This window comes from Hibiscus syriacus, unplaced genomic scaffold (assembly GCF_006381635.1).
Source record: "Hibiscus syriacus cultivar Baekdansim isolate YM2019G1 unplaced genomic scaffold, ASM638163v2 tig00110962_pilon, whole genome shotgun sequence".
Taxonomy (NCBI): domain Eukaryota; kingdom Viridiplantae; phylum Streptophyta; class Magnoliopsida; order Malvales; family Malvaceae; genus Hibiscus; species Hibiscus syriacus.
Window position 1 is genome coordinate 64,909 of NW_024062935.1, and position 144,179 is coordinate 209,087.

The 144,179-nt window shown below is 33.6% G+C and overlaps 7 protein-coding genes and 4 pseudogenes across 16 annotated transcripts; 6 read left to right on the forward strand and 5 right to left on the reverse strand.

Annotated features, from left to right (window-relative positions):
• The first annotated feature begins 14,135 nt into the window (after positions 1–14,135).
• LOC120148509 (probable E3 ubiquitin-protein ligase ARI11) lies at positions 14,136–39,347 on the forward strand. 5 transcript variants are annotated; one of them, XM_039161604.1, is made up of 5 exons: positions 14,169–14,240; positions 14,364–14,426; positions 14,921–15,421; positions 15,540–16,300; positions 16,904–17,598. In XM_039161604.1, the coding sequence occupies exons 3-5, from the start codon at positions 15,002–15,004 to the stop codon at positions 17,283–17,285; spliced, it is 1,563 nt and encodes a 520-aa protein (XP_039017535.1). In that variant the 5' UTR covers positions 14,169–14,240; positions 14,364–14,426; positions 14,921–15,001; the 3' UTR covers positions 17,286–17,598. The 5 variants fall into 5 exon arrangements, 4 of the variants coding, with proteins under 4 accessions (XP_039017534.1, XP_039017535.1, XP_039017536.1 ...); XM_039161606.1 differs by lacking the exons at positions 14,169–14,240; positions 14,364–14,426 and adding exons at positions 30,868–30,873; positions 39,338–39,347 and having other exon boundaries at positions 14,846–15,421; positions 16,904–17,298; XM_039161603.1 differs by having other exon boundaries at positions 14,136–14,426.
• Positions 18,909–20,483, reverse strand: LOC120148511 (annotated as a pseudogene).
• Positions 29,880–32,033, forward strand: LOC120148495 (annotated as a pseudogene).
• Positions 33,815–38,348, reverse strand: LOC120148512 (ras-related protein RABF2b-like). Its single transcript, XM_039161607.1, has 8 exons — positions 38,094–38,348; positions 37,417–37,494; positions 37,153–37,320; positions 36,819–36,867; positions 36,582–36,655; positions 36,272–36,365; positions 36,083–36,183; positions 33,815–34,004 (listed from the first exon to the last, which is right to left on the reverse strand). The coding sequence occupies exons 1-7, from the start codon at positions 38,130–38,132 to the stop codon at positions 36,083–36,085; spliced, it is 603 nt and encodes a 200-aa protein (XP_039017538.1). The 5' UTR covers positions 38,133–38,348; the 3' UTR covers positions 33,815–34,004.
• On the forward strand, positions 34,487–35,891 carry LOC120148496 (annotated as a pseudogene).
• Positions 39,348–46,978: 7,631 nt separating the features above from the next.
• LOC120148497 lies at positions 46,979–47,434 on the reverse strand. The gene has a single exon (XM_039161599.1). It carries the CDS (start codon positions 47,432–47,434, stop codon positions 46,979–46,981), a length of 456 nt encoding a protein of 151 aa, XP_039017530.1.
• Positions 47,435–64,682: 17,248 nt separating this feature from the next.
• LOC120148498 lies at positions 64,683–65,819 on the reverse strand (annotated as a pseudogene).
• On the reverse strand, positions 65,061–82,961 carry LOC120148524 (photosystem I reaction center subunit III, chloroplastic-like). Of its 6 annotated transcripts, XM_039161614.1 has the most exons (3): positions 82,223–82,961; positions 77,959–77,962; positions 65,487–65,498 (listed from the first exon to the last, which is right to left on the reverse strand). In XM_039161614.1, the coding sequence occupies exon 1, from the start codon at positions 82,889–82,891 to the stop codon at positions 82,232–82,234; it is 660 nt and encodes a 219-aa protein (XP_039017545.1). In that variant the 5' UTR covers positions 82,892–82,961; the 3' UTR covers positions 65,487–65,498; positions 77,959–77,962; positions 82,223–82,231. The 6 variants fall into 6 exon arrangements, with proteins under 6 accessions (XP_039017548.1, XP_039017545.1, XP_039017546.1 ...); XM_039161617.1 differs by lacking the exons at positions 65,487–65,498; positions 77,959–77,962 and adding an exon at positions 65,061–65,073; XM_039161615.1 differs by lacking the exons at positions 65,487–65,498; positions 77,959–77,962 and adding an exon at positions 71,073–71,102.
• Positions 80,040–81,669, forward strand: LOC120148525 (LOB domain-containing protein 4-like). Its single transcript, XM_039161618.1, has 2 exons — positions 80,040–80,379; positions 81,130–81,669. Exons 1-2 carry the CDS (start codon positions 80,203–80,205, stop codon positions 81,466–81,468), a joined length of 516 nt encoding a protein of 171 aa, XP_039017549.1. The 5' UTR covers positions 80,040–80,202; the 3' UTR covers positions 81,469–81,669.
• A 37,014-nt stretch (positions 82,962–119,975) lies between the features above and the next one.
• On the forward strand, positions 119,976–122,477 carry LOC120148518 (4-coumarate--CoA ligase 2-like). The gene is made up of 5 exons (XM_039161609.1): positions 119,976–121,093; positions 121,478–121,676; positions 121,756–121,969; positions 122,081–122,183; positions 122,280–122,477. Exons 1-5 carry the CDS (start codon positions 120,095–120,097, stop codon positions 122,394–122,396), a joined length of 1,632 nt encoding a protein of 543 aa, XP_039017540.1. The 5' UTR covers positions 119,976–120,094; the 3' UTR covers positions 122,397–122,477.
• A 9,990-nt stretch (positions 122,478–132,467) lies between these two features.
• LOC120148519 (26S proteasome regulatory subunit 7A) lies at positions 132,468–136,067 on the forward strand. Its single transcript, XM_039161610.1, has 10 exons — positions 132,468–132,629; positions 132,902–132,983; positions 133,470–133,561; positions 133,639–133,716; positions 133,849–133,910; positions 134,489–134,633; positions 134,754–134,972; positions 135,068–135,249; positions 135,486–135,661; positions 135,778–136,067. The coding sequence occupies exons 1-10, from the start codon at positions 132,543–132,545 to the stop codon at positions 135,933–135,935; spliced, it is 1,281 nt and encodes a 426-aa protein (XP_039017541.1). The 5' UTR covers positions 132,468–132,542; the 3' UTR covers positions 135,936–136,067.
• Positions 136,068–144,179: the final 8,112 nt, after the last annotated feature.

Below are 144,179 nucleotides of genomic sequence, written 5' to 3' on the forward strand. Positions count from 1 at the left end.
AATTTAGAACATATGAAAAATTTGATGAAATTCTTTGATTCAAGAATTATGGTGTATTATGAGAGATGGTGAAGTGTTATAGTGTTATAAGAAGGTTTAAATATGTATAGATAAGTTTTAAGGTATAATGAGGGATTAATAAGTAGTATTTGGGGTTAAAGTAAGGATTTTCTTGCTTAAAATAATATTTTTGGGTTGTGTGCATCGATGCATATTCAATGTGTATCGATGTACTCTCAATTAAAGGAACATCGAATGTAATTAATGCATCGATGCATAAGGAGTGCATCGATACAGCCCCTTAAGATTAAAACATCGAATGTAAATTGTGTATCGATGCATGGTAGTGCATCGATTCATATGTTAAAGAATGCATCGATGCACTGAAGAATGCACCTATGCACTTCAATGGTAAATGAAATAAATCATTATTCAGTCTATGAAATGATAGATTAAAGTATATAAATTGGATACTGATAGTATCAATACATGATTATGTAGACATCGATCGAAAGCAAAGTTCGAATAGGTCGACAGAGTAAGATAAGCAAGGAAAATCAAGAGCTTATGAGTGTTCATTGAGACCAGGTGAGTACATGATATTAAGTGTACTTGATGTTTAGGGAATTAAGACTTGCGATGAGTCTAATTCTGATAATAGATGACATGAGTACAAGAATATAAGTATAGTATGATATGATGTTTAAGAGTACCTGAGCATGATCATGTAGTTATATGGTGCTAGAAATATATGAGTAAATGCATAAGTTTAATTGTTGAATGCATCTTTATATGTGAACCTTATGAATGCATGTATGTGTGATAATAGTTTATATGATCATAAGAGATAAAATATATGTGAAAGTGATTTAACTCATATATGTTTCTATGAGAATGTTACACGATATGTTATGTATGTTATATGAGCTATGTGAAAAAGAATACAAGTAAAAGTGGAAAGTTATGTGATACGTGAATGTGAATTACATGGAAATATGCTACGTGACAGTAAGCTAAGTGTCTATGTGAAGATGTGAAATGATATAACAGATATTGCCCATGTCATATGTTATGAGAGCTCTAGGTATAATTGGCATGCCAAGAGTCGAGGGTTCTACGTGGTCCTTCGGGACATGTGTGTTCTATGTGGTCCTTCGGGACATAGTGGTCCTTCGGGAAAAATTCTATGCGCCCCTAGTGGGATTTATACGAGCTGTGGTGACAGCATTGTGCACAACCTCTATGTACTCACATACTTTAAGTTCTCAAAAGAGTGCATGGGCTTCAAAAAATAATAAATATGGGTTATGATAATATATGTATTCATCGTGAAATGATATTGGGGCTATATGACATGTATGAATGATAAGCTCAGAATTATATGATAATAGAAAAGAAAAGAATGATAATGAGTGCATCTGGGTTTTGTGATAAGAGAAGATATGTGATTATGTATGATATATCATTAGTAATTATTCATGTATTATTGTATTTTGGAGTTATATTATACGTTCATGTCAAATCTATGCTCATATGATAGAATATAAATAGTGACAAGGAAATAAGTATAATAAACATGTTAATGATTGGTTCAATAGGTGTGCAATTATGATTTGTATTATGATATCTGAATACATGTGTTAGTTTACATTGTGCATATACATGTCTCACTAAGTCTATGACTTAGCGTGTAAGTGTCTTACGCGTAGGTTTTGGTAAGCAAGAGGGTCAAGATTAGCCCCAGCAGAACAACAATTCATCGCTCGAAGCTCAGATCAGAAATATCTTGTAAAGTATGTTCTATTATGTAAATTAGTATGTTGGCATGTAAACAAAGTCATTAAATATGTACGCTCTGATGGAGTCTGTTAAAGTTTTAACATGTTTATGTAAAAGAATTTATTTATAGATTAGAAGTTTTAAATTTTCTATGGTTTTTATAAAAATATGTACTTTGACTAGTGAATGTGACACCTCAGATTTGTATCCGGGTCAGTTACGGGTTGGGGGTGTTACAATAAGTCTAGTGTGTTCTCTCAAAACTAGAATAAAATGAAATCATAGTTTATAAACAATAGTAATTTATTTCAGTAAAATAGGGTTTTAAAATCACTGTAGTACCCTCCATCCGAATACTCCATGTGAAATTCCTCAGGACATCATCCATAAGGACTTATCATAGACCCCTAGGAACTAAGAGTCCAATATGAATGACCAGAACAGAAAAGATTTACCAGCTAGTTAACCTTAGAGATTCCAGAATCCTACCCAATCAATACCCTAATAAAACAGTTTCAGATAGAACCAGTACTATCAAAAAACAGAAATCAGAAATTGGGTTTTCTATTTAAAATATATAATTTCCCTCTAACCGTACACCAAATGTAGTACCCCAGAACAGGCATCCATAAGGACGTACCTAGACCCTAGGATCTAGGAGTCCAATATGAATGATCAGAACATAAATGATTTACCAGCTGATTGAACCTCAGAGTCTCCAGGCAGTACCCCAATAAAACAGATCAGATAGCAATCATTAATATCAGAAATCAGGAGCTAATTGTACCTCATGTCAGAAATCAGAAACCATATATTAGAAATCATACTTCATATAAATAAGAGAAAACATTTTTTGTCATTAGGGAACACACTAGAGGATCCATATATTTTTCGAAGGCGCATGGAAATTATCAGGAATAGAAAATATGAATTTACGTAAAATTAATCGAATTTTAAGATTGAGGTTCATATTAAAAGGGTTGAATTGCTAACGGATCTAAACAGACATTCAGAACCATTTAGGATTTCAGGTGTATAAGAAAGGTATTTAGGAACCTTTACATCAGAATAAATTACGATTCCAGATATAACCAGAGCATATCCATTATTTAGGCCATCAGGGATATTCGAACACTTTGATTTCTAGTGGATTCTTAGCAACTTAATACAATAAGGGTGAAACACTTTGATTTACGGATACTTTGTTTTATTTATGTATTAAATAGTCTCTAAGATGGCCGACGTACTTGAGTCATACTCCACAACCTTTAGGGGCGATACAACACGTAGGTTTTCTCGGTGTTTCCAGAATTATCCAATGACATTAACTTATTTCTAGGTCATGAAGGTATTTGGATCATTTATGTACTCGAGGTTACATGGTCATTTAGAGTTCAAGGTATTTTGGTTCTTTTAGGGTTCAAGAGTATTTTGTTTATTTGAATATTGGAGGTTATTTTAGTTATTTCACAGCTCGAGAACATTTAGGTAATTATGTTCAATCCAAATATATGTACTTTTTTTGTAATTTGGTCAAGTATGTCATTTCATGGTTATTTTTCACTTTCAATGGCAATCTTGGTCTTTTTGCAGTACGAGGGCATTCTTATAATTTTACCCCATAGGGCTATTTTTATAATTTCTTATCCAAGTATTCCACGTATTTAACCTTTAAAGAAATTAATCAAAATTTACGAATTCTAAGGTCAATTCATTTATTATTGAATCACTGAACTTATAATTGTTTTCAATCGGTCTTCCAGTTTCTTATGCGTACCGTGTGAGTCTTATACATTTTATTATCTTTTTATTGTAATTTTGTTCAAGTCCAAAAATAATTAATTATACCTAAATGATCAATAATTTCATCGATGCAGTTATCAATTATCAACAAGTTCTAGAAATCATACAAAAGGTAGTAAAGTATTACCTCAATTTTTGTGTCATGTCGGTTGACCAATTGAACCCCAATCGATCGCTCTCACACTTGATTTTCATGTCTCATAATATATCGGATACATTGCAAAAGAATTTAATCATAAATGGAACTTAATCAGGAAAACTATTCGAATCAAAAATTAAAATGCTGAAAAATAGCTTACCGAGTTCAAATTTGGCTAAACGGATAGAAAATTCGGGCTCAAGACATCGAAAAGCATAAAATAATATTTTTTGAAAAATTTGACTTTTTGTCAAAGGCAACGGTCAATATGGTCAAAGTCAATGAGTCTGGTCAACGGTCCGGTCAGAGGTCCATAAGTTGACTCGTCTTAGTGGACTTGACAAACTCGGGTGAGTTGACTCAGGCGAGCTGACTCAGTCAACCAAAAGTCCCGACAGAACAGCACACGCGCAACGGTGGTGCGTACGACAAAGACGGGGACGATGACGATGACCGATCACAAAGCAATGGTTGGTGAACCAGCGACGATTGAGAGACGAACCCGACTGGGTTTTGGTCAGAATAGAGAGGAGAGCCTGATGACGGTGGCGTGAGGCTAATCGACTGTCAATTCAGTCAAAAATCGCATAAAACAATGACCGACGATTTGGGTTTCACGAAACTTCGAATGGCTTTTGCCGGCTAACGGGCGACGATCCACGATGAATTAATTGAGGGGTTTTTCTCGGGATTTGACAGTAGTCACTTCAGTTGAGGCAATGCATGACACGACCATCGGGAACGACTGAAAATAGCAAAGATGACGTCGGGTTTTAAATTTTCGATGAAGCTTTCGTGGAGCTCTTCACGACAAACAACAGAGTCTCACAGAGCATGGACGGTCAGGTTTTGTTTACCAAATAATGGCGATCACATCTGTAGGGTTGGTGACAATCACAGCGTTCAGACGGTGGTTGAACGGAAAAGGAAAGGACAATTATGAAAGCTCTCAATTCATGAATTTTGGGGTTAGGGATTTAACCTAATATCTAATATGAAATTGGTTTTTGAATTAAAATGAGTCTCATAGTTAATAAAAAATAATTTTATAATAAAAATCTTGAATAGTAACTTAGCCTAAATGGCTAAGGCTTAAGGTGATGATTCTAGAAATAACGGGTTTAAAACCTACCAAATGCATATTTATTTAATTTTTTCCATTGCTGACTAGAAATGACTAAATTCAGGGACAAATCCTTGAACTTTCAGGAGAATTTGAAATATTCTTAAAACTTTGGAAATTCGTAATTTGGTCGCAATAATTAATTAAATAAAAACAAATTTGAATCAAATGAAAATTGGGGTGTGACAAAAAAATTAGTCACTTAAGATCATATATGAACCATATAATGAAAAGGTGAAAATCTGATTCAAAAAACCTCAAACAACACGTAGAACGAACAAATCTGACTGTTATGGCAAACAAATCACAACAGAAGATTAAACTATTAAAAGACCACTAGCAAAAGCAAATCAGAGCCAATCTTCATGAGAAAATCATCTATGAACACATGTTGCATATCCAAATCTAATTAGAGAGTCCAAAACAAATTAACACCATCTTGATCAGTCATGACGACATCAAATCTAACATTATTAAAATTAATCGATAAAATGTCGAAACAAACGAAAAATAAAACTAAAAAACGTGTTAAAAACATAGAAAACACGTCATGAAGACGAAAAAATCATGTAGAACCAAAAATATTAAAAATACAAAATTAGAAATGTGAGATAAAATTAAAGAACAAAAAATCGACACTGAAATCAATATCAAGACTCGTGCCACTATCTACTAACTAAAGATTAAAAAGAAATGCAATTTTTTTTTCATGTTCTCAACTAATATTGTTATACTTTGTAAAAATTTCTCTTCGTCTCTACAATAATTTGTAAAAACGAATACATTTCGGTAATCCTATTTGGGGGGTTTTCGCTTGCTTTGAAAATGATAGCAAAGTGATCGTGATTTAAATAACAAGGTACGAAGATATATCAAAAGGGTTTTTAAATTTTCTCTCCATAAAAAATATTCTGTGAGGATCTTGACTGTAATTTTTTATGGTTACACGAGGGAATCAAATAACGTTTGGATAGTAATATAATGATCGGTATATCGCGGTCGTGACGGTGTTTGAGATTGCTAATACGAAAAATAGTGGTGTGAAGACGGGTTCACACCCGACCGTTATTTAACAAATAGCGACCAATCGCAGACCGTTATTTCGTTAATTTTTCGCTATTGTATTTAAAAAAAATCAGTTTTTCCTAAAAAATCAACTCTTGCAGAAAAAATTTACGATTGCAAAAAATAAAATAGCTGACCTATTCATGTGTAATGGGGTAAGGGGGAGGTAGGATAGTAGGCTGCCCCCAATGCCAGATTGAGAGCAGCTTCCGTGGAAGACCTCCGACACTCAGAATTATAAATTGTCCACCGTAGGACTCGATCCCATGACCACAAAGTTAAGAGCCTTGTGCTCTACAAACTGAGCTGGTAATAACTATAATAGCATCTGTTATATCCGCAATCACGATAAACGCGACGTGATCGTAATTGCAATTTAAATCCTCGAGTTACTCCATCCCGTAAGCACTAGGATATCGCCTCAGTTGTGGCAACCATTAAGTGGAGTTGTCATGAGAAATGATGTTTCTTATACAAATCCTATAGAAGTTGTTCCCTATTAAAAATACTACGAGTGTGCTCCAATCGAATTATTATTTCCAGTTTCAATCAGTAAATATTCAAAATATGAATAGATACTTAATAAAATCTCTATATGTTAAAAGAAATGATTAGTTAAATTCTTGAAACTGATTCAACGATAGTATTAATAGAGATTGAGATTTTACATATTTGTGCAAAGAAAGTTTTTAGTAAAAATATTGAGATTTAATGCATAAAAATTGGAAAAGTAGAGCATGTGATAAAAATAATAATTCAAAAAATTTAATAAATAAATAAATATAACATGATAAGTAAATGTGATGTGTGTTTATTTAATTGAATAAGAATATAATGAGATGATGAACATGGTCCATGAAATAATTTCTTTAATATTCTGTTAAAATACAGGTTAAATAATATTACCGGCTTCAGGTTTCACCATATCAATATTCTGTTAACATTTTCCTTTTCTTCAAATAATTCCGGATTAAATTAATTTCTTTTTTTTTTTTGATTTTCTTTAATCGGTGACGGCATCGATTTTGATGTTGGTTATTGACTGTTGGTTATCTTTTTTCATTATTTCCTTTTTAATTTTTAAATAAGAATAACTCTGTTTTGTAACGTTTATCTCTGCTTTGCTGGCACGTTTTCTCTGCCTTTTGGTAGTTTTCAATTGTTTGGCCACTATTTTCGTTTATTTTTTCTCAGGGTTGGATTTGGCATCGCAATGACTAATCAAGATAACGCTTATTTGTTATTATGATGATCTTCCGTGCTTTGAACCCTCGGATTGATTTGGAGACGCGTTTTGCGTTTGTGGATAATTTTCTCACGTCACTTGACTTTAGTTTACAATTTTTCGGTGGTCTTTAGTAGTTTTATCCCATTTCGTGATTCGTTTGCCGATGCGGTTAGATTTGTTTATATCTTTATTTTGTTAGGTCTTTTAACATTTTTCTTCTTTGGTCCTTGTGTAATCTAGTTGACTAATTTTTGTGTCAACAGTTATTGAAAAATGTTTTAATTATATTTTACTTTACGGTTATGTTTGTAAATATTTATTGTAATTATGGATATTTTTTATTCTTAATAATATTATTGGCTTTCTATCGGAAAAATATTATGCTATTTGAGAAAATTATCGTTTAGTATTCTGTATCCAGTCGATAAACTATAATTTATAATTTTCGTTTCTATTTTTAAAGAAAACAATAATTGAATACAAATTATATTTTAGCATTGTGATAAAGAGCGAAAATTCTTAAAATCATACTCAAAAAAATATTTTTTTAGAAAAGTAGTACCGAAATCCAGCATATAAACTAAAAATTTGACAAATATATAATCAAAACAAGAATTTTAATTATGTTTTTAATTTTTTTTTTAAACTACAAAGAATACTATACACCTAGGTATGAGTAGAGGATAATGTGGATGGCAACGGCAGTCCCATAATTAAAGTTATGCTTGGAAAGAAGCGTCGAAAAATATAAGATAAAAACAAAAAAGATTTGAAGAGATGCCCTAAATAATAGTGACCTTAACGTGTTGAATGAGACAGATAAGGAGCAATGAAAGAAAATAATTTTGTCTGTCTGTTAGCATAAACCCCACACTCTTTTTCTTATAGACGTGATCCAGGTGTTATCTCCTTCCTTTCCACACCCTTTAATCTTAACACCATTCATTTCAATTTCATTTCTTGACATCTTCTCCCTCTCTATCTCTCTCTCTCTATCTCTCTTGTTTTTTAAAAGATTTAAATTTAATTAACATTATTATCAGTATAAATTAAAATAATACTTAATTATATTAAAGACATTCGTTAACACTAAAAACCCTTCCAAGTTTATTTTTAACTTGGAAGTGAACACTAAGCTCACAAAAACCCTTCCAAGTTAAAAATAAAAGGATATGGTTATAATTTGTTATTGTTCATTGGCAAAATATAAATAAATTTTTTTATTTTTATTGTGATGCTCTGCTTTCATGAGGGTGAAAAGCCGACAACATGGAGGAAAGGGTGCGCGACAAGGAGAGTTAAAAATATGGTAGTAAAAGAAAACATCGGCCGTTTTGACAGGTTAACGTACGAACAACCATCGGAAATAAGGGCATAAAGCTGTAAATTTTTGGTACACACCGATTGCATACCCTTTATTGGAAAGATCTACATCAAACGACTTTTGCTTTTGATTTACCCTCTACTGGGTTTTCGACACGTGTAACTTTGATTACGTCATACTTTTTGGCCCAGTTTTGTTTTATTCGATTAAAATTTCATTCTAGATTTACCTTCAGAAAGAAAAGGATTTCTAGAGTTACTGACTGAAGTTTCCGGAGAAAAAAAATTGTGATTAAGAGTTGATGTATTGGGGCACATGTCACTACCAAATTCAATATTTTTCCCCCTTTCAGAAAAGTCTCAGTAGTTACCGAGCATTTTAACCGCGATATTCTCATGCACGGGAAAGCTTCGACGTGTTTCCAATTGATTTTTCCTTCTGTATTGGGTGGTAGAAATTTCAACATTTAACGAAATGCGAGCAGATAACAACTATTTGACCAGATTTAACTTTCCAAGTTATATATACTTGGGGTGACAATTCATTTAAATGAGTAAAATTAAATAATTATTATTTTTTCAATAATTTCTTTTACTATTAATCTAAATAATACATTTCCATTGATCTAATGATTGTAAAAATATAATGTTAAGCGTTTTATATTGAGTAAATAGATTTGACCTCTATACATGTACGTATAAATAAATAATTCATTAGAAGAAATTCGTACTATAAGATATGGAAAATGTTGGTTTAGTATGGGTCATGAAGTGAGTACATAATGTATTGTCAATAGTACAGAAAATATGGTTTTGATGTTTGAAGGAATTAGATGAAACGTTTTTCCCCTCTTGAATTGGAGTTAGGTTCAATTACATTAAAGTCAGATTTTGATGTCATTTTGAGATAAGCTTCATTAAAATTATAATTTCATGTAATAAATTATTATTTAATATTCATATAAATAGATTCTCCATATGACAAGTTGAACAAAATTTTGGATAAAGAAAGTTAACGACTAACCAAATTTGACCCAATTTCTTTCATGAATAAGCATGAGAACTTTAATTAAATACTATATACCTTAAATCATAATAAGGGCTGCTATTGTAATCATGATTTGTTTCATGTCAATCACTTTGATTCTTACCACTTTTGCAAGATATTAAACTATATAATATTATATGTGCATTCTTAATTAGAATAATTAAACGCTTTACCAAGAATGGATTAATTAATTGTTTACTCTTACTAAAAGAATAATTGTTTTTATAATGTTGTCAACAAAATTCAATTATTAAAAATTTTGGTTTTTTAATATTAACATGAAGGTATTTTTTTATCAATAAGGAAAAACATATTATATATTAAGTATTAATTCGTTTATCTCTAAAGGTGAATGTTACAGTCGCGTGAAAGAATGTTAAAAATTATTTTTCATCAGTAGATTTGTTATAATTTATTTTGACCAACATATTTACAATGACGTCTTACTCTCTTTTAATAAATTTAATTTGAACCTCCTAATCATCTTAAATAAAATTTAAAATTCTATCCACAAACAGCTGTAGGTAAGAGGGACTAGTAGGGCCATGACCCCCCAAATTTATAAAATTACAATGTAGACTTCTAAAATTTTCAAAAAATTTGATCTAGCCCCTAAATTTTTTAAAAATTCAGATTAAATTTTAAAATTTTTAATGTTCTTGATTAAACCCCCTTCCATAATTTCTAAAATTTCTCATTAAATCTCTCAAAAAATTTAGTTAGACCTTAATTTTTTTGGGACAAATGTAAATTAAAACTTTCAAAGTTTTTAAAAATTTTAATTTAAACCTATGAAAATTTTAAAATTTTACGTTCCCCCGAACTTTACACTAAGTTTAGACATTGTCCACAAATACATCATTATAGTGGTGGGATTCGGGAATTTGAGCTTGTAAATGTCAACTTCAATCCTACCACTGTCACTCTTGGTGGCAATCTGTAAATTCCTATGTAAATCCCAAATGGAACTTAGGTATACCTTGGCCCTAGACTGGGGAGCCACCCTTGATCTAAACTTTTTTTATTAAAAAAAATAGTATGAAATATTTAGTTTTATATTAACTATTACTTATCATGTTTTATATTAAAAACTTTAAATTATATGATGGGGTGATTAGTTAATTAACTTGATTTAAAAAGTAACAATATTTAATTAATTTGAATAAAAGAATGTTAAGTAATCTAATTTTTTATCAAATTAATTTGAATAAAAGAATGTTAAGTTAATCTAATTTTTCAGCAAATGAATTTGAGTGAAATAAAATTCGATTGAATGAGACACCTTTATGGAAAAAAAATCAATTCAAATTAAAATATTGTCAAATGTCAATAAGATGATTAAATTTTCGTAAATTCTCATTAGTAAAATACGTATTTTACAAGGTGTTTCTACTTTTCATGAATGCTGTTAGCACACGCCATTGTAAGGTATATGACCATGTCGAGATAAGTAGTTAAGGAGATAGTTGACCTAATTTATTTTTGACTGATTATTTAATTTTCTTTTATATTATTTCCCTCTTCCTGTGTAAAAGTTTCGACATGCAATGATTCGTGATGTAATGATATTTTCAATAAATATTAAAATAATTAAATAAATTATTTTATAATTTATTTAAAAAAAATCTAAATGTAAAAGTATTAAAAAAATTAAATTATTAAAAAAATTAAAATATAAATTTTATGAGAGAAATTATTTTTTAAAATATTTAAAACTACATTCTCTCGAAAATTTATATTATTTTATATTATAATAATATAAATAAATTTATACTTTGAAATAATAATTGATTACCCACCTTAACTAGCCTTATAAAGAAATTAGGTCATCCCACATGATTTTATCAACCTTGGGATATAAAAAAACAAAAGTGACACATTAACCCCCGCCCTATTTACTTACATGCATTGATATTTTTCCTAGAGTTACTGACACCATTAACTAATCTGACACAAAATAGAGACCCCAGTCTCCAGGTCCGTGTCTTTGATTAGGGAGGCAATGGAGAACGGAGGGGAAGGGGAATTGGTCCCAGACTTTCCAGTTGTTGTGCAGACATGGAAAGGTGTGTAATAAAGCATTCCACTTTATAAATTTATCCATATTCCACGCGGTTGGTGTGAGTTTTATTTTTTGAAGATAGAGTGCATAAAGCTAAACATTAAACCAGAATCCAATTTACACCTATGGGGCCCTTAGCTGAGATTTTTCTTTTGTATTTGTTTAGAATTGTGGGTTCATTTGTTTAAAACGGTCCATCACCTTAAAGAAAGTTGAAGTTTGCTTCTTTTGGTCCCTCTACAACACATCTAGAATCATGCTCGGGAATATTAAAGCCTGCCATGGGTTACTTTTTGATGGCATGTAGATTTGGTAGTGTGAAGTATATAATATGAAGTAAAGATAGTAGATTATTATTCCATTTTAAATCAGTCAAAAACCCCTAATAGAAGTGTTAGAAAAGCTGGGTGAACACATCACATTCTCCCACTAAAGAATATGGTTCACTCTTTGCATAGCCTTTGGGTCGTTTTCAAATCCATTAATGGGATTTTGAACCACATATATCAAAGGTGTTGAGTGCAGATCAACCTAACACCCAACTTGAGCGGAATGATTATGTCTTGCCTTTTTCCAAGTTTTGAGACCTTAAAATCCTGCCTCAAACTACCCAACATTAATGGTCTTAGAGTGGTTGCTTCTTTCATACAGTGGAGAGTGATTCTATTCATATATTACCTAAAGTTAGAAACTTAGGATATAGGTGAAGTATATTACTAGGGAACCAAATATTCCTTTTCCTTTTCACCTTTATAAAAGCAGAGTTGCTATGCGCTGAAAAGAAAGGTAGAGGTGGGCTACAGTAGTAATGGGCTGTACCGAGTGGGTGGCTCGGTTGGACCACAATGGACTGGTCTAAATAAGAATCTTTAACGTGAGGTTTATAAAATCTGTTCTTTTTTCAGAATATCGTTCTTTATGGAGAGAAGAAAATCAGGAGATATTTCATGCAATTTGAAAGATTTTAAGCACCCATTTGTTCAGAGCCTTAAAATTCACTCATATGATGTTATTAATCTTTGTGGTTACGACTAATAAGCCAGCAAAACAAAAGCATGGGAATTCTATCATCAAGTATAGAAGGTGTTGGATTCTTTGTTTTTTTTATTCAAGTTTAGATCTAATCGCCACCAACTTTCTATGGGCAACGCACAATGGTCAATTGGCCATGGTCCTTTATTTATCAACTTTTTTTCTCATATGTACTCTTACTTGTTGAAGTGACAGATCTATAAATATTTTTTAGATGAGCATATATATTAACAATACAAAATCTTTGAATGGGGTAGACGCCATCCATAAACTAATTAACTAACATAAGAAAATTAGAATTTCGAACTAAACATGTGTCCATCCTAAAGAAGCTGTGAATCCACCACTGCCTTATTTCAGTGTTTAGTTATTGGGCTCCCAAAACGCTGAATAACAAGGGGGCATGTGGTCGAAGCCCAATTCACTGAAGCCTAGCTATCAGGGAAAAACTGAAGTTGGGCCAGCTAAAAGGCCAATTGATGTGACGATGTATGTGTATTATATTAGAAGCCAGGCCAATCTAGTGGAAGTATGGGCTTGATTCCAACAGAGAGTTAGCTGTAGCTCGGTTGAAATGGCCCAAGCCTAGCTGTTGCGTTTTTGATGAACCATCCATTTGATGTATCAGTGTCACCCTCTACGTGAAAATGAAGTTTACTATTCCTAGACGTGTGCAAACGTGCACCTAATCACCCCCGTCTTTTTTCAGATTTTAGTGTAAGATTACTTATTTCAATATAATCATTATATATGCGTTATATTTTTTATATTTATTCTTAAAAAATGGTATATTTCGGTAAAAAAAAGCTCTTAATCTTTGGTTCAATTTTGCAAAACATGTCCTCTAGTTTTATGGACAGACGGACTACAATCGGGTCAAACAATGAGTTGGTTTATAATATTGTATTTAAGATTTAACTTTATTTATTAATTATGTTGGTTTTTATTTATGATATCAATAAAAATGAAAAAATAAGGCACAGATAACCAGAAAATATAATGATGGGTCTCATTTTTCAACCTGCTTCAGCTCCTTTTGCAAATTTAATTTATTCAATTATTCCCATGTAATATAAATGAAATATTAAAAATTGTGCTTGGGAGTCAAAACAAGCACTAGTTTTTCTCAACTAAACTGACAAAACCCCATGTGAATAGATTTCTAAGTCTATGTTTTCTCTTCCTGTCTGAGAACCTTGCCTTGTTTATTGCATTATCCAATAGTATTTCTTTAATAATTTTGTTTTCTAAAACATAAACAAATTAAATGAATGAAATACTATTTTAATAAAGTTTTCTTGCGGTAGGGTAAACTTTCTGTCATATTTTTCTTGCTCCAATTATATGTATTTTAAGTATAAAAAGATTATCTAAAAAGAAAAATAATGTTATACATTGTAAAAATTAACATAAACAAGGTGAGCAAATAACATATAGGTGCATCTTAGCTAGTTAGCTCTAATCATTTGATAGTTGAAATATGAAGATTATATTAAAAAATCGACATTAACATATTGTAAGATTATATTTAAAACAGAGCTAAAAACATGGAGAGACCAAACAAGGGAAATAAATGAATAAATAAATAGAGATGACTCCATCTACTCTCTATCAAGGCTTTGATCTTCCGTTTCACAGGTAACTCTTTCCCCCATTTATTTAAGCTACCTTTCATGTTCAATTCTTTCAGTTTAGGGTTTCTTTTTTCTCAAAATTTGAAGCTTCATTATTATTCAATATTCTTCTTTCCTTGTTTGTCAGAAATTAGGATTTTTAATAATATCCGTTCACATGACGCCCCATAAATTCTCGTTCCGATACATGGTATGGAAGTTTCATTTCATTTGACTGATACCCTTTTATTTGTTTCTCTATTTTGTGTAATACATTCTCCCATTTGGTTTTGCGGAAAATAAACAAGGGATTGATTTTTCAACAGGTTTAACTTTTTTCTTTAGGTTTAACTTTTTTAGGTTTAACTTTTTTCTTTCTTTCATTTCTGGGGGTCAATAGATTATTGAAGTTGGTTCCTTTTAAGTGTCAAGTTTTTATTATTTTGGTCACAGCTTGGAGCTTTGAATTGATCTGTTGATGGGTATTTTTTAGATTCTGATTTGGAATCAGGAACTGGAAAATTAATTTTTTTATGTGTGTTTCAGCTGTATTTTGGTGATAAAGTCTGGGTTCTTGGTTAATTTCCTTAATGGGTTATTTGTATTTTGGTGCAGAGAAATGAGCTAGAAAATCTAACTTTTGTCCCACCCCCCAATGACATGCAAATCGAAATCCATTTTTTTATCCTAAATATTTTTGCTTAGGTTTGGATATCGGTAATTACTTGAAGTGTCAATAGTAGCAGAGACTGTTTCGATTATTTGGAGGAGTTGGGCCTTAAAATAATGGAGGATCAAGAAGCTTTACCTGATGATATATCTGTACCCTTAGTAAGGGGAGTTAAAGCAGAAGAAGATGACGATGACTTTCAGAGCTGTTGTGAAGATGATGAGGTATGGAAGGAAACTGAAGAGGTGGTAAAGGAAGAAGAAAAGAAAGAGCTTGATGAATTTTCAGTGGAGATGTTCTTCAAGGGCATCTCTTTAGCTGAAACTGGAGACTCCAGTTCGGGGTTTTCTGGAATTGGGGTGGTCATGGAGAGATCAGCCAATAGAGCTGTTATTCAAGTGCAGAAAAAGCTTGACTTTTATGTTGAGGAATCCGTGGCTGATTATTTAGCCTTAATAGATGGGTTGACAGAGGCTATGCAGAACAAGATTTGTCGTGTATATGCTTTTACTGATTCCACATTGCTATATGATCAGGTCAGTGAAGAACAGCGATTTGTCATCCTTGTGATGTTCTTTGATATCATCCTTATATTAGTCCAAATAGTTTCATGTTATACCTTGAACTAGCTTTACTGACATGAACTTCTGACAGATTACATGTGAGGACGAACTCAATAGTCCACTTTTGGTGGCTCTACGGGAAAGAATCTTGGAGCATTCCCGTAATTTGGAAGAGTTCGTTCTGAAACTTGTTCCAAGCGCCAATCTTTTGAGGCCATTGCAGCTGGCACAAGTAGCAATTGGAGTTGTTTCTTCTCCTGCCAAGGGAGATAAATCAGTTCAAAATTGTTCCATTTGCTGTGAGGACAAGCCATCTTTGATGATGATTACCATGAAGTGTTCCCATAGATTCTGTTCCCATTGTATGAGAACTTATGTAGGTGGTAAACTGCAATCATCCCAAATCCCAATTAGGTGCCCTCAGTTAAGATGCAAATATTACATCTCCACCGCTGAGTGTAGATCATTTCTTCCGCTTGCTTCCTACGAGTCTTTAGAAAGAGCCCAAGCAGAACTAAATGTTCTTCACTCAGATGGAATATTCTGTCCTTATCCAAATTGTTCTGTCTTGCTTGATCCTCGTGAATGCTTATCAACTGGGACAAGTTCATCTATTCAATCAGATAATAGTTGTGTTGAGTGCCCTGTTTGCCAGAGGTTTATATGCGTGAAATGTGGAGTTCCATGGCATTCATCAATGAGTTGTGAAATGTATCGGAACCTCCCTCTTGAGGAAAGAGATGCTGCAGACATCACTTTGCATCTATTGGCAGAAAACAAGAGGTGGAGGCAGTGCCAGCAGTGCCGTAGGATGATTGAACTTGCGCAAGGCTGCTATCACATGACATGCTGGTAAGTCCATCTTCTTGTAACTGTACTTTGGTTATTAGATGATGGAATTTTCCTTAAACAATGGTCATGCCAAACATTGACAGTTCACTGAAGAAATTATTTGATGCCAACCTCCTTGCTTTCAATTTTTATATCGGTTGCAATTTTCTTGCTTGCTACTTGGGGACAATTTTAATTGCAGCACCTGAACCTGGACACAGGTCATGCAGCTTGTACGAATTGCAATTGTGGCTCTTGTTTTGTGCAATGGCAATGATAGTAATCATATGATAGCCCCCTTTTGATTTGATTATTTTATTGGAACTTGGTTGGGAACTCTGACATGGCCTTTTCTGGTGGGAGGGTTTCAATATTCATAGTTAAAACTTTGCTGTGTACGTTTGGTCTATTCTCTGCCCATGATACAACCAAGTCATCCAAGAGCGTACCTAGTTTCCTTGGATCATACAGTTCGATATGCTTGCTTCCAGCTCATGTTTGCCCTTATGTATCCTTATGTAAATAGTTTTATATGTATGTTTTGTTCACACATGCTAGTTAGGCGTATATGACTCTGGTTTTATATTGGTTTGAGGGTCAATTAGGTTCATGTCTCCTTTTCAGGTGTGGGCACGAGTTCTGTTATTCTTGCGGTGCAGAGTACAGGGATGGTCAGCAGACCTGTCAATGTGCTTTTTGGGACGAAAACAACTCTGAAGGCTTGGTCACCCATTCTGTCCAAGAGTCAGAACAATGGGCTTGGGAGACTTTCAATTCACTCCCTATGATCATGGATGCATACTCAGACCAAGAAAGATCACAGCTGGCACTAATCCAAAGATTCCTTGCTGGGGGTTTCAGTCTTAGCGACCATCATCAATATCAATCCCCACCCCGCTGTACAGATTCCTATGCCGATGCCATGAAAGACCTCCGTCAGCTTCCTTGGCTCGAGAGATTTGTCTCTGTAATAAGTGACAACTACTATGAAGACTATATCCAATGAAGCCAGTGTGGATGTTGACGATGTTAAGGTAATAAGCTGCTTTTCAGTTCAACAAGGTTTACAAGAGAGGCAAAGAGTTTCTCACTCTATTTGCTCCGTTTTCATTTACACAAATTTATTGAGATTAGTCACCCCACCCTCTTACGTGGTTCTTGTTGGTCATTAACTACATGCTGGAGGCCTTGGCGTAAGAGGGGGGAAGATTCTGTACACGATACTTGCTTTCTTCTTGAAAGGAAAATAAAGAATAGGGTAAACATTTATTGATGCCATCAAATTGAAAGAAAGTTGATGAAACAAATCATTTTAACCATTTTGGTTTCTCGGCTCGATAATGAGTATTATTGCCCACTTCAAAAGTTTCGAGTATAGTCTTCTAGTTTTAGAGATGGAAAAGTTAACTGTGACAATGAATTGCTATGTTTGTTTTAGCAGGACCTTATTTCAATTTCTTCCATAGTAAGCGTCGAGCTTTAGCGCCACTGGTCCTATAGCCAATGGTGTGGTTGAACTCTCGAGTTCACATCCCTAGTGGCAGCCGCTGATCATTGTAGTGGAACCAGGGTTGTTAATAACAGAACAATTTTGTGGTCGTCCTGCAGGTCTCATTTAGCAAAGAAAACCGAATAGCTGTATTTTATATAATACAGTTTTGTATTCGGTGATTCATGCATATATTTAAAAGCATTCACCAAACTTCACATGCAAAAACCGCTGTACCACGTTGCCCAAAAGTCAACATCTAGAATTGGGGTGCCACCGGCCATCCATATTAAAAGATTACTATTGATCCTTCACTTGTTCTGGATGCCTCCTTTTGGATATGTTAATGGCCGCGAAATTACGTGGACAAACTGATATTACTATATGTTTAGCAGCCAAAAAAGGAGTCTGGAATTCAGCATGAAGTTTTTTACTAACCACCTGGATTCGATTTATTGATTAATTATTTCAGATTGAGTTTTACAAATATCTATTATGGGAATGATTTCTTTAATTCAATTTGTTTCGTTGTAGATTCAAAATCTTAATTTCGTTCTTATTCCATTTTTATTCTATTAGACCATCTATTGGTAGTAACTAACATAAAGACTTAGATACTCTATTTTAATCTAGAAAATGACATTGTTAGACCTACACAACGAGAAAAAAGTAAATGAATATACGTTTCTTTGACAGGAGTGGAGGTAGGTGGCAACGAAATCTGGTAATTAACTTCACCTATCCACTCTGTTCCTATCCTTGAATGGCGGAAACAACAAAGTGGAATAATAATTAAAGCAAATGATCACCAAAATCTTCATAAATCAAGTTTAATTCGGGGACAAGATCTGGTTTGACAAAAGCAGGAAATCAAAGTAATGTAAGATTAGTCTGCAATTACTCTTAAAATAGGAATTAGTGAAACTTGAAAGACTATCTTTTCATTCGTCAATAGAAACCAGGAACAGGCAACCAGTCGTATAAACAAATCTATGGATTATGACCTAGAGATGAAGACGTTCCCAATGAACAAGAGGGTACATTAAAGAAAAGAAATCATAACACCAAAATTCCAGAAGAAAGAAAAAAAGAACACTGAACCTATATCACTATTCAACATGATACTCTGTATATATATCCTTTAAATCAATGAACCAGCAGGATCAATTGGGTTTAAAAATGATGGAACATACAGTGATAATATGCTAGCATCAACTTGGGGAAGTGCGGCAGAAAATTGTATGCAACGAGCTTCAACATGAGACGATATTAGAACCATAACTAATTGCTTGGAGACTTGAATCAGACATATTAGTAATCCATTTCTGAGGACCATTTGAATCCCCCGGGATATTGTATGCATACGAAGGCCATCTAACATCAATGCCACATGAGTTATTGATGCCCATTCTCATCATCTTTTGTGTTCTCTCGAGGACTACAAGGCTAGAAAATGTGGAATAACTGTTGCCTACAAAAATATCAGCCCTCGAGCACACCTCATAGTCGATTGCCGACTGAATCAGATACGGATGCTTCTTGTAAATCCCATCAACCCTTAATTTCTTCTTCTCGAAAGGAAACAACCCTTTCTTCCAACCTCTCAATATCGAAGAATCATTGAGGAGGCTATCGGCAACGGCAAGATAAACAACAGTGGGAGATTCTGAGCTGACAATGTTCCCCACTCTTTGTATTATTTCTTGCTTGCTACTGCAAATTTGGTTTATGCCTGATCGTTGCTCTAACTTCTTACAGTGAATCATCCAGTCTATTTCTACCCTCATGTGGACTGCAATGCAAGGAGCCGAGGTCATTGAAGAACCCTCTGTATCGGCATCAGAATCACTTTGCACTGTCTCGGTTTCGCTCCTAAGCTTTCTTCGTATCTGCCTAATCTTGGACACAACTTTATCTGCTTCTTTTGATATCTCATCAACCAAAACTAAGCACTCAAAGACCCTTGCGTACTCCTTAACAGGCCAATGATCATGCCAAAGAAATGGATTCTTCCCCACAATTCTAATCACCTCATGCTCATCAACATGACCACTGCTACTTTGCTTCAACTGCTCCATGTCTCTCTCATCTGTCCATTTCCTTCCACTTCCCTTTTGGAGATCATATATTCCAGTTCGATTCTTAAGATCCGAGTAACGACCCAACCGCACGAATCCGTTACAAAGCGAATTAAACTTATCAAATTTGAATACTTTATCGAAAGAAATAGGCTGCAATCGGTCGATTTCCTTGTAGAAAAGTGAAGCACTTAAGCTAGGCATCAAAAGAGTTCGGTTGAGCATTCTAGCGGTAAGACAAGCTCTTGCAAATGCTATCTTCTGGTTATTAAGTCCCCAACAATTTGAGGAACCTCCAAAAACTTGTCCCTACGAATCCCTTCATAATTGGAGCTCAACAACAAAGAGTGCCTTAGAATCAAGTCCTGGTTGATCCAGTCGATCACACCATAGCCAGGGAATGAATGGAGCAAGACAGTACTGAGGAACAGAACCACGGTGACCAGTGCAAGACATTTACACGTCAGAGAACTCAACTGGCAGCTGATTAACCTTGAAAGCTTACTGTTAGAAGACAAGTCCATTTGAATGCACAAACTTACAGAATTCCCATAACCGAACTCATTCAAAAGATAACGTAGGAGAATTCAACAACCGATTTAGAACATGCCAAGTCCTGATAGCCTTGGGAATTGAAGGTATCCAGAGTTGAGCAGACACCAAATACGTGTCTTTGAATTTAGAATCTGGTTAATTCAGAACAGAATTTAATGTATCATTAGAATCCACTGAAGCTTGGGAAAACATGTCAAAATTGCATGCTTGATTCATAGGTATAAACAAGCGCAGTTCAAAAGTAAAAACTGGGATGAGAGATGCAACCAAGATGAAGCCCACGTGTAACGTAAAATAACAGTTCAAATAAGATCGAAAACCAATGAAGCTCGTCTCTTTGCCAGTCTAACAAATTGAGCAAAAGAAACCAATTGATATTCCAAAGAAAAAAAAGACGGAATGCAAAAACCAAAGTTTTGTTGACAGAGACGGATGATGATGATGAAATTGACTAAAAAGTTCTTACCTTGCTTTAAAATCTGCAGAAATCAAATTACGGTGACCGAAGGAAATATAATAATATAATAATAATAAACGTAGGAAAAGAGGATTGGAATCTAGTGGGATGATCGTAGCAAACAAACAAGAAGAGATCAGCCTTTTTTGCAGGACGGAGAAAATTTGTACGATCTGATAAATCCACTCTAACTGTCTCATCAGGACCCCCAATTCAAAACAACGTTACAAACCAGGGTAGTTCTAGGTAGGGTACCATAAAGGTACCCAAAATGTTATTAAATTATTGTATTACTGGTATTAAAAAAATCTAATTATTAGCATAACTTGATACCATTTTGTGTATATTTTACTATATTTAATAATAAAACGAATACTATCATGTCAGATTGTGATTATTATCAATGTAGAAGGTCAAAAGAGGATCACTTTATGATTAATGTAATTATCCATTATTCACAAATCACAGCTCAGAGTTCAGTTTTGTTTCCATTATTATTAAAACATTCGTTTTTTTTATGAGAGAATATTATAAATCTTCTAAGGATTTTTGTTTTGTTATCAAGCACAAATGTTTAACATTATCGTAACAATTGATTTTTGAATAGAGAAAATAGTTATTTTAGATATAACATCATAAAATAAAAATAAAATAATATTCGTATTAATTTAATATTATAATACACAAAATATATCAATTTAATTCATAATAAAAAATTTGATCTTTTATTAGTAATAGTTTGATATATAAAATAAAAAATTTAATAATTCTAAATAAATTAATACAAATTATTTGCAGAATTTAATATAAAAATTTAATTTTTTTAAATAACTAATTTGCCTGAATTTTTTTAAAATGGATCTCCATATTGTTAAAAAATAGTAATATTTTCAAGATGGGTTTGATTGTAATATAAAAAAACAGAAAATGAGAAAGAAAAGGATAAAGACATGAAAGAAAGAATATAAGAGGGTTGAAGAGACGAATTTAGAGATGAAAACGATGGGTGTCCCATGTGAGGGCAGATGTCCATTTTGGGATGTAGGAAGCACAGCTGAGCTGTAGGGTATTTTATGGATGAGAACTGACCCATCCGAATCTCGCTCATCTACATGTCTCAGGTCTTTTGTGCCCTGCAAAACAAAACTTGGCTCACATTTCTAGGCCATGCCCCAAAATTTGCACGCAGGGGTGCGGGCCCTTGGCTAATGGACAACTAATTTGTAAGATGGAAAAATTACTACAAAATATGGTACAAAATGTGTCGATCCTCTAAGTTTTAAGTCTGGAGTGTCTATCTAAAAGTATCTGAAAGGAGAAAGAATTTAGGGAGTGAATTAGGAAGCTCAGTGTGTTCCCAATAAGTGCGTAATAAATAATATTAGTAATTTCATAAATAGTTCAGTAAAAATTTTATAAAAGTGACAATAAAGTTTTCAGTAAAAACATTTAGTTGCCATCCAACCTTACACCATATGCAGTTCCCATAATTGCATCCGTAATGACTTATTCTAAACCCATTGGACGCAGGAGTCAACAAAAGGGAATACCTTAGGGGCCTTAGAGCCTACCCAAGGAATACCTTGGGAGAACTTACACAAGGGAGTACCTTGGGGCCTAAGAGCCTACCTAAGGGAGCATCTCGAGGCCTAAGAGGTTCGTAAGGATTTACTAGCTTGATCAGAGTTGAACCTCCATACTCTAGAATTCTAACCAAATAATATCTCAGTAAACAGTTTCATATAATAAGCTGTAGTTTCATGATCCATAAATAAGCATATTTATATTTTCCAGTAAAAAAATAACCAGAGAGCATGTATCGAGCAAACATAATTCATAATCAGTAAATCAGGAAAATATGATATCAATGAAGTAAAACGTATATAAATCAATTTAGGTAACCCGCCATATTTCAGGACAGATAAAAACAATTAAATAGCACACAATGAGCACACTTAAAAAATGAGTCACACTAGGAAGTCTACTAAGCATCGGCCTCGCTACGCTCTACAACAACACTCGAACATAAACCCTAACGAATTCAACTTACTATTGAAGTAAATAATTAACTTTAATTATTTACAGGGATAACTGAGCTATACAAGTAATCACAGGCTCATGGGGTCGGACGGATCGAAATGAGTTGGGCTGAGTTGAAGAGCGATTAGGAGAATCTCGAGTATCTTCAATAAACAACATCATAAATTAGTCCTTGACCTTATATTAAAAGCACTTAAGGAAAATAATTAATTACATATACATGCTCGGGGTTTAACGTTCAATTCGATAGCTTTCGGGTTAAAATTTACAAAACATACTTCATATTTGGATTCAAGACGTCGAAAAACATAAAACATGCCTTTTCAAAATTTTTGACTTTTTGATCAAAGTCAAAGTCAATGCTTGTCAAAGTCAACTTTGGTCAAAGTCAACAGTCTAGGTCAAAGTCAACGATTCAGTAAAAGTCGATGGTCCAGAATGGATCGGGTTGACTCGGATCGATTTGAGTTGAATCAGTTTTTAGATAATTAGACCGGTGAAGTAGCCCCACGCGCCAGGGCAGTGCGTGCGATGGGAAAAAGGTCAGAGACGAAGATCGATCACTCCAAAAGCTTTATCTTACCACAATCAAACCATATCAACGTAATAATCAAGCCAAAACGATGTAGAATAAACAGAAAAGATAATCGAGCTTACCCTCAACGATGTACGATGATTGGACGAAGGTGAGGTGACAGATCCAGGTGTGTAACACCTTAAACCCGAATGGGCCTAAGGTGCCACATTGATATGCCGAGGCAACCCCTAATTTTCAAAACCTATTTATTTCATTTTCAAATATACTGAATGGTATCAATAATAAACATAAATAACAATTATAAAACATTTTATAAACTTGAGCTCCATGACACATGGTTTAAATCAAAATAATAAAACTTTTTCTCATAAATCTTAATACATCAGTAAGGTCCTATGAATACCTAGGCCTTTAAATGAACTGAACGTTCAGCGAACCGTTCGTGAACCGTGCGGCGGGAAGTTCGTTTATGTGCGTTTATTTATTAAATGAACGAACATGAACAATATTTTTTGTTCGTTTAATTAAATGAACGAACATGAACATAGGTCTCGTTCGTTCATTTACGTTCGTGAACGTTCGATTATGTTCGTTCGGTTATGTTTGTTTATGTTCGTTCGATTATGTTCGTTTATGTTCATTCATTTATATTTAACTCAATCTTCTTAAATCAATTTTGGTGACCAATTTGTAAGTACCTTAAAAATATTAATTAATCTGATATTCTGATGACCAACTCCATAATTAACCCAATTTTATTTGGAGATTAAATCCAATATGTTAACATGTGAGGCACATCGCACCTATATTCATTTCTCCTTTTTTCCCCAAACCCTGGTGTTCACTAGAGAGTGGAGACGATCGCTGAAAGCTTCAAAACAAGTTATATTATAGTGCAATATGAAGTTTTACAGGTCTGTTTTCATCTCTTTCTCTGTTTTATTTGACTTCATAGTTGATATGTAAAGTTATTGCAGGTATCTTCACATCTAAAACTCAAAAAAACATCATACTTCTTTCTAGAAATAGATGGGAAGATAAAGGTAACAATCGGAAGTATATAAGCATCAATAAAGAGAAAAATATATAGAATTTGCCAGAAAACAAAACAAAGATTTCTATGCAATTTCTGAAAAGAGTGTAATAGCGAAAAATGATTGTTCATATGTAATCATGGACCACTAAGATAAATGTTATAGCGTTAAATTAAAGTTGTGTGAATAATTTAATATCTTTAAAAGATCGATCAAAATATTTGATATCTTCAAACATTTCATCACTGCTAATAAACTCTTACGCTATTTATCACTGTAGATTTGGTTATTTGCATTGTCGACTATTTTTCATGAAAGAACAATGGAAGGTAGGGTCTCCAACGTTTATGTTCGTTTATGTTCGTGTTCATTTATGCTCGTGTTCGTTTATGTTCGTGTTCGTTTATGTTCGTTTATTTATTAAATGAACGAACATGAACATATTTATATTCCTTAATAAAACGAACATGAACAAAAAAAAAATTTCGTTTATGTTCGTGTTCGTTTATGTTCGTCTATTTATTAAATGAACGAACATGAACATACCTCCGTTCGTGTGCGTTCGGTTCGTTTACAGGCCTATGAATACCTATGCCCACTAAGCTACGATATAGTACTCTGAAGGAGATGCTAGAAGTCATGCTACGACGATGCTCCACGAACTGCTCAGCTACTGACATGCCAACGAAAAATATCCGGCTGAGCTTACAAAGCCCAACTGTATAATCATTAATCTAGAGTACCATTATGAGTTCCATAAACATAAGCATGCTAAAGACATGGTACAAAGCAGTAGATACATGCATGATCTTGATCAAGTACTACCTACTTAGGGCTTAATTGTTCTATCACTGGGGTGGGAGTCCCATGCTTCCCTTAATCTTCTGTTAAGTGCCTCGCCATGAGTACACCACTAAAGGGTCTTTAACCCTAATGACTGTAACTACTATGCATTATTTAAATCCGATACTAATGCTAATGTGCATTATCTGAATGTCATACTGACTAATATATGGTTTCACATAGCCATCATATACTAGTTACTGAGGGAACCCAATGTCACATAGCATCGGTAAAATTATCATTAAGCTGCTGAATGATCTCCTGGTCCTCACATAGCCATCGGATAGATCTTTGAGGGGCAACCTAGTTATCACATAGTAATCAGTACAATTCCAGCTCAACTGAAGCATTGTCTCAGCCTCACATAGCCTAAAGGTCACCCAACACTGGCATCACTAGCCCACTCCTCGTGAGTGTTCGGGCCTCGCACCCTAGTTAGCCCCTGAAGTACCTCGCGCACCGATAATGCCCCACTCGGGCAACTAAGGTGGTTTGACTACACCCTAGCATGACTAGACACCCTGAAGTGAGGTCATTCTCTCACCTAACTACTATCTCGCTCGTTCTCTTATCTAGAACGTTATGTGAAGGTTCATTAGTCTGTTACTGTTGTTAATTATTAAACTGTTTTATTATGGTCGTTCGTTGCTTAAAGACATTTTAGTTATTTTTTTCTCTAGAGAAGTCTCTACGATTTGTAGGAGTTCACGACGATTACTATATTAATCGCTCGCTATCTGAAACACTAACTGGCCCAATAACTGGCTCGGGTTCAAGATTAGGTAGCGACTTCCTAATCGCTCTTACTGCACTTTCCCTCAATTCACCCTCGAATTGGAGGGACAACTGTACATTTACCATTCACCGATATTCTTACTATACACAACCTCGCTATTTCGTAATCTGATTATCTTATCATACCGCTTGCTGGTACACCCTCTGCAACGATCCTTTATTCTTAGATACTCGCTACGTGCTCAACTAAAATTATTTGGGTGTATTACTCCTACTATGGTTAATCTGGTTGTAGCCCACTCCTATGAGTGTTCTCGGGCCCCTTTGGCCATTTACATTCCTCACAGACTACGTTCTACCATTAAAAATTATTTTTAGCTCTTACAGTCCTTAACCGGGACCCTAGGGTACTAAGAGAATTTTGGTACAAAACCCTAGGACATTCTCTTAGTATAAATAGAAGATGATGCCACAAAAGAAAGAGAAAATCATTTTGGGGGGAAAGGGGTGAGGTAAGCAAGAGTGAAGGACGGCTAAAAACTTCTATTTTTCTTCCAGTTTTCATCTTGTTAGTGGTGTCCTCCATTTCAAGATCAAAGGAGTGACGAGCTAGGCATTCGATAAAAGCTAGCAGGGAGCTCACGATAACGCGCATTGGGAGTTTTCCTTCACATGTGTGCTTTCATTTTCATTTCTATTTTGTGGGTTGTTATGGAACTAATAATTTCTCTAGATGAATCATACCCCACCATGAACTAAACCTTATTTGGTGTGGGTTACTTATGGATGATTAAGTTGTTGTTTTAATGAACGATTTAAGTTTTTATGTTTATTATTTGCTTTTCTCATTGTATTTATTTACTAAAGGTTGTAAGAGCTTACGAGAGTAGCCATTTCTTAAGTTCGATGCCTATTATTTGAGAGAGCTAGGTGAAGATCAACGTGAGCAATGGGTTTTAACTGCTAACTAAGACATAATCCACCTTAGAGATAAGGATAGGATTTTAACAACTAAAAGGAGTAGAACTTAATCGATAGGATTTATGCTACTGTTTACACTGAGAGGTATTGATGTGGCATTTTTATCTGTCAGGTTCCTTACTAAAGATAGCCTAGGAACACTTTCAGCAAACTCTATCAAGCAAATAGGCCAAAGAAACTTAAACTACTATGAAAGACACGGCTTAAGATTCCTTACTGACCCCAATCATTCCCATTGCAGCTTGTTTGTGTGAGGATTGTCAAGTTATCTTATTCATTCCCGGATTATCAATTGTTTTTGTCTTAGCATTTTTAATTGATTACACTTCATACATCTCAGTTTTCCATAGCATTTCCACCTGCTATATTTCCACACCTCCATTGAAATCTCATCTGCATATATTTCATCTTGCCACGACATTATCATTTGTTCATACCATCACACTAACTATACTTAGATAATTTAGATTAGTGCTTTAACTTAACTTGTAATTTCCTTCAATCCCTGTGGAGACGGTAATAACTCATTATATATTACTTGTTCGATTGTGTATTTTCACGTAATTTATAGCACTCACAAGCGCAGATAATGATATATGAGAATAATGAATATTCATGATACACAAGTTTTTAACATAATTAGACATTTTATTTCATTATTAGAATAACAGATGATCATGTTAGGGATTGAGTAATTTGGAGGAACCAAGTTCATTAGTAAGAGCGACGGATGGCTCATGGCTGTGATTGAGCATCTTCGCAGTAGCCTTCAAGAACGTGGGCCTCTTAGGTTGTAAAGCCTAGTGCATCGATCATGTTGGGCCAGCATTGGTGCCTTATGGTACCAATTGCCTGGCAACAGGCTTCTCCTATTTCGGTCTCACCATTGAGGAAGAACATAATAGGCTCCCCAGTGCATGACTGAAGCCGAATCAACAAGCTCCAGCAGTCGTGTGATTCCTCATCCAACTTCAACCGAACTAAAAGATCGCTTGTTGTTGTCTTGGGTAGGTCCAATGGCCTTGCCTTACCCATCAAAACCATGCTCATTCCAAACACATGCAAAAAAGAAGACCCTGCAAGTGGAACCCATTTCTGAGAGATATCGATTGGTTATTTGGCTGCAAATAGAATGTCGATAAACTGTGAATTGTTGTGGTTTATATAGGGATGGCAACATTGATGATGGATAGAAGTCAGGAATCTTGATACACCATTGCCCGCATTATTTGGAAGAAGCTCATGAGACTCATCGGTTTTGCTTCATCAATTGCACTGCAATAAACTATCTGAAAAACCTTTTGATTTAACTAAACCGTTACAAAAATTTTATCTGTCAAGACGAAGTTTGCTTTACATGTTCGTGCTCTTGCTGTTAGGAAACTGAATTGAACTCTGGATGGTTCTGCAAGCATCTAGAAACTGACCACTACCTTTTGGTTCTGCCATTGTATTATTCACCTGGAAAACCTGGCATGCCCGTTTTCCCCCACTAGAAGACACTACCATGAACTCATTATGTTGGATTTATATTGTAATTTGAGGATTCATTTTAATATAATTTTTATTATCATTTTTTAACGTGGGTGTTCAATAAATTTAAATTTGAATAACTAAAATATATGGAGTATTTCTTTTATTTTGAACTAACAAAATCTTATGGTTATGAAAGCAAAATCAGATTCTATAAAAAGCCTAAATTTGATCGTAATATAAGTTTCACATTCAACATCAATGCTAATGCTAAATTTATCGCTAGTTGGATGCTTATGAGCCAACATTGAAATCATAATTTTGTGAGACCAAAATCCAAATTCCCAAAAAAGAAAAACAAGTTTCAAGCATTCACCATTTTTTAATCTCATTCTCATCGCCCCCAAGTTTTCAAGGATAAACTAACACACCAATAATTTCATCTTCCAATCCCATCACCTCCAACTATCCAGAAATCCACTTCCTTTGATTTTCTTTCATTTATTGAATTTGTTGGAGTTGGAGATTCAAAGTACTTCTCCCACATTGATCAAATTTTAAGGTAGGTGCTACATTTATTTTTCTTGGCATCCAAATGATAATATGAATTGATTTCCCTTCCTTTTTACCTCGTGATTTTGGCATTCCTTGGAAAACTAGCTTTTGTTTCTCATGGTCATTTCTTTTTTTCTTTGATTTCCTTTTGTGTTTGAACTTTTCTCCTTTCTGGGTCTCTGGCATTGCACTGATTGGCCTTAGTTTTTCCTCAAGAAACCTTTTTTCTGCCCCTTGGTTTGAGTTTTCTGTTTCAAAAATTAGTTTTTCTTTTCCTCTTTACATACCCACCTGCTTTTTCTTTTAATTTCACGGTTGCTTCCTCAAATATGTTGAGCATTGCTTATGGTTCCCACATGCATCCCATTTCTGAGCCTCCTTGCTTTTATAATATTACCTTTAATTTTGCCTTATACTTTTCATGCCAATGTTCTTCGTGTGCTTTTCATAGGGATATAAATTTAATGCCTTTTCCATTGTATTTACATTTGCTTTTCTGAAACGAAAATGTTTGTTTGTTTGATTGAATTGGAGTCGTCTTTAGATGGAGAAAATTTTATATCTGATATTTCTTAGATTAGGATGGTTATTGGTATCTGCTTTGAATATTTATCTCCTTTTTGTTTTTGCTTATAGGACCATATGGCTGGTACCCTTTATTCTGAAATTGGCATGATTGAAGAATTTCCTCTTTTTCTTTTTCTCCTGACTGCCATTATTTGTATTTCTGATAGAATTGATGAATGGAGGAGGGACAAAACTAGGAGAAGGTACCCTTTCTGCTAAGTTGATTTTGAGGAAGCAATGACTAAACAGACAACCATGACATTAAAGTCTTACAAAACTCAGGCTCACATGTTGGTTAAGAATTACTTATTGGCTGATCCTTTCATTCCTTATACTTCCATCCTCTGTGGCATTCTTGCTTGCAAAGTGGTATGCTGACTTTTTCCCCTATTGAAGGATGTACCCATTAATGAAAGCTTGCAGGAATAAGTTTCACATATTTCATATTATTTGTGTCTATTTTGATGTTGTTACATGATTGTTTTTCCTTTGAACTCCTTTATTGAACTTACGTTTGCATAGGTCTATGATCTGACCGACTTAATCAGCAGCTTTTACATCAAGACTTACCCTACTCTTACTAAAATTCAAAAAGTAGATTGGAACAACCGGTTAGTGTTGTGCATGCACTTTTCTTTTCATTTCTTTTGCTTCTGTAATCATGTTCATTCTCTCATTGGTTATTAACATAATTTTGGCAGAGGCATCTCTACTACTCATGCCATTTTCATTTCTTCTTTGTCATTGTACTTCGTTTTCTGCTCAGACCTCTTTTCCGACCACAGCTTTCGGGCCTTATTGCCTTCAGAAGCTCAACTCTCTACTTTTGGGCTAGGGGTAAGTTTTAACGTTCTTATGTGACCTTGAAGTGGTTCAACCATTATCTGTGGATAGCTTATTTTGGTGTAAACATTTGTTATATTTCACAGGTTTCTCTTGGATACTTCTTTTCGGATCTTGCTATGACTTTATGGCAATATCCAGCTTTAGGTGGAATATAATATGTAAGTGTATTCTCTACACGGAAAGCACTATGGCACACATTTCATTCATTTGTCTATCTCGTTACTGTTGTAAGGAACAATAATATTAGTAACAGTTCAACTTTTGCTACTGTAAAATGTATCTTTATGTAGTCAGTTGTTTCCTTACACCGTTCAACTTATGATAAACTCATTTGATTCATAACTAAATTGCAACAGAAAGTATGTGAGCATATGGTTGTTATGGTTCTAGGTCAAAGGATTCCGTTCAATTAATTTTTGGAGTAACTTTGACTTAAGTTGAATCTACATAAAACTGGTAACCGTATGTTCATGGGGAATGATTAACAAGGTACTGTGATCTGATTACAGGTTATCCGTCACATCCTTTCTGGAGTCGCAGTGGCATATTCGATGTTTACCGGAGAAGCTCAGCTGTATACATACATGGTTCTTATATCTGAGGTGACAACCCCAGAGATCCATTTGAGATGGTAAGTTTACTAGATTATGTTTGTGTGTAGAAAATTCGATCGAAAATCATCTAATGATTTCTATGATTGAAGGTACCTTGATACAGCTGGTATGAAACAGTCCACTGCATATCTTATTAATGGAATCGTCATCTTTATTGGCTGGCTGGTGAGTTCAACTTTCTCAGTTACGAAAAAAAGAAGGGAATAAGTTGAATCGATAATTGGCCATAGATGGCCATCAAAAGCTTTTTTACCGATGTTTCATATCATTGCTAGCAAAGATAGCAGAAGTTTCTCTCTTTTTTTTAATTTTCAATAAGGTCCCCGAACTTTTAACCTAAGCTGAAGTAACTTACTGATCGCAGATTGCGAGAGTTTTGTTGTTTGGATACATGTTCTACCATGTGTACTTGCATTATGATCAGGTACTTTCACCTCCCTTAGTTTTTAGCTTTAATTGTATTTTTTTGGGTCTTCATCTACTTTGCTGCATTAACTAATACTTTCCGAGGAATTGGTTTTTGCCAATATCTGATTGTTGCTAAGAATAGTTAAAGAGAAAAATGCATTAAAACCAAACAATTAAAATCGCCCGAATTCTTCATTTTTCTTGAAGTACATATGTTCAGTCATGCCATGGATACACAAAAATAAAGCTTTATATTAAACTAAACATATCAGCTTTATCTTAGACTGAACATGTCAATATCTGTTCTAAGTTTGATCGACTCAGTAGGTGATGAAGATGCATACCTTTGGCTTCGTCTTGGTTTTCGGCGTGCCATCCGCATTAGGCATCTTGAACATGATGTGGTTTGGGAAGATTATTAAAGGTCTGGTGAAGACTTTAGCAAAGAGGCAATCACGGACAAAGGAAGTAGACGGCGGTAATTAATATTCAATTATTGTTCTGCCAGGGATTTGTGTATTTTCCCCAATGTATAAAGATGGAGAAAGGTGAAAAAATCTGAGAACAAGATATTTGAGTTTGACATGATTTGGTGTTAGAGATGTAACTTTTAGTACTCAAAACCAATCCTAACTTGTCATTTATTGTTTTAGTTCAATGTATATACTGTTTCAGCACTAAATATTTTAATCCATGCCTACATCATAATGACACAGGTCGGATCGGTTAAACCAATCCAATGAAAAAACTGTATATTTAAGCAGGGACATGGATTAGGTAAATCCAGGTTTTTTTTATCGATTTAAATAGGACTAATACCGAAATAAATGTTTAAACTATATTTTTTTCTGAATAAATGCTTAAAGTATTTTTTTTATTTAATCAGGTGTTTAGCATTACAAATGTTATAATTTTAGGTGCTTGGACCATCAACGATTAAGTGACGTGTTACAATTGGGTAATTTCGAAATTTATATTTAAAAAATTTTAAAAAATATATTATATTTAAAGAAAAAACCCTAATTTCTCTTAAATTATAAAAAAATCTCTAAAATCCCCAAATTCTAACCTTAATATGCGGTCGCCTTTTCTGGCCATTACCATTGCTATTGACATAGTCCCTACCATCCTCCTAATCATAAGTCATCGTAGTTGTCGCCGATTGGCCGTCGGAGTCGCGTGAGATCGTGATTTTCACCTTCGGGTTCGGGAGGTATAAAACGTCAATTCGTCGTCGATTGGTCGTCTATCGATCAAGATTTCATAGGGATTTTGGTCGTTGTGGGGATGTGAAGTCGGGTGGAGGTTCTTCGATGGCAAAGGGAGGCGGCTGACATTGGTATAGGAGTTGAAATGAAGGTTTTCAAAGTTTTGGAGTTATTTCAAAATTTGTGTTTTTTAAAATATATAATTTTATTTCTTTTAATTTTAAATAAATTTTTTAATAACAGATTGTGACACATGTCACTTAACGAGATAAATTAACACCGCTAACGGTCTGGGCACCTAAAGTTGTAACGTTAGGCACCGAAATGAGTTAAAAAATACTTCAAACACTTATTCAGAAAAAGTGGTATAATTTAGGTACTTATTTTGGTATTAAGCCATTTAAACATCATATATATTCAGTTGTTACATTATTCATGATTTCCTTTTCGACCTAAAATCTGACCTATTTTTTGAGACAAAGATATACACATATGTAAACATCTTCTATTATACTTTTATTTTAAATCAATTAAGGATCTAATTGAGAAAATCTTATTTTTATTTGATAAAATAAGGATATTATTAAGAAATCTTACTTTTATTTGATAAAATAAGGATATAATTGTCTAATTGCCCAAGTACATTAGAGATAATTATACTAATGTCTTGGAATGAGATTTTTCACCGTAAACTTAAATCTGATATGATCTAAATTCGAATTTCGAAAAAAAGAAGACCGAATAAAGTCAGATTCCATAAGGTTTGGGTTAAATGACTGTCCCCAGTCATGCACTTAATTAATTAGGAGGAAATTTTAGGCTTTAGTATGTTGAAGTCCCTGCAACTCCTAAAGCATGACTTCCTAATAGAATAACCAATCAAAAGCAGCAGCAGACGTTATTGCATCTTTCACTAAATACAAAACTGAACGAGCCAAAAACCCACCGCAGTGAGCTCCAACAATCCCTTAATGCATACCGAGTTGAGAATTCAATTTATCAAGCAATACAGACTTGATAATTATCTCAGGCTTGTAATCGAGCAACCATGTCAACAGATTGTAATCGAGCAGCCATATCGTGTTGTAACTGAATATGGAAGCTAAATATAACCATACCGAACTTCAATTACAAGAATAATCAATCTCCAACACAATTAACGGGTTGGTATCATCGTGTCTAGACAACATGCATGTACAACTCTAAATGAATCGTACACCAAAACAAGTATGAAAGATAAAACTTTGATTGCAGAGAACATTATATGAGCTACTTAGAAGATACAGAAAGGAAACAGCAAATGCCTAAGCTGTGTTTTAAAAAGCACGCCTGAGGCGCTTTGAGGCGCTAGGCGAGGCGAGGCGTTTAGAAAAAAGCCTCCGACCACCAAGGCGGCGGCGAGTACATGAGGCGGCGATTCAGTCGTCGGAGGCGGCGAGAGGCGACGAGGCGATGCTTTTAGCGATTCACATACAATGACCCATTTTTAAATTTTGGGTCTGGGCTCGATTTTCTTCCAATAGTCAGACCTTTTAATCTTCCAACAGTCAGACCTTTTAAATTCCAATTACTTACATTAATGTATTCCTGGAACTTTGAACTGTCTCTTGACCTTCTAACGTCCAATTTTTTAATTACTGTATGTCTATAAATCATGATCCAAGCTCTCTAGTTTCTCCGATGCATACCCTGGAGCTTCTTTTCCCTCCTAAAATTTTCTCTCCCTCCTCCATTCATGCTTAATTCAGCGATTGGTTATATCTATAACCATGTTGGCATTGTCAACATGATGAGGAGGTTTACAAATCAAAGAAACCTACATAGGCCCGCAATCGCCAGATTTGCAACATCGTTCATCACTCTCGCCCAGATGCATAAGCAAAAAAACAATTTGCGAAAGATGATCACGTCTTCAGAATGGAACAATACCAAGTGGTCAAACGATCCTGCTGGGAAGAGACTAACATCAATTATTTTGCAAGAACGCTTTTGGAGAAATATAGTGTATGCTTTGAAGTTGACAGGACCTCTTGTCAAGGTATTGAGAATGGTAGATGGAGACAAAAAGCCGACCATGGGATATATCTATGAGTCCACGGATAAGGCTAAAGAGACTATCGCTCTTAGTTTTTTACACAAAGAAGAAAACTATAAGAAAGCTTTTGAGTATATTGATGCAAGGTGGGATTGCCAACTTCATAGGCCATTGCATGCAGCCGGGGTTTTTTTTAAATCCGGAAATGTATTACGAGAATCCGGAGAATGCAATGTGTAGAGGTTATGAACGGGTTGTATGCTTGCATTCAAAGGCTGGTACCTGATTTGAGCACTCAAGATAAGATTGGGGAACAATTAGACTTGTATCAAAATGCCCAAGGTCTTTTTGGCAATCCGATGGCTGTAAGACAAAGAAAGAAAAGAGCTCCAGGTAAAAAACACACACACACAGACGCATATATGTATATTATATATATATATATATATATATATATATATATCATACCTCACAAAATTAAATCTTGATTTATTTTATATGTTAATAGCGGATTGGTGGTTTGCATATGGAGCCTCAGCACCGGAGTTACAGAAATTTGCAATCCGAGTTCTTAGCCTAACTTGTAGTGCTACGGGTTGCGAGAGGAACTGGAGCGTTTTTCAACAACTTCATTCAAAAAGGAGAAATAGATTGGCACAAAGTCGTTTAAATGACATGGTGTATGTCAAGTTTAATCGTGCTTTGCGACGAAGATATCAAAGAAAGGACACCACAGATCCTATTCTTTTGAAGGAAATAGATGAAAGCAACGAGTGGTTGATGGGCCATATGGACGATGAAGATGGTGAGGAGGACGACTTTGTCTTTGATGGAGATGATTTAACATGGTCTGCTGTTGATAAAGCTTATGGGGCATCTCAAGCTACTTATTCCACTAGAAGAACATCTACATCAAGTTCATCAAGAGATAGAGGAAAGGGTGTTGCCCAAACCTCCACTCGTAGAAGGCCCTCTACTGGACTAAATTTGATTGATGAAGACGATGAAGAGATAGAACAGGATATTGGACTTTCCGAAGATGATGGGGAGGAGGAGGTGCTTGGGATTGATGTTGATGACGATGATGATGAAGACGAGTTTTAGGCATTTTGATTATTGATGATGTTTTTATTTATCTTTTTGAGATACAATATGACCTATGCTACTTGGTTTTTTTGCTTATTAAGTTGTTTTGTGTTTGAGATATGGTTATAAAATATTTACAAATGTTTTGTAAAATTAAGCGCCTCGCGTACGTGAATCTCTCGCCTCAAAGCGCCTCAAAAAATTGAGGCTCTCGGGTAGCTAATCGCCTTGGAGCGCCTCACGCCTTTTAAAACACAGTGCCTAAGAGCAACAAGTTGCACTTGCATTTCGTTCTACAGTCCTATCCATGAGAACCATTCCAGCAGGATTTTGTGCTGGCTGCACTCGAGGTAATCTTTTGGCTGCACAAAATAAAATCAGTCAAGTGGCAGTTCATACAAGAAATACTGCGTTCTTATTGGAAACTTAAGAAAGTAACAAATAAAACACCTATTTCATAGAAAATCTCGTTAACATTGGATGCTGTCTTTGCAGAAGTTTCCTTGAAGAAAAGACCATTTTCCTGAGCATAAGTTTGTGCTTCCTGGGTTACCAAGGAGAATAACAAGACAAACTGATAAGCATGCACGTTGAAATCAAAACAAAACTGAAGCATGAATCTAAATGCCAAAAACTCAAAATTATAATAATCCTAAAAGCCATTCTACCCTCAAAATGATGCTCAGAGTTACTGATTAACAGTTATATTATCATGTTTAGATTTTAAGGTAAAAGTGAAGAAGTAAAAATGATAACTTACCTCTGCTGCCACCTTCCTTGCATCAAGTAAATCATCTTTGTTCCCAGCAAGTGCCATTACCATATTAGGATTGCCTTCAGGGGAAAAGGGAAACAAAAAGAAGAAATTCAAAATTAAAGAATAAATTCAAAATTAAAGAATAAATTCAATAACCATGGCACTTAAATAAACATGTTATGAGGATAAAAATAAGAGAATAAACACTTTTCAATGTCTTCAAGTAACAGAAAATGATACCTTGCGCTTGAAGTTCTTGGACCCATTTTTTGGCTCTCTCATATGATGCCTACAAGATAAGAAAAATGCCATTACAATTTAGTGAACTATATGTCACCCACATCTCTACTAATATCCAAAAAAAGGAAATATTCAACAAGTATTCTTGATAGAGCCATCAACCAGACAACCTAAGTAAAACTCTATGTTGCAAAGACCATGAAAATAGACCTTGAGTAAGTGCTCATAAAGTTCTAATGTTTCACCGCCCAGTGTCAAAATTAATGCAAGGGGCAGTTAGTGTTAAATGACCAAAACAAATAGTGAAGACATTGGTTAGCCATCATAAACTTACTTGATTTGTTATATCATACACAATGATCGCAGCCGCAGCTCCTCTGTAATACATTGGTCCCAAGCTATGGTACCTCTCTTGACCAGCTGTATCCCAAATTTCAAACTTTACAGTTGCATCGTTCACAGCCAACGTCTGGGAGAAAAAAGCTGCACCTATGGTTGATTCCTAAATCATTATAACATAAATGTCGAGCTATATAATCATAAATGAATTTCTAATCAATAAGGTTCTAACTCGCATAAACCAATATCAGCTCCCAACCTGAAATTCAACAAATTGCCCTTTAACGAAGCGCAACACTAGACTAGACTTTCCAGTTCCAACATCCCCAAGTAGAACCTGAAGAATATAATATGCATTAATAGATAATACATGCATGATACAACAACAACACCACTTCAAAGTTCAAACTAACGTCACTCAGATTCTAGACATGTTTAGATGCATCATCGCAGATGAAACAGAAATAATTTACATTATACATGCATATAGAAGCTAATGAGATGAAGTTTCGGAATTACATATCAACATATATACACAACCTGAAAAACAGTAAATCCTAAAGAATTAGCCAAAAATAAGCATATCCGCGAAAGTCGGACAAACATTGTAGAATTAAGAAGACGAGTACAAAGTTTTGGTGCTTGCTAAACTAAACCAATCTAAATCAGATGCATAAAAAGAGAGCAAAAGAAAAAAAAATGAACCTTGTAAGGGATTTAATCAGCTCTGAAACTACCAGAATCAAAACAATAATTTGCAAAAATACTAGAATCAAGAATTAAAAATCAAGCATTACCCACACAATTAATCAAGATCCAGATTAGAATTGAGCATCTAAAAAAGGCCGAGAGGCGAGAGCACGAAACACTAGTAATATCTAAAAGAAAACTATTATAGGAAGCAAAAGGATGGGTTAAAACAGAGAGAAAACTGACTAATTTAGCATTGATGTTCTTGTTTCCAGTGGTGGCCATGAGATCCTGTCTAATCAGATTTATGGTCCGATCAAAAACAGAAGAAGAAAATTGTATAAAGAGTGACTGCAAAAAGTTTAAGGATGAAGGCAAAGGGAAGGATCCTCCTTAAGCCTCAACCCTCGAAATCAAATCAAAGACTCTATAATTTGTCAAATCTTGAGAATAACTCCTCAATCCCAATTCCCAAAGTCGAAATCGATTGCTAAATTTAATTATCTTTCCTTCCGAATTTTATTGATTTTTCCTTATACCGTAATTTATACTCCTTCGTTGTTTTTTCTTAACCTGTCCATTTCTTATTTCTGCAATTAGATAGTGCACAAGGCACCGGTTTAAATCAAGCGGATTTTTGTATTTTACAAAGGATGATGTGTTTTTCCTTCCTCTAATTTTCCAGGATTTTAACATTTATTTTTTTATTTTTTAAAATTAAATTAAATTACATAAATATTTTTTTATTTTTTAAAATTACATTAAATTACATAAATAATAAACTTTTCCCGACCCTCTGTTGATGAAAAAAAAAGTACGATTTGACTAAAATGACATTATTTAATCGAATATTTTTTTTTATCACCGTTTGTTCTATATTTCTCGAAGTGTCACTATTTCGGTTGAGGTGGCGAAAGACGCATCCCTGGGGTCGCGCTTTACCTGGTTTTACACCGAGTTGGATGCCACGTGTGAAAAGCGCATCCTCAGGGACACGCTTTACCTTTATTTTGCTGATTCAGTTGCCGCGATATTTTTTTTAAAAATAAAAATTTTATTGTTATTGTTATTATAAATTATTAATATATTATGTAAATTGTTTCAGTTATAATTTAATAATTATCGAATGTATTTTTTTAATGTGTGTTAAAGGTGGAGTGTATTATCCACATTAATCGGATAGAACAACAGATGAAAACTAGTTTTTATTTTATTGTAGTTATATGAAAAATGTATAAAATTATTATATTACACGTATGATTATATTATTATTTTTTATTTTGATTATCGATCTATTAATTTGATCACTTAATTATTTAAATATTATCAATCTAGTCATCTGTTATTATTATTTAACCAAAATATTGATGCATAAGTTAATAAAATTAGTATAATTACACATTTAATCTGTTATTATTATTATACATTGAAAAATTATAGAAAATGCAATTACATTTAAATATTAGAAACAAAAACATTCATTTAAATAGAATATTAGGTTACATAAGGGTTAACGATTATGTGATGATAATAGAGCTGTACATTTTTTCTATTGTGTCCAATGTTTCTATAATGCCCACATCGTTTTAGTTCTGTTGTCTTCTCCCGAATATCCATATCACAATGTATTCTAGTAGATTTTGGACGACCTGAGTCCCTCAATAGCAATAGATCTGGTACAATTGTAAGCCAAGTTTGAATCTCATCTGGGTCTCTTTCGTTTCCTATGGGCGGAAACTCAAATTCATATACCTTGAATACTTGTGAAAGTTGGTATACGGGATCAACATAATTTGTGTAGTCCAAATGCGAATGTGAGCAAGCTGCAATGACATGAGAGCATGGATATTTGAGTGCTTGAAAGAAACCACAATCGCACCATCTCTCATGCAGATTAACTCTGAAAGAGTTAGCTTCAATCCCTTGCAACGGACGTGGTATTTCGGTTACACGAAATAATTCACGGGTGCGAGAAAAATTTGTAACCAACATCCCATTTGATGCAGCCACTTTTTTTTCTGTAAATCAGCTACTAGTCATGGGTGGTAAATATGACCGTTTTGCATCCAAGTAAGAGTTTGTCCACCGAGTTTTGCAAAGAGTTGACCCAAACGAAAATAAGTCGTTTTGACCAATGCAGTGACTGGTAAATGACGCGCCCCTTTAAGGTTGAATTTATTGCTTCAGCCAAGTTTGTTGTCATATGACCATAGCGATACCCCCTGTCATACGCATTTGTTCACATTTCTTTGCTGATGTCCATAATGTACTCGCACCCCTTCTTATTTTTGCCAAACAACTCTTGTAGCATCGACTCAAACCTTTGAGGTAAGAGTTCGTAACCTAAGCCATTAGGAATATGTAATAGTTAATATGAAGTATAAATAAGTAATACGAAAATGATAGAAAAATCGGGGAAAAGTAACATACCCATCCGCACGACTAATTGACTTTCATCGTTCTTCTTGTATTTTCCGTAATAGTTTGCAGCAATATGACTGACACAATAACGATGTTGAACATGTGGAGGTCTATACATTGTACCCAAAGAGTCCATTGTTGCTTTTATCCCGGCTCCTCGGTCTGAAATAATGCATACTCGTTCCCTGGTGACAACATGTAAACGTAAATTTTTAAGGAAAAAAGCCCAAGACTCAGTGTCTTCTCCTTGAACGAGGGCAAACGCAGTGGGAAGAATATTGTGGTTTCCATCTTGGACCACGCCAATAATAAAACTTGCTTGTATTTCCCATACAAGAAAGTACCATCAATTTGGACAACTGGTTTACAATACTTGACTGCATTAATACACTGAGGGTAAGTCCAAAAGACACGGTAGAATTGGCAGCGATCACGAACCACTCGATCATTCACGTAATGATGTTGAGTTTTGAACTCAACAATTGTCCCGGGTTTGAGTCTTTGCACAACATGAAACCAACTGACAGCTCGTTGTAAGATGAATCTCATTCGCCATGAAGTTTGCAAATGACATTCTGTTTTCCCAACCAAGCTTTTTTATATGAGACGGTGTACCCATATTGTGACTGTATAGCAGAAATCAATACTGCAACAGCTATATGAGAGCTTTGCTTCTTAATGGGCATGATTGCTTGGCAAATAATGTTGGAGTCCAAGTTGGGATGATCCTGGTTTATACCTCTTGCACAACACGTATTAGGACCGTTGTATCTGGTTAGTTCCCATAAGTTGTTCTTCCTCTTCCTCTTTGATACACGAACCATCCATTGACATCCGTTGTCACGTTGGACGCAGTAGCAGACATATTTCTCTGTGTTAGATCGGTCAACTCGGGACTGAACTGAGTTACGAATATTGTAACTCTTTATTGCCATCATTGCTTCCTCCTTCGATGCGAACTCCATTCTAATATGTAAATCACCATCATTAACTGTTGATTGAAGTCCATAGTTGCCAACATCAGGAAGATCCGGAAATTTGGGCTCATATATTGCATCATAATCAACCCCATACATATGTGCAAGAAGTTCGACTGGTGTTGTATTTATCGAAACGTCATCCTCGTCATCATCAGAATGTACGTTAAACTGTGGTGAGTCAGGTTCAACGAATAATCCCGTTTCAGAACCATCTGCACTTGGCTCCCGAAGAGGTTCTTCTAGTGGAGATGATGGTTCCTCCGATAATCTAATGTTGAGGTCAAATAAGTTCCCGCTTGTGTGTCCTCCCCTTGAACTTGAGGCCATTGTATCATATGGGATGTGAATAGACTGTCGTCTCGTTGGCATTTCCATTTGTAAGTCGAAAACATTGGCAGATGAATGTCTACCCCTTGAAGTAGAAGAGATGTTGCCATATGGATTATAGTGAAACCACTTGGGTTGAGATCATAAGCAGTTGCAGATGAATGCCTTCCTACTGAACTTGATGGCATGTCATCTGGTATTGGATCTGCCATTAATGATGTAAATCATTACAAATCAGTTGTGTCGGGCTATCAACTTGATCAGCTTAATATACAATGCCAAAGTGAGAGGAATATGGGAGACCACGAGAAGCACGAACCTCAATAAAAGACGCATACATTTCAATAAGAGATTGTGAACTTCCCATATGAGCATCAACCATCATAGAAACATCATCATCGTTTGAAAGCTGAAATGATGTATACGTGAGCGGAAAAAGTTCAGTATGAAATCTGTACTGAAGTGAAGATAGTCTTCTCCGGCCTGCTACACGAATCTTTAACGAAATTTTTATGATTAACTCCTCAAGAGTGATGTTTCTCTTCAAGGTTAAGGGGGTATAATGATCTGACTCAAAAACAACCCCCTCTTCAGCTTGTTTAATTACTCTATCATACAAAACAACAGCAGAAAAACGACTCATTTTCAGAGAATAGAGGATTGAGATTTTTGAGAAATTTAGAGTTTGAGAATTTCAAAGCTTGTGAACTGAAGTTTGTTTTGAAAGTTTATAATATGTTGCATATAATAGTGCCTATAACCGGGGTACTATTCACATGACGACGCGTTCCCGGGGGCGCGTCTTCCATTATTTTGTCAGAGAATATGTTATCATTACCCTATTATGTCACTTATGTCCCCCGGGAACTATTCATGTCAATACCTATTATTCCTTAGGGGACCGTGAAGGTGCGTTCCCAGGGGCGCACCTTCCATTATTTTGTCAGAGAATATGTTATCATTACCCTATTATGTCACTTATGTCCCCCGGGAACTATTCATGTCAATACCTATTATTCCTTAGGGGACCGTGAAGGCGCGTTCCCGGGGGCGCGCATTCTATTATTTTGTCAGAGAATATGTTATCATTACCCTATTATGTCACTTATGTCCCCCGGGAACTATTTATGTCAATACCTATTATTACTTAGGGGACCGTGAAGGCACGTTCCCGGGGGCGTGCCTTCCATTATTTTGTCAGAGAATATATTATCATTACCCTATTATGTCACTTATATCCCCCGGGAACTATTCATGTCAATACCTATTATTCCTTAAGGGACCGTGAAGGTGCGTTCCCGGGGGCACGTCTTCCATTATTTTGTCAGAGAATATGTTATCATTACCCTATTATGTCACTTATGTCCCCCGGGAACTATTCATGTCAATACCTATTATTCCTTAGGGGACCGTGAAGGCGCATTTCCGGGGGCGCGCCTTCCATTATTTTGTCAGAGAATATGTTATCATTACCCTATTATGTCACTTATGTCCCTCGGGAACTATTCATGTCAATACCTATTATTCCTTAGGGGACCGTGAAGGCGCGTTCCCGGGGGCGACTTCCTGGGGAACTATAGATAGATGGTGAAATCAGGTAAATTATAACCAAAATTTAACTTCTTTTGGAAGTTCAGCAAGTTAAGGATAAAATTATATATATAGATAAATTTATGTTCATAACTTAAATTAAAACGTTATGTGAAGTTTGAATAAATTAGATAAAATGTTATGGATAAATTGAATAAATGTGAAGTGATAAGTTTATTGTGACATTGAAATTGTATGGAATGAGCATCGACATGATTTTACGAATAAATGTGAAGTGATAAGTTGATTTTAATGTATACGTTTTAATATATATGTTAATGATAAAATCATATGTATGGAGAAATTTAATTTCAATTTAAGTACTGTGAACTATAATTGGAATATAACTTTTAATTTCGAATACAATTGAAATATTAACTTGAATTTAATGTTAAATTTTGAATACTATAATTTATATTTTAAATTTAAATTTCGAATAATATTATTTGTATTTTAATTTTAAATTTCGAATACTATAATTTGTATTTTAAAAACATTTATTAAACATTTAATGTTAAATTTGAATAAAAATAACATTGAAAATATTGGCAGTAACAACCATGAAACATTTAAATAACATAACCAAATTACATAAATTTCTGAAATATAACTATTTAAATAATATTAAAATACAACTGGATCACCGATGTCGTCTTCTCGAATGAGTTCCACATGGCGGTGGTTGTCTATTTCGCAGAGAATTTCTTTGTGGAACTTGTTCTTCAGTCTCCTCATCTTCACTATCATCATCATCGGCATTTTCTTCATTTGGCGTAGATGACGCTGAAGGGGCTGTATAAAATAACGACCCTGGAGGAGTACTAGTAACCATCCCACCACTCCCCGGGAACTGTGAAAACTGTGGAAACATTGGCATCGATGTCTGTGATCCAGATGGAGATTGAGGTGTCTGAGGAGAAGCACCACCAGCCAAATAAGATGCATATGAACCATATGCTGGATCATTAAACATAGCCGTATATGCACCTCCATATGGTATAAAACCCTGCGGGCTAGGCATGTAACCTGGCAGGCTAGGAATGTAACCCTGCGGGCTAGGAATGTAACCCTGCAGAGATGACATATGAACTGGTGAACTTGGCATATACCCCTGAGGAGATGGCATCTGAAGTGGAGGGTTGGGCATATACCATTGTGGCATTGGTGGATAAGGATATTGTGGTGGGACTGATGCAGAACCGGTAGCACCTTCTCTCCATCCATACGTCGGAGGACGATGATATTGAGACGGTTGACGTCTTTCTCGGCGCCTAGGAATGCTAACCCCTCGTTCTTCCGCCGAAAATAGAAATGGCTTCACATTTTCATTAAACCAGTCCATATAGTTATCCGTAACCATATGACCAGTTTCAGCGTAATATTGTCAAGGGGCCAACTGTGCATACCGGTTCTCCCAAAGCGCAATCCAATCTCTGTGGCTCACCACCCAGTTAACATCTTTCTTTCCTCGTCTATCTATGTTATGCACGTCGTCTAAATTCCTAGGTGCTCCAGGAATATATTGCGTACAACCATACTGACGGAGCACACGATCAACTGGATGCCACTCAATAATAGCATAACATATAAGAGGTATAACCGATATCTAAACCTCTAATGACTCACCAAGGTGGGGTGGGATGCAAGCCTTCACTTCATCGCTCGCATGAGGTATCCATTGAAACTGAAATATAAATATACAATTCAAATAAATAAAATATTCTAATTATATCTAGCATTTTAAATTAAAATATTAATATTTAAACAGGTGTAAAAACATACCTCAGACCCAGCTTTTGTATCAATAAGTAGACGGATTTCCTCTAACCCAGTAGGTATACTTCTATGGTTCTTTCTTTTCATCGACCACCTATGAAATATAATATAAACTAAATATCACCCTATTTAATTAAAAATATTTAAATCAAAATTTAGTTTGATAATTACCTCAACAATAAGGGGAATACGTATGGTTCATTCACGATTGGGCATAAGAAAGGCATGCGGAACCATGCCCATGATTGCAGAAGCAGGAGACATCCACCGATAGCAGTTTTCTTATAATTCGTCGCCCGACACATTTCTCTAAAGAGAAATGTCAAAACTGCAGCGTCCCAACTATATCTTCCAGCTTCATCAAAATCGATCAGATGCCACAACCACATACAATGCACCTGGTTGCGAGATTTGTCGGGCATCAATATTCCTCCAATTATTCGTAGAATATATGACCGAGCACATGCCTTTGCTTGATCCTCTGAAGCATTTTCATTTAAAACCTCAAAATTAGCTTTCAACCAAGATAAAGCTATTCTACCTCCATTAAACTCTGGCGGAGTAGCTCCAAGATAATCAATGCACATTGACTGCCAATCACCATCCGCCATACCACACATCATATTTCCGTCGACGGGAAGCCCCAGATGCATAGAGACATCCTCCAATGTAATTGTAGCCTCTCCACATGGAAGGTGAAAAGTGTGTGTCTCGGGTCTCCACCTCTCAATCAATACAGAAATTAGGATAGGTTTGAGTTTTTAACCACCAATGATTATTGCAATATATCCGAACCCGACAGAAGCCAAAAATGGCAAAATACGTTCCGTTGTCAGTATACGTGGATTTTTAATAAATGTCTCTAAAATACAATCAATATCCTAAATAATATGCATTATAAAAAATTAAAATCAATATAAATTCATAATAAATTTAAATTAAACATAACAATAAATATTAACATTAATTATAAAAAAATATTACCATATCGCTAAAATGTCTGGAGATATGGTCAACATCCAATCGCAGCAGCATTTCACTTTTCATTATAACTGTAGACAAAAAATAATAATTAGCACAAAAAATAATTAATTAATAAATTTAAATAAATAATAATTATATAAATATTATTTTAATAAAAAATAATATTTATATAATTATATTAATATAAAATATAATATCTATTTAAAAAAAATAACTGAAAAATAAATTTCTTACCACTAATAAGAAATTTAAAACTCAAAGATTTAGAGAATTTGAGTTATATAAGTAAGGAGAAGAAGATTTTGGTGTGAATAATGAGGGGGGGTTGAGGGGGTTTATATAGGAGATGAGGAGGGGTAGTTGGGGAAAAATCGGATGAGCATTTAAGACATTTAATGAAAGGCGCGTCCCCGGGGATGCGCCTTTCACACGTGGCAACTGAATCAACAAATAAAGGTAAAGCGCATCCCCGAGGATGCGCCTTTCACACGTGGCATCCAACTCAGCGTAAAACCAGGTAAAGCGCGTCCCTGGGATGCGTCTTTCGCCACCTCAACCGAAAGGGTGCCACTTCGAAAAATATAGAACAAACGATACTAAAAAGGGAGATATTCGATTAAAGTGTGTCAGGTCAAATCGTAAAAAGAAGAAGAAGCAAACTTTAGTACGCTCACGCATTTGTCAGACGATTACAATCAAGCCTACTAAATTAGCCAACAATGCCTATTTACCTTCTCTCTCTCTCTGGAAAGTTGTTCCATTTTTTCTTGTGTTATAATTAGTCAAATTACTGTCTACTTCTCCCCTCCATTTGGCCATTTTCAACGCTTTTACTATTTTACATTTTATTTTTCTTAAACATAACACCGTCTAAGTTTATTCATTTACAGTGCTTATTCCTAAAGAAGACGCTTACAGGTTTTTTTTTGGATAAATCATCAATTTTCATTACCCAAGTGACCAGTCTGTTACAAGAACATAACTTGCTACAAACAACAGTGTTCTGTTATAGAAGCATTCTACTTACAAGAAGCATTCTACTTACAAGAAGAATTAAGAACAAGAAATATCCCAGTGCTTACAAAGGGAAGAATTAGCAATATCATTTCGATTTATTTTCCTATCCCTCAGTTGAAAGCGAACAACGTCCTTAATGGCAAGGAATAGCTCTTGAACATTTCTGGAGCAACCTTTGAAGATCCTCTTATTTCTTTCTTCCCAGAGAAAGTAGATAAGGGCGTTAAGAGCAAGTTTCATAATCGAAGTTAGCAGTGATTTTCCTTTCCAAGTAGAGCTTGCCCACACAAAGAAATCATCCCAAGAGGTGATAGTAAATTGCAGACCAGAGTGGAAGAAAACCGAATTCCATAATTGTTCTGCCATAGGACATTGGAGGAACAAGTGCTCCCTTGTTTCCAATTGAGCATTGCAGAACACACAATGGCAATCATTGATAAGCTCAATTCGATGGAGTCTTACTTTCGTAGGGAGTCTATCAAGTAGTGTCATCCAAGTGATTAAACTGTGTTTTGGGATGTGAAGAGGGAACCATATTATTTTCTTTCATGGGACTTGAGGTCTCTTATCACGAATAACATCCCAAATGTCAATCACTTTCATTGTACCAGCAAAAAGGATTTGATAAGCTTCATTTCTCAGTTTTAAAAGTCGCCTTAAGCTCCAACTTACAGATGGTCGAATGTCAGCATTCCAGAAATTTGGACCTTTATGATATTTGGAATTCAAAGTTAAAACCACAACCTTCTCAAGAGGATACAAGACTCGCTCCAATAATGTCGTCCAAAATGACATTTCTGTTAAACAAACTTGACCTCCCTTAGGGTTCATAGATTCATTGATAGGTCACCCTTTGATTTGACTCGCATCAGAGAGTTGATGGTCACTGCACAGTTGCTGCTACTGCCCTCTATCACAAATTATGAAGGGTTCTTCTATAGGCAAGGGAGAGTATGTCTTGTCGTATATGTATAGATTCATTTTTGTTTCGGTCAAAAATATTAAATTATTATTATTATTATTATTAATTTATTTATTTATATTTTATGCAGACCCACAAAATAAAACCCAACAGATTATAAATCCAAGCAGCCTATGAAGCAGATGGAGACCCGATCCAGACCCAGTAACCCAAAATCTGACCCAACTTAAAACCCTAAATAGATTAAGGTTTCAACACATCATCTGCCGTGCCACCGTCAGAGTCAATTTGCACAAATCATCCATAGTGACAGATCACCTGCCTCAATAAGACAAAGTCAAGCAAATTAATTATACTACCTAAACTTGTCATTTTCATACCAACCGCAAAGAAAATCCAGATGCAACCATGGAGATTTGGTGAAGAGATCAATGATAAATTAAGGGCATTCGAACATATTGAGAGGGAGAAGGATTCGAATAACAAAAAATAGATTCAAATAGAGAGACTGGGAAAAATCCTTGCAAATAATACACTGTAAACTCTATATTCAAGCAATAACAGACTCAAAAGGGGTATCAATTATTTTTTCCTATTATTTTTACTATTTTAATGCATTTTTTCCTTTGATTTGTTCACTTTAAATCCTTGAATGTTCGATTAGGTTGAGTATAGTTTCTTTTCGGTTCTTTTCAGGTATAGTAATATATATATATATATATTAAAAAAACAACCAATATAGATATACATTTTTATTATTTTCGAATCTAACCTAATTGCCCTCAAATAACAGAAAATAATATAAAAAAAGAATAAATAAAGATGAGTCAAGAGGTTACCTGAGAAGATGAAGGCCATCATCAGAGCATGGTGGCCAAGTTGGTTTTAGTTTTGGTGTGAGGCGCTGTGGAGTAGAAAGAGGAAGAGAAGAGTTGAATGGTTTTTGCTTTTAGGTTAAGTTCACGTGTAAAATAAAAAACCAGAGGAGATATTATGTCTCATGGGTATTTTTGGGTAAATCACCTTAGGTCTCCCACGCCTTGCTATGTTCTTGCATTTTAGTCTTTATTTTTGTTGTTTCTTTAATTTAAATGCTCTATTTGCACTCTTTGAAAATCTGATTTTTTATCACCTCCCAATTTAATTTTAAATTGGTAACCATGATTTATTTTTATTGCATATTGTTCCCTATGTAAATTTTGCTGATAAACATTAATATTAATTATTAATTATTAATTATTAATTATTATTTTTAAAATTAAGATTTATGTGCTAATTTTTATTTTTCGTACACATGACATATATTTTCTTTTGGTTCATTTTAGTCACTAGCTACTATGCAAAGGAAATGCATTTTATGTTTGTAATTCTTGTACTTTTGCTCTAAATGCATTTTAGTTCTGCTTTGGGTTACTTTCATATTATTTTGAGCCTTTTATTTTATTTGCATTATGTTTTTATCCTTTATGCTTGTTTACTTATTAGACCAAATTATCCCTATTTATTTTTATAGATTAATTTCACAATCTATTCGATTTATTAAAAATATATGCACTTCCCTTTTAAAACTTATTGCCCGTTTGTTTTAGTACATGCATGTTTGATTTTCCCATTTGTAATTCATATACTTATTAGACCAAATTATCCCTATTTATATTAATATAGTGTGCACGATACATCTATATATGTGTTAAGATTTCTTTAAATTATTATATTTTATCTTGAATTACGTGTATGATATATGTATATATATATATATATTAACTTTTATTAAAATATGCATGATATATATATAAATGTTTTACGCATTATACCTATATTTTAACTTTTATTAAATCTCTTTGATAATATTTTTAGTATTGTTATCCGAACGTCTTTCAAGAACTGATTTATAGTACGGACGTGGAAAGTATCATTTGATTAAAGTAGTATAATCCGATACGATGTTCGAACGAAATAAGATTTAAAATATATCTAGTTTGTTTTACTAATTAAATCTTTTGTGATTCAAGGCATTTGTATGTAGTAATTTATTTTGTTGTTTGCAAATTGTCGATAATTTATATTCTATTTGCATTTTTTAAAAATCAATGAGGATGAAATTTTCTTTATGAATAAGAAATAGATGAAATAGCCTTCCCGACAAAGGATTACTAATGTCGAGATTTCTTTTCAAATTAAAGAATTTTCTCTAATTAGTTAATTAATTTGAAGTAAATTAATTAATACTCAATAAATGGATCATATATTAACTATATATATATATATATATTCAATTCATGATTTATACCATTTACGATGATATGTAAGCGATACAATACCAATTTTGGGCACTATGGGGTGCTAATCCTTCCCCACGCGTAACCGACTCCCGAACCCGTTTTAATATAATCTTTGGTAAACGCAGACTAGCTTTTGTCTTAAAAATGATTTTTTCTTAAAATGATTTTTTTCTTAAAATTATTTTTAAAAGGCAGTTTTAGGTATTCGACCTACCTAACTCAAAGGTCAAGGTCGATGGCGACTCTTTTCAATTTAATCCAAATTAATCCAAAATCACTGAATTTTCCAAAATTAAAAGTCGTAACTATTTTTTAAAAACAATAAACTATTGTTCCACTTGAAAAACGATTATGACAGTTTGGCGACTTCGTTGGAGACTTTTTTTAGAGAGTCAAGCTGTAAGTTGCTTACACATTGTCATTGTGGTGGAAATTATGAGTTCAAGTCTTTAGTTAACTTATGATTTATTTATTGAAGTTTTTGTTAACTGTTTTATTTTTTATTGTTATACTAACATTTGAATCTTTGTTTTCAGATCTGACCAAGTTTTTGTCGAGTTGTTTCGTTTTCATTTGGAGTCAAAGGGTTGAATTTCCTCCTCACACACATCACGTGCATTGGCATAACATGAGCTCTAAACCTGAGCTTCGTTCCAAATTAGTCGGGGTGAATGCTTTACTCTCGTAAGAATTTATTCTTCGTATGAGTTTTAGCAAATAACCAATGGGATACATACTTTATACCTTCGTAGGGATTTATTCCTCATATGGGTATAAGGTAGTGAATCCTCTCGAATTGAACTCATTCCGCTCGAAACCTGTAATAGGTGAGGATTGAGGGTTTGGCAGCCCAAGGGGGCACCGACATCAAGGACAATTCGAGTATCTTTTTCCTCATAGAGTCGAAACTATGCATATAGTGAACCGTAGAATGGTCACCCTAGATATAGCTATATTGAATCTCTGTCTGTCAGTAGGTACCCAAAATAGGTGTACACAAAGGATGAGCATTTCTAAACCCTTTTCTTTTACTTTAAATTCATATAATATATTTTTCTTTTCGAATAAAAGCATGTGAACTAGATACCATAAGGTTATGATTATTTTCTTGAAATTAATCATTTGGGTAGAAAACATGTCTGAGTATGATTACTATTTAATTAAAGAATGTTCGGGTAGGTATCATGACGGGGTAGGTGTTTTATTCATCTTTGAATAACATTTTTATCTGTATTGATTATCTTACATGTATTAACTAATTTTTTTTCTTTTGTTTGTGTACACTAACTTATTTCTTTTGATTGTGTCATTTTTTATCTTTCTTTGCATTGCATTGCATTGCAACTTCATGACATAATGCAAAAGTGTTGATTCGCAAGGGGATACTCAAGTGGAAATTTTGCATAGAAGATATAAAATTTTCCAATCAAGCAGTCGCATACACAGACATGCACCGAGGGTTAAGAGAAGTCCAGAGTACCAGAATGAGATTTATTAGAAAATTTTGCAACATTTGAGATTGGAAAGCTGATACTTTGATCCAAGAAGTAATCCAACAATTAATTTTTATCTATGATCATCTCATAACTAGTCATCAAGGAGCAACATATTGACTTCAACATCGCTGAAACATTAATGGAGTTAGTTTACAGAGCATTGAAGGGCATCAGTTCCAAATACGAAGATCCAAGACAAAGCAGTGAGCTCAAAGATTGTGTAGCATTTGAGACTGAAATGACGATCCACTGATCCAAGGAGTAATCCAACAATAGATTCTTATATATGATCATTTCATCAAGGAGTAATGCACTTCAGTACCGCCTGGGTATTAACGGAGTTAGGCTACAAAATAATTGATGGGCATTTTCAAGAACGAAGATTTAAGATGAAGCAATCCATTTTAGGCTCAACATCTAAGCGAAGGCATGTCTGTAAAGTGCACTGTGTTAGAATGTGAAAGTTTTTATTTCTGGTGAAAATTATTCTACAATATCCATCTTTGAGATCAACATTTTTGCTTATGCATTTGCATCTTTGTATTTGCATTTGAATTCAGATCTTTGTATAATTATATTTATAGTTTTAATCTTACATCATGCATTTGCATTTTGTTTCAAACTATTTTACATGCATTAAATTATGAAAATATGAGAATAATTCGTAGAGGATTTCATGACAGAATTTTCGAATTCAAATTGGAGTTAACTTGGTCTTTCTAGAGAAAGATAAGAACCATGAATGAGATTTTAGAAAGGGTTGGTAGAATTGAGAAACTTCAAGAGCAACTTATCAAGATTCAACAAGAAATAAATGATCAAGCAAAGAAGTTCCAAGATGAGTCAATGGAGCATATGATCAAATTAATGGACATGGTGAATATTGTGATTCATGGAGAAAAGCCCTTAAAGAATCCAGTTACGAATGAATTGAATGAAAATATGAACGTTGGTGTTGTGACCAAGACAAGAATGACAAATAACCAGGAACTTGTAGAAGAACGTGAGAATCAAATACAACTCCAAAAATCGGTTGAGCTGGCATCAAAGAAAAGAAGCATGGAAGAGGACCAAGTACCATTGAAAATGATAAAAATAGCAATAATGAAAAGAAGATGGCATATCCCATTCCAATTCCAATCTCATATTTAGACTTATTACCCTTTCTCTTTGAAAGTGGTCTTGTAACACCCATTCCTCCTATTACTGATCTGTGTCCAGATTGGCAAGATGTCAAAGATTTATGCAATTATCATACTTGAGATTTCAGTCACTCTACAGAAAATTGCATAATTCTGAGATTAAAAGTCCAAGATCTTATAACTGAAGGGTTGCTATGTTTTGAAGATGAGAATCCTAAGCTCCTCAAAAACTCAAAACTGGTCGAGAAAGTGAAAGAGAAGTTTTTGAATTACTGTCTTTCTTATGATGTTGATCAAGAACCAAACATTCAAAGAAAACATTTTGGTCATCAGTCACAAGGTTTTCAAGAAAGCAAAGTAAACAATTGTAAGGAGACAGTGATGTCAAAGGAAATTCTACCTAAGTTTCCTTCAATTTCGTGCAGCAAGTTATATCCTGAGTTATTCAAAGCCCAACTTATTGCCCCATGTCGGGATAAGCCTTTATTTCCTCCTTACCCAAGATGGTATAATGAGAAAGTTTTTTGTGAATATCATGTTGGAATCCAAGGACACTCCATTGAGAATTACGGTAACTTCAATCGATGAGTTCAAGATCTTTTGGTTCATAAAATCATAGAAGTGGATGTTAACAGTCATTCCATGTTGATCAGACAATTGAGATTCAACCCCCAAAATGAAGTTGAAAGTGTCAAAACAAGTGAAGTTCATACAGCAGAGGACATTAAAAGGGAAAAGAGCAAAACTAAGGAATGTGAAGTATGTATGGAAGATTTAACTCTCGATATTTCTCTGATGCTAAGGAATGAGAAAGAAATGAGAAAGAAATGAGAAAGAAATGAGAAATGAAGAAATGAAAGGAAAGGTAATTCGTGATTGGCCCATAGGTCTAAGAAGGAATGGAGCAGATGTAACCCAGAAGACACCTCAGACACCTATATCAGATTTTCTGAAAATAAGTGAGGCAGGGGGCAATTTAAGGAGTCTGGTTAATACTACCCCAATCGTAGCTGCAATGAGCATTCAGAACCAAGACAAAACTGTCATCACTAAGGAAAGTTGTTCTGGATCTAAAATTGAGCCCAATTTTCAGTCAGAGAAGAAAAAAATAATGATGGAGACTGCTCATGAGGAAATAGAGATTTGTGCATCTGAAAGTTTATCCAAAGAAGTTGACACAAAAGATGATCAAAAAATGGGGGCAAATGAGGACAATGACTTTGGGCCGATTATACACCCAACATTATAGGAGTAATGTGGCATGATAGATAAATAAGTGGAAGTTGTTATCTACCACTATAATACTTTTCATTTTCAACATCTTGTTTGAACTTTTTTTTGTTCCTTTCTCCGCCTTTTGTGTAATAAATAAATTTGTGTTGCTTTTATGGTTATGAGCAAGGAATAACATTTTAATCTTGAAATTTTTTAGTATCATGTAAATTAAATATTTTTTTTAAAATTTTTCAAGAATTATATATCTTTGGCAAGTGGTAAAATTAGACCTTTCATATCCTGTCCAACACCAGAAATACAAATACTTGATCTACTGTTGTCCTTACCAAAACCAAATCCTGACACTACATTTATCTGAGACTTTGAAGTAATGTTTCTACTTGTTTTTGAGACACCAAATCCATATGTTTACTTTTTTGGGTAGAGTTGATTGGTTTATAACGTTCCATCATATACACAACTTCAAAAGTCACACATTTGTTCTTCCAGATACAAAATCATCATACTGGTGAAACCAAAAGACCTCAAAAGTACCAAACTTTCAATTATCCGTAAATCTTACTGCATGAAGAGATGAGATAGGGCATCATAAATCAATTTGTCGAAGAGAATTTCGAGTAATTCGGGCAGGCTCGAAGTAATAAGAAAGATGACAAGGATAGGAGGAAAGTAAAGGTTAATGTTTCTGAAATTAAGTTTCCCATCAGTTGGGTATTCCAGCAACTCTCCCAAGCTGGTATGATTCATCAAGAGTTTAAGCCAACGTCTAATGATTGTGGAGATTATTGTGAATATCACCAGAAAAAGGGTCGTGAAATTCAGTTGTGTCTTGAATTTAGGGGATTGATACAAAAATTGATGGACAATAATGAGATAGAATTCTTCGATAAAGATAAAGGAAAAAGATAAGAGGATGTCTGCACATCAGAAGATTCCAAACCCATGCATAGAACAAGTGAGCATGTGATTATCACTGTAAAACCATTTGTAATGAATCATGTGCCAGTAAAACCAAAAGTGGTTATCACAATCCTTTTACCATTTATGTTTAAGGATACCCGCAAGGTACCTTGGAATTACACTGCCAATATTTCAATGGTAGGAGGACCTGTTTCTTTGGAGAAAATAGAAGAAAAAGATAAAGCACAAGGAATTGATTTGATAACCGAAACAGTGAGTGAAATAGGATTTTTCACAAGAAGTGAGAGGTGTTACTCTCTTGAAACATCAAAAGAAAAGGGAATCTGCACTGGTACCACATAAGGTATTTAATAATGAGCCCTCACTGACAATCAATGAGCCAATAACTGAAACACAAGCACAGGAGTTTTTGAAATTCTTGAAACATAGTGAGTATAGTGTAATAGAGCAGTTACACAAGCAACAAGCACGAGTTTCGATTCTGGATTTGTTGATAAATTTGGAAGTACACCGAAATACTTTGATGATACCTCTTTTTACAAAGGTTTATGTGTATGAAATGATGAACGGCTTTCTTTCATTTATCCCTTCGCAAAAAGAGAAAAATATATCTTGTTGTCCCCATTTGAGCTTGAATGATTTTTCTTCTGATTCAATCCTAAAGAAGTATTACCCTCCACATTGGGGGCAAGGTGAAGAATATCTGCTCACAGGAATAAAGATCGTCAATCCAATTTTATTACGAACTACAAGGTAGATCAAATATGAGGTGCTTGAAGATCAAATACAGTCAAGAATAACAAATGCAAGAGGAAATGAGGTACTCAAAGCAATTAAAGTTTTATACTCGTCTATCAGGGGAAAAAAAGGAAAAACAAAAAAAAAAGAAAAAAAAGAAAAAAAGAAAAGAAAAGAAAAGAAAAAAAGAAAAAGAAAAGAGAAAAGAGAAAAGAAAAGAAGAAATTTTTTTGAAACAAGATGGGTGAATCATTGAGCTTCAAGTTACAAGGTTGATCAAGCGCAATTAGTTCAAAGATTCATATTCACTAAGAAGCACAATAAATGCTAGAGATATAAGAAAATGGAAATGAACCCAAAAATTGGAAGTCTAGAGGGATCCAGAAAAAATGATAAGAGACAAGTAGCAAAGCAGATTCAAGTCAAGCAAGGCAAGATTGAAGGCATCAGAATGAATTGATCCTTGGTTCAATTAACCATAAACATTTGTTTGGGCCTTTTTATCTCTTTCTTTCGTAACCATGAGCCCTGGCCTACGTTATGTACTTGAAAAGGTGACTCGAATATTGAATGGTGTAACAACGACATACGAGACGATTTTAAGCTCTTGATGAAGCACCACAAATCCCAAAGATGTTGCTAAAAGTCTGGAACCAAGAAGTATCACTATGAGATGAGTATAGAAACCATTTCTTCAAGTTGGTGGAAGTTCAAAGAGACATATATGTTGGACCAACCTGAGAGACCTTACTTTACCAAAATCAACCTACACCTTAAACCAATCAATAATTTTGACACTTGTCATAGGACTATGATTTTTAATAATTTAAAAAAATAGTTGATTTATTTGATATTCATTAAATTCATGTTTTATGATTTGATTCAATTGTGAACATGCAATAGGCAATGTTTTACAAAATTCTTTAATTCTTCAATAAAGAAAGGAGAAAAAACATTTTCAAACAGGACAGTCTCAAATGAGAAAGGTTCTTGAAGTAAGTTGAGGATTGTTATGCCTCTATTGTAGAAAAAGAATGAGCGGTGCTAGAATGATGAAGAACATCTTGAGAGCAAGTGGTCTGAAAGATCACAAGGGTTAGAGGAGAGACCTTGTAACACTCTCTTGTGACATTATCAGCAACATGATAAGAAGAAGGATTACCATATTCAAAGGGACACATATTCCAATCCATAGCAAAAAAAAAGGCAAGAATACAACCAGTCAAGCAGAAGATGACCACCTTATTCATAATAGGCACATATCTTAGACTTTTCTGTCAGGAGAATTAACCACTTCTTAAGTTTATGACAACATGAAGAGAACTTTTCAAGTTAGTTAATTGTTGTTCAGTAACACCATAATGAGAGCATTCAAGATAAATAGATTTTGGCACGAATAGAGCCACAATTATCCACAAATGGGGCATTATCAAAGTTGTACCTCGTGGGAATCATAAGATTCAAATTCAATGGACATTGAGAGTAAACCTTTTGACTTGAAGATTAGAGGTCTATATTATCTATGTGGGTCATCTTGAAGGCTCACATCAGCATGAAAAAGACAGAAGTAATCCATGTGAGGCATCTTGAAGGTTCACATTAGCATAAAAAGATAGAAGTAATCCATGTGAGGCATCTTGAAGGTTCACATCAGCATGGAAAAAACATATATTATCCATGTGGGGCATCCTGAAGGCTCACACCAACATGAAAAGGTTGGGATATTTTGAAAGTCCATTTCAACCAGAAATAGAATATTGGTACATTTTAAAGGCTATTACAAACAGAAATGATCCATGTGGGGCATTTTGAAAGCTCATGTTGAAGCATTTTTGAAGGCTCACATCAGCAAGAAATAATTTTGAATGCATTTTGAATGTTCGTATCTAGAAATGTTAGGGGTATGCTGAAAGCTCATATCATCCTGTGTCAAGATCATTGATTTGAGAAAATATTCCCAATGATATAGAAAGATATGAAGAATGAAAATAGTGAAACAGTGATAGTGGAACTGACTATACATAACTGCTTTGTTCATCATACAGTTGTATTATTCTGATAATTATATATTGGCAAGTCAAAGCATCCCACTTGTATTCCTACTGAGCTTTATTCTTAAGTGACATCCTACAAAAGCTCTAAACACTATGATTTAGAAATCTGTGCAAAAACCACAGGAAATGATGAATGTGTTATCAAATGTTTTACGAACCAGTGATTATAGTGCTGAATCAATGTTGCAATCATATGGTATTTCCATTTGTTGATCCGAGATGAAGATTGACTTCTTCAACCCCAAGGTTAGAAGTGAGAAATGATGAAGATTTCTTTCCACAGAAGGGGAGCTGAAATTTTAACAACAAGAAACTAATGGAGCCAACTAAGGTTGAACGATAGGTTGTTGTTAAACATCTCGACATAATATGGTCTGAATGGCTTTGTTCGAGATCCAATTAGATGTGGAGACATGAAACGAATTAGGATAAATCTCCTTGTGATGTGTTTCAAATCAAAACAGACGCTGCTCTCCTAATTAATCTCTGTTGAGTTTAGCATATCTACATCTATATTTTTCAAAGATGATAGATTCTCTTTTCAAAGATGAAAGCTTTATTGGATTTCTACACAAGTCCAGGAGAAGAAAGTTGGTGTTATCCAAGACAAAATGGGGCATCAAAATCATAATTCTGACGATGACAAGAGTTCCACAAATGAAACATTTCTTTTGAGACTTTAATAAAAAAAGAAAACACAAAGATGCAAGTGGATCAGATAGTTCATCAGAAATGCCAGCTTGAAATGACATTTTTACTAAGTGAAGGAAGACCGAGTTCACCACTTTGAAGTCAAATGAAGATTGCATTAACATTTTTTCATTCATAAGAACATCATTTACATATAAGAAAATCATACATCATCATTTGATATATATCCATTGCATTCATAGCATCACATATGTGTATAATTTTGCAGATTCATGCTAAAAGTCAAGTTTTAACTTCAAGACGAAATATACTCGATTCAAAAACAACTTCAAAAGATATTGATGGTTGTTTCTTAACTCAATAGCAAGGAGTTACAATTCAACCAATTTGACCAATTGAAAGATTGAAAGATCTTAGAATCAACTTCACACTGTTTCGAGAGCCAATTCAGAGCATATCTAGTTCAGCTTAACTCAATGACGAGTGGCTATTTTGCAGTTAAAAGCCATATTTCAACTCAACGACGGATGATATTCGACTGAGGAATATACCACATGGCTTTCCTGTGAAGGGGAGTCATCTAAAGATCATCTCACTTGGTCCAGACCCACTAAGGGGAACCACCCGAGGAATATACCACATGGTTTTCCTATGAAGTGGAGTCATCCAAAATTCATCTCACTCGGTTCAGACCCGCTAAGAGGAATCACCTGAGGAGTATACCACATGGTTTTCCCGTGAAGGGGAGTTATCCAAAGATACTCGTTAAGGGGAACCACCTAAAGAATTATGACCTGTCTAGACCCGTGAAGGGGAGTCATTTTTTTCACTTAAAAGAACTATTGGTAGTAAAACTCAAGGCGAGAAGGGTTATCTGTCAACCAAGACCTTCGAGTTCGATTACACTCAGCTCAAATACATATCAAATTTATAGCATAACTCAAGGCGAGAAGAGTTATCTGTCAGCAAGAGACCTTTGAGTTCGATTCACAGCATAGCTCAAGGCGAGAAGGGTCATCTGTCAACACAAACCTTCAAGTTTGATTACATTCAGTTCCAGGACATGTCAAGTTTACAACATAACTCAAGGCGAGAAGGGTTATTTGTCAACAAACATCTTCAAGTTTGATTCCATTCAACTCGATGACATATCAACTACATGGTAGCAACGAGGAACTACTTTCAGGTTAAAGCCGAGGTCTTCAAGTTAAGAAGAAGATCTGGGGCAACCTCTCAGCTCATTGCAACATAGCTTAAGTCGAGAAAAGCTATTTGTCAATGAAGACTTTCGAGTTTGGTTCCATTAAGCTCAATGACATATCAACTGCATGTGGCAACGAAGAACTACTTTTCAGTTGTACTTTAAACCAAGATCTTTAAGCCAAGAAGAAGACCAAGGTTGACTATATCAAACTGATTTCAACTTCACAGCAAAGGATATCATGCTCGATACAACACAAGATTGGATTTCAACTTCACAATGAAAGATATCCAACTCAAAGCCAATTTGGTGAAACAATGCAATAAAAGATTGGATTTCAACTTCACAACGAATGATATCCAACTCAAAGCTCAACTTCACGACGAAGGAGCCACCCACGATTTGAGCTTCACGAAGAAGACTATTGTGCCCAATGAATTGACTTAATGTCATAACAATTTGTCACTCCAGATAACCAGCCGTCATCATCACGTAGGAACCATGTTATCACCTATAGATGACCTGACGTCCTCATCACGTAGGAACCGCGTCATCAATCAACATGATCTCCTCATCACGTAGGAACCGTGTCAAATCCAGATAACCAGCCGTCTTCATCACGTAGGAACCGTGTTATCACCTATAGATGACCTGACGTCCTCATCACGTAGGAACCGTGTCATCACTCGACCTGATCTCCTCATCAAGTAGGAGTCATGTCAACCCCAGATAACCAACTGTCCTCATCACGTAGGAACCGTGTTATCATCTATAGATGGCCTGCAGTCCTCATCACGCAGGAACCGTGTCATCACCCGACTAAATTTCCTCATTATGTAGGAATCGTGTTAATCCTTGATAACCAGAACTCTTCATCACGTATGAGCCGTGTTATCATCATTCCTAAATATGACCAAGAATTCTTCATCACGTATGAATCATGTCATCACTCGACTAGATTTCCTTATTATGTAGGAGTCTTGTCACCCTTAGACGACCAGAACTCTTCAACACGTATGAGCCGTGTCATCTCCCAAATCAAACACTATCAAATTTTCAGAACAAAAAAAAGATTATCAGACAAAAACTTGTTGTTTTTTTCTTCTTTGCCCTATTCTTGTTAACAGAAGAATGTGCAAAGAGGGGCATCTGTAGACACCCATTTTTGTCCGGGCCAAAAATATTAAATTATTATTATTATTATTATTAATTAGTTTATTTATATTTTGTTCATACCCACAAAATAAAACCCAACAAATTATAAATCCAAGCAACCCATGAAGCAGATGGAGACCCGATCCAGACCCAGTAACCCAAAATCTGACCCAACTTAAAACTCTAAATATATTAGGGTTTCAACACATCATCTGTCGTGCCACCGTCAGAGCCAATTTGCACAAATCATCCATAGTGACAGATCACCTGCCTCAATCAAACAAAGTCAAGCAAATTAATTATACTACCTAAACCTGTCATTTTCATACCAACCGCAAAGAAAATCCAGATGCAACCATGGAGATTTGGTGAAGAGATCAATGATAAATTAAGGGCATTCGAACAGATTGAGAGGGAGAAGGATTCGAATAATAAAAAAATAGATTGAAATAGAGAGATTGGGGAAAATCCTTGCAAATAATACATTGTAAACTCTATATTCAAGCAATAACAGACTCAAAAGTGGTATCAATTATTTTTTTCCTATTATTTTTACTATTTTAATGCATTTTTTCTTTGATTTGTTCACTTTAAATCCTTGCATGTTCGATTAGGTTGAGTATAGTTTCTTTTCGGTTCTCTTCAGGTATAGTAATATATATATGTATTAAAAAAACAACCAACATAGATATACATTTTTATTATTTTCGAATCTAACCTAGTTGCCCTCAAATAACAGAAAATAATATAAAAAAAGAATAAATAAAGAGGAGTCAAGAGGTTACCTGAGAAGAGGAAGGCCATCATCGGAGCATGGTGGCCAAGTTGGTTTTAGTTTTGGTGTGAGGCACTGTGGAGTAGAAAGAGGAAGAGAAGAGTTGAATGGTTTTTACTTTTAGGTTAAGTTCACGTGTAAAATAAAAAACCAGAGGAGATATTATGTCTCATGGGTATTTTTGGGTAAATCACCTTAGGTCCCCCACGCCTTGCTATGTTCTTGTATTTTAGTCTTTATTTTTGTTGTTTCTTTAATTTAAATGCTCTATTTGCACTCTTTGAAAATCTGATTTTTTATCACCTCCCTGTTTAATTTTAAATTGGTAACCATGATTTATTTTTATTGCTTATTGCTCCCTATGTAAATTTTGCTGATAAACATTAATATTAACTATTAATTATTAACAATTATTTTTAAAATTAAGATTTATGTGCTAATTTTTATTTTTCGTACACATGACATATATTTTCTTTTGGTTCATTTTAGTCACTAGCTACTATGCAAAGGAAATGCATTTTATGTTTCTAATCCCTGTACTTTTGATCTAAATGCATTTTAGTTCTGCTTTGGGTTACTTTCATATTATTTTGAGCCTTTTATTTTATTTGCATTATGTTTTTATCCTTTATGTTTGTTTACTTATTAGACCAAATTATCCCTATTTATTTTGATAGATTAATTTCACAATCTATTCGATTTATTAAAAATATATGCACTTGCCTTTTAAAACTTATTGTCCGTTTGTTTTAGTACCTGCATGTTTGATTTTCCATTTGCAATTCATATACTTATTAGACCAAAGTTATCCCTATTTATATTAATATAATGTGCACGGTACATCTATATATGTGTTAAGATTTCTTTAAATTGTTATATTTTATCTTGAATTACGTGTATGATATATATATATATATATATATATATATATTAACTTTTATTAAAATATGCATGATATATATATAAATGTTTTACGCATTATACCTATATTTTAACTTTTATTAAATCTCTTTGATAATATTTTTAGTATTGTTATCCGAACGTTTTTAGTATTGTTATCCGAACGTCTTTCAAGAACTGATTTATAGTACGGACGTGGAAAGTATCATTTGATTAAAGTGGTATAATCCGATATGATGTTTGAACGAAATAAGATTTAAAATAGATCTAGTTTGTTTTACTAATTAAATCTTTTGTGATTCAAGGCATTTGTATGTAGTAATTTATTTTGTTGTTTGCAAATTGTCGATAATTTATATTCTATTTGCATTTTTTTTAAATCAATGAGGATGAAATTTTCTTTATGAATAAGAAATAGATGAAATAGCCTTCCCGACAAATGATTGCTAATGTCGAGATTTCTTTTCAAATTAAAGAATTTTCTCTAATTAGTTCATTAATTTGAAGTAAATTAATTAATACTCAATAAATGGATCATATATTAACTATATATATATATATATATATATTAAATTCATGATTTATATCATTTACGATGATATGTAAGCGATACAGTACCAGTTTTTGGTGTTGTGGGTTGTTAATCATTCCACACGCGTAACCGACTCCCGAACCCGTTTTAATATAATCTTTGGTAAACGCAGACTAGCTTTTGTCTTACAAATGATTTTTTCTTAAAATTATTTTTAAAAGACAGTTTTAGGTATTCGACCTACCTAACCCAAAGGTCTATGACGACTCTTTTCAATTTAATCCAAATTAATCCAAAATCACTAGATTTCCAAAATTAAAAGTCGTAACTATTTTTTAAAAACAATAAACTATTGTTCCACCTAAAAAACGGTTATGACAGTATCGGTCATGAGTTACTTTATAGAAATCTCCCCTTTGAATTTTTTGAAAGGTAAAATAAATGTTGCAGTTTCGATGACAATTGACAGCTTATATATTAAAGACTTAGGTAGCGTTTAGTTCGTTATAATACTTTGGAATTAGGGGAAATTAGAATTCAATTCTATCACTTTTTCATATTTGGTTTAAATTTTCAAAGGGAAATTGAAATTTAATTCTATTAAGAGAGGGAAAGTAAATTATATTCATAACATGATAGAGTTGAAATTCTTTAGAGGAGCGAATGTGAAATTTGATCATACTACCTTCATCAATCTTTCGGTATTCGAGTCAAATTTTTTTAAAAATTCGGGAACGGGTCGGATTTTTTTTTTATTTCAGATTCAGGTCGAGTTTTTTAAGTGTGATATTCGGTCGGGTTTGGGTCAGGTTCTTATAAAAAAATCGAGATCGGGTCGGATTTTTTTAAGTTTGATATTCGGGTTGGGTTCAGGGTAAAAAACACCCGACCCAAAAAAATATATAATTTTACCTTATATATTTAGGAATAATTACAATAATACTCCTCTATATATAATTTTTTTCAATTAAGTCACTGTTTTTATTGAATAAAATAATTTTTTTATTATTTCGGGTCGGATTTCTAATTCATATATTCGGATCGGATCAGGTCGGATGAAACTTTATTTTGGTCAGATCGGGTTGGGTCTCGGGTCGGGTGGACAAAAAACGCGACCCAACTCGACTCATGTTCATCCCTAATTGAGATGATTTTAACTTATGATGTTTATTAGTATGATTTTTATAATTTATTGAAATGAATAATTAATCAATAAAATGAAAATTAAATATTTTTTAAATTATTATAATATATTGTTACATGTAAGTTATAAAACAAACTAAAATTAAACAAAAAAAAAGACAATTCTATTATTTTACATTACCGAAATATAATTTATCTGACATGTCTGCGAACCAAACAGAATATGGAATTAGATTCCAATTCAATTTCTTGCCAACCAAAAATGTTTCAGATTTAAATTTCAATTCATTCATATATTTCAATTCCCTCATAAACATTTCAACGAACCAAACGCCACCTTACTACACTCTCATGGGAATAATGAAGGGTTTATTAGATTTGGAGGCAGTATAAAATCATTTTCTCGCTCTCTACCCATATATATGCAATAATAGTTTCTTTGAAGATAACCCCAAATAAAACTTAACCTGTACTTTCACATCTGGTAGGATTACAAATCACAACAAACCCTAGTTCGTACTTGATCATAAAATACTAAACACCTCTGATGGAAGAGATTAGATAACTAAAATGAGTGAATCGTTAACACTTACTAGTATTTAGGAGCACTATTTAATCTCTCTGTCTTCTCACCCTCACTGGCTCGGATGGCCTCTGCTATATTGGAAGCACTTTCAGAGAATGTAGTGCCCATTTCAGTTGAGTTATTTGCACTTGCAGTGCCTTCCGCATTACCTTCTCCCTTTCTTCTCTTTGCTGGTGGTGAGTCTGAATACTCATTTTTAGCAGAATCTGAGCTAGCACACATCTCCAAGACATAAAATGAAGATATGGAACCAATGGACAATCAATACTAGCTGAAAATTTATAACACAACAACAAAATATATATCAATTGTTACTGATGAATTCTGCAACTCTCACCCCTTCCGAGAACGATGATGCACTAATAGATGCTATTAAATTAAAATGCATATTCAATAACTGCATCATTATAAACATTAGTCTCTTTCTCTAACATGGAATATCAAAATGTGCTAAGCAAATTTAAAGTAACCCTTCATGTAGGGGTAATGAGAGAGAGGGAAGAAGTACTTACTATGGACAATGGTTGAGCGTATGAAAGTGGAGGTTGTTGCACTAGTGGTGCAGGAGCAGCTTCCGGCGGCGGCATCTGTGGCATTGCTGATGGACTTAATGGAATTGCAGTTGGACTAGGAGCTGAAAGTTGATATTGCAATAAAGGAGGCAATGAAGTTTGTCACACTGGAGAAAACCCCTTTTATGATCTTCCTTCTTCTCCACCGCCTCCTCCAAACGCTCATATATCAGATTCTTTTCTTTTCTTTTTTTCATTTTTCTCCATTTCCCAATAAGCAGAAGCGTGACTACAGTTAGTCCCTTCTTCACTCTCATCAGCTATTTCCCTAGGTTAGTAGCACTCTTATCACTATCTTCTTCCTGTAGTTGCTCATGAGACTATCCCACTTGTCGTGGCACTGGTTTTAGCTCCTCAAACTCCAACACACTTTTCTCCAACAGTAATCTTCCACCCATTGCCATTTCAGTTTTTTTGTTTCATTGTCTTCACTTCTGATCTTCATTTTTCTCTCGTAATCCATCTCCTTCGCCTCAATCAATACCAATGTTTCATTAAAAGTCCACCTTCCTTTCCTGTATTCCCTCGTCACAACACTGTTACCAACTTGGTCGGCCATCACCAACTTCATGCAACACCCCTAACTATAACATAAGGGTGACAGGCGGTAAAAGGAAGAGAAACTGGATCTTTATGCAAATGCTCAAGAAAAGGAAGCACAAATGCAAACAAATGCAAATGGGATTGCTTTTTGGACTCGACCCTTCTAAAATAAATGGCAGTTGTGGATTATTGTATGGATTGAGTTTTGAACCCAATGGTTCAAAAGCTTAGGCCTTTTCAATTCTTTAAATTTGTCCAAACTAATAATTTGGGCTCAATGGTTCTCAAGGCCTATCCATGTAACTCAACCAAGAAACGATAATTGGATTAGTTAGATTTGGGTTTTACGTAAACGCCTGTTAAGACTTGAAAGTCCCCACAAACCATGACAAACCCAACACCAAAAATACGCAACCGGTAAGAATTCCTCGTTAGTCATGAATCACCTGGAAAAAAAACCATACGGAAACATGGAAAACGCTTCTTGTTCAAACGACAATCTTCGTTTCTTTGCCATTAACAGGTTTAGTAAAGGTTGACTTGCCTAAATTATACGTGACAACAAATATTTTTCTTGTTCAAGAAACATACGAAGATGTAATAACTCATTTTTCTGCCACTCTCTTTGATGGGTTTGCTACTTTGCTTTGTGACAACATGTATGATTTTCCTTGTTGGCCATGCTTATGTTTTTTATGTACCAACCAGGGCAAGGCAATAAAGGTTGAAGAGGACCCACATGGTTTTAGTATTTTCATATAAAGGATCTTCTTGGAGATGTCCTACATTATCTTTTCCTTATCCCCGCCAAAAAAAAAAAAACACAGAGAAAGGAGACACTTTGATCGAATTGTGGCCCTTTTGCACTTCCCAAGTACCAATAAAAGTATTGTACAAAAAATCCCATTTTTATAAGGAAATATTACCAAAAGAAAAAAAAATCAACCAAAATATACTTTGCTTCAATAAAAAAAAAATAGATCCAAGATGAGTTATGCTATTAAATTAAAATCTTTTATTTTTTGTAAAAATTAAAAATATATATATAATTTTAATTTTAATCATTTATTTAAATTTACTTTTTGAATATAAGTTCATATAAAATAAATCATCAGTGTTATACAATATAAGTGGATTTCAGTTCAAAGTTTTATTTTAAGCCCACCAAATATTATATTAAGTCAAACACATACTCCCATCACAGAATAGACCCTTACGTCACTTCCCTCCATGCTTGCAAACTCCAATTAAAAAAAGGGAAATAATATATATATATATATATATATATATATATATATATATATATATATATATATATATATATATATATATAATTTTTTAATAGTTTAGGGTGAATATAAAATATATATTTAAAATCTTTTTCAGTTATCAATGCACACACACTCAGATGCATCCTACTTGAATCCAAGACCTCTAGAAAGAACAGTACTCTCATTAACTACTAAGGTCATTGATGAATTTGAATATACATATAATTAACATCAAGGGTAAACTACATGTGTAGTACTTAAACTATCAGTTTTATTTTGTTTCGTTTTAATACCTAAACTTGATTAAACAAAAGGTAAATGTTATGTATGATTTTGAAACAGATGAAAGTTTAGGTACTAAAATAAAATAAAATTGATAGTTTGGGGACTAAATGTATAGTTTACCCTAACATCAAAGTTGTAGTTCAAAAAAGAGTGATTAGGGCCGATCCAAAACAATGATTAAATGTAGTCCCAATTTGTTCCCTTTACCGCGAAAAATAAAATAAAATAAAAGTGCACTATAGATACATATCCTATTTAACATTTCCCTTTGCATCATAAATACCACTGGAAATTAATTATGTATGCATATATTGATTGTGATAAAAGTGCACGGTGCACCACACGAACTCCAAATAGAGAACAAAAACAACAAGACAGAATGATCGTGTAAACTTAAACAAATACACACTTGAGACTCGAGAGGAAGGTAGACGGGTGATGATGAAAAGCATCAACGCATTTTACAGAAATCGGGACGATAGATCGTCTTATTTCAAATTATAAGGACTGGGTTTAAATGTTTCAAGTCAAAATATAATTAAATCGACAATTCACATCTAATTCATGGAATATATATATGGACGGTTATGAGTCATGAATGAGTTAAAAAAGTAGTCGTACAAAGCATGCAGAGGATAAAACTATAAACATGACGTCGGGTTAAAGAAAGTAAGAATTAGGATCCTTAATCACTTTTGATTAGTGGATAAGTGGACATTGGACCTAAAAGAGTTTGCTTAAGCATCAAGGCATCCTTTCTTTCTCAATTATGTTCTGTCCCGATAAATAATTATTCACTCTATGAGGACAGAGGTCATCAAACTTTGGAAAGGGGATAAATAAATATCCCACCCAATCAAGTTTTGAATTTTGATAATATAAATCTTAATTATTACATCTCAAATGCATTACCTTATGAGTTTCAATTTAGTTTTTTTTTTTATTATCGCATTTTTATAGAAATAAATTTATTAATATAATCAACCGTCACTAAAGCAAGTGGTTAAAAACTTTCATTTGATATTTTTTCTCTCCTTTAGATTGTGGATTCAATACCAATTAATATCAAAATTCTCCTTTCCTCCCTTCAAATAGGATTTGCTCATAAAAATATTTATTGATATAAACTTAAACGTGAGTTCAGTAATTTTTAAAAAGTAATATCTATTTTTTATTTTAAATTATTAGTTGAATTTAAAAAATTCCCGAATTGATTTTTAATGTGATTTTTGGTACATTATGGGAATATATTTACTGTGATCATTAGAATCGTTACTTTTTTTACACCAAAAGGAAGACCAGAAAGTATAATTTTTCGAAAGTTTAATTGTAATCTATATAATTCCATTGCAAGAAATGTAGTTTTGACCTTTCTCAAACTACATCATTGGCTTGATATTGCAAGAAATTGTAATCTAGAATGTTCAGTTGACCTTATTGCAGGAAATAATAGAGCACAATAATGTGTTGGTAATACAAAGAATGTCACATTGCGTATGAACCGTTAGGCGTGGTTTGATTCGGTTCGTATGTATTTCTTTTAGACAAGATCTTTCTAATAAAATATTATTTAACAGAGTTTATTTTATCGTTTATAGTCGTTACAAAATATTTAATATAATTTATGATCATTAGAATAATGTTTATGACAATTAATTATTTTATAATTGTCATTCTATCTTTTACCATTTTATTCCTATATTGAGCCTATAAATGAATGTTTAATTTTTTATTTCATAATCACTTCGGAGAAATCATCCTTAAGCAAATTGTTTGCTTTAGAAACATTTTCCTTGTTTTTTATAAACTTGTTCGGAGTGTCATTTTGAGTTTTGAGAGAAGAGTAGTATCACTAAGTCGACTCCATATTTCGAGTGTACGAAATTTGGAGAGTCGTGCTAACTTCAGGGGGACATTCGTCTATTGTAGCGATTACACACATCGGGACGAATTCACTCCTAAAACAATGGTTAATACCACTACACGATTAATCGGTTATTTATTTAAATATTTTATTTAATATTTTCTAATTAATGCTAACGTCTCGTTTTGCATCCGTAATTCTTAATTGTAATTCTTAACTGATTTAGCCCCAGCATTTTGCCCATCAATATAGATAGAGTATTTATCATATATGAATTCATATCTTCGGAATCCAATATTTGTTACATACAGTGGCGGATCCAAAAATTTATAAATGGAGGTTCAAAATTTTAATTTCATTTTCTTAAAAATAATGGGGGTGCAAAAAAAAAATCTTTCATTTTTCTTTAACATATTATACTAAATTTCAATTTTTTCTTAAATAATAGAGATACTTTATCCGTAAGGATTTAGTGCATCCGCCCCCTCGTTACATACGTATCGTTGTTAACGAGTTATATTTTTATACAAGTATCATCACAGGCAATGTCACCAACGCCATATCCGTTGACAGTATATTATGAATTTTTGCATTTTACATTTTGTGATAGCATGGTTGACAAAACTCCTTTACATGTCAATAATATAATAATCTCTAAAATATAATATTATGCTCATAAATAATTATTAAAATTGGCATATTTAAATGATAGAACCTCAATTTTGCCATTAATAATAATAAAAAAACTAAAACATCTTTACAGAAAAAAGGTTTCATATGTATGCGTGACAGCCTAACAAATCAAGATTTTAGTCATCTCACGACGAAATTATTGACTCTTGGTTTTTTGCTTTTTATTTTTTGAATTTCAGCTATTGGCAGGTTTGGAATAAGCTAGACGTACACATGTTTGTACTAAATAAAAATCAAGAGAGATTTATTTTTAAAAATTGTTTTCTAAGAAAACCCTAGCAGCTTTTTTTTTCTTTTTTTCTTTCTTATTTTTTTTATAATTTAGGTTGATTTTATTGATTAATTTAATTTTTTTTAATTTTGTTTAACTGGGGTAGTATCGATTTTTATGTTGGTTACCGTCTGTCGGTTATCTTTTTTTTCTTTTTTTTAATAAAAATAATTATGTCTTTATAACATATTTCTCTACTTTATGACATATTTATCTTTGTTTTTGTGGTACATTTTTTCATCCTTTTGGTAACTTAATTTTTTGTCTTGCTTTTTGTTTATTTTTTTCAGAGTTGGATTTGATATCATCACGATTGATCAATATGGCGCTTATTTATTATCATAATAATTTCCTGCTTTGGACCTTGCGATTGATTTGGATACGTGTTTTGCGTTCGTTGATAATTTTTCACGTCGCTTGACTCTGATTTACGATTTGTTGGTGGACTTCAATAGCTTCATCCACTTTTTTTGTTCGTTTATCAATGTAGTTAGATTTTTTTTCGTATCTTTATTTTGTTCAAGTTTCTTGGTTAGGTTTTTTGAATTTTTTCTTATTTAGTATTTGTGTGATTTAAGTGGCTATTTTGGCATTTTTCCCGAAAAATCATCGGTGATCGGTATATTTACCGATCTAACACCAGTCAGATTATATTTCCTGATCTAACACCCTTAGCAGTAAAGCGCGCCCCCTGAACCGCGTTATATGTTGATTTGGCGCCACGTGGGGTAAGACGCACCCCCTGAACCACGCTATATTCTGACATGGGATAGACGTGAGTATAGCGCGGATCAGGGGCCGTGCTTTACCTGTGTATCTGTCACGCGTCAGAAAGGCGCGCCCCCTGCCCCGCACTATATGTTTAATTACCCCCATACCCTGACGCTTCACCCCAATCATCCCTATAAATACTCCCATCCTAAATCACTTTCATTACACCAAATTCTCTCAACTTCTCTCAAATACTCTTATATTCTCTGTTTAAGGTATATTTTATTATATTTTTAATATTTTGTATTTAATTTATTTAAGTATTTTAATTTATTTAATGTTTTACTTATATAATTTTTTGTAGATATATAATGGAATGCGGTCTACTTCACTTGGATGAAATCATATATCTCGACACTTTGCTGATACGGTAACATTTTAACGTTTTAATTTAATTTAAATTATTAGTAATAATTTGTTGATTTATTTAATGCGTTATTATTAGATTAAAAATTAATTTTTGTAATTATTTATTTTTAGGAGAAGGGCCGTGTATTAGATCCTTTTATTAAGAACCTTAAGTTAATGATACCTAGCCGTGTCTTGCTGTATTTAGTAGAGGTTGGATTTGGTTACATATGTAGATATCAGGGTCACTGTAAGATAGAACCAGACCTTATTTCTGCCTTAGTAGAGCGGTGGAGGCCGGAGACCCACACATTCCATCTTTCGTGTGGAGAGTGCACGATTACACTTGAGGGTGTTGCTATTCACCTAGGGCTTCCGGTGGATGGGGATGTTATATCAGGGATCGCACAGGGTTCCTGGACTACTTTGTGCAGGGAAAATCTAGGATGTGTCCCAGAAAGTTTTAACGGTGGTCGGATACCGTTAAATTGGTTAGATGTCAATTTTCAGGAGTTAAGCGAGGACGCGTCTGAGGATGAAGTTAAAATGTATGCACGGGCATGCATACTGCAGCTAATAGGAGGGTTGTTGATGCCGGACAAATCGCGCAACCAAGTTAACTACATGTGGTTGCGACATCTGAGCGACTTTCATCTGGCCGTATCATTCAGTTGGGGCTCGGAAGTTTTGGCTTTACTGTACAGGGAGATGTGTCGAGCCATTGACTACAGGCGTAATGCTATCGGTGGATGTCTCCTGCTGCTGTAGTCTAGGGCATGGTATCGATTGCCCTTTTTATGTCCCGTTGTGAAGAACCCATTCGTATTTCCACTACTCCTGAGGTAATTATAAAACTGATTTCATATATTAATAATTTTATAAATCGTATAATAATTGTTTTTCCTTGAATAGGTGGTCTACTGATAGGAAAAATCATCAGAGCTACCTGATGAATTAGAAAAAAATTAGGGTGCTAATCGATCAGAAGGCTGGCACACAGATATGAATTTTAATGTTTAAAAATCGATTTTATATTATAGTTATATAATTAGATTATTCTTTTAATAAAAATTATATATATTTGTTTTAGTTTGAATGGGTGCCATATTCTACTGATGATGTGAGGGCAGTGATCCCACCTGAGTTGAGGGGCCCATCAGATGTTTGGATGGCGATGGTCCCCTTGATCTGTTATACGACCGTCGAGTGGCACTTCACTGATTGTGTGCTCCTGCAATTTGATTATTTTCAACCAATTCCGTAAGAACCTCACAATATGGACGAGTTGCATAACACAGATAGACGCGGCAAGACAGATACAAATTGGCTGGTGAGGCATTATGAGTGGGTCGTGTTATGGGATGATCGACATCGTCGCCTTCCCCGTAGAGAGCTTATTTTTGATGACCTCTTGATGGTTGCTGACGGTTATTATGAGTGGTTCAACAGTAACGGGAAACCATTTCTGCTTCCCGAGGATGCACGAGGGCAGACCTTTCCGCGACGTCGACAGAGACGTTCACCGACACAGCACCATCGTCCCCCGACTCATGGGCAGAGAGCAGGTGCTTCGGTTCATCCTCAACTGCACCAGCAGGACCTTCACAGTAACCACCGTATCCAGCGACTTACATACCGCAACCATATATGATGCTGCCATGCCTTTCCATTACCAGATGCCGCCTCCGCCGCCTTTACCTAGTTTTATGACCCCGCCGCCGCCACCGTCACAGATGTCCCCTCCTGGAGGCTATTAGGGGCTATGTTTACAGATTTGACTTGGGGTTCATATACTGGATATTTGGCAGATTCAGCCTCATCACCCATAGCCGCAATACAAACACCTCCTGTACAGTTTTCACACTCAGCGATGTCTGGGTTTTATTAGTTTTCCTAGTTTTCGCAGGCCGGTGGGATAGTCAGTTATACACCTCCAGGGTCCTTATTCTATGAAGGTGCTTCATCGTCATCAGCTCCTTATCAACCTATGTATCTACTCAGGAGGAGGAGGAGGACGACGATGATAATGACAGCGAGGAGTCACAACTAGTAATACGAAGAAATCCTCCTCGAGACCGACAGCCACCGCCCTGCAGAACACATTCGCGTCGCAGGTATCGATAGATTTTGTTTTTTATTATATTTGTATTTAGTTTATTGGACTTTTTAATTGTAATTTTTTATTATTTCTCATTTAATACTTACTTTATTTTGTTAAATTTGTTGGACTTTTTTTAATGTATTTCAGTTAATTTTGTTTATTACTATTTAATATCAGTTATTGTAATTTGGTTATCATTTACCATTTAATGCTTATTGTAAGTTTGTTGTATTTAAAATTATTTTGAAATACCAAATTGTTATTAGTTTGATAAAATTTAATGATTGTGGTCGATAACTTTCTTAAGTTTGTCACTTATTATCTCTTTTATTATAATCACATATAACACAAACGTCCAATCTCGTATTATTGTATCGTTTTTTTAATCTTCATCAGTGATTATCGAATGACATTAACATGAAGTAAATGCAAATTAAAGTACAAGAATTATTGTTTGATAAACAAATACATCATTTCCTCATCAATTGTTACTTGATGGCAACAAAAGTGGACATGTTTTTCTAGTGTGTTATGGGTTCCTACAATGCCCACATCTTCTGTCTTGTCTAGATATTTCTCGAATATCCATATCTCAATGAATTTAATTGGATTTTGGACGACCACGCTCCCTCAATAAACTTGGATTTGGTACAATCGAAAGCCAATCTTGAACCTCATCAGGGTCTTTGTCATTACCTATGGGGGAAACTCAAATTCGTATACCTTAAAAACTTCAGATAGTAGGTATATGGGATCCACAAAATGGTTATAGTCTTGACGTGTATGCGAGCAAGCTGCTATCACATGAGAGCATTGATACTTTAGAGCTTGAAAAAAACCCGCAGACGCACGTTCTGTCCCTTAGATTTACTCTTAATGACACAGCTTCAATCCCTTGAAGAGGTCGCGACAACTCTGTGAAACGAAACATTTCATGCCTTCTAGAGAAGCTTGTTACAAACATTCCATTTGGTGCATAATTTTTTTTCTGTAGATCTTCAACTAATCTAGGGTGATAGACATGACCGCCTTGCATCCAGGTTTGAGATTGCCCCCCGAGCTTCGCAAAAAGTGCCCCCGAAATAAAAATATATAGTATTTACCAAAGTCGTTACTGGTAAGTGACGTGCACCCTTTAAGGTTTAATTGATTACCTCTGCCAAGTTGGTCGTCATGTGTCCATATCGATATCCACCATCATATGTGTTCGTCCACATTTCTTTATTGATGAGGCTGATGTAATCGTATCCTTCCTCGTTCTTAGCCCGCAAATCTTGAAGCATTGATTCAAACGTTCGAGAAAGTAGTTCGTAACCTGATCAAAAAATGTATAACTTATTAACTTGATTTCTTTGCAAAATTAAAACGATTGAATGAAAACAAACTACATCAATTTCACTTACCCATGCACACAATTAATTGACACTAATCATTCTTCTAGTACCTTCCATGGTAGTTCGCAGCAATGTGTCGGAGACAATACCTATGTTGGACAAAGAGTGGTTATCACATTGGACCCAAAGACTCCACTGCTGCTTTGATCTCAGCTCCGCGATCTGAAATGACACAGATGTTTTCCCTCGTGATAACATGTACACATAAATTTCGGAGGAAAAAAGCCCAAGAATATGTATCTTCTCCTTCGAAAAGAGCAAAAGCAACTGGAAGAATGTTGCGATTGCCATCTTGGACAACTACCAATAATAAAACTTGCTTGTATTTTCCATACAAGAAAGTCTCGTCGATCTGGACCACAGGCTTGCAGTATTTGACAACATTAACACATTGTGGGTAACTCTAAAAAACCCAATAGAATTGGCTTCGATCGCGAAGAACTCGATCATTATGGTATGCATAGGAGGTTTCGAAGTCCACAATTATCCTAGGATTCAACGTCCGCGCCAGCCTAAACCAACATGGAAGTTCGTTGTAAGATGCATCCCATTCTCCATGAAGTTTGACAATGGAATTTTGTTTTGCCAACCAATCTTTTTTATAGGAGACAATGTACCCATACTGCGATTGTATAGCTGAAATCAACACTGCAACAGTTATATGAGAGCTTGTTTTTACCATAGGCATGATGGCTTGGCATATCATTTCAGAGTCCAAGTTAGGATGATCTTGGTTGACCCCTCCAGCACAACATGTGTGAGGACCGTTGTATACTGTTAGTTCCCATATGTTGTTTTTCCTCTTCATTTTTGATACGTGAACCATCCAATTGCATCCGTTTTCACGTCAGGCACAGTAACATACATATTTTTTGGTCGTGGATCGGTTGACTCTGGACTGAACAGAATTACGGATATTGTAATTTTTTATAGCCATCACCACTTCTTTTTGCTTGAAAACTACATGCCTAAAGATAACTCACCATTATTTATTGATGAGTAATATCCATAGTCACCGAGATGAGGTATATCCACAAATTTTGGCCCGTACATTGCACCATAATCAGTTTCATACATATGTGCAGGAGGGTCAGTTTGTGCCACATTTCCTGGAACTTCATCATCATCGGAGTTGAATTGCGGTGATTTTGGGTGAATGAATAGTCCAGTCTCAACACCATCCGCACTAGGCTCACGAAGCGGTTCTTCTGGTGGATATGATGGTTCCTCCATGCGCTCCATATTTAGGTCGAAGAACCTACTACTTGCACGCCTTCCCATTGAACTAGAAGGCATATCGACATTGAGATCGAAAAAGCTCGCAGTCGAATGCCTCCCCCTGGAGCTTGAAGCCATCGTGTCAAATGGAAACTGCATAGATGGTTGCGTTGATGGCATCTCTATATTAAGGTTAAACGGATTTGCAGATGAATGCATTCCCCTTGAACTGGACGCGATGTTGCCATACGGATTGTTCGTCGACCCATCTCGACACATATCATAAGGAGTTGCAGATGAATGTCTCCCCATAATGGGAGCTTAATGATTGACCCCGAACGACACACACTTAAATAAAATTTGCATACATCTTAATATCGGCGTCTGAATAATTACTTTGAGCTTCAACATCATTTCAACATCATCATTGTTCAAAAGTTCAAACGCTGTATAAGTTAATGACTACAATGATGTTGGAAATCTGTACTGCAACGACGACATTCTTCTATTACTTCCAACATGAATCTTCCTCGAAATCTTCGTTATCAGCTCCTCAAGAGTTATGTTTCTCTTCAATGATATTTTAACACGCTCATTGATACGAAAACAACGCTGGTTTCATCTTCTCGAATTTCACCATCATAATAAACAATAGCTGAAAGTCGCACCATTCTTTGAGTTTAAAAGTGCGACAATATTATATTGTAAAAAAATTAAAACAATGCTGATTAAATAAATAATATATGAACGAAAATATAACATAATAAAAATTTTACACATAAACGTAAATAATTTAAATAATATAATTTTATATTATTATCTGTACCGAAAACTATTTCGACGTATATTCCCGCTTTCTAATTTTACAAACACAGAAATTAATTGACAACAATTAATATAATATTTTTTCAAATAATCATAATAAACAATAAATATAATAAAAAAATTATCACAAAATTACCTTATAACAAAAAATCGCACGAACTTCTGAATCAAATATAAGACAATTGTCAGAATTATTAACTGGTTGACGGAATTGTTGTATTAATTTATAAGTTGAGAGGAGAGATGTGAGGAAATTAACCGGGGGAGAAGGATATTTATAACCGAGAAAAGTTGCTATAATTATACAAGGCGCGATACCTGCACCGCGCCTTATATAATTTTATCAGTTAAAAGTATGGCGCGGCCCCTGCCTCGCGCTATATATAATTATGTCAGAGAATTAAAGGTAAGGCGCGGCCCCTGACCCGCGCTATACCCTACGTGGCGTAAGGCGCGCTCCAGGGGTCGTGCTATACCTACGTGTATTCCATGTCAGCATATAGAGCGGTTCAGGGGGTGCGCCTTATCCCACGTGGCGCCAAATCAACATATACTCGGTGCAGAGGGCGCGCTTTACTGCAAAGGGTGTTAGATCGGGAAATATAGTTTGACCGGTGTTAGATCGATAAATATACCGGTCACCGGTGATTTTTCGAGAAAAACGCCGACTATTTTTTGTGTCAATGGTTATAGGAAAATATCTTAATTATAATTTTTATATTATATTTGTAAATCTTTATTGTAATTCTAGATCATTTCTATTTTTAACCAAAACTAATGGCTTTCTGCCAAAAAATAATAATTAATACACATTTCCATACAAAAATAATTAGTTCATTAGATACAAGTCGCAAATAAACTAATAGTTATAATCAATATTTTTATATGCACAACAAAGTTTAAATTAGAATAATATTTATAATTAGAAGTAAAATTAATTTAGTAGTACATAAATTTAATTTGAGTTGGACTCAAACCTTAGTCAAAATAACACACTTTCTTAATGAATTCCCTGGTTGCTTGTCTTAACTAAATTAATCTTATCATAATCTTGCAAATAATCATTAATATTTTGGATGAATCTGCTATGCTCAACGAGTACCACCGAGTATCAATAACGGTAAACATCACTGAGCACTATTCATTTAATTTATACAAATTTAAAATTTTAAAGGAGTCAATATATAACTATAAATTAATTAAAAATTTAAAGGTAAATTATTTAAAATAAAATATTAATTACATTATTTTTCATAATTTTTTTAACAATAATTGGATCAAATATCAACCCCTAAATTAAAAAATGCTAAATATTTTTTCTTTGCTTAAATAATTTACCTTTAGATTTTTAATTAATTTATAAGTATATATTGAGTCTTTTAGAATTTTAATTTTTTATAAATTAAATTAATGACGCTCAACAGTGTTCATCGTTAGTTGTACTTAATTGTGCTCGTCGAGCATCGAATAAATTTTCAATTTTATGTTTTGAAAATCCGTAATTATTATAATTAAAAAAGCGAATCGTTGCATAACTAACAAAACTTCCTATGTGTTCAAAAAAGAAAGGAAGTGCTACTTTCAATTGAATTAAAACCAACATGTCAAGGCAAATTGCTCTTCATTATTACCTTTATTTTATCATTTTGCAACACGCCATATTTCTTTTTATCTTTATTTGAATTGCTTAAGAAAAAAATCCGATAGAAAAAAATCTAATAGTTATGTTGTACGACAGCCTAATATAAGACTCAAGAAAGACGCTACAAGAAATATTAATATATTTTTAATATTTTTGGTAAAACGCTACCTAAAATGTTATTTTTTTACCGAAAATATTAATTTCGCTACCTAAAATGAATATTTCCAATAGAAAAAATAACATGTTAGGTATCATCCGATATTAATAATTTCGGTAGAAAAAATAACATTTTAGATAGTGCTTTACCGGAAATGTTAAAAAAATATTAATATTTTCGATAACGTATTTTCTTAGCCTTATAAAAATCTAAGTAGAACTATTTTTCTTTTTTATGTGGTAAACATTATCAATGTTTCATAATAATTAAGTTGTTTTTATTCATGAGAATAATATGCTAATTTATGTTGGTAAAGCGCCCATCACAAAACTTTACAAATTCGGAAAAATAAAGAGAAAAGAAAACATATATACATATGAGAAAAAAACATATAGATCGTTTTATTTTATAAATGATAAATATGAGAAAATAAATAAATAATTATAGTATTTAAATTTTTTAAGTATATATAAATTGACTAAGCGTTGATAGGTTCACACCAAGGACGGATCGTTATAGGAGCTAGAGAGTACCTCGATATCTCAAAATTTGATAAATATATATATATATATATATATATATATATATATATATATTAAAATGATGTGATCATTTTATTTTTTTAATTAAATTCCTCTTATTTGAAGAAAAAACATACTAAGTTTTTTTTTTGAAAATTATTGAAACTCTTTTTCTAAATCTTAATTAAAATAAAAATTCAAGTAAATCTATTCAAATTATCTTGTCAAAATTCATCACTAATTCACACTATCATATGAAGAGAAAATAACGAGAAAATGAAAAATTGTTAAAGATACATCGGATCCACAAATATGAATATATACGTTAAAATTGTTGGCGAAACCCTAGTCTTAAAATGATTAATGTTTGAAATTATTATTAATTAGCAGGTTATGTTATTCTCCCAGGCATGCACATGCATCGTTTTCACACTAAAGAGTGTGTTACATGCAAATATTGTAATGAAATATCAGGTACCCATCAATTGAGAAGAGGGGTGTGTCTACTGTTCGGTTTGTTTAAATTTTTAAATTTTATTAATTTTTAATTTTTTATATTAATTTTTGAGATTTATATTTTATTTTTAGAAATTTCAAATATTATTTGATAAATTTTTAAAATCATTTTTATAAATATTTTAAAAAATATTATTTTTTTCAAATAAATATAAAGACAATTAATGATTCACATATCATATTTTAAAGTTATTTTACTATTTTTATTTTTTAAGTATCATATATATGAGTATAGAAATATACATGAAAGTTTAGCCTTTTATATTTATTAAATAAAAAGTGGGGTCCATCTTAAATGTTACGTGTTTCCATTTTCTTATTTAATAACCATCTCTCCCTACTCTCCTTTCACTCTCAATCTGATCTCTTTTGCTATTTTCCCTCTTCTTCACTTATCCTTCTATCTGTATCATCATCTCCAAGGAAGAGCATATAAATTAAAGCAGGAGTAAGCTTTTTTGTGTTGAAAGTGCAAGTATCAAATTCTAGTGAGAGTCTGGGCAGTCCTTCATATTCCTACTATACATATAGAGCATGAAGGAGAGTGGGAGGAAACAGGGCGCAGCATCGCCATGCGCAGCATGCAAGCTTCTAAGGAGAAGGTGTGCCCAAGACTGTGTTTTTGCTCCTTATTTTCCTGCAGATGAGCCCCACAAGTTCGCTAATGTGCACAAGGTCTTTGGTGCTAGCAACGTCAACAAGATGCTCCAGGTTCCATTACCCACCGTTTTACTTTATTCAAAAACCCTTAGCCTTAGGGAACTCCATTATCAATATTCCCATTTCCCACCCAAGCTTTAGCTTGGTGGCAATCATTATCCATATATAAAAGTTTTTTTATATAAGAAGATTGTATGTTAATAGTTGTGTCTAAATATATGTATTTAAAACCAAAAATCATAGAGTAACATCAAGCATGAACTCAGGATCTAAACTCGGTTACATTAATGAACTTCAAATCACATTATTAATGACACTCGAGGAACAAGTTTATTTATTAAAGTGTATTGAATAGTAGTTTTTGTTTGCTTTTTCTTCTTCTTCCTGCTTAAATGTCTAAGGGCTGTTCGCGGATCACGTGAAGATGTTTTCTAGGTGCTTTTCTCAGTGAAATTACATAATATTCCTTTTTGACCAGTTCTTTTTACAGCTTAAAATAGTATACATGACTAAACCCCCAAATATGAAAATTGTCTTTTCACCGAAGAGATCCATTCAGATTAAAATAATAATTATTGAAGACTTAAGCCACCAAAATCAAACACAATATATTTATATGTTAGTTTAACTTCAAAAGTGAGATACTTTGGAGACTTTTGACAAATTCACTGGCGCATAGAAAACGATGCAAGAAAAGATGTTAAAATGATATCACCATTAGCTCATATCACCTTGGGTTTTTACCCAAGGGCCTTTACTTGGGCCCTGCAGGCTAACTGAACTAAGCTATCGAACTTGCAGGACTTACCGGTGCACCAACGGGGTGACGCTGTTAGTAGCATGGTGTACGAGGCCAACGCCAGGGTACGTGACCCGGTTTATGGGTGTGTCGGAGCCATATCATCACTACAACAACAAATAGACACCCTTCAAACTCAATTGGCACTGGCACAGGCAGAGGCGATGCACCTCCGGGTGAGGCAGACTGTGCCGTTTTCAAATCATGGGTTCGGCCCTGCAAGCCCAAGTCATAGTGGGTCACCCTCATCTAGGCTCATGGGTTCACAAGCCAAGCCTATTTTTGACATGGATATGGTACTTGACCAGGCTAGCTTGGGAGAGTCCATGTGGTCATGCTAGCTTAAGTATATTACATATATAGGCTACATTTTTGTCACCCTATGCTTTATTTCCCTCTTATTATAATCCCTAAATTATCTTATATACAACAATTTGCGTAGACAAAAAGAGAGGTGGTGGCGAAAGCGGTGGCGCTGTGGCGGCTATTGTGTGTTGAGGTCATTTGGCTTTGGTTTGAAAATGGTGTTTGTCATTAACAATATATAATGTGCTTGTATAATTTTCATGATTTAAATTCGAGTTTAAACAATTGCGTTTATAATACATGCACGTTAATAAAATTTATATATAATCTCATAGAATGAAGATAATAAAGACAGACATGGAAAGAAAATCAGATCCAAATGTTTAACGTTAGCATTACATAAAGATTGCAGAAAAACTTGAAACACACATATATACGTACAATAATTTTACCAATACGCCTCTTTTTCCATAAATATTAAGTCTAAAGGGCTTCCATCTTCCTTCCCATCGTAGTTGTTGTCCCATTCAATCTCCGTATACCTAGCACAAATCAGATGAAAGCAAATCAAACTGTCATACAGTCAAATGATTTGTTTATGCATTCAATTACAGTAAACATATAAAATGAATGTTTATAACATACCCGTTAGTTTTATTACATGATTTTCACAAGAAAATAAGAAAACCCTCGTACTATCAAACAATATTTTGCCACGATTATAATGATATTCTTGTTACAAAGACATTAATAAAAAATTTTGAAGGTTGAAAGAGAAGAGATGTAGACCTGGGGAGATTAGACGTCCTTGACAACAAGGTCACCATTGACGAGCTCTCTGTAGGCAGCGACAGGCCAAATAAAGCCTCTGAAGATGAGGCTGGTAGCCAAAGGCACATCGATGATGATCTCCTTCATGGCTGGCTTCTTTTCATCGCTTATAGCAATGAGATAGCTTCTTCCGACCCACCCGATCCATCCAGCGATGTACAAGAACAACAGTCCGGGAGTGATGAACTCACCCCAGTGCCTCTGGTCGCCGCTCACTATCAAATGAGGCAACCCATCGGAGCCGCAAAGTAGGCCGTACTTGCCGTAGTTGTCGAACCGTCTCTTGGTTTTCTCGATGGTTGCTTTGATGGCGAGAGCTGGTGCGCTGTCGGGGGCGTAAAGCTTCAACGACGACTCCAGCTTCTTGATCTGCTGCTTCTCGCGCTTGGCGAATTGCTTGGACTCTTTGCATGGAGTGAGCCCCGAAATGTCTGCTACAGCGGGGAGTGGAGCCGAAAGAAGAATGGAAGAAAGAGCGAGAGCGGCTGAGAAGGCTTGGAGAGGTGAAGCCGATTTGTCGGATGAGCATACGATTAATGATCTTGATGAAACCTTGGGGGTAACTTGGGAGTTCAGCTTTGGCTTCAGAAGAGATTTTGAGAGATTAGTTGGGATTGTAAGAGACATCTTGGGAGTCTTCTTCTTTGTTTCCTTTTTCCTTTTCTGGTATTTTCTTGTTGACGATGAAGGAAGAGAGAAAGGGTGGGATGAGACTTAGAACTTTCGATTCGGGTAGCGGAGGGACTAATGGTGGGAAGAAGGATAAGAAAGCTGAGATGGATGGTTGTGATTGGCTAACTGCTGACTTGTGAGTTTCGGATTCTCTTACATCCTGATTATTTTGTCCAAAATTTAAGTATTTCGTGTTTGAACATGAGCCAGCCGTTACTGACTAGTGCATTGCAAATATGGATGTCATGGATCCGAGGGTTTTTATCTGAATATTAGGATCTGTTTGTTTGTCGTAAAATCAATTACGTAATTATTTTTTTCGAAATTTAGTGTTTATTTCATATAATTCATTTTTTAAAAAATATTTTTTCGTGTTTGTTTTACGTAATTTGTTTTTCGAAAAATGTTTTCCGTGTTTGTTTTACGTAATTCATTTTCCGGAATGTAATTCATTTTCCTATTAACAGAATTTCCTTTATGTTTTTTGTAAAATGACTTACGGATTTATTTTCCGTAAGTCATTTTTTGAACTTTTCACTTTAAAGTAAAAATATTCAAAATAATTTTATTTTATGAATTTAATATTAATAAAATATTTTAATATCATTTTCATCAAAATATTATTTATTAAAATATTTAAAATATATTTATTAATATTTATAATAATATAATATTATATTTTTAATATTATATAAAATAATCAATTATATTATAATAATATAATAAGATATTATATTTTTATTTTAATAATATATAATTTTTTATATATTAATAATGAATAATATTATTTATATATTTAAATAATATTTTAGTAAAGATATTTAAAATATACTAATTAATATTTTTAAAATATAATATAACACTATTACTTTAATAAATAATTAATATAATTTATAATATTTTATTTCACTAAAATATACCAATATTAATATTTTTATTAATAAAACTATAAAAATAATATTTAATAATAAATAAATTATTTTAATATTTTATAATAATAATATTAAGTTTTATGATAAATAATATTATTTATTATATTTAATATTTGTAATAAATAATTTTTAAAAAACCCTTCAACCAATGGAAAAAATGTTTAAATAACATCTTCCAAACATCATAAAACGTTTTCCAGAAATGTAATTTATTTTCCAGAATTCAAATTCCAGTAATTCATTTTTCAGTAATTCAAATTCAGTAATTCAAATTACAGTAATTCATTTTCCGGAAAACCAATTACAGCCAAACAAACATACCCTTATATTTCATCTAGATTTAAAGAGATTTTTTTCTATCTAAATTTTCACACGGATATGCAAACAAAATATATCTAAATGTCACACAATTATAAGCAACAAAAACACAAACAATCAACTTTGTCTACAATAAAAAAACAGAGGAACTAGATATTTTTTTAAAAAGTATCCTAGATATAAAATTCATCTTGGACCCCGTCAAACACTAGCCAAGTTGTCAGACCTGGTAGGTGCACCATAAATCTGGGGGTTATTACCTAGTCTCGCTTTACTAGCTCTTCATAGAAGTGATATCCCAGACCAAGTAATATGCATAGGATAAGTAGTGGCAGAGAGATGACTACAACCAAACCCATCTTTGCTTTCCAAGTTTCCCAATGATTTATCTTTGTATAGAGGAGATCCAATATATATTTACAAGGAAGTTTGTTTGGAGGTTCTTAAACGAACAGAAGGCTCAGATTCTGTCAAGGACAGAATGGAGGGGACTTTTAACGTGTTTGCTGTATGCACCTTAACGTTAAAGCCGCCACCGCTAACCTTTTTCAATCCAATGGAATTTTTGGGAATTTCCAGTGCAGAAATGCTGAGATTGGTACTCGTGATCAGCCTTTGTTTGCCTAATCACTACGTTCCGATTCTCCTGGGATGTTACTTTAGACTGTAGACTAGTTTAACATTATAATTATAGTGTTGTCTCCTTCTCTCCTCCGGCAAAGCTTCTTCTCCAGTTAAGCTAAATTTAGTATTAGTATTATACTTTTTTTTTTCCTTTTTAGATGCAAGGCATGTCAATATTTGAAACAAAAGTTGCTACTTACCATAAACCGTAGGTGGAACGGACTGGGTATCATTATACAGAACATATATATGATATAAAGATAATAATTAACATACAATACTATAAATGAATCTTAAATGATATATACAGTATATTAATACTGTTAGTACATGTGAGCCTCTGATCCATGCGAACAGACGATACTTATGCGGAGTGTTATCCGCGAGTAGGGATGGCAAACGGATACAGTTTCGTGGATTCCGCACCGCATCCGTTCCAATTGGAGCGGGGATGGGTATAATTTTAGCGGGTAGTGGGCGGGTGTGGATTTATAAAGTGGTACCCGTCGTGGGTGGTGGGCGGGTAATGGGTTTGAGACATTACCCGCCCCGCATCCGCCCGCCCCGCATCCGCCCGTCCAGCTAAATATCTATTAAATTTTGGACCATTATGAATTTAGGTGTAATTTTAGAGACTAATTTATAAATTTTAATATTATATAATATATAACATATAATTTAACTAAATATTAAGGATATTTAGTCTTTAATCTGGTATTTAATTAGGGAAATATTCGGCTCTTTGATTAAACCCATAATCCCACTAACCACGTCACTTTCCATGTTCTTTAGCCCATGCTGCCCATCCAAACACAAATTAACCGTACTATAAGCATTAACATCAAAAGCAGCAGTTTCCATGTTCTTTAGCCCCTTAAAACCCATATTAGGCGCACTATGAGCATTAACATCGAAAGCAACACAACAATCCAGCTCTGCGACTACATGCTCCCTACAATATGTCTCCATAACATTCGTAGAGCCACTCCTCTGACAAATTGAAGCATGTGCTGCTACCCCATCACGAACTGTCTGCGAACCAACTCCAACATCTCATTAGTTTGTTGTCAGACGGGTCTAGATGGGTATGTCGCTAGTGGATAGTGGGTGTGGGGATGAATTTGAAAATGTACCCGCGTGGACGGGTGTGGATTTGAAAATTTGTACTCATCATGGGTGGTGGACGGGTGATAGATTGAAAAATAGTAGGTGGGTATGGGATGGGGGAAGGGGTATCCGCACCCGACCCGCCCGTTTGTCATCCCTATCTGCGAGCAATCATCAACACACGTGTGACGTGTTGATCACTTACGATTTCCATAAGCTCATTTTACGTACAATCACTTGTCATCACGTGTTCATTCACGTGATCTCTGTTTGATGACTAATTAGTTTATGTCATTATTTATCACGTTTAATCAATATCAATGCCACGGTAACTTTCTATCAAAATTTATCAAAAATAACATACATAGTCATGTAATATAGAATAAGAGCACAAACGATCCTCTTCATAAAAAATGAAAAATCAGACCAATTTCATCAGAACCTCCAAAATCATTGCTCCAATCATCATTTGACCATCTCTATAACTATTGTTTACTTTACCAGTCAAGAAATAAAGATAATTTTAAATAATATTATATATCCAATATGATTGACAAGTACCATTCTGGGATTATGAATAAACAAACTGTTGTGGAGATTTAAAACATCAATGTGATTATAATGTAGTCGACGTGCAGAAGTGTTTAACGGGCCTGATTAGAAGTCATGCGGACTCTGCTGCCGCCTAATATCCAGACTTTTTATTTTCTAATTCAAACAATATTAAAATTCTCTAACTTAAGAGACCTAACATTCCATCTCGCTAAACAAATTAATAGTTAATTATTTTTTTAACAAATTGATAGTTGATTACTTATAATCAATAATATATTATGTGATATAATAAATAAACTTTGATTTAGTGTAATTATGCACATATTTTTTTCATTTATATTATTATATACATAAATTTTATTTTGATTCAATTATATATATCTTAAAAATAAAGACATTTATTTTTATATTAATTTAATATAATTATTTGTGTTTACACTCAATATCATAACAAAATCTTAATTTATAAAGCAAAGAATGATAAAATTTTGTGCAACATGTAACATTCAAGATTATTATAAAATCTTAATTGATCAAACCAAAAAAAAAAAAAAAAATTGAAGACATTATTATAGGTTATATTGCTCTTAAATGGGAAGAGTTTATTTGATGAGTTGAATGAAATGACATGAAAAATAGAGTATGATTTAGGTCGAAGCAACAAAGATGGCATTTTGTTGCTTCATGTAGTGGGGATTGGGATTATGGGGAGTAGGAGATGGGAATGCAGCAGGATGCTGTTGATAAGGTGGAGGAGATTGGAATGCAGCAGGATGTTGTTGATAAGGCGGAGGTGGTGGTGGAGGTGTGCCTGTGGCCATAACACCATCCACCGTTGGTTGAGGATTAATGGCAGCCTCTTGAGCAGCACGCGCTTCTTGCCTCCCTTTGCTTCTTCCCATTGCATAGCAACCAAAGCACAGCAGGATGAAGACAATCACCATGGGAAGTGAAAACACCAGCACATATCCCATTTTTCACTCTTCTGATGAGGGGAACTAATCGTGTGTTTGCTCTCACATCATGTTTGTCTATTTATTTGATTTTATAATAGTAAAATGATGGGGAAAACTAATGCTGCAATGGAGATTCCTGGAGTTCAATACAACATTGTCTCTTGATTTGTACCGGTTAGCTGGCATTTTTTTATGTGTTTTATTTCTCTAACCTCTGCACGTTCTGTTTCTTAATCTTTAATTAACATTGCGAAAGTTTTCGGTTTGACTTTTACTCCGTCAATTGTCGACTACAATCAAGTGGGCTCAATTAATCTTATAGTTTCTCTTTTTCCTTGAAAATTCTCCATCGATTATGCAGGCTGGCAGCATGTTCTGAATTCATCTAATGTTTGTGCTTGGCCTTTTGTTTTAGTTACTCAATTTTAGTGATGGTATAGGATGATCAAATTGAGTCAATTCAATCTCAAAATTTAAAGTTTGTATTTAAATTTGATCTAATTTAACATTAATTGCATTTTATTTGATTCAAATTTTACTTAAATTTTTAGAATTAAAACATAATCGTTTTGTCTCGAAATTAATATTTTTTTATATTTTTATTAAAAAATAGAAGAATAATAAGAAAACAATATAAAGAGACATTTATAGTAATCATCTCAATTTTTTCTTTTTTGTTCGATAAAAACAAAGATTTAAAAATGTATCTAAAAAAATATTACGATAATTATTCTTAAATATATAAGAACAATTATAGAAATAAGTCGAACAAAATCCTCGTACCCATATCACATGCCTATCCATAGAAAATTTGTCATCCCTCCCATTGCATCTTCCTAGGCCTTCCCTTGCAAATGAAAGCAAAACGGATCAATAGTATAAAAATATAGCTATCAAACAAATTTATTAACGATTTTTAATTGATTAATTAGGTACTTCTGTTGTGCGGCGCCTAAAAAACGGCGTGATCGGTTAAAGAAGTGACCAATTAAAATTTAGACCGGTTATATTATATCATTTAACCGGAAATATTATCAAGCACAATAACATATTAGGTAGCGCTTATATAATGTAATATGTAGCGCTTATATAATAAAATAGACATTTAACCGGAAATATTATCAAGTACAATAACATATTAGGTAGCGCTTATATAATGTAATAGGTAGCACTTATATTGACCTATTTTCTCATAAAACTGGTAAATTTCAACCGGTTACATTGTAAATTGACCTATTACATTATAATTATCGGTTTCGATGTTTTTGGGATCGATACAATTTTAAATGTATCGACACTTTATGCGTGCACCTGTTTGTGCTTTCATTTTGGAAAAAAAGTATCGACACATATTTAAAGAGTGTTGATACATAATGTAGACATATTTGCTAATTAACCGGTATATTTTTACCGGTTACATTGTAACCTGTTAATAATTATCGGTTTCATTGTATTGGGATCGATACTTTTTATAAATGTATCGACAATTTATGTGTACACCTCGTCTGGACAAGTGTATCGACACAAATTTAAAAAGTGTCGATACTTTATGTTGACCTATTCTCTCATTAACACTGTATATTTCTACCGGTTACATTGTAAATGTATCGACACTTTATGCGTGCCCGTCGTTTGGCCATTCATTCTAGACAATAAGTATCGACACAAATTATAATAGTGTCGATACGTTATGTTGACATGTTTTATAATTAACCGATATATGTATACTGGTTACATTGTTAATTTACCTATTACATTATAATTATTTGTTTCGATATTTTTGGGGTCGATACTTTTGAAAAATGTATCGACACATATGTTTACATATGTATCGAAACAAATCTTTGTGTTTACTAATTTTGTCATTAAAAAAGTATATTTTTACCACCTACATTGTAATTTTACCTATTACTTTAAAGTTATTGAATGTTGTAGTTATTATACATACCTGAATATGTCCTGCAAATTTAATGTTGTACCACCCTTCAACTACCACTACCAATACCACATCCTATTGAAAGCACCACTGAAAATATGTTGTTCAATGAACCTTTACTTACATCTCCATCAACTCCTGTTGGGACCACTAAAATTGCACAACAAAACTTTTTCCATGGATCATACTGATGCAGACAATGTTAAGCCAACCGATGAATGCCATGAAGTACATAATGTTGATGAATCTGACATATTGGTTGGTAAGCTCTTCTCTTCATATGATCAAGCTTGATACTTTTACAAGGGATTCGTACGGGAACAAGGGTTTAGTGCACGTCGGGGAACAACACGGCTTGACATGGAAGAGAATGTGAATACACAAGAATTTTGTTGTTCGAAAGAAGGGTTTTGAGAATCAAAAGTCAATACCGTTGATTGTCAACGTGCTCATACGCCAATCACAAGAACATGATGCAAGGCTAGAGTCATAGTTACAACAACAAATACAAACGATCAGTGGGTTATAAGTAAGTTTTATCATAAACAAAATCATGCATTGTGCACACCTGCTATGACACATTTATGCGTTCTAATAGAGCTGTAAGTAAGGCTGATATCGATGAGGCAACATCATTGAAAGAGGTCGGTGTTGGCACGTCACAAGTAATGAACTATTTAACGCAACAGACATGGTGCTATCATAATGTTGGATTTACACATAAAGATCAGAGGCATTGCATAATCTTATTTGGTAGGATTCTACATCGAGATCAGATTACATATACTTTGGTGATGTAATTGCATTCGACACAATGTACAAAGATAATTTGTATGGTCGACCAATTATGCCTATTGTCGGTGTCAATCATCACCATAACACAATTTTGTTTGCTACTGTCATAATCGCTGACGAGACATCTCAATCTTTCGAGTGGGTGCTACATAATATTTTAGAAACCATGATGAACAAATCGCCTATTTTAGTTGTCACCGATGGGGATAGGGCAATGCAGAGGGCTATAAAATTTGTTATCCCTAATGCTAAGCACATATTATGTTCTTGGCATCTTTCTCGCAATGCACAAGCTAACATTAGTGGCCCAAATTTACAGCAGTATTTTCAAAATGCATGGCTTCCTGGTGGACAACCGACGAATTTGATATTCAATGACATTCAATTGTTTTAGAATTCAACGTCGAAAAGCATCCATGGGTGATTGAGAAGGGAAATACTCAGCACTTATGGGCACAAGCATATCTAACCAGTTATTTCTTTGCTAATATTCGCTCAACACAAAGGTGCGAGTCTATGAATGCTTCACTCACAATTGCACTGAAACACAAGAAGACTTATTTAAATGTTGTTCGAGCAATTGAAGATGTAATTAGTAGAATGTGTCTGAACGAGTTGAAAGCAAATTACTTAAGTTCCCAGACGAAGCCCTTCCAGATCACAAAGTAGAATGTATCGACACTTTTTAGTGCACTTGGTTTTGAAATACATTATACACCAAAAGTATCGACACTTGTTTTATTTGTGTCGATAATTTTTATACACTTGTTTTCTCAAAAATCAGTATATTTAGACCAGTTAAATTGTTAATTTACCTATTACATCATAATTATGGGTTTCGATGTTTTTGGGATTAACACTTGTTATAAATGTATCGACACTTGTTATAAATGTATCGACACTTTTCCGCGCACTTGGTTAAGAAATACATTCTGGACCAAAAGTATCGACACTTGTTTAGTTTTGTCGATACTTTTTGTACACCTGTTTTCTCAAAAACCGGTATATTTAGACCGGTTACATTGCTAATTTACCTATTACATTATAATTATGGGTTTCGATGTTTTTTGGATCGACACTTCTTATAAATGTATCGACACTTTTTAGTGCACTTGGTTTTGAAATACATTCTGGACCAAAAGTATCGACACTTGTTTTATTTGTGTCGATACTTTTTGTACACCTGTTTTATCAAAAACCAGTATATTTAGACCGGTTAAATTATTAATTTACCTATTACAACAAAATTATGGGTTTCGATGTTTTTGGGATCGACACTTGTTATAAATGTATCGACATTTTTCCGTGCACTTGGTTAAGAAATACATTCTGGACCAAAAGTATCGACACTTGTTTTAGTTATGTCGATACTTTTTGTACACCTGTTTTCTTAAAAACCGGTATATTTAGATCAGTTAAATTGTTAATTTACCTATTACCTCATAATTATGGGTTTCGGTGTTTTTGGGATCGATACTTGTTATAAATGTATCGACACTTTTCCGTGCACTTGGTTTTGAAATACATTCTGGACCAAAAGTATCGACACTTGTTTTATTTGTGTCGATACTTTTTGTACATATGTTTTCTCAAAAATTGGTATATTTAGACCGGTTAAATTGTTAATTTATCTATTACATCATAATTATGTGTTTCGATATTTTTGGGATCGACACTTGTTATAAATATATCGACACTTTTTAGTGCACTTGGTTTTGAAATACATTCTGGACCAAAAGTATCGACACTTGTTTTAGTTGTGTCAATATTTTTTGTACACCTATTTTCTCAAAAACCGGTATATTTAGACCGGTTACGTTGTTAATTTACCTATTACATTATAATTATGGGTTTCGATATTTTTTGGATCGACACTTCTTATAAATGTATCAACACTTCTTATAAATGTATCCACACATAAGTTTACCTATTCTCTCATTAAAACAATATATTTTACCTATTAAGTTTGGGAACCATACTTGGACAAAATGTTGGAATCAAATCTTTGTGTTTATTAATTTTGTCATTATTATATTCTATTTTTGCCACCTACATTGTAAATTTACCTATTACTTTAAAGTTATTACATTTTGTAGTTATTGAACATACCTAAATATGGAATGGCCATTCAGTCCCGCATATGATGACAATTATGTTAGTGCCATTTGGAATAATGCAGACAACGATCTCCATATATCGTAACTATCAACATGACTGCTACTGTGTATAAGAAACATGTACAAAAAACATTTGGATAACTTTTCCCATCTCATACATAATTACATTCACATACAAAATTATAAATCGTATACAAAATTAAAAATCTTATACAAAATTAACCCTACATTTACATCATCTCTTCCTTTTGTTATTCTTGTGTAGCATGGCAGCTTTCGTCATCTTCGCTCTTAGTTGTTTTTGATTGTGGCTTACGAGATCGTTTAATATTCGCATACGATCCCATTCTCCAACAACTTATATTCAAATTGTCAGTACGTTAAGTATTGTAGACCACAACATTCAATCTATGACTTTTAACAATTTAACCACAAACTAATTTTAATTCTACTTACAAAATCACCAGTAGCCCCTCTAGAACCAATCGATTCCATCCACATCGTCACATAAATGTCGCAACCATGTCCATTCGATTGCTCGTTCATCTTATGCTCCGCAAATTTGAATCTTTGCAAGGGGAAATTTCCTAGAGATCCACATACTTCTACCCAAATGCTTTTCTTATTATAACTATCTAATATTTTCATCTGCATTAAAAAATATGAAGTTATGATCCAAACAATTATGCATTATAATTTACATAATTTCCTTTCATACATACCAATCTCTTAGCATCATTCACTCTCTGTTTAGCTGCTTCAGATGTAAACAGACTAACATATATAGTTACAATACAGTCTACCATATCCAACACCAACAAATACCAATGTGAATTATTGTGTTTATTGTGATCATGATCTGTAACAAATTTCACACTCAATTTGACAAAATTCAACATATATCCAAAAACATCATTTATGCCTATTCGTATGGTGTCTTACATTCTCACACTTGGTGAATTTCACATAGTTATGCAACATGGGACCCCAAAAACTTGCAATACCCTCAACATTACAGGTGTTATCCAATACATGTTGCTGCAATTACGTGACAATCATTATTAATTTACCGTCTATAACATTACTTTTCAACATTTATTAATTTAACTCACCGCTAAGTGGTATGGAATGTAGTCAATCATCTGGCCTGACTTTTTAGAATCGTAGCATACTGTCAAGACGAGCAAATCAATAACCTAACAAAATTAATTACACAATCAGAATATATTCAATAGGTTTTAATTTTTAATCGATGTCTACTTACCACACCGCCAACCCATTCAATAGGCTTCAACGTTGCAACGTCGGATACACTAGCGTATTGATTTCCCATTGAGATCACAGAACATCTGTATGAATAACAGCTTTTTCAACCTACAGTTTTGCATACAAATTTTTTCAGCTTCGACCGGTTCAATTCTGCTTGGAATAACCGCTTTTTCAACCTACAGTTTTGCATACAAATGTTTGTCACAACAACATGATAAAAATCAAATTAAGTTTTCTTTTATTCAACTTACATTCTGCTTTTCTTATGGGGTGCAGGACATTCCGAATCCAAATCTACATCTATAACACTCTGGTGTATAGATGTTATCATTTCTCCTCATTTCCTCCATCTTTTCTTCTTCCTCAATCTTCTCTTCTTCAAAATTTTTCAATTCATTATATTTTTTCTCTACATAGCTCTTCATCTCTTTTATTTCACCCTTCATTTTCCCCCATTCATTTCCCCCCTTCATCTAAGTTTTTCTCAACCGCCTCCTTCACCCCGTAAGTTCACTCCTCAATTCCACAACCTCCTTGACAACTACATCAATTTTTCCACCCGTCAACAGATTAAGTTCCCTCAACACCTCAACTTCATTCACCACTACATCTATATTTCCTTCCACTTCCCCCTTATGCCTCTCAAGTTTCTCTTCGACTCTTGATTGTCTTTGATGAATATCAAAAAGGATTTTTTAATATTAGCCAATTTAGACATCAAAATGTCGAATTTACTCTGTTTTCCCTCACCGTAATCCCCCCGACCGTCATCCACCCCTCCAACCATCTCTTCTTCCTTCTCCACTGCCTCCTCTGCTTCCTCTGTCTCCTCTACCTCCTTAACAATAACCTTCAAAATTAAATTTGTATTAAGACATTGATTATATTCTTAATATTATTTAATTACATTTATTACCATTTCTAGCTTCCTCGGTCTATCTAACTTCAACTTCGCCATCACTCTAACCACCTCTTTCTTCCCCCATGCACGGATGCGTGCCACTTCGTTTCTTTCATAAGCCGGCAAACTATCACAGCCCGACCAAAAATCGAACAGTACAACCTGCATTTATAATAAAAGTTATCATTTTATATAATAACTATACTATCATTTTATATAAAAAAACAAAAACATTCTTCAACTCAGTTACCTCTAAGATTGCTATACACCCTTTGAGGTATCTTTGGCTGCTCTTTTGAAAGGTAATTATTGATTCAATCAATCTCGAATGGACATATTCAGCCCAATTGAATTCACCCTTCAAGCCTTCATCGCAAATGAACTTCATATTGTCCTTGTTCGTTGACGTATCACCCGTTGGACAAAGAAATATCCTGACAAGGTACAATAGAACTCGGGCCTTCAGGTCATCCCCCCCGTAAGATCCACTTTTGATATCCTCTTCAACTTCAGCATATGTCACCTTCTAATTCAAACCATATTTGGAGGCAAGTACTTTCCAGTTTTGCCTTTGTTTTGTACCCCCAAGACGGCTGCAACAGTCGATACCCCCAGAGGGAATGAATAATCACCATATTTAGCAATACATTGTTTGACATCAAATTGCTCCATCAAGGATCGATACAATTCCCTCCGAATTGGTCGATCCCCTACTCCTATCAACGATCCAAACCCCATTTCCCTTAGTACATTCAACTGATCATTCTCTTTAAGGTGTTCAATTAATGAATTCACCCTTTTTATACTGCACCTTGCACTTCCTATATTTTTTAACAATATATAATGTTATTGTTCTTATATATCTTGTATCAACGTATTTACAAGTTTAATGAATACCTTCTTTTCATATGCTTTCATTCGTTCTTTGTACTTTACTATCATTCTTGACTGTGTGATGTAAGGTTCCTTTTCAGCATTACTCATCGAATTCCATTTCGACCTCACATCTTCTGTCACCTAATATTAAGCATAAACATTTCTTAATCAATACATTAACGCTAAATAATACTCAATGTTAATTTCATTTTACATACCGAACCGCTGTGTGTGCCATCTTCCTTCATCCTTTTGGATTCGGCCATACTGTCAACATTTAAAATTTGTAATCAATTTAAAGTTCTTAAATACTTTAATCCAATTACCATTTCAACAATAATAACAAAAAGACATTGATACTTACTAGAAGTACATATATCCACCTTTTGGTTGTTTTCCACCCATTGACTTCATTTTCCCTTCATATATCAGTTTGCGCAAATCAAATCAAATACTGCTTACATACACTTTATTCAATTTACAAAAATCAATAACCACTCTTTGTGGTAAAACGGTTGGTCTTCAAAAGAATTTGAATGGCCGCTACAACAAGTGTCGGCACATTTATACAACCTAAAATATCATTTTCTACCTATAATATCATTTTTTTACATATAATATTAAATAAAAGTATCGATATCAGTCCCAAATGCTTCTTTACTTTGAAAACCCCAAATAATAACACATAAAAACCTTATTTCTGATTATTGTGATAATAAAAAACTAGGGTTTCAACAACGTACCTTTCGATTCGACTGCAGCAACAAACAAACAAAACTTCGCCGTAGAAACGCCTTCTGAAATGCAACAACAATTATGCTTCGATTTCAAAAACTCTATCTATTTTAAGAGGAAATTTAGCTATGCCTTTATATTTACACCGTATATGTATTTAATCGATACAACTACCTAAGTGTCAATACTTTTATGTCAAGTGTCGATACTTTCGATAGGATATTTACTCATTTCTTTGAAAGTATTGATAATTTATTACGCGTACTTATTAAAGTATCGACACTTTCAACATATCCGGTAGCGCTTTACCGGTTTTGTAATTTTGAGACCGATTTTATCATATTTTTACATGTTATATTGTTATGGATCGATACATTTTTTAAAAGTATCGACACTTTATAGGCGCTATAACTTCTTCTCTTTTAAATTCCAAAAGTGTCGATACTTATATTAAATTATCGACGCTTTCAACATATACATATCTTTTTACCGGTTTTGTCATTTTTGAGACCTGTTTTATCATATTTTTACCTGTTATATTGTTATGGATCGATACATTTTTTTTAAAGTATCGACACTTTATAGGCGCTATAACTTCTTCTCTTTTAAATTCCAAAAGTATCGATAATTATATTAAAATATTGACACCTTCAATATATCCGGTAGTTATTTACCTGTTTTGTCATTTTGAGACCGATTTTGTCATATTTTTAGCTGTTATATTATTATGGATAGATACATTTTCATAAAGTGTCGACACTTTTTAGGCGCTATAACTTCTTCTCTTTTAAATTCAGAAAGTGTCGATACTTATATTAAATTATCGACACTTTCAACATATCCAGTAGCGTTTTACCAATTTTGTCATTTGAGACCGATTTTGTCATATTTTTACCTGTTATATTGTTATGGATCGATACATTTTTTTAAAGTATCAACACTTTATAGGCGCTATAACTTCTTCTCTTTTAAATTACAAAAGTGTCGATACTTATATTAAAGTATCGACACTTTCAACATATCCGGTAGTTATTTACCTGTTTTGTCATTTTGAGATTGGATTTGTCATATTTTTAGCTGTTATATTGTTATAGATCGATACATTTTCATAAAGTGTCGACATTTTTTAAGCGCTATAACTTCTTCTTTTTAAATTCAGAAAGTGTCGATACTTATATTAAATTATCGACACTTTCAACATATCCGGTAGCGTTTTACCGGTTTTGTCATTTTGAGACCGGTTTTGTCATATTTTTACATGTAATATTGTTATGGATCGATACATTTTTTAAAAGTATCGACATTTTATAGGCTCTATAACTTCTTCTCTTTTAATTTCCAAAAGTGTCGATACTTATATTAAAGTATCGACACTGTCAACATATCCGGTAGTTATTTATCTGTTTTGTCATTTTGAGACGATTTTGTCATATTTTTAGTTGTTATATTATTATAGATCGATACATTTTCATAAAGTGTCGACACTTTTTAGGCGCTATAACTTCTTCTCTTTTAAATTCAGAAAAGTGTCGATACTTATATTAAATTATCGACACCTTCAACATAGCCGGTAGCGTTTTACCGGTTTTGTCATTTTGAGACCGATTTTGTCATATTTTTACCTGTAATATTGCTATGGAGCGATACATTTTTCATTTGTATCGACACAAACCGACAAGCTAAGTTTACCGGTTGCCAAATTTTTTAATATTTCTTCATGATTTAGACCTACTACATTATTATTACTTAACATTTCCGGTAGCGCTAAATCGAATTTGTTAAATATATTATAATGTATCCGTAACGCCGTATATTAGCCCGCCTTCCTGAGATAATCCCTGATTAATTAGGGTTAGCCATTAGGTACATTTACATTACTGATATGGCCTTTTATTATTATTTTTATCTCAATCAATCACAAGTATGCCATGAAGAAGTTGGTCTGACTTTGCTCCTTATCAAATTTTCTTGAAGATCACTGAACTAAATTATAAGATAGCAGTAAGGGTATATATATAAATCATGTCACATATAAGAAGAGTTTATTTTTTTTAATTAAACTAATCGATGAATAGCAACCACAGGGGATGTTGTTCGTGTCATGGTTGCTTCATTTTATAAAGCTAGATAGAATAAGTTGTGTCGACAAATCCAAGCCTAGAAACATTGTAAAAATTATGTGCAATACATCAGGAATTATATATCCTTTAGTAGGCACCAGAAATGTAATAGTTAGTTAAAGTACTAAATATGAGAAAATTAAGGGTAGAGATTGAAAAGCCTGCAAAAGTGACTGCACACACAGGCACTAGTTTGTAGACAGTGGAACTTTGCCGAGTTGATGTCATTTGGGCATGAAGCCCAACCCAATTAACCATTGAGAATAACAATACATTACTAATTGTAGATCTTTGATGGTAGAAAAGTTGGGTTTTTGGCCTAATAGGCCAATCAAGATAAAAATTTTGGGATATAGGGTGGTTAGAAAATTATTTAGGGATCTATAGTATTTTTCACAGTATACAGGAAACTCGTCACGTTGAGGTGGCGAGTTTCGAGGTTTCTTCATTATTATTTAATTAATTTATAAGGAACTCGACATCTCAAGGTGAGAAGTTCTATTAAAATAATATTTTTTACAATTACTTACTTTAAATTTAAAAAAATAGATTTTTTTAAACTCGTCACCTAGAGGTGATGAGTTTTTCTAGGTTTAAATATATAACAGTTTAAAAATAATTGAAAAAGTAGGTTTGTAGCCGTTGGAACTCGTCATGCTGGCGTGATGAGTTCCAACGATCATTTTGAAAAATTTTCACCATAAATATGAGTTAGGTGAGTTGATAGAATTATATGAGAACCAAATCATGCATTTATGGGAATAATATTTCGAAATTTTTCGAAAGATCATTTTGGGTCTAATTACTCTGACATTGATGATTCAGATTCAAGCTCATCTTCAGATGACGAATTGGTAAAAGAGTCAATAAATTCAATTCTTGATCAACATAAGAAGTAGAAGAAGAAGAATGAAGACTTACCAAACTGACGCAACAAATGACTTATTAAGAGGAATGAAAAATAATAATAATGTAAAAATTGAGAGGAAAAGTTATTTTGTTAAAAAATGTTATATATATATATAAATCATGTCACATATAAGAAGAGTTTATTTTTTTAATTAAGCCAATCGATGAATAGAAACCACAAGGGATGTTGGTCATGTCATGGTTGCTTCATTTGTATAAAGTTAGCTAGAATAAGTTGTGTATCCAAATCCAAATCTGCAAACATTGTAAAAATTATGTTCAATACATCAGGAATTATATGTCCTTTAATAGGCACTGCCAATTAATAGTTAGTTAAAGTACTAAATATGAGAAAATTGAGGGGAGAGATTGAAAAGCCTACAAAAGTGATTGCACGCACATGCACTAGTTTTTAGACAGTGGAACTCTGCCCAGTTGATGTTATTTGGGCATGAAGCCCACTCCAATTAATCATTGAGCGTAATAGTACAATACCAATCGTAGATCTTTGCTAGTAGAAAAGCTGGGTTTTTTGGCCCAATAGGCCAATCAAGATAAAAAATTTGGGATATAGGTGGTCAGAAAATTATTTTGGGATCTACAGTATTTTTCACAGTACACAGGGAACTCGACACGTTGAGGTGGTGAGTTTTGAGGGATATTTTTTATATTTCTTCATTATTATTTAATTAATTTATAAGAAACTCGACATCTCGAGGAGACTAGTTCCATTAAAATAATATTTTTTATAGTATTTACTTTAAATAGAAAAATAGAAAAAATCTTCGAAACTCGTTACCTCGAGGTGACGAGTTTTTCTAGGTTTAAATATATAACCGTTTAAAAATAATTGAAAAAGTAGGTTTGTAGCCGTTGGAACTCGTCATGTTGCGTGACGAGTTCCAACGGTCATTTTGAAAATTTTCACTATAAATATGAGTTGATAGAGTTATATGAGAACCAAATCATGCATTTATGGGAAGAATATTTCAAAAAAATTCGAAAGATCATTTTGGGTCTAATTACTCTGACATTAATGATTCAGATTCAAGCTCATATTCAGACAACGAATGGGTAAAAGAGTCAATAAATTCAATTCTTGATCAACATAATAAGTAGAAGAAGAAGAAGAATGAAGACTTACCAAACCGACGTAACAAACGACTTATCGAGATGAATGAAAAAAAAGAAAAATAATAATGTAAAAATTGAGAGGAAAAAAGAGAGGAAAAGTTTATTTTGTTAAAAAATGTTATATATATATTAAGAAGAGTTTATTTTTAATTAAAATGACCGATGAATAGCAACCACAAGGGATGTTGGTCGTGTCATGGTTGCTTCATTTTTTATAAAGATAGCTAGAATAAGTTGTGCATCCAAATCCAAGCCTGGAAACGTTGTAAAAATTATGTTTAATACATCAGGAATTATATCCTTTAGTAGGCACTGCAAATGTAATTGTTAGTTGAAGTACTAAATATGAGGAAATTGAGGGGGAGAGGTTTGGAAAGCCTACAAAAGTGATCGCACGCACAGTGCACCAGTTTGTAGACAGTGGAACTTTGCTAAGTTGATGTTATTTGGGCATGAAGCCCAGTCCAATTAATCATTGAGCATAACATTACAGTACGAATAGTAGATCTTTGCTGGTAGAAAAGCTGGGTTTTTGGCCCAATAGGCCAATCAAGATAAAAAATTTGGGATATAAGGTGGTCAGAAAATTATTTTGGGATATATGATATTTTCACAGTACACAGGGAACTCGTCACATAGAGGTGATGAGTTTCGTGGGATATTATTTTTACATTTCATCATTATTATTTAATTAATTTCTAAGGAACTTCTCACCTCGAGGTGACGAGATCTATTAAAATAATTTTTTTACAATTATTTACTTTAAATAGGAAAATGGAAAAAAGTCTTCAGAACTCGTCACCTCGAGGTGACAAGTTTTTCTAGGTTTAAATATATAACCGTTTAAAAATAATTAAAAAAGTAGGTTTGTGAAGAGTTCCAACGGTCATTTTTTTAAAAAAAATTCACTATAAATATGAGTTGGGTGAGTTGATAGGGTTATATGAGAACCAAATCATGCATTTTTGGGAAGAATATTTCAGAATTTTTTCGAGAGATCATTTTGGGTTCAATTACTCTGACATTGATGATTCAGATTCAAGCTCGTCTTCAGATGACGAATAGGTAAAGAGCTAATAAATTCGATTATTGATCAACATAAAAAGTAGTAGTAGAAGAAGAAGAAGAATGGAGACTTACCAAACCAGTGCAACAAATGACTTATCGAGAGGAATGAAAGAAGAAAAATAATAATGTAAAAATTGAGAGAAAAAAGAGAGAAAAGTTTATTTTGTTAAAAAATGTTATATATATATTATGTCACATATAAGAAGAGATTATTTTTTAATTAAAACGACTGATGAATAGCAAACACAGGGGATGTTGGTCGTGTTATGGTTGCTTCATTTTTATAAAGCTAGTTAGAATAAGTTGTGCATCCAAATCTAAGCCTGGAAACGTTGTAAAAATTATGTGCAATACATCAAGAATTATATGTCCTTTAGTAGGCACTGCAAATGTAATAGTTAATTGAAGTACAAATATGAGAAAATTGAGGGGAGAGGCTTGGAAATCCTGCAAAAGTGATCGCACGCACAATGCACTAGTTTGTAGACAGTGGAACTATGCCGAGTTGATGTTATTTGGGCATGAAGCCCAATCCAATTAATCATTGAGCATAACAGTACAATACGAATCGTAGATCTTTGCTGATAGAAAGCCGGGTTTTTGGCCCAATAGCCAATCAAGATAAAAATTTTGGGATATAGGGTGGTTAGAAAATTACTTTGGGATATATGGTATTTTTCACAATACATAGGGAACTCGTCACGCCGAGGTGACGAGTTTCATGGGATATTATTTTTATATTTCATCATTATTATTTAATTAATTTCTAAGGAACTCGTCACCTCGAGGTGATGAGTTCTATTAAAATAATATTTTTTTACATTTATTTACTTTAAATATAAAAATGAAAAAAAGTCTTCAGAACTCGTCACCTCGAGGTGACGAGTTTTTCTAGGTTTAAATATATAATCGTTTAAAAATAATTGAAAAGTAGGTTTGTAGCTGTTGGAACTCGTCATGTTGGTATGACGAGTTCCAACAGTCATTTTGAAAAATAATTCACTATAAATATGAGTTGGGTGAGTTGATAGAGTTATATGAGAACCAAATCATGCATTTATGGAAAGAATATTTCAAAAAAAATTCGAAAGATCATTTTGGGTATAATTACTCTAACATTGATGATTCAGATTCAAGCTCGTCTTCAGATGATGAATGAGTAAAAGAGTCAATAAATTCAATTCTTGATCAACATGAGAAGAAGAAGAAGAAGAAGAAGAAGAAGAATTAAAATATGATGAATGAAGATAACATGTGAATACAAATATGAAGGTTTTATTGGTCGGTCGATATTTTAGAAGATGTGGACAGTACTTCCTGTTGTGACCTTCATCTTTACAGTACCACAAAGCTTTGGCAGACATTGCTCTTGTTGAGGATCATCCATATCAATATGAATTCGATCAGATTCAGGACGACCCTCAACTTCCTTCGTAATTGTGGATTGGACAACTATTCTTCAGAAATAATTGGTGGCCAATACATCGTTTGGGAGGTACTTGAAGTCATAACTGTATATGGTGCACATAGTACACATGTTATATCAATCATCATCATATGAGTACGGGTCTATATTTACATGCAACAATCACGTGAACGCATGGTATCTGAAGGCTTGAAATTGACCATAATCACACCATCTTCTATTGAGATTACTAGTGTAGGTGGTAGACTTCCCACCCTCATGTGGTCAAACAAGTGATTAGATAACGTAATCAGAATCGAGTATGGTGAAATTATGAGCATACATTGATGTTGCATGTGTTTGATTTTTGTTTATTGCTTTCTCCAGATATGAAGCTCGATTTCTGCCGTCGTTGATCATTGCATCTACTTGGGCACCTTTGTCTGCCCATATTTTACCCAATCTAAAGTAAGTGTCCCAAACAATACTTACTACCGGAAGATGTCTAGTCCATTTAAGAACTGAATTGATACATTTGGCAAGATTGGTTGTCATATGATCTTAACGTCGACCCTGATCATATATACTTGTGATCATCTTTCTCAAGGTATTTCAATTATAAACTTATAAACCTCTTTTTCATATTTCCTCAGATTTTTCAGCGTTGCACGGAAGTTATGTTGAAGTAAAGCATATCCTGAAAGAAAAAAGTTAGATTTAAGTACAATAATAAATAAAGAACATAAATAAAGAAAAATAAAAGAATAAGTTACCCATGTTGATAATCTCTTTTTGATCTTCTTATTCTTAAGCCTCGTCATAGCATTGGATGTAATATGATGTATGCAATATGTCGAAAATTCATTGAGAAGTGACCATATACTTCTTAGCTTATCAATCGTGGCCAACAACCTAGATGAACTGTTTGAAATCATGCAAACCCCATATTGTGTGATAACATGGGAACACAAGTTTGATAGAATTTTTTTTATGTTTCCTCTGACTAATTTTTAACAATGGCAAAGGCAATAGGGAAAATGTTTCTGTCACCATCTTGTGCAATATCTATCATTAGGACGTGTTTTTATACACCATAGAGAAAAGTGTCATCCACTTTCATCATTTGTTTGCAGTAACAAAAACCTTCAATGGATGGTTTGAAAGCCCAGAACAAGCCTCCGAAAACTTTTCTCCCTGGGATAACATGTCCATCAAATGTGGTCGCATGATAAGTATAAGAGCAAACAATGGTTACAAGGATGAAAACTTTCATTGCGTGTAATAGATGCAAGAGCTCATTATATGACTAATCTCAATCACCGTACAATAGTGGCATAACTTTTCTTTTCTCCATCCACGACTTGTAGTAAGATAAAATATAACCAAATGTGTTCAGGATTGATGCCACTATCATTGAAACTGAGATCCTTGGATTTTTCTCCACCAAAAGCTTGACGTATGGGCATATGACATCAGAATATAAGTGTTTTTGGTCTTATGTCAAGGAGCTCAATGTATAACTATGCTGGGAGTTGAACATTGTCACTTGCCACAACATCTTTCGTTGTAGGTATGAGACATGTATCCTCTACTTAAAACCCACATTGTTGTTTATACACTTAACAAAATATATATTATGATCAGACTCCACCACATTGAATTATATATGAGCTCTGATACAAAACTCCTTTACCACTAGTTGGGCATCCTTTTAGTTTCAAACTGGGACGTAACTGCCAACTCCGTTGATCCGTCGTCCGAGGAACCCCAGTAGGCTGCGCATCTCCTGCATATCAGAAATCTCAGGATTCCTCATGGCATCATAGTTTATGTTATGTGTTACATTTGGGGTCATGACATTAAAGGGTAGCTGGGGGTTGGTGAATGTGGCCAACCCCGCGAAACATTCTGTAGTGCATGCCCACATGAAACTACTGCCTCCCAAACGTCAACCTCTATATCAAAACCTTGTCTCTCTGAAGTAGCCTCGACGATATCAGAATCATCAACTATTAATGTGTTATCGTCTAGCATTAGTGGAACAAATATTTCATTATCCTCGTTGAAATCAGCGAGCCTTTCACTGAATCGCCTAACAAGGTTATCTCGATCTTCTGATGGTCATACTTCTTCGGTCACGTGTGTAACGGTCGAGAAAGTAAGAAGTTTTAAGTTTCAACGTATATCTTAATCATTTGATTATTTGAAGATTGATACAGACCTACCATAACAAATACGTCATCATCATCATCAATCCAAATTGCTCTATATTTGAGCGAAATCTTTGAAATTATGTGTCGATAACTCAAACATGAAACATGAGATCCAAGTTTTCTTTTAATCTTCTACTTCACTTGGTGATGCAAAGGGAACATCATATTTACAGGCTTTTGTGAGATAAACAAAACACCATCATCAATTTGGATAACTTGGCTATTTGAGTGGATCACTTGTAAAATTTGTTAGCCATAACTTGAGAAGTGTTTTTGCTTTTTCACTGCAATTGTACAAAAAAATTGTTTCTTTGGTTGTTAGCCATAAATAGAAAAGTCAACTTTTCAGCAGAAACTTTTCAATGCCCAATTAATTATCTTAAGCAAATTTTTAGTGATATATCAACTAATTTTAACAAACTTTTCTCTTGTGATATATCACTTCATATCAGAAAAAGATGTATTTTTCATAGGCAAAATAATGTACCATGGCTGAAAACTTTCAGTGCCCAATTAATTATCTTAAGCAATTTTTCTGTGATATATCAACTTATTTCAACAAACTTTTAGTGGTGATATATCACTTCATATCATAAAAACGTGCATTTATCATAGGCAAAATAATGCATCATGGCATAAACTTTTTAGTGACTAATTAATTATCTTCAGTAACTTTTCAGTGATATATCAACTCATTTCTATAAACTTTTCAGTGGTGATATATCACTTCATATCAGAAAAACGTGCATTTCTCATAGGCAAAATAATGTACCATGGTAGAAACTTTTTAGTTCACAAACTTTTCATAAACCTATTAATATGTGTGAGGTGAACTCATTTGAAGCAAAAATTTGCGATATGACAACTAATCGTGCAAGTATTTTTTTTATTGCAAATCTTTAACCATGTGTTTTTAAAAAATATTCACCTAGATGAGTTGAAGTTTAATATAGAAACATGGGTTCAACTCGGAAGTAGTAAAAGAATATCTTCGTTATACTATAGATTTCCACTATCATGCACGAGTTTCATCTAAGGGATGATGTCGACCTTGCTGGTATGATTGAGACATACTTCTATCATTCTTTGTCTAATGTCGTGTTTATAGAGTTCATTAATCTAGAGCTTGCTCGTATGGTTGAGGATGCTACTTCTAGCTCGAACATCCCACCAACTCAGACAAATGACGATGAAACAAACATAGATGATGGAGACCCAAAGCATGGTTCCAATTTGTACGTGAACAACAACAAGAAAAAAGCATGGAGAATTGAAGAACTTAATATTACTTCTGACGATTCTACTGATTACGAAGATTAGAGCATCATAACGAATATTGCTAAGTTTATGATTTTATTTACTGTTTAAGGTGTGCAAGGTTAGTTCTATTTACGTACTTAACGTCATGTAATAAGTTTGTTGTTGTTTTTTTTCCTTAATGCCATGTTCATCGTTCGTTGTTATTGTCTCCATAATGTAATGTTTAATGGTTTAATTTAGCGTTTATAGTTCATTGTTCTTTTAAACAAAATGTATTACAATCTACTTAACTTTTCAGTCATATATCATTATGACCATTTGAACTCCTCACATTAAAAAGATAAAAACAACAACTGCATTTTAGGCTATAACAACTCGTCACCTCTAGGTGACCAGTTGTATAGATTTGTTTTCATTTTTTCATTTAAAGTAAATAACTATAAAAAATAATATTATTTTAATAGAATTCGCCACTTCGAGGTGACAAATTCCTTAGAGATTAATTAAATAATAATGACGGAACATAAAAACAATATCATTCGAAACTCGTCACCTCAACGTGACGAGTTCCTCGAGTACTTCGAAAAATATCGTAGATCTCAAAATAATTTTTTGACAACCCTATATCCCAATTTTTTTATCTTGATTGGCCTATTGGCGAAAAAAAACTAGAAAAGTTGTCCAATTCCATTAAGGCCCTCCAACTCCAACGCCATGCCATTGACCAGAGTCCAACACTTTACAATCAGCAAAACACCATTACAATTATTAAGGATAATAATAGATCAGGTTGATTAAGTTTTTATCTGATTTTAGGGAGATTCAACGTAACTTGAAATCTTACTTAAATTTTAAAGTTTGGATATCTCCTAGTTCGGTGTGACCAAACTCAATATGGATGGAGCTGCCAACCAGTCCACGATGGAAGTGATTCGTGACGGTGTCCTTCGTGACTCCGAGGGCACGTGGTTATCTGGCTATTACCGCAGTATTGGCCAGTGCTCGGTCCTTCATGCTGAATTTTGAGTCCTCTTTGATGATTTAAATATTGCATGGAATCAGAAACATCATCGTGTTGATGTTGAGATGAATAGTCATGAAGTTATTAAGATTTTCTCGTCTTCTGACCCGTCCTCTGAACCCGTCCTCGTCCGTAGAATTCACAATCTTCTCCAACGTCATTGGAGCGTCAGGATCACTTATATCAACCGTGTGGCTGATACGCTCGCTAATCTTGGTCAAAAGGCATCCACCACTCTATCAGGCTTGAACAACCCTCCTAATGAAATACATCGTGCACTCCAAATGGACATTAATATTTGAAGGAGAAGGATCACTCGCTGATTTGTTACCTTTCTCTATTTGTAACAAAAAAAATTACTATTCATATTCGACTGGACTCGACACAATTATTACTATTTTATTCTTATTTGATAAAATAAAGAACTAATTGAATAATATATATATATATATATTGTAACAATTATTTTAAAAATATAAAAAAGTAATTATATTATTAACTCAAATCAGATCAAAACATTTTTTTATCTTAATCAACGAGGTTGATTCAAGTGGTAAGTAATTTGATATCACTTAAGTAAGATTTTAAGTTCGAGTCTTGTATATGCATAAAATCCTTCTAAAGAGACCCACCCACCAAAATTATGTGTATGACGCAAATCAATCCGTATTTTTTTTTGAAAAGGGAATCAATCTGTATTAATCAGGACGAAACCTAAAACAAAGAGTACAACAAAAAAATATTTTTATCTTAAATTTAAATTCAGCCTGATATTATAATCTTATAAAATCAATATGACTTATAAGATTTCATTTCATATGTTATTTCAAAACAAAAACATAGAAGTTTTACTTTGATCGTAATATGAGTTACAAATATTTAATTACTTTATCATAAGCAAACACACAAAAAATTAATTTTTTTAAATAAATTATATAAAATAAGCATACTCTAAAATCAGCCACTATACATATATGTTACCTTCTTGTTGATATTTGGCCCATAAACCATTGGAACAACACATTTTCCCTTTTAAATTTCCTTAAACAGGTCATAATTAAACATTATAATGTAAAAATATTGAACATATTGTTATGATATAGATTTATATTTTATTATTAATTTGAAATTTTTGTGTAGGTATAATTTTCTAATATTCTTCTACAAATTTAGAAGGTGATGGGATTTTCAGAATTTAATTTTTAATTTATTATGATAATGTAACATAATTTTATTAGTTGGAACTTCTAAAAATAAAAAATGATAATATACCTAAAATTTAGTGAAAATAAACATTTATATCAAAATTAACATAAATATATTTTATATAGTTTGAAAAAAATAAAAAGTCGACTATGCAAACCAATTCAAAGTTTTAAAATTGAATTAAAAAAATCAGAATACTTATTATGAGTAGGGTTGTTCATTCGGTTAATTCGGTGGCCGAACCGACCGAATTATCATTAACCAAATTAACCGAATTTGTTTTTCTTTAACCGTTAATCGAACCGAACTTTTTTTCGAAAATATTAACCAAACCGAATAAATTTCGGTTAATTCGGTTAATTTTCGAATTAACCGAATTTTTTTAAAATTTTCTAATTTATATAAAATTAAATATTTTATAATTAAAAAATAGTTTATAATTAATTTAAATAATATATAATTATAAAATAAAATTTTATATAATTTTTAATTAATTAATATTGATTTAGGTTTAAAAGTTATTGGATCTTAAATTATTAATTGGGTTTTAAATGGTTTGAGCTGAGCTCATATGTTATATATAATATATTTAATAATTTTTAATTCAGAAAAACAGTTTACAATTAATTTAAATAATATATAATTATAAAATAAAAATTTATATAAAATTTTTAATTAATTAGTATTGATTTAGGTTTAAAAGTTATTGGATCTTAAATTATTAATTGGGTTTAAATGGTTTGAGCTGAGCCCATATGTTATATATAATATATTTAAAATTTTATTTCGGTTAATTAACCGATTTCGAACGAATTAACCGTTAACCGAACCGACCAAACTAATTCGGTGGCCGATCGAATTAACCTAATTAGTTCGGTTCGATCGATTAATTCGTTAAAACCAAATTTTAAACACCCCTAATTATGAGCAATATTTTAAAAAAAATCGAAACCTTTTGGAGAGAAAGAGTAAGATAGATAAAACGAAGCACAAGTAGCGAGATTCCTGCATGCAAAACGATATTTAGTGGCGATCCGAGAACCTCGCTGGGAATCTTTCACGTGCGGTAACTTTAATATACAATTAAGGAAATATGTTATCAATTTTGTTATTATATTTTTAATAAAAATGGTAAAAAATTACCGAAAATATTATTATTATTATTTCTACCGGTTTTGTTATTATTTGACGCTTTACCGGTTAACATATCCGGTAAAGCGCTACCGATTTTGTTATTTTTTCTAATATTTGTTATTATTGGACACTTTACCGGAAATATTAAAAAATATTAATGTTTTAGGTAGAAATAATAACATTTTAGGTGATTTTTTATCGATTTTGTTAAAATAATAATAACAAAACTGGTAGCACATTTCCTTAGCCGTTTATTAAAGGTACCGCACGGTAGAACTTCCCGCCTTGTTGTCTCTCTCCTTTTCACGGGAAAGCAAATCCAAACAAACATCAAATAAACCCTTTTGATGCCATCATCAATGCCTCTTTCTCTTACCTTTCTGGCTCTTTCTCTTTATTGACACCTTTCCTTGCTTTTCACTTCTCTTTATCTCATGTGAATACATTGCACTGAAATAATTATACAACATTCGAACTCTCCAGCAATAACGATGTTGCTATGATGGTTTATGCTCAAAATCAAAATTCAGTCGTTGGTACATAAATGTATGCCATACTGTTTTTAAGTGTCTTCGGTTCGTGGTACGTCATTATGCTCTTAATATGGGCTGACTCAACAAGCTAATCAAGTTGACAACCCAACTCAAGTAATGTGTAATAATTTTAACTCGTTAATGGGAAATCCACATCCTGGTATCATCCCATCAAGTTCAATGGGGAGACATTCACCAGCAAGTTGTTATGATTTCTACCGTGGTGGCTCCACGAACAATCCATATGGCAACTTCGCTTCGATTTCAAAGGGAAGGCATTCATCTGCCAATTTTTTTGACTTGAATATGGAGATGCCCTCGACAAAACAATCTATTTAGTACCCATTTGACACGATGCCTACAAGTTCCAGGGAAGACATTCAACTGCGAGCTTCTTCGACCTCAATATGGAGATCTCTATGACACAACACTCAGATCAAAACCCGTACTACACGATGCCTTCAAGTTCAAAGGGAATGCGTTCAACTACCAGCTTTTTCGACCTAAATATCGACATCTCAGAGGAACCCTCATCTCCACCAGAAAAACCTCTTCGTGAGCCAATGCAGATTGTACTGAGACTGGATTATTTGTTTAGTCAAAATCACTGCAATTTAACATGGACTCCGATGATGATGTAGATGAAGTTCCCATAAATACGGTACACACGAAACCTCCGACACGCATGTATGAAGCTGACTATAGTGGAATGTATGGGCTAGAATTTGTGGATACGCCTAATATTGGTGAATACGAATTTAACTCATCAGTCAATGATGTTGAGTTATATATAGAAATAGAGTTTCTATCCAAAGAAGAAGTGATGATTGCAAATAAGAATTACAACATTCGTAATTATGTTCGCTCCAAAGCTGATCGATCCACCACCGAAAAATATGTATGATATTGTGTTCAACGTGATAACGAATGTAACTAGATGGTTCGTGTATCGAAAAAGAAGAGGAAAAACAACATATGGGAACTAACAATATACAAAGGTCCTCATACATGCTGTGCTAGAGGGATTAACCATGACTATCCCAACTCGGACTCCGATATTATTTGCCAAGCCTTCATGCCCATAGTCAAAGCAAGCTCCCATATAGCAATTTCGGTGATGATTTAAGATATATAGTCTCAACATGGGTACACTATATCTATAGAAAATCATGGAATAAAAAACATAATGTCATTTAAAAACTTCATGGTGAGTTAGATTCATCTTACAATAAACTACCAAGTTGGTTTAGGGTAGTGCGCAGACTAAATCCTGGGACAATAGTGTATTTCAAAACTTTTCATGCATACCACAATGATCGAGCTCTTCACGATCGATATCAATTCTAATGCTGTGAAATACTGCAAGCCCGTGGTTCAAATTGATGGGACATTCTTGTAAGGAAAATACAAGCAAGTTTTGTTATTGGAAGTTGTCCAAGATGGTAATCACAACATTATTCTAGTTTTTTTTTTCATTTTTAAAGGAGAAAATACAAATTCTTGGGGGTTTTCCTCAAAAAAATTACGCTTACATGTTGTCACGAGGGAAAAAATTTATGTCATTTCAGATCGCGAAGCTGGGATCAAAGTAACAATGAAGTCTTTTGGTCAATGTGTCAGCCACCCTTTGTCCAACATCGGTACTGTATCTGACATATTGCTACAAATTATCATGGAAAGTTCAAGAAGAACGATGAGCGCCAATTACTTGTGCGCAGGGGTATGTCACAATGTCTAATTTCATTTCTTAATCAATTTCATTTTTATGGGAACTTAATAGTAAGTATTACATTTAACGCTCAGGTTACAAACTATTACCTCAAACGATTGAGTTCATGCTTCAAGATTTGTGAGAAAAAAATAAGAAATGGTACAATTACATCAACCTCATCAACAAAGAAATGTGGACAAATACATACGATGGTTGATATCGATATGAACATATGATGACCAACTTAGTTGAGGTTATCAATTCAAACATATATAAAACTCATAAAAATTTAACATTTTATTACTATAAAGTTATCATTTACATATATACGTTTAAAACATTACAAAATTAAATAATATGTTTTTACAAAACCGATTAGAACATATCGGATTCAAGCCTTTATTTACATGCCAACCATAATCAGTATTACAAAATACAAACTATTCATTTCTTTTCTGATCTGATATTTGGAAAGGAGAAACTGACTGTCTTGCATAACTTTTATCAATCTTCCTCTTCTCCAAGCCTACGTATGAAACAATCACACGCTAATTTGTTGACTTAGTGAGGTATATAAAACATATAATAGAAATCATAGAACATTTCACATAACAGAATGCATACATGTACAAATACCATCATTATCATAATCTCTATTTATCATATGATCTTGTACTTATCATTTATGTATATCATATAATACACATAACATCATATAATTCATGTAACACATTTCATATCATAAAAGCATATACATCCTATATATTGTATTTATTATTGTCTCTTTATTAGCCCATGTATATTATTGAGAACTCAAGGTATGTGAGTACACTGAGGTTGTGCACACATATGCTATCACCACAGCTCGTATAAATGTCCCGAAGAACCTAGGTAAACAGTCATATGTCCCGAAGAACATAGGTAAACAGTCCATATGTCCCGAAGAACATAGGTAAACAGTCCATATATCCCGAAGAACATAGGTAATCAGTCCATATGTCCCGAAGAACATAGGTAACCCTCGAATCTTAGTATGCCAACTATACCACTAGCTCTCATATCATATAACATGGGCATTGTCATTTATAACAATTCATATCACTTGTATAATTCTTATATGATCTAGATCATTGTATAACATTCTTGTATTCATATTGTTTCTTTTATAATCACATGTTCTTTTATATCATTTATTTTATAATCACATGTTCCTTCTCTTCTGTCACATACCACATATATGTGTAAACATCTATCTAATTTCATATAACATATGTCACATGTATATGTAATCACATAGATCATATCATATAGCTTATATCATTTCTCATGTGTTCATGTAAACACGTATGTCATATCTTGTTCACATATGTTCATATATACATCACATAGCACATAGAATAACATATAATCTTATACATGTATTCATGTACATACTTTTATATAATCCGTATATCAATGTTGTATATTTTATCTCACAGTTTTACATAATCACTTATATCACATTAATTATATATTATTTCCATGTATTTACTTATATTGGATTCACGTATATTATATTACATATTCCTAATCACTTATGTCAATACCACATAGCTTATATTATAATTCATATATTCCTGTAGTTCAGTATCACATATTGCATATACATGTAATCATATAGATCATGTCATATATAATAACATATGACACATATACCCATGAACACATAAGAATTCCATCAATCACAAATCAAATAATATTTTAGGAGTCACTTATTACCATAGTAACTCCGTCACTGGCTCATCGCAAGCCAATGTTTGTTCAATAACATAAGTACAAATAAAATTGCACTCACATTGACACTTTATATATCGAAATCCACTTCTATGATTTATCTCTTTTGATTGATTCTAACTTTGCACTCGTTTCAGAACTTGCTTGTGTTCGATATCTACACAATCATACATTTTAAGATAATTATCAGGTATCTACACCTTGTAATTTGATGCTAATAACTTAAACGAATTTAATAGACACTTTTTCCTTTAGGGTGTATCGATACACTCCTCAAGGTATCGATACCCTTGTTGTATTCTTGGATTTTTTGTTTAAGAGGGTATCGATACACATACATAGGGTACCAATACACTCTGCCCAAAACAGGTTTTTTTACCCGAAAATTCATCAACTCTTCATTGAATTTCCTCATACAAAACCCTTTTCATACCACCAAACTCAACTACAACTATTTTAACTAACTTCTATCATTCCAACACTTTATCATCTCCCATACTTCATTCAAATTCTTAAAGTTAAGAATCACACCAAATTTTCCATGTTATCCAAACTTAATTCTAACACTTATAACTTCTTATCCTCCTATATGACAAGTCAATTTCAATCTCAAAGTTTTTTTATCAACTCTTTTCAGAAATTCATTTAGAAACTTCTTATCTTTAATCTCTCATAACTTCTTCATCTTTTGATTATAATACAACTTAAGCTTTCCTTAAGCTTAAGTATCACTTAAGGATCAAAACCCATACTTAAAATCAACTAATCAGAAAACTTACCTTTGCTCACTTGGTTCACGGTGGAGAAGAAGAAAACAAGAAGAAAAATAAGAGAGTTTCCAAATAACTCTCTCTCTTCCCCCCCCCCCACGTGATTCATTCTTATCAAGGGGGAAAAATATCTTTCTTGTCAAATAACCATTTTTCCCTTTAATTATTTTAATAATTATTAATAACCCTTCAAGAATTATTTTCAAATAAGTCATTGAACTATTAAATTTTTCTACTTTAATCACCAAATTCTGAATTCTTACAATTTAGTCACTAACCTGGTATTGAGAATGTTACAACAAAGCTCAGGGGACAAGCTTTAACTTGGATGCAAAATGACCATACTCTTCACTCAAAATAAGTTTCCAAAAAATTATTGCAAGAAATGAAATATTTGTAACAACCTTCTCTCGAACCCGTGAATTATTTCGTGTCATAGAAATGCCACGACGTCTTAAAGGGATTGAAGCTAACTCATTCAGAATTAATATACAAGACAGGTGGCTTGACTGTGGGTTTTTTCAAGCTATGAAGTATCCATGCTCCCATGTCATAGCAACTTTCTCTTATACCCGTCAAGACTATAACCGTTTTATGGATCTCGTATAGCGACTTTCAGAAGTATTTAAGGTATATGAATTTGAGTTTCCCCTATAGGTAATGAGAAAGACCCATATGAGGTTTAGAATTGGCTTCCGATTTTACTAGATTCGTCCTTATTAAAGGAGGCAGGTCATCCAAAATCTACTCGAATTTATTGTGATATAGATATTCGAGAGAAGTCCAAAGAAAACAAAAGATACGGGCATTGTAAAAACCAAGGCCATAATAGGAAAAAATGTTTATCTCTTTTATTGTCACGTAACCGTTGATGTTGTGATGATGTAATTATTGTTTATGAAGTCTCAGTTTGTGTTCTTTCATTTTCGTTTACTTTTAACTAATGTGCTACTCAAGTGAAAATTAAATAAAAATATTACAAACTAAATAATAAAAATAATAAAAACAATTAAATACAAACATTAAATACAAATGTTACAATTTAAACAATTAAATAATAAAAATATTAAGAAACAAAATAAATAAAATGTACATGATTAAATAAAAATTAAGAGAAAATAAAAAAATAATTAAATAAAAACATTAAGAAACAAAATAAATAAAAATAAGTCTATCAATTTCTGCATCTTGAATGTGCTCCATAGGGTGGTGGATGTCTATTTCGATGAAGATTTCTTCGTATAAGTTTTTCTTCCTCCTCACTCTTATCATCATAAGCAGCAGTAGATAATGCAAAAACTGAGTCGGAGGTGTCTGTGTCTCTGGTGAAGCATCACCTGTCAAATAAACAACATATGAAGATCACGTTGGATCTATAAGCATGGGAGTATATCCGCCAGGAGATATCATAAAACCCTACCATGGTGGCATCGGAAACAGCTGCAGTGCCATCTGAAACGGCTGCGGTGGCATCTGAAATGAATACGAAATATAAACCGGTGGTTGTTGTGATGGTTTTAGTGCTGCAGTTGAGGATGAGCCGGAAGATCCTGCTCTTCGTCCATGAGTCGGGGGACGATGATGATGTGACAGTGGACGTTTTTCTCGACATCGACGAATGCTCCCACCTCGCGCTTCCTCGGAAAGAAGGAATAGTTTTCTGTTCATGTTGAACCACTGATACTAGTCATCTGCAACCGAATAATAATATACATAAATCGGCTCCTTATAGGGAATGCGTCTGCGTCGATCCTCCCAGATCATTAATCACTCGTCGTGCTTCATCAGCTACTTGACTTTTTTTTTCTCATCTATCGATGTTATGCATGTTTTGGGATTCCTAGGTGCTTCAGGAATAGATTGTATGAAACCAAATTGGTGGAGCATGCGATCATAGGATACCACTCGACAATAGCATAACATATCAGAGGGACCACCGCCATCCATACATCTAATGGGTCACTCAAGTGAGGTGGGATGCAACACCTCATTTATTCAGTAGAATAAGGAGCCCATTGAAACTAAAACAAATATATATAATTATTATCAAAATAATATTCTAATTATATAACGATAATTAAAGGTAAATAATAAAATCTATATACATACCTCTGTACTAGCCTTTTGATTAATGAGCTACTGAATTTCTTCCAATTCGTTCGGTATATCACAATGATATTTCCTTATAGATGACCACCTATTAAATGTAAAAAATTATTATATACTCAAAAAAATTATTTATATACAAACCCAGTATTGAAATTACCTCAACTATAACTGTAAGACTAACGAGTTTTTTCACGACCGGACATAAAAAAGGCATGTGATATCATGCCCATGATTGTAGAAGAATGAGACATCCGCCGATAGCATTTTTTTATAATCAGTTTTTAGACACATTTCTCTATAGTGAGATGCCAAAAAACTACGGATCCCCAACTGAATGAGATGACAACTCGAAAATCTACGAGATGACACAACCACATACAATGAACTTGGTTGCAAGATTTATCGGGCATAAAGACCCCTCCTATGAGTTGCAATATGCAAGCCCAGAAAAATATTTTATTCTGTTGCTCAGAGCATTTGTCGCTCAATCGTCGGTCATTTCTAGCCAACCATGATAACGATATTCGATCACCGTTGAAATTAAACGAGATACCTCCAAGATACTCATTGATCAAGGAATGTCAATCACTATCTACCACACCAGAAATAATATCTCCATCTACCGAAAGCCTCAATTGTAAAGAAATATCCTCCAGCGTAATAGTGCACTCCCCACACGAAAGATGAAATATGTATGTCTCTAGTCTCCACCTCTCAATCAATGCATAAATAATGTTAGATTCAAGGTTACAATGCCCTTCATATTTCGCTATATAACCGAATCTAGCCTCAACTAAATATGGCTAGACACGACTCACTATCTCTAATTTAGCGTTATGAATAAATGAATATAATATATGGTCATTTACCTAATTAAATAAATATTATACAAATTAAAATATAAACTAATACTAAAAAAATAAATGAATAAAGCATTTACAATAAATAAAATAACATAATTTAAAATTATTACCGTATTGAAAAAAATGATTCGATATATGATTCATATTTAAACACAATAACCCACATGCCATTTTATAACTGCAAAAAAGTATTAAAAATTAGTATAATAAAATATAATAAAATAATAAATTATTAAATTATCATAATATAATAAAAAAATTTAGCTTCTAAAAACGATAATTATACTTACTTAAAACTTGATAGAACGATATATAAAATGAATAAATAGAGTGTTTTTTGTGTAGTATGAGTGTTGGATGAAAGAGTATTTATAGGGGAGGGGGACGAAGGTATGGTGGTATTTAAGGCGGGACGGTTTGGATTTAATGCAAGGTACGGATTATGATCCACGTCTTCTGCCATGTGTTTGATTCTTAGTAAATACACTTCATGACTGTAGCGTCAGCTTAGATAGATACCGTGAAAACACATATTATGATCTGTGCTTTTTTATCGCGACTCCAACTCGAAAAAAATCATATAAAGGTGCATCATGATCTACGTTTTACCAAAAAATATACTAGATCAATAATATTTAAAGAAATGACGACTGACAAATAATATTTAATTGTTATGGTAGATTTTTTTTTAGTAAAATCGGCAACAACAACAAAAAAACACTTCACCGCTAATTAAACCTCATGTATCCAACACTGACACAGTGACAGTAACAGCTTTACCTCACCACATCATTACGATTCATCCCAAAATTACTTTATATTCCATCTCGATTTTCAATTTGAAAAATCCGAACCACTTAAACTCATTATTACGCCATTCCCTAAGCAGGATTATGTGATTTCTAATTAGGTAAAATATACAAATGATTCGTATTGAATTCTCTAATTATTAGAAGATATAAAATAATTTATGATTATTAGATATTATTTTATTGAGTTACCAACTATTAAAAGTTATAAAATAATTATTTAATTATTTATATGTTTTAAATTTGTTTTTCGATTAAAATTTGACAATCATTTGAGTTGGATGTTAACCCGTTGACTATAATATAATATAATAATATTCTAATGATATCTATTAACACTATTATTACTTTCAAGAACTGACTCGACAACATAATATTACAAGAAACTCGATACACAAAATACAACTCAAATAGTTCTTCCCAATGAACAGGTTAACGTCTAGCTCAAACGATCATTAATTTTTTAATAGAAAATAAAGAGTATATAAGATATGAATAATTAGGTAACTATTTTATAACTTTTTAATAGTTTGAAGACTAAATAAAATAATATTTAATTGTCAATAGATCATTTATAATTTTCAATAGTTATAAAACTCATCAAAACAATATTCATATGATCAAAGGATCATTTATGTACGTCACCCTTTTATACAATGTTTTTAGTAAGATTAAAAATAGTGGTGATGGTGAAATAGAAAATGTAATGATAGCGGAGAGATTAAAATAGAACATGATTATTTATAATATTTAAACTAAAATGTTTATTATATACAAAATAATGCAGTATTAAAACGAAGGGTTTTCCAGTCAGCCCTTGAGCAATTGAAAGCGGAGTTTGGGAGGCGGCAGCAAGCACGGTTACGAAAGGTGAAGGGAGGAAATGGTCGTTGCAGAGTGCTGAATAAATTTGTCCGAGTTATTGTGGTAGGTAAAAAGCCGTCACTGAAAGGATACCACCTTCTTTTAGTCAACTTTCTCCCATTAACAACCACCACACCTACCTTCACCAACCCTCCCATGTTACTGCTGTATGTTATGTTATGTTATGTCCACATTATAATCCTTATTTAATCTCAATATAATTACGCCTACTTTTTTACATCATATTTTATTTCATAAGTCAAATGTTGATCATTTTTATAATATTATACGCATATCATGTACTAACGCTATATTTCTTGTATATGTAGACTTTTTTCTCAAATATTATTATTAGAAAACGTTTCTCAATTTTGTGATTTAATTTTTTTGAATTGTATTGTTTAGGGTTCTGAAGTTTTATAGTTTAGGATTCACGATTCAATGTTTAATTATTTTAAACATTATTCGTATATTAATTAATTAAAATTCAATAAAAAATGTTAAAAATATAATGAACTCATCATATATTAAGAATGATTTAAGTTAGATAAAGCATGCATTGAAAATATCAAATACAAATGAATTGTTTGAATATTAAGGTATGTAGCTAATGAATGCTAATAGAATTAGACATTTTTATCGTTGTGATATGAGTTTCTATACTGATAATATGGTTTAGGATGTCAAAAATTTTCTGTAATATTTATATCATCAAAGAGTTATCGAAGGAGTTTTGAGATCTTTACACGGTAGTAGTAAAATTGTCAATTCAGCTAATAAATGCTCGAAACATGCATTTTTAGAAAACGCAACTTAAATTACGTACTTTTGAGAGGTACAACCAACAAAATGATACCATTTTAAACATAATGTTTTTTTATAATACCTAATGCCGTCTCCAATTAACGGACAACGTGCGTAATTTCTCCGTTTCAACAAATCCCCTAAAATCTCCATCCTACCCTTCCACCTACTCTCCTCCCCAACTCAACTATAACCCGCTTATTATATATCGATGTTGTTCGCTATCATTTCTTCTCAGGCTCTAATTTACATTCAAAGCCTATTTTTTTTTCTTTTTTTCAAGTTTTATCGTTCTTTTTTTATTCTTTGCATCTCAACTTTCAATTCCCAAATGGCGCCCCAAGCTGAATTGCAACAAGAAGAAATCGTTTATCGTTCAAAGCTTCCTGATATCTACATCCCGGGGCATCTTCCTTTACATTCGTATTGTTTCGAGAACTTATCGAACGTGGCCTCCAGGCCCTGTTTGATCAATGGAACTACTGGTAAAGTCTACACTTACGCTGAAGTTGAGCTCACCGCTCGGAAAGTTGCCTCGGGACTCGGCAAGCTCGGTATCCAACAACGCCACGTGATCATGCTTTTGTTACCCAACACCCCAGAGTTTGTCTTGTCGTTTCTCGGCGCTTCGTTCCTTGGCGCCATTGCCACAACCGCCAACCCCTTTTTCACCCCGGCGGAGGTATCGAAGCAAGCCAAAGCCTCCGATGCTAGGCTCATAATCACGCAAGCCATCTACGTTGACAAAGTAAAAGAATTCGCCCAAGACAACGATGTCAAGGTCATTTGCATTGACTCCGCCCCAGAGGGCTGTTTACATTTCTCCGAGTTGATTCAAGCCGACGAGAACGATCTCCCCCAAGTTGATATTTCCCAGGACGACATCGTGGCACTACCATATTCATCGGGAACCACGGGGCTGCCCAAAGGGGTGATGTTAACACACAAAGGTTTAATCACCAGCGTGGCGCAACAGGTCGACGGAGAAAACCCCAACTTATATTTCCACACCGAAGATGTGATCTTGTGTACTCTTCCTATGTTCCATGTTTACGCATTGAATTCGATCATGCTTTGCGGGCTACGTGCTGGGTCTGCTATTTTGATCATGCAGAAGTTCGAGATTGGACTGTTGTTGGAGTTGATACAGAAATACAAAGTGACGATTGCTCCGATTGTGCCACCTATAGTTTTGGCCATTGCTAAGTCAAATGAAACTGATAAATACGACTTGTCTTCAGTAAGGGTTGTGAAATCCGGGGCTGCACCGTTGGGTAAAGAGCTTGAGGATGCTGTAAGAGCCAAGTTTCCTGGTGCCAAACTCGGGCAGGTACGAGAAAGTCAGCTATTTTTACTTTGTGTTATAAATTTGTTCAAAGTCTACTCTAAATACGAACTTTGTTGACTAATTAATCACGGATTTAATTAATTTGCTTCTTCCTGGTGAAAATCTTTTATTAGGTAAGATAATATAAAATGTGCACCCACTAAATAATACAATTGCTTTTTCGCTATGGTTGTGGTTTCGGCCGGCCGGCCTTCTTTGTCTGATTGCTACCGTCTAGATTTGTGTCGTAGGCACTTTTAAGCACTCAAAAAGCAACAAAAACGTTTTCGTCAACCTTGGACTAGGCCTACTGTAATTGAATGCGAATGTGATGAATCGACATTGTGGACCAGATTTTATTAACATAACATTGAAAATCTTTTACAGGGGTATGGTATGACAGAGGCAGGGCCGGTTCTAGCAATGTGCTTGGGATTTGCCAAGGAACCATTTGAAATCAAATCTGGGGCTTGCGGAACTGTGGTAAGGAACGCAGAGATGAAAATTGTTGATCCCGACACTGGTTCTTCCTTACCTCGAAACCAGGCTGGAGAGATTTGCATTAGGGGAGATCAGATCATGAAAGGTAGATCACTAAAAAACAAATACATAAAACTTTACAAGAAATTTGAAAAATCAAGTTGCTGAAATTTGACTGCATGCAGGGTACCTTAACGACCCTGAGGCCACGGCTAGGACCATTGACAAAGATGGCTGGTTACATACCGGAGACATTGGTTACATCGATGATGATGACGAACTCTTCATCGTCGACCGATTGAAGGAATTGATTAAATACAAAGGCTTTCAGGTTGCTCCTGCGGAGCTTGAAGCCATGCTCATTGCCCACCCTGATATCACTGATGCTGCTGTGGTCGGGTAAGTGAAATAATAGTTAATTTGTAACCCATATTTATAGTAATATCATAACTAAATTTCTTGGTTTAATATCTTTCCGGGTTAAAATATATAATTGTCTGCAATTTTCAGCAAGAATGATGTGGCGGCTGGCGAAGTTCCTGTGGCGTTTGTGGTGAAATCAGACAAATCAGAAATCAGTGAGGATGAAATCAAACAGTACATTTCGAAACAGGTAATAATAATTTGATTAACATATTGTAGTAGTTGAATTTCACCTCGTTAATATTCAATTTGACCGACATATATACACTGTTTTTTAATGCTGTAGGTGGTGTTTTACAAGAGAATAAGTCGTGTGTTCTTCATCGAAGCCATTCCAAAGGCACCGTCGGGAAAAATTTTGAGAAAGGAACTGAGAGCTAAACTGGCTAATAAAAACTACTGAAACCTGGTTCCAGCCTTCCATGGAAGTTTGTGAAATAAATAAATAACCAAGTGCAAGGGTTATAATTGATTAATATCCTGTCTATTATTCTTTTACTGAATGGAAAAATTGTAATGATTTATCTGACTGTAAGAATGCAACAAAGAGACAGTACACTTTTAAGGTTGATGTATTTTTTGTTCAACAGGTGTGTCAGACATTTGAGACACAAGTGGTACACTATTATATTTCTAAAGGATACAGGATGCGTTAATCATGCCTTAATCTTATTTCTAAAGGATACAGGATGCATTAACTATGCCTTAATCTTAGCGCAACTACTAATGATTAAAGACCATAATATAGGTCCTGTAATTTTCCTAAGTGCAAAGAAAGAATTTTCAATCTGGATCAAACTTGTCCAATGCCGATGATTAACATTCAAAGGTCCATGTGCAGTTCAAACATACACTACATTGCATTACACAGTTGAATCATTACAACTGTAAGAAGCGTTTACTTCTCCAATTACGCAGGACCGGGAAAGTGAAGGAAAAAAAGGAAAATAGTAATCTTTAATACGGGCCTAATACTAAGTTACATTTAACCTTAATAGCAACAGGCAAACAACATTTTGATACATTAATATAATTTACCAACTACCTGGAGATCATGCTTGATATTAGCTTGGTGAAAAAGCAAGCGTGGCCAGGCCATAAGCTTCCTCTGTTCCCCTCAAAACCCAATGGGATTACTCCAACCAGGTCAAAAACCAAAACCAAAACCAAAAGAACAAAAAATTTAGGAGAAAATTTGTAAATATACACCACGCTATAGCTCCATAGAACCAAACAGGATTAGCATGATCGCTGAAGTGTTATTTATCGAAGCCATCGAAAAAAGGCCATGTTTTGCGCTGCAGAGTATGTCTGATATTGCTGCTTGGCTAGTCATCGCCATGAATGCACCAGCAAAGGAGCATGGTAACACAACGCCGTGTGATGTAGATTCTAGCACGTTGCTGCTTTACCAAGGAGGCACACTTGGTGGAGAAGCCATTACTCTTTCTCTCAGGAGAGGCTTTAACTCCACGGTTGTATTGTTGCCACTGAAACTCAGCCATGACTATCACAAGTGTTCTTTACTAGAGCTCGAGACCGTGTGGGTTAAGGGTAAAGCATATATATACAATTGCAAATTCCGAAATCCAAGAAAGGTTAACTGAAATATGAAGGAAGCAACTGAACGTGTAGGTTCAAAAACTGAGGGATTTGCTTAATAAAGGGAAGTGGACGTAGTTTCGAGGATTTTATTGCTTAATAGTCCAATAAAACAATACCCTTACACAACAAAAGACTGCTTCTCTGCTTATCCTTGTACTAATTTTTAATGGTTGGAAACAATGAGGATGATCGATAAATATTAAACAAAGTAATGGGGATTAGAGAAGGGGCTGAGGAGGAGCATAAAAAGTGGAGAGCTGTTTAATAAAGACAAGGCAATGGATTTGGCTGATGGGAACAATGCCCCGGCAACATGGCCTCAATTTTGAGGTAGAACGTTGGTTTGGTTGGATTACTTGGATTTTCTACACCGTGGCTCCTGCTCCCAACACACGCACTCTGCTCTGTATGGGCAAATATTCCCCACTTGAGAGAATAATATTTCGAGCAACTTTTGTTTCCTTTCAAATAAAGGAAATGCCGGCGAATGAGAGATGTAAAAAATTCAACCTGTCAAAATCACAGTATTGTGTGTATTATGTCAATGGTGATGAAAGAATCAAAAGACCAACCAGGTTTGATTCAATCCGTCAGTGTTAATGATATCATAGAGCTTATTAAATTGTTAATATTATCCCCACCCAACATTTTGCATTAGACAGCTGGGTTTGCTTCTAGTGAATGATCCTAACAATTCTTAGAGAACTGATGCTTACTTTGCCTAATACAGCTCATGTTAGTTTACCAACATTTCTAAGTATATATTATATGTCTATTTGAACAATTTGGTTATGGAAATCCTCATCTTTTCCATGTATTGCGTTTCAAGCAAGTCACTCGTCTCTAACACCATGAAATGTTGCTCCACGTCACTTGCAATGCCTCTTCAAAGCTTTAAATGCATAATTTACAGGCCTAATGTCTTGTATGATGGATGTGAAAAACATAGAAAACCTCGATTTGTAAGGGACTCCCAACTCAAGTACTCGGTAGCACTGCACCAGGAATTTGGAAATAACATAACCTGGAATAGCATAACAACAAAGTGCTTTCACAGAGATTGAGAAACCAAGGATATCAACCGCCAAAAAACAAGTGATGAGAGCTGACCCTTTGCTCTGGGAAATTGGAGATACTGTGATTGAAAAGTAATCATTCGATGCTAATAGAATATCTGTTGACTATGCCAATCTTCATACCCATTGCTGATCAGGTGTATCAAATAATACATTGTTGTTGCATGAACTGATGATTTCCTTCATAGTTATGGAGCTTCGCGCCAGATCCCAACTGTGTTGTAAAATATTTTTTTCGTCTGGGCCAGTACTCTCTGAAGAGCTGAGTACCATAATGTTAGAACTTCTAAGTAACAGGGCGTAAGCCATTTGATAGGTGAGGTGAGGAATCATCAACATGTGTAATCGCACATTTATATTCTTCATTTTAATTAAAGTTATTTGCACAACACATCCTTAAACTATGTTTCTCATTCTAAAATGGTCTTTAATGTTTTTTAACATTTTAATTTCATCCTCAAATTATTACTCTCATTCTAAACTGATCCTTAAATTTTGAACATTTTAAATTCATCCTCAAATTATAACCCCAATTTTAAGTTGATCCCAAAACTTTTGAATGTCCCAATAATATCTCTCGAAATCATTCAAAAGTTTAAGAATGAAATTGGATCATTAAAAATTTCAGGATGAAATTGAAACATTCAAAACGTTGTTTCTAATCTCAGCCTTGTGCTGTAAATAACACCCAAGTTAGTTAGGATTGTGGCGAAATAATAAGATGTTAATATGATAAATTTTGGAATATTCAAAATACTTTTCAAAAGTGCTTTTAGGGTAAAAAGTGCTTTTGGAACTAAAAGCAATACAAAACATATTAATAACAAATTGTGATTTAACTTATGTAATTGCTATCATTCGAGTTAAAATAGAAATTTTACAATTTAAAAAGTATAAGGACTAAATGATAGTAAATTAAAGTGCAATCGTGAATCTTTTAACGTATACATATAAGGATTGATATGAAAATTTGACTTGTATTTGTTTTTATATTTGGGTAAACTACATAAATGGTCATTGTTGCTTGAGTTTTATAAAATTTTCCTCATTGAATTAAAAAACATAATATTTTATTACTTTTATTTCGTTTTAATTAAGATGTGGTCACTAAAGGTTAACGGTCGTTAAATCTTTAATGGTTTGCTGGCATGGCACAATAAATATATAAAATTAAAATTACATTATTTCCACATAGATAATATGCAGATTAAGTTTTAGTCACATTCCTTTCGTATTTGTACACTTGTTCTCACTAAATTTAAAAAACATAAGTTTTGTTTGGTCCCTTACGTTATCGTTTTGTTAAGTTTTTGTAACATCCTCAATATCGGGTTAGTGATTTAAGTGTAAGATATTTTTTATTCAATGACCAAACTAAATAAATTGAAAAGTGAAGGAATTAATTGAAAGATGTTGGTGTAGGATTGATTAATAAGTGAAGGAGAAATAAGAGGGTAAAAGGGTCATTGAGCAAATAAAAGAATAAAATAATAAATTATGGGTATTATAATACCCATGTGAATGAATTGAAGAGATAAGTTTCCAGATTTCTTATCTTCTTCACTCTTCTCTTCTTCCAAACGTGAGGTACCCAAGCTTAAGATATAAAACATAATCCTATTCCGGAACAATCGAAGAGTTAAGATTGAATCAACGAAAGCAAGGCCAATGTGAGTGTATATTATAAGTATAGTGAAATGGAATAAGACTTGTGATAAGTCTAATTCCTATGTTGATTTTTATAGTACAATAGTTATGAACATGCATACATGATAATTATTATGATACATGCATAAGGTATATATGTTCATATGATTCGATAAAAGATATATGTGAATAGATTCAAATGTACATGTGATATGATAAGTGATATGAATTATGTGATTTCAAGAGAAATGACATGAGCACATGAGCATATGAAACATAAGAATAATGCCCATAGTATACGATATGAGAGTTTTAGGTATACTTGGCATGCCAAGAGTCGAGGGTTTCATAGGTCCTTCTGGACATATTCACAGGTCCTTCGGGACAAATTTCATATGCCACTCAGTGGGACTTATAAGAGATGTGGTGACATCAATAGTGCACAACCTCAATGTACTCGAATACCTTGAGTTCTCAGTAATGTACATGGGCTTATAAAATGTTATTAAAGGTAATTGCATTATTATTGTTGTATGTTACCATATTGAATTACATGTTATATGATTGAATGGATAGATTGCATATTCATATTCATAATGAATGTATCATTATTATATTTATATGCCTCACTAAGTCTATGACTTAGCGTGTAAGTGATTTACACGTAGGTACAGAAAAGTAAGAAGATCGATCCTAAGAGCAGCAACGCAGCATACCATCATTAGAAGATCAGATCAGAAGTAAACAACAAAGTATGTATTTTAGTTGTATAAAGTGTGTTGGCATGTAATAAGTTGTTAGTACGAACGCTCTGATCGACTTTTCTAATGTTTTGAACGTATTTATGTAAATGTAAATGGTATAGTAATGAACGGTTAAATTTTTACGGGTTTTATGTACGTTTTACGGAAGTACTGTAGCAGTATTGTAGTAGGGGAATCGGTTCCCTATTTGTAATATGGAAATTTTTTTACTGTTCACAAATACGTTTTTGTCTCAAAATTTTATAACAAACATAATTCAATAGTATATTATCGTATTTTCTTAAAATAAGTTCAAATGTTTTGTTATTTTATAAGGAAAAGTGTTTTAAAAAGGTAATATGACATCTCAGACTCGTATTCGGGTCGGGTACGGGTTGGGGGTGTTACATTTAATGGCATCAGAGCTAAGGTTTAGTCGATTCTCGGCATAAACCGGAGTCTAGAGTGTTTTATAATGTATACATGCCAACAAAATAGTAAAAACTTCTGATATGGTATGGTAATGAGTATGTTGTTTTGCTAATAGAATGATATGTTTATTCTTAATATATGTCCGGACATGATAGTTCTCGAAGTCAAGCGGGAGATGATTGGTCTGTTGAAAGTAGTAATTCACCTGCCCTGGCCAGGCAAGGTGAAGAACAGGCACCTTCTGGAGTGCCTGTAGTTGATCAAGATGTGTTCTTTAGAACATTAGATGCGGTATTGACACGTTTCCAGCCTTCTGCTACTTCAACTTCAAGAATGAATGTTGCAAAAGAGTTGAAGGGTTTAGGAGCTCTAGAGTTTAAAAGTGAAGCTGAGGAAGGTCCTGTTGCTGCGGACCTTTGGCTCAAGGATGTGAAAATTATGTTAGAAGGACTCCACTGTTCTGATGTGGAGAAGTTGGACGGAGTGGTCTCTTTGCTTCGTGGGCAAGTGAGAATTTGGTGGGCAAGTGAGAATTTGAGGATGACCAGTGATCAAGTGACATGGTCTCTGTTCCTGGAAGAGTTTCGGCATAAGTATATAGGAGACCAATTCATCAAGCAAATGAAGCAAGAATTTTTAAATTTGAAACAAATGAACCGCACTGTATATGAGTATGAGTTCGAATTTAATAAGTTAAGCCGCTTTGCAGCAGAGTTGGTGCCTACAGAGAAATATTTCTGTGAGTGGATTGTTGAGGGCTTGCGTCCAAGGCTAAAAGAAATGTTGATTGTATTGAATTTGTCCTCATTCCAAGAAGTAGTGAACTATCCAAAAGAACTGGAGCTTCATCAAGCTCCACACTACCAAAGAGAGGTAGAGATTCTGGTTTTTGATATCAAACAAGATCTGAATCAGTGGCATCCTCTGCTAGAGGATCGAATCAGGCAAGAGCTAAACGAACTCAATCTGTGGGGACTGGTGATGGGCGAGCACAACAGAGTCAAGTTGGGCAGTGTCAAATCTGTGGAAGAAACCATAGTGGAATATGCATAATTAAAACAGGAGCTTGTTTTCGATGTGGGGAAACATGACATTTTATGAGAGATTGTCCTTTGAGGGTTGAAGAGTCTGTTCTACCGGAGAGATATGTTTCAATGTTCCAGAGGGGACGAGGTAGAGGAAGAGGTAGAACTCAACCTGAATCCTATACTCAGCATGAAGTTCGCTCTACTGCTCGGATGTATAATCTCAAAACCAATGAAGACCGGGATGATCCAGAGATAATAACAGGTACCTTTTTACTGTTTGATAAACATGTTATGGTATTGATTGATCCGGGGTCTATATATTCATACATTAGTAGCAAGTTAGTGAGAGAATTGAACATTCCGCTAGAAGCTACTAATAATGAAGTGATAGTGACAAATCCATTAGGGCATAGTACTCGTGTGAATTTGGTATGTCGAGGATGTCCCATATAGATACAAAAAATTGAATTCCCTACTAATTTGATGGAATTACCCTTCGATGAATTTGAAGTGATACTGGGAATGGATTGTTTATATCATTATTATGCTAATGTCGATTGTAGACTGAAAAGAGTAACGTTGAGAAGTCCGGAAGGGGTAGAAGTTGTGGTGTTTAGTGAAGGGTGGAATCCATTGGCAAATGTAATCTCAGTGATGACGGCAAAGAAGTTACTGCTACAGGGATGTCAAGGGTTCATTGCTAATGTGATGGATGTTAGAACCAAGGAGAAAAGAATTGAAGAAATTCCCATAGTCAGAGAGTTTCCCGATGTATTTCCTGCAGAATTACCGGGTTTGCCTCCAGATAGAGAGGTAGAATTCCATATTGAAATAATGCCTGGAACTGTGCCTATTGCTATGGCTCCATACAGAATGGCTCCAAAAGAATTGCAAGAGTTAAAGATACAGTTAAATGAGTTGTTAGATAAAGGATTTATAAGACCAAGTGTCTCACCGTGGGGAGCTCCGGTGTTGTTCGTCAAAAAGAATGATGGATCAATGCGTCTTTGCATTGATTATATGCAGCTTAATAAGGTGACCATCAAGAACAAGTATCCACTTCCCCGAATTGACGATTTATACATATTTTACTATTCATTACTGTTCATACATATTTGACTGTTTATTACTGTTCATACGTATTTTATTGTTCACAAATACGTTTTTGTCTCAAAAATTTTATAACAAACATAATTCAATAGTATATTATCGTATTTTCTTAAAATAAGTTCAAATGTTTTGTTATTTTGTTAGGAAAAGTGTTTTAAAAAGGCAATGTGACATCTCGAACTCGTATTCGGGTCGGGTACATGTACGGGTTGGGGGTGTTACAATTTTGGTCACTTACGTTATCATTTAATTAAGTTTTTGGTTACTTGGACATTGAATGTCGTTAATTCGATAACTTGACCTATTAGTAAAATGATTTAATTTTTATTTTAACCCCTAAACTTTAGATAAAATACTAATTATGAGTCTTTTTGTAAATTCAAATTAGTTTAGGGATAAAATTTTAATTTACCCAGTTTCAATACCTTGTCACCCCAACCCCCAATATTGTTCATCTTCTCCTTGCTTCTTATTCAGACATCTCCACTTCACTGCAATAGTTTTCTTGTTTCTAGTTATTAGTTATAATTATTTGAAGTCGAATTAGGTGGGTTCTAAGTTATAAAAAAATATATAAAAAGAAGTAATGAAGATCGTGAAAATACATTAATTTGCCATTAAAACTGTGAAAAGATTCACCAATACGATGTCACCACCGCCTCAAGCAGAGAAAATTAGAGCTTCTTCAATAGCGACATTATTGACGACATGGTATCAAGTTTTCGTCTCCGACTCGTTGACCAAAGAAATCCTCGTGATGTGAAAGATCGTCGAGAACATTTCGTCACATCCTTACATGATCAATCTCCACGACATTTACGAAGATCAAACTTGTGTTCACTTAATTTTGAAGCTCTGCTTTGGTGGTGAGTTGTTCGATCGGGTTGTCACGGGAATAAGTTATTCGGAGGTCGGTTTGGTGGTTGTGGTGCGACATATCACGCAATTCGTAAGGGTTAACAGTGATTCATAAGGTTCTAGAATCGTAAAATTGCTTGTTCTTGAGAAAAAACAAAGATTTGACATTGAAGATCATTGATTTTGGATTGAGTTCAGTGGATGAATTCATGGATCCAATTATTAGGTTGTATGGATCCATTGATTATGTTTCATCAAAGACATTTTCTCAAGGGAAAATCACCACGAAGAGTGATAGCTGATTATCGACTTATTTTGATATATTCATTAGTCTTCTTATTCTTTGTTGGATTTGGCATTCTGCAATCTCAATCTTTGGAAATTGAATTTTAGTTTGTATAACGAGATTACTCATCTTCATTTTATCTTTAGATGTCTATCCTCTCATTTTTCTCTAAACTTGTGGTGTTGTTATTTATTATCGGAAGTTGAAAATCTTTCATTATTCTTGAAATGCAACACGAGTCCTTGAAAAAAGACCAATGGAGCGATGAAGCAATGGAGCAAAGATGTCTAAAGAAAAAGCAGGGAGAAGATGAACAACAATGGAGTTGGAAAGAAAACATATTAAAAATGTGGATAAATTGAAAATTTGTCCTTAAACTAATTTGAATTAAAAAAATACTTATAATTAGTATTTTGTCTAAATTGTCGAGGTTAAAATAAAATTTAAATCATCTTATTAATGGACCACGTCATCAAACTAACGAAATTCAACGTCCAAGTGATCAAAAGTTAATAAAATAATAACGTAAATGGCCAATACTTATGTTTTTTTAAATTTGTGAACAAAAGTATACAAATATGAAAGGAAATTGATCAAAACTTAATTCACTTATTATCTACGTAAAAATGATATAATTTTAATTTTATATATTTACCGTGTCGCATTAGCAAATTGTTAAAGTTATAATGACCGTAAACCTTTAGTGATTACATCTTAATTAAAACAAAACGAAAGTGCATATACCTTATCTTTTTTGAATTCAATGCAAAAAAATTATAAAACTCAACGAAAGTGACCATTTCTATAGTTTATCCTATATTTTTTACGAAATAAAATCGTTGTTATTTAGTCTTTTAATTTTGACTTAATACCAAAATAAGTGCCCAAATAATACCGCTTTTCTTGAATAGTTGCTTAAATTATTTTTTGACTCAGCCAAGTGCCTAATGTTATAAACATTACCGTTTTAGGCGTCTGACGTTAAAAATATTATCACTTTAGGTGCATCGATTCTAACAATTGTTAAAAAAGTCTGTTAAGTGACACACGTCACAAACTTAAATTTTTTTTTTGCATTTTTCTTAAAAACATAAAAAAAAAACATTGTGCATCTGCTCCCCTCTCTTGTCCCTTTCATGATTTCAATTTTCATGGCCAAACGATTAAAATTCAAACGCTATACCAACTGAATGGCCAAAGGGTCAGTTTCCACAATCAATTAAACGGTAAATTATCACGATCGATCAAATGAATTTAAACGATTAAGTATTTTAGATTATAGGGATTCAAATGAATTTAAACGATTAAGTATTTTAGATTATAGGGATTAAGGATTAAAATTTAAGAATTTAAGAATATTAGGTTTTGAAATAATATTAAGAGTTTAACCAATTAATAAGTAGTCGACGAGGTATAAGTGGCCCGTCGCTAGTGAATGAGTGACTGGAAATGACTAGTGGTTAGAGTAAATGATACTAAAATAAAATATTTTAAAAGTTAAAAGATTTTTTATATTTTAGGAAAAAAATGAGGTTTTTTCAAAGTTTTTGTTTTAAAAATATTTTTTAAACTATCATATTAACACATTTCACATAATAATTTTTTTAACAATTGTTAGAACTGACACACTTAAAATCATAACGTTTCTATCGTTATAATTTTATACTTATTTTGATATTAAGCCTTTAATTTTTTGTATGCTTATGTTATCAAGTTTCCATCTCTGCTGAAGCAAAAAGGTAGAAGAAAGCGAGAGATCCAAAGATGGCACCAGAACCAGAAGATGATATCGAGGACGAGAAAAACCCACGACCTCTTGACGAAGACGATATCGCGCTTCTCAAAACCTATGTACAAAACTATTTCCTTTTTGCCCCCTTTTATCCTATGAATATTCGATTTGTTTTTCTTCTTTTTCATTTATCACCTGTTAGATCTATTTCAGATGTGGTAATTTGCCTATGCTTTTGATCATTAGTTAGTGGTTTATTTGTTGTTGGAGATGTTCTTCTAACATCAAATGCAATTTCTAGGGTTTGTAAATTTAAAAAAATATATATTTCGTGCACTTTCTTTCTGTATTTAATTTTGGAGCAGCAGTAATTCTATTTTTTTCCTGGCAGGGGTTAGGACCTTATTCAACCAGCATAAAGAAAGTTGAAAAGGAGATTAAGGAGATGGCAAAGAAAGTGAACGATTTATGCGGTAAGCATTTCACCTATTTTCCGTTAATGATGTTTTGTTTAAGTATAGATTTTGTATTGTTTTTTGTGCTTTACATGTTGATTGCATTTAGATAGATGTATGTGTATTATATTCCCAAATGATGGGGGTTCAATTCATATGGCATATTTAGTTTATGCTGTCATAAATATCGGCCTAAAGGGTTGTGGTAGATCAAAACATAAGCTAGCTGCTTGTCCCTAAATTTCATAGATTGCAGTATCTGACCAATATTGACCAGGAAAAGCTTTCCTTATAGCATCAGCACCTTTCTAAAGTCTCTCTCTTCTTATTGTCTGTTCTTTATTGCCAGCTGCAAATATAGTATCATGTGACTTTGTTTAGCAGCTATTATTGTCACAGTAAGCTATTGAGTTTTCTGACCAATTTCCAAACTTCAAATAACTATTTATTTAATGTGTTGCATTGTTTCTGACTGTTTTACATGCTGGTATAATTGCAAAAAAGGCATCAAGGAATCAGATACTGGATTAGCTGCACCCAGCCAATGGGACCTTGTCTCCGATAAGCAAATGATGCAGGAGGAGCAACCACTTCAGGTTTTCTTTACTAAAATAGATTTTAAGGTTGTATTTATGTTACTTTTTTAGTCATCTTGCCTGTATTTTTCATGTAGGTGGCAAGATGCACGAAGATAATTAGTCCGAACACAGAAGATGCCAAATATATCATCAATGTGAAGCAAATTGCCAAGGCATGTAACTTAAGACCCTGAGTTTCATGTTTACCAATGATTTAAATCATACCTTCTAGTTAAATCACTTCATTTTCAGAAGATGGACATTGATTTTTCCTTGTCTGATATGCATTTGGGTTCTGACTGTAGTTTGTTGTTGGGCTGGGTGACAAAGTTTCCCCCACTGATATAGAAGAAGGCATGCGTGTTGGGTAAGTTTTGTATTTGGTACTAAAAGATTTCAGGCATGAATTCTTGTTTCTATGCATGTGTATTTCACAGTTTACACTTTACATAAAGTTTTATATCTTGTAAATAATTTATTTCACTCACTGCAGTTTTATGGTTGCATCTTTTTGTAACCTTTGCAGCTTTCTAGGTAGATGTATATTTGCAATTTTTGGATTATTTGTTCGTTTCCAGTACTAGGGGGAACACATAGAAAACTGCAAGACAATGCCAATCATAGGTTTTATTCATTTTGAATCATTATTCATTTTCTCTATTTGTAACCTTTATCTCTTTAAAACAAAGATTTAACCTTAATCATACAGTCATTACCACCAAGTTTAGTTTACATATGCTCACCTAATTTTGAAGTGCTGATAAGTTTCCTTTTTGCTAAAAAAAATAGCAGTAACAATTTAATTTTTCATTCTTTTATGATATTTTCACTTTTGTGTTTATTTTTCCTTCTGGAAGGAAACTGTGTTTTTACGTCCTTGGATGTTGTTATCGTTGATTGTGTATAAATTTCTCATTAGTTGACTGTTCTTATGCGTTTGCACAGGGTTGATCGCAATAAATATCAGATACAGATTCCCTTGCCTCCTAAAATTGACCCAAGTGTGACCATGATGACAGTGGAAGAGAAGCCTGATGTGACATATAATGATGTTGGTGGATGTAAGGAACAGATTGAAAAGATGCGAGAAGTATGCATGGTCTTTTTTATGTTAATATGCATAAGCACATACATAGAAGACTATTGTTTGTACTTCTAAAGTTAGGATTGAAGTCTAATCTGTATTGATTGATGGGCTTGGTTTTTTTAGGTTGTTGAGTTACCTATGCTTCATCCAGAGAAATTTGTCAAGCTTGGAATTGATCCTCCTAAGGGTGTTCTTTGCTATGGTCCTCCTGGAACTGGCAAGACACTTCTTGCCAGAGCTGTTGCGAATAGAACCGATGCTTGCTTCATTCGTGTTATCGGAAGTGAGCTTGTTCAGAAGTATGTTGGCGAAGGAGCTAGAATGGTTCGAGAACTATTTCAGGTTATAACCTGCAAAAGTTCGCTGTTTAAGTTTCGAAGTTACCATAGACTATCTTTTACCATTATTGAACAAATAAAAAATGACTTCTGCTGCAGATGGCACGTTCGAAGAAAGCATGCATTGTTTTCTTCGATGAAGTTGATGCCATTGGGGGTGCACGCTTTGATGACGGTGTGGGGGGAGACAATGAGGTTCAGCGTACTATGCTTGAGATTGTGAACCAGCTTGATGGCTTCGATGCTCGTGGAAACATTAAAGTCCTGATGGCAACAAACAGGTTAAAGTTGCAATCCAATCTATACATCCGCTGCTCTTTGCCTAACTTTTTGTTTTGTGAAACAATCCAGCATGACCTTTTTATCTTTATGCCATTGCTACTAGGACGTAATCCGATAACTTTCACGGAAGGTTTTATTTGATTAAAGTATTTGAATGTACAGGAATATGATTTTGGGATTTTTGTCTTTGCTTCGTTTTTTTTATAAGACTCCGTTTTTGTTTTTTCAATTTCAGGCCTGACACTCTAGATCCTGCATTATTACGTCCTGGACGACTGGATCGTAAGGTCGAGTTCGGTCTTCCTGATTTGGAGAGTAGGACACAGATATTCAAAATTCACACAAGAACAATGAACTGTGAGCGTGATATTAGATTTGAGCTTTTGGCCCGGCTTTGTCCCAATTCCACCGGTAAAAGTTTTCCCCTGAAGTTTCTTGTATGTTTTATTTGTTTTACTTATCAAGTTATGTTGTTGTTCCTGCTTTACTGGGTAGTTGTCTTGAGAGTTAATGGATTTTCTTGGCAGGAGCTGACATAAGAAGTGTGTGCACGGAGGCTGGAATGTATGCCATTCGAGCTCGAAGAAAAACGGTGACAGAAAAAGATTTCCTTGATGCTGTCAACAAAGTCATCAAAGGTTATCAGAAGTTCAGTGCAACTCCCAAATACATGGTTTATAATTAATTAACCATGTTTTAGCTCTCCCCACTCTTAAACACTTGTTCTACATTCGAACCAAAGATATGTACTTCTTTCATTGTATTTTGAAATAGATATTGGGTGCTGTTTTTGTTATGAATTTGCTTGATTTTTCTATTAGGGATTTCACATTTGCCTCTATCTTTTCAATGTTGTGTATTTGCCATTACCACAAAAAATTTGATCACATGTAAATGAAAAAAAATCATTGCAAGTAATTGGATAAACAATATTATAATTTGAACGGATTTTAAGAAATCCCTTCTAATCGTGTCATCAAAATGCTGTCCCTTGGCTATAAAACTGGTGGGCAATAATCCAATGCAGTCTTCGGCTAGTGATAAATACATAATTTTAGATCCTAGAGAGCGTTTAAATGTGATAATAAAATGAGGTGATGGTTAATAAAATGTTGTCCCTCGATCTTTATATATGTTATAATTTAATTTTTAATTTGGCATGAATTAATGTTAATTTCTATATAATTTAGCACGGATAAGTGGAATTAAGTGAATTTTTTCCATGTTAAAGTGGAATAGTGAATTTAAGTGATTAAATTGAAATTTTGAAAAATTGAAAGGGTAAAGATAGAAATTAGTAAATGTGATTTTATTTATTTATTTAATGTTATCAAAATGGAGATAAAAGGATGACATGGGGTAAATACTAGGATTCATTAATGGAAAATTGGACTTTTAGATCAAATTGAATTTTAAATTCATTTTTGTGGCTTTTTAAGTAGATATTTTGGGAGAAATTTCAAGGAAACTCCTCTCTTCTTCCTCCATCAGTCGTGTACTCCGTAGCCAAAGATGAGCGAGTTTTGTTTTCAATTTTTGAGTCATTTTAATTAGAATTAGGACAAAAGTGTGAAATAAGAAATTGTTCCCCACTAAATTCTCTTTCTTTTGGTATGAGATTTTCATGATTTCATGCTTAAAGAGTGAAATGGTTTTTTAAGGTCGATGAAGGAGAAATGATAAATCAATGAAATAAAGTTAGCTTTTTATCTTAGGAGTGTTATGGAATCATATACAAGCTTAAAAGTGGAGTAAAAATCATAGGGGGACTTTATTGAATATGTTCAGCCATGTAGAATTCTTATGGAAATTTGTTTAATTTGATTGTTTTTGATATAGAAATGATTAGAAATGAATGGAAATGTGTTGTAGATGATTAAATTAAGCTTGAATCAAAGTTGGAGACCATTAGGGGAGAATATCAAAAGTTTCGGCCATGAAGAAAAAATTAGGAAAATTGTATAAAAATTTCTTTTGGGTTTAGATTAGATAGAAGGATGATTTCATAAGGTTTGAATTAAGTTTTGGATCAATGTTGAACTTCGATGACTTTTTTTAAAAGTTTTGAGAAACTGAAGGATTGTTAAGTAAATGTTGAAAATTAAGGTAATATGCTGGAAATTATAGTTGGAAAATGTTGAATTGGGTTGATTTGGAAAGTTGAATAATTCCTAGGGATTAAATTGCAAGTTTTTGGGAAATTTAGTGGTGAAATTGCAAAAGTGCAATATTAATGTACTAATTTGGAAGAATGGTGGAATTGGTTACGTATGATGATTGTTAGGGATTAAAGTGAATAGCAGGGACCAATTTGATAAGTTTTGAAATATGGGGGTTTAAATTGAAGAAATGTGTAATTTTGGGTTAAATGTTAAATTATGAAAAGTTAAGTGATTTAAGGTAGAGAATTATTATTTTCAAGGACTAAGAAGGTTACTTTTGCAAGAGTTGAATAGAATTGATTAAGTTAGGAATTAGTATCGAACATTTAATTAACGTATTCTTTTTAGATTGTATACGAATATGTGTTTAATAAGTTAGTTAGATACTAACATATGTTCGAAATTGTTATGTCGTGTAATTATTTTCCGAATAGGTTGTGATGAGTCAAAAGTGACAAGATTCAAAATAGTTAGATACTAACGAATTCTTTTCAAGGACCAATTCGTTTTAGGAAAGAACAAGATTAAAAAGTGACTTCAGTAAGTACAGTAAGCTAGTGAGGCAACAAGTGAATGCAACAAAACTTTTTATTAAAGATAATACAAAGAATACTTGCGATGAGTCAACCTCGACCGATTTTTATAGAAAATGTTTTAAAATAGTATTTTTGAAATATATATTTTTATTAATTTATTTTATTCCATAGCATGTTATTATTTTGGGTACGAACTGCCCAATACAATATTTATGAGATTTTATTCAAGTATATGGTTAATTTATATGCAAAATAATATATGATTTTGAATAAGTCCAATGTATGAAACATGAGAGTTAGTGGTACAACTATGTACATTTATGTACAACATACTTACCAGTTACATTTATGTATTCTGGATTTATAGGTACAGTGTTGTGTTCTACAGTAGTTGTACATTCACAGGGCACCTGTGGTGTAATTACAAGCACTAAATGTGCAACACATACTATAACACTCCCAACCCGTACCCGACCCGGATACGAGTCCGAGATGTCACATTGACTTTTTAAAACAATATTCTTACAAAATATCAAAACATTTGAACTTATATTAAGAAAATACAATAAACACTATTAAATTATGCTTCATTATAAAAATTAGTGGCAAAAAACATATTTATGAACAGTATTATACGATATGAACAATGAAAAATTTCGAATATAAATTGTGTATCGATACACATTTAAAACATTACAAAACTCAATCATATGATTTTACAAAACCGATTAGAACATATCAGATTTAACCTTTATTTATATGTCAACCACTATCCTTATTACAAAATACATACTATATATTTCTTTTCTAATCTGATCTTTAAAAAGGAGAACTGACATGTCTTGCTTAGCTTTTAACATTCTTCCTCTTCTCGGAACCTACGTGTGAAACAATCACACGCTAAGTCTATGCCTTAGTGAGGCATATAAACATATAATAAAAACCATAAAACATTTCATATATCAAAATACATACATGCACATATACCATCATTATCGAAATCTCTATTTATCATATGATCTTGTATTTATCATTATGTATATCATATAACACATTTATCATATCACAAATAAACACATTTATGCAATTACCTTTGATAACATTTTATAAGCCTATGTACATTACTGAGAACTTAAGGTATGTGAGTACATTGAGGTTGTGCACTAATGCTGTCACCACAGCTCGTATGGGGTCCCACTAGGGGCATATGAAATTTGTCCCGAAGGACCTATGTAACTGTCTATATGTTCAGAAGAACATAGGTAAACTGTCCATATGTTCCGTAGAATATACGTAACCCTCGACTCTTGGCATGCCAACTATACCACTGGCTCTCATATTATATCACATGGGCATTATCATTTATACATTTCATATCACTTGTTCTTTCTCTTCTGTCACAAATCACATGTATGTGTAACCATATATCTCATATTATATCACATATATCACAAGTGCATGTATTCACGTAGATCATTTCATATGGCTTTTATCATTTCTTATTTGTTCATGTAAACTCGCATGTCATATCATGTAACATATATCACATATTGCATTTTCACGTAAGCATGTAAATCATGTAACATATAATAACATACATTCATTTCTATGTACTAATGCACACATACATAACATTTTAGAAGTTACTTCTTACCATAGTAACTCCGTCACTGGCTAATCTCAAGCCAATGTTTGATCAATAACATAAGTACAATTTAAATTGCACTCACATTAGCCTTTCTTTGATTCGATCCTAATTCTTTGATTGTTCCGTAACTCGTTTAGACTCAATATCTACATAAACATAATTTTCGAGATGATTATCAGAAGCCTAAACCTTATAACTTTGTATTAATAACTTAGGATAATTTAATGAACCAAAAATTCACTTTTCCTTTAGGAGTGTACCGATGCACTATGGGTGCATCGATACCCAAAATAGCTTCGAAATTTCCATGCATCGATGCACCCCTTAATGCATCGATGCACCTTCAATTTTGTCGTAGTGCATCGTACATACTCATAGTGTATCGATGCACCTGCCCAGAATAAGTTATTTCATCCGAAAATCATCGACACTTCACCCAAATTTTCAAGTATAAAATCCTTATTATGCTACTAAATTCATCTATAACAACTTTAACTAATTCCTATCATTCCAACACCTTATAATCTTCCATATTTCATCCAAATTCTTAAGGTTAAGAATCATACCAAATTTTCCATGTTATCCAAACTTCATTCTAACACTTCTAACTTCTTATTCTCATAGATGACAAGTCAAATTCATCCTTCAAATTCATTTAAACCTTCTTATTCAAAATTTCACTTAAAAATCCATTTTCTTTAATCTGTTATAACTTCCTCATCTTTTGATTTTAAGATAAATTAAGCTTTCCTTAAGCTTAATTATCATCTAAGGATCAAACCCCATACTTAAAATCAACAAATAACCAAGAAATCAGAAAACTCACATTTGCTTGGGATGCTTCACGTTGGAGAAGAAGAAAGAAGATGAAGAAGAAGAGAGTTTTCATCTTACTCTCCCCCTAAGTGTTTATCTCCTAATAAAGGGGAGAAAAGTATCTTTCATGTCAAATGACCATTTTACCCTTTAATTCCTTTGATATTTACTAACAACTTTCAGGAAATATCTCCACATAAATCATTGAACTATTCAACTATTCTACTTTTATCCCTAAATTCTAAAATTTTACAATTTAATCACTAACCCGGTATTGAGGATGTTACACATACACATGCAATTATATTGCACATAGCATAAAACACTCAATTATAGACTCACATATCATATATTCTCATGATAGTACAGTGGGCAACGATATGAACCGAAATAGAATAGTACATATTTGATAATTTTTAAAGTAAAAAAATTTGATATTTGTTTTTATTTTATGCATGATTTATTTTAGTAATGTTTTTAATATAATATGATTTATTTTTTTATGTTATTTTAATTTATTATTATGTTTCACTAAGTGAAAACTTAGCATGTGAGTGTTTCACACGTAGGTACAAATGAGCGAACAAAGTAGGTAGTGCATCAGCATCATTTTCGGGAAGTCAGATTCGTTACTAGAAACAATAAGGACATCATGTTTTTTTTTTAAATAATTAGTGACATGTATATTAAATGAGTTTTAAGATAAATAATATTAAGTATTATTAGTAATATAAATGAATAGTATAATATTAAATTATGTTTTAAATATTAATTGGTTGATTTTAAATTAGACATTTTTAGGTAGTTTCATTTATAATATTGAATGGTACCAAATTGCCTAGTTACTGTCTAAATTGGATTTGATTTTGATAATTAAATATTAAATTATGATTTTATGTGATTATTAATTTAAGATAAAGAAATGCATTTTGAAAATTTTAAAGAAACAAAATTTTACTGATTTTCAAATAATAAATGTTTAGGAGTGTATGTAACATCTCTGACTAGTATACAAGAAAATGAATGTTACATGAAAGATCGTTACGGAGAATGTATTAGCAAGTGGTATGACGAAATAATCAAATTACGAAATAACAGAGTTGCATACTGTAAGAAGTCAACGAATAATGAACATATAGTTGTCCCTCCAATTCGAGGTGAATGGAGGAAAGTGTAGTAAGAGCGATTAAAGTTTCGATACCCAATAATAAACTTGAGTCAGATATCGAGCTAGTTAGTATCACAGCTAGTGAATAGCAAACATAGTGATCGCCATAAAATCACGAAATGCGTAAAGACTTCTCTAGAGATAAAAATGACTAAAATGCCCTAAGTAACGATTGACCATAATATAGCAGCTTGATAAACTAATAGAAGTAACATATTAATAAACCTTCACATAACGTTCTAGATGAGAGAACGTGTGAGATAACAACTAGTGAAGGGTTGACCTCACTTTAGTGTGTCGAGCTACACTAGTGTGTAATTAGATTACCTTAGTTGTTCTAGTGGGGCATTGTTAGTGCAAAAGGCACTTCAGTGGCTAAATAAGGCGCGAGGCCCGAACACTCACGTAGAGTGGGTTAGCGATGTCAATGTTGAGTGGCCTTTGTGCCGTTAGATACATGTATAGTTACATCAGTCCAGTACAACAGATATCCTTAAAGCTTGGCTTGACGGCTATGTGAGACCGAGTCAATGCTTCAGTAGAGCAGGAATTATATCGGTTGCTATGTGATGACCGGGTCCCCTCTCTATGATATACTTGATGGTTATGTGAGGATCAGGAGATCATTCAATAGCTTATTAGGAATTTCACCTATGCTATGTGACACTAGATTCCCTCAATTAACTAGTGTCTGATGGTTATGTGAGACCATATACTAGCAGTGTTGCATTCAGTTAATGCACAATACAATCAGTGTTGCATTCAAATAATGCACAAGAGTGTCAGTGTCGCATTTAGTTAATGCACAATACAATCAGCGTTGCATTCAAATAATGCACAAGAGTGTCAATGTCGCATTTAGATAATGTGTAGCAGTTACAGTCAATAGAGTTAGAGGCCCTTTAAAGGTGTACTCATGGTGAGGCCCTTAGCAGAGGATTAGGGAAAGCTTGAGACTCTTACTTAAGTGATAGAACAATTGAGCCCTAAGTAGGTAGCACTTGATTAAGATCATGCATGAACCTATTGCTTAATACCATGTCTTTAGTATGCTTATGTTTATGAGACTCGTAATGCTGCTATATATTAACAATTATACTATTGAGCTTTGTAAGCTCAGCGTTTAGATGTTTTTCGTTAGCATGTCAGTAGCTAGGGACGTTCGTGGAGCACCGTTGCAGCAGGACTTTCAGCATCTCCTTCAGAGTATTGTACTGTAGCTTTAGTGGGCATGTATATTCATAGAACCTTACTCATGTATTCAAATTTATAACTCCGAGTTTATACTATTTTTTGTTCTAAATTATATGTAACTAAGCTCCGATTTTTATAAAGTGTTTTGTAAATGTTATTTATGTTTATTATGATATCATTCAGTTTGTTTGAAAAGAAAATGAACAGGTTTTGAAAAATCAGAGGTTGGCTCGGCAGTCCAATGTGACACTTTAGGCCCATTCGGGTTTAGGTGTTACATAAGTATTATATAAAAATAATACTATCTATTTGTTTATAGAATTTCTTTCATTTTGTTGAAAACAAATTCAATTATCTAAACCTTTCTGCCTTTTCATGGAGGTTAATTTTCATAAGAAATCACATGTTATATTTTATTGTTTTTTCATAATTTAGTTTATATTTAAATGCTTATCCATCGTTTAATAAACCAAAATTTTAGATAAATTGTTAGCATATGTTTGAAAAGGGAAATTTCCATTACAGCATGAAACGGTTAACAGAACGTTAACAACGTGAGCTTTCATTCCTAAATAAATAAGTCTAAGATGGGTTTGCTAAGTCATTATTAAATTACCTTTCGGTTTTTCTTTCTCAATTTGTCCCCATAAAATAGAATTCAAAGATTCCCTAAATGTCCATTGATTTCCATTTTTCTGGAAGAAAAATTCCAACAACGTTGAATAAATAAACAGGACGGACGAACTTGACGAACATGAAGATGGGTTTGTTAAGTCTATTTCTTATTCACGTTTTTTTATGAGTTTTTTAATATTTTTATATGATTTTAAGTAATTATTTTTTGTGCCAATTGTTATAGAGACATATTCTAATAATTGTTTAATTTATGTTTATGGTTATAAATTTTCATTTAATTTTGATAATCTTTTTAAAATGAATTAATAACTTTTATTTAGATAAAACTTTTACCTTTTATAATTTTAAATTAATTAGAAAAATTAAAACTTATTAAATCTGCATCAATTACTTTATCTTATTGTTAATGACTAATGTTGATATTAATTATTTTATTCTTTATATAGAAAATTAAATATATATATATATATATAATTAAAGACCTACATTCACATGTAACATACATTATTTTAAAATGATTTAGTTATATATAAATTAGTAGAAATTAATCCATAATATAAAAAATTGGAAAAAAAATTATCATATATTTACTCGTTTAAAAATTTCTGATTGAGACACATAGCAGATTGTTGTGAGTAAGACAGTTTTAATTAACAACATCCGATAATTGTAATAAATCTTCAAGTTCGATTAGATTATGGTAAATTATCCAGCGATTTCTGTCCACACAGCAGCGGTCAGCGGTCAGCCCGCCTATTACTGGTCTTCC

Excerpts from the sequence above, each read along its gene's own strand:
- LOC120148518 (XM_039161609.1), top strand. The coding sequence starts at position 120,095 with ATGGCGCCCCAAGCTGAATTGCAACAAGAAGAAATCGTTTATCGTTCA. Across the intron at positions 121,677-121,755 it reads GGGAGATCAGATCATGAAAG|GGTACCTTAACGACCCTGAG; the intron begins GTAGATCACTAA and ends GACTGCATGCAG. Across the intron at positions 121,970-122,080 it reads ACTGATGCTGCTGTGGTCGG|CAAGAATGATGTGGCGGCTG; the intron begins GTAAGTGAAATA and ends TGCAATTTTCAG.
- LOC120148512 (XM_039161607.1), bottom strand. The coding sequence starts at position 38,132 with ATGGCCACCACTGGAAACAAGAACATCAATGCTAAATTA. Across the intron at positions 37,321-37,416 it reads GGCAATTTGTTGAATTTCAG|GAATCAACCATAGGTGCAGC; the intron begins GTTGGGAGCTGA and ends ATAATGATTTAG. Across the intron at positions 36,184-36,271 it reads CGAGATTTTCTATGAAATAG|CCAAAAGATTACCTCGAGTG; the intron begins GTGTTTTATTTG and ends TATTTTGTGCAG.
- LOC120148524 (XM_039161617.1), bottom strand. The coding sequence starts at position 82,891 with ATGTCTCTTACAATCCCAACTAATCTCTCAAAATCTCTTCTGAAGCCA.
- LOC120148509 (XM_039161603.1), top strand. The coding sequence starts at position 15,002 with ATGGAGGATCAAGAAGCTTTACCTGATGATATATCTGTACCCTTAGTA. Across the intron at positions 15,422-15,539 it reads CCACATTGCTATATGATCAG|ATTACATGTGAGGACGAACT; the intron begins GTCAGTGAAGAA and ends AACTTCTGACAG. Across the intron at positions 16,301-16,903 it reads TGCTATCACATGACATGCTG|GTGTGGGCACGAGTTCTGTT; the intron begins GTAAGTCCATCT and ends TCTCCTTTTCAG.
- LOC120148525 (XM_039161618.1), top strand. The coding sequence starts at position 80,203 with ATGAAGGAGAGTGGGAGGAAACAGGGCGCAGCATCGCCATGCGCAGCA. Across the intron at positions 80,380-81,129 it reads ACGTCAACAAGATGCTCCAG|GACTTACCGGTGCACCAACG; the intron begins GTTCCATTACCC and ends TCGAACTTGCAG.
- LOC120148497 (XM_039161599.1), bottom strand. The coding sequence starts at position 47,434 with ATGACACTACTTGATAGACTCCCTACGAAAGTAAGACTCCATCGAATT.
- LOC120148519 (XM_039161610.1), top strand. The coding sequence starts at position 132,543 with ATGGCACCAGAACCAGAAGATGATATCGAGGACGAGAAAAACCCACGA. Across the intron at positions 134,973-135,067 it reads TGGTTCGAGAACTATTTCAG|ATGGCACGTTCGAAGAAAGC; the intron begins GTTATAACCTGC and ends CTTCTGCTGCAG. Across the intron at positions 135,662-135,777 it reads GCTTTGTCCCAATTCCACCG|GAGCTGACATAAGAAGTGTG; the intron begins GTAAAAGTTTTC and ends TTTTCTTGGCAG.